General features: G+C 37.4%; 5 protein-coding genes across 9 annotated transcripts; 3 read left to right on the top strand and 2 right to left on the bottom strand.

Annotated features, from left to right (window-relative positions):
- Nucleotides 1–7,011: 7,011 nt before the first annotated feature.
- On the top strand, nt 7,012–10,366 carry rilpl2 (Rab interacting lysosomal protein-like 2). Of its 2 annotated transcripts, none has more exons than XM_036599075.1 (4): nt 7,012–7,623; nt 7,913–8,061; nt 8,577–8,714; nt 9,989–10,366. In XM_036599075.1, exons 1-4 carry the CDS (start codon nt 7,330–7,332, stop codon nt 10,008–10,010), a joined length of 603 nt encoding a protein of 200 aa, XP_036454968.1. In that variant the 5' UTR covers nt 7,012–7,329; the 3' UTR covers nt 10,011–10,366. The 2 variants fall into 2 exon arrangements, with proteins under 2 accessions (XP_036454968.1, XP_036454967.1); XM_036599074.1 differs by having other exon boundaries at nt 7,330–7,623; nt 7,910–8,061.
- A 5,666-nt stretch (nt 10,367–16,032) lies between these two features.
- kmt5ab (lysine methyltransferase 5Ab) lies at nt 16,033–21,052 on the bottom strand. 2 transcript variants are annotated; one of them, XM_036598499.1, is made up of 9 exons: nt 20,746–21,052; nt 19,455–19,523; nt 19,049–19,131; nt 18,774–18,906; nt 18,253–18,433; nt 17,996–18,086; nt 17,855–17,914; nt 17,577–17,767; nt 16,033–16,863 (listed from the first exon to the last, which is right to left on the bottom strand). In XM_036598499.1, exons 2-9 carry the CDS (start codon nt 19,462–19,464, stop codon nt 16,653–16,655), a joined length of 960 nt encoding a protein of 319 aa, XP_036454392.1. In that variant the 5' UTR covers nt 19,465–19,523; nt 20,746–21,052; the 3' UTR covers nt 16,033–16,652. The 2 variants fall into 2 exon arrangements, with proteins under 2 accessions (XP_036454392.1, XP_036454393.1); XM_036598500.1 differs by having other exon boundaries at nt 20,979–21,027.
- LOC118827216 (cyclin-dependent kinase 2-associated protein 1-like) lies at nt 20,535–23,320 on the top strand. The gene is made up of 4 exons (XM_036598502.1): nt 20,535–20,670; nt 21,959–22,056; nt 22,165–22,291; nt 22,684–23,320. The coding sequence occupies exons 1-4, from the start codon at nt 20,604–20,606 to the stop codon at nt 22,749–22,751; spliced, it is 360 nt and encodes a 119-aa protein (XP_036454395.1). The 5' UTR covers nt 20,535–20,603; the 3' UTR covers nt 22,752–23,320.
- Nucleotides 23,321–23,426: 106 nt separating this feature from the next.
- Nucleotides 23,427–24,589, bottom strand: cunh12orf65 (chromosome unknown C12orf65 homolog). The gene is made up of 2 exons (XM_036598501.1): nt 24,016–24,589; nt 23,427–23,920 (listed from the first exon to the last, which is right to left on the bottom strand). Exons 1-2 carry the CDS (start codon nt 24,271–24,273, stop codon nt 23,690–23,692), a joined length of 489 nt encoding a protein of 162 aa, XP_036454394.1. The 5' UTR covers nt 24,274–24,589; the 3' UTR covers nt 23,427–23,689.
- A 1,162-nt stretch (nt 24,590–25,751) lies between these two features.
- Nucleotides 25,752–116,908, top strand: LOC118827213 (membrane-associated phosphatidylinositol transfer protein 2-like). 3 transcript variants are annotated; one of them, XM_036598498.1, is made up of 28 exons: nt 25,752–26,326; nt 46,615–46,657; nt 62,725–62,945; nt 68,887–69,101; nt 70,712–70,833; nt 71,737–71,970; nt 73,967–74,290; nt 74,696–74,791; nt 78,106–78,210; nt 78,982–79,043; nt 79,702–79,752; nt 88,931–89,175; nt 89,500–89,689; nt 96,596–96,715; nt 97,153–97,379; nt 98,738–98,913; nt 99,592–99,762; nt 101,141–101,281; nt 104,169–104,336; nt 104,862–105,125; nt 106,728–106,876; nt 107,546–107,662; nt 107,949–108,065; nt 108,536–108,690; nt 111,097–111,246; nt 111,846–112,029; nt 112,319–112,447; nt 113,655–116,908. In XM_036598498.1, exons 3-28 carry the CDS (start codon nt 62,868–62,870, stop codon nt 114,018–114,020), a joined length of 4,356 nt encoding a protein of 1,451 aa, XP_036454391.1. In that variant the 5' UTR covers nt 25,752–26,326; nt 46,615–46,657; nt 62,725–62,867; the 3' UTR covers nt 114,021–116,908. The 3 variants fall into 3 exon arrangements, with proteins under 3 accessions (XP_036454391.1, XP_036454390.1, XP_036454389.1); XM_036598497.1 differs by lacking the exons at nt 79,702–79,752; nt 101,141–101,281 and having other exon boundaries at nt 78,985–79,043; XM_036598496.1 differs by lacking the exons at nt 79,702–79,752; nt 101,141–101,281.
- The last annotated feature ends 7,502 nt before the right edge of the window (nt 116,909–124,410 follow it).

The raw sequence follows: 124,410 nt of genomic DNA, 5'->3' as shown, positions 1-124,410 counted from the left end.
ATGGGATTCTTTGGCTGAACGTTTTGATCCTCCAAAGAGCCTTGCCCTGTTCAGGACCCATATAGAAAAGGAAACCAAAGAAGATCATCATATTTGTGCTACTGAGGGGGGCAGTGATGTGACACCTTCACTATGGGTAACTTACATAAGTGCTCTTTGGCCTGTTAGTTTGTATTAATGTTTTTATTATTGTTCATTGCTTGATTTCTCCTGAACTTCCCCCATGTCAAAGGTTTAGGTGGGCAAAGTAAAGAAACTAATTACTTATTAAACGTAAACATGTTTCTGAAACAACAACGATTTTTGTTGATCTGGCTCACTGGTTGAGACAAAGCACATGTGATATGCTTACAGATACATGTCAAACAGTGACCTAAGCAGTGGTTCTTCAGTTGACAACTGCAGAAACGAATAAGCTTCCTATATTTAAGTAGGCTTTGTTCATTTTGTTATATATACAGTACATATGTTTTTTATTAAGTATGTGTTTTTTTAATATTGTAAACATGGCAGAGTCCTAGATAAATGTTCTGTATGGTAACACTAGTAGTATTTCTGTAAAAACAATTGTTTCCAACATAGTAGGGGATGTATTTATGTATTTATATGGACAATTTTACCTAATTAGTTCAAAGTCAGAGTTGAAAACAACAATTCAGGTTTTCACTGACTTAGACTTCAGATTAAATCCTTTTGATCTGAGTGAATTTATGCTTTAATTATGTTTATTTTATTAAATTAATTTACAATTTTAGCTAATTTTGAGTATAACTTAAGAAAGCTAGCCAGTAAATGGCTAACAAACACAGCTTTGAACAGTTTTACATACATAAAATCATATATTAAATACAGATCATATATTAAAACAAAGTTTACATAGTTGCAGAAAAGATGTGTTAAGTGACAATTCTTAATGTTACGATTTTCAGACTTTGGGACACATACTTGAAAACAATAGACTTTAACTACTCACCGTGTTGCCATGAGGGCCATGCAGTCTCCCTTCCTGGTTTATAATGCAGACATGTAGCTAAAATAAGGTGCCTGTGGACTAAGACTCAGTTTTAGAAGTGACATGAAAAGACAGGGTTTTTTGAACAAAGTTTTTTTTATATTATTTTAAATTTAAGTCTAAATTTAATGAAGTAACTAATAAATAAATATTATTACGTATTATTTAATGTGTGAAGTATCATTTTCATAAGTTGAAATTTAGGGGATAGGGTTTGGGCCAGCCTCCTCACAATAGAAAGTCTTCTATAAATTCTGATTGTGTATATACATGTAGTATATTACTATTTTAATTAATGCCTGGAGTTTTAATAGATCATTGTAAATATCTAAGGTCTGAACACTTAATGTTTTTTTGTATTTTTTGTTTTTTTACTGTGGGACTGCAGGCTGAACTAATTCAGTAGAATGATCAATTTACACTCTGTTATATGTGTTCAGCACAGAGACTAACTACCTAATTCTTTAAAATGTTTGCTGCAAATCAACATATTGATGGGTATTAAATGCAACTTTTAAAATGAATAATCATTTCACAGAACCTACTTTTATAACATATTTGTGTAATGATGGAAAAAATATATAATTTTGCTTTATACATGATATTTATGTCTATTTTCATTTATGCATTGATGCTTTCATGAGTTTTTTGGGCACCAGGAGGCACTATGTGAAGATGATGATAGCACACCAGATCACAACATACCTTGATTTACCCTGCAGGACTTGCAAGATGTATTACAAACAAGAGAAAAATGAGCTCAAAGCACAAGTATTTCTGCTACAAGAGGAGCTGGCATATTATAAAAGGTACATCAAGCACATAGTGACAAATGTCAAGAGAAATGTAACATTACATAACACAAACATACCAAAACAATCACATATAAGAAAAGGGAAAGGCCATAAGGCTGTTCTAAGCTTCATGCTCATATGTGCATAAATATACATTTTTATTCCTTTAAAGTGAAGAGGAATTGGAGGACCAGCTGAGTCCTCTGGTACCTATACTCTTACCAGCGTTACAACCCTCCTCCAACAATCAACCTGAATCAGGCATCAAGATATACACACATTTTCATACACACATTTTCACTTATCCTTCAGGGTCGTGGAGGATATTAGAGCCTATCCCAGTTGTCACTGGGTGGAAGGCAGGAAACACCCTGGACAGGCTGCCAGTCCATCATAGAGCAATGTCATCAAACAAATAGTTTAAATAAAATGGTTTTGAACAAAAAAGAACAAGAACAAGAACAAGAACACATGTATTCCATAATTAGTAGAACCTCCTTTATTTGAAATAACCTCCATCTTAACCTGAAACTGTTTCACGTACAGTGCGGTACAAATGTCAGAGACCCTTCATTTATTTGCTTTCTAGTCTAAATGCCCATTAAGTTGAAGTTATTTTTTCAGTACATATTTATGAGGAGATCAGATACAAGGAAATCCACATTTTCACCTAGTTTTAAGAGAAAATAAATGAAAATAGAAGTTTCCAAGACAGGAGTTCAAAGATTCAGATCTGAAAAAAAATCACAGATGTTTCTCTCTGTCCTTTCATTTTCTGAAAACAAACAAAAACATTTATTTGCAAGTAAAGAAGCTGATTCTCTCAGATTAGATGGGCTACCCTGAGCCCAGAACTCAAACTTATTAAATTTATTGGGTACTGACAGTGAGAAGCAAAAAAACGCAACCAACATCTAAGATTAAACTTTCAAAGTGAGTAAAAATGTCCCTGCAGACTTCTTTGAAAAACTGAAAACAAGTCTCCCAAAAAGAATGTAAGCTGTAATAAAGGCAAAGAGTAGGCACAATAAATCCTGAAAAATGGTTGTGGAGGCTTCTGTGTAATATGCTGTTAAATTGATGTTTTTACTCGATTCCTGATGCTGAAAATTAATCATTTACACTTAGTGACTGTTTTGACAGGAAATTAAATAAATGAAAGGTTTGACATGCTAAATTGCCCCTAGGTGTGTGTGAATGTATATGTCTGTGTGTCTGCCTTGCGATTGACTGGTGACCTGTCCAGGGTGTTTCCTGCCTTTGTGTATGCGTGTGTGTGTGTGTGAGTGTGTGTGTGGGCACACTTGGAATGTATAATTTATGCTAGAGTAACATCTCAGTTTTCTACCAAATTTTGGAAAAGTGTTCACAAACACAGGTGAGATGCCTGTAGGTCTTTAGCTGCCCCTCGAGGGTTCCTTTTGGCTTGTTTGAGGATGCTACAGTGCTCTATTAATGAACTCTGAGGGATTTCCATGTCTAGGTAGAATAAACTCAAATCTTAAAAGTCCATTAAAAAAATTGTTGTGACCTTGGGCTGATGGGATCCCCAGTCTTTATGAGCTTCAGTCACATCTCTTCTGAGTTGTTCTGAAACCTTTGTTAGTTGGGCCATATTGGACTTAAGAGCATGCTTTTGAATTGGCCTTATTGCATTGAACAGATTTCTGTTATGAAGAGCAGGTAACCACAATTGTGTTTTTATGTATTTTGGGTTCAAGTGTGCTAGAAGACAGAAATCATGACAGCAGTATATATGACAGAAATCACAAAAAGCATAGTAAGCAGATACTGTAATTCACAGTCTTTCTCTAACAACTGTAACTCAATATGTAATTAGTATGCAAATACGAAGGTGTGTAGAAAAATCTATTATATTACTGTACCTTAAAAGATGATCATATAGTAGCTTGATTCTTCTTTCTTTCTTTTTTTTTTGGAACAGGCTGTTTACCGCTGTTATGCCGATGGTAGCAGCAGGTTTGATAAACGACGATCCCACACTGCAGCCAATCAGTTGGCTCATTTCAGTGGTATTGTTTTTGACATTTCTATAGCTGTCATGCAATAACCAGTTACAGTTACTAGCATTGCTTATTAAATGTGAGTGTACTGAAAAATTGAGTGGTGCTATTTAATAAACTGAAAATATAATGATGTACAGTGTTAAATGCAAAGTATGGATAAATGACGGTTCAGCTAACCCTGTATATAATTACATTTTCACATAGTTTTAAGAAAAAATAAATGAAAACACAGAAGTTTCCAAGACAGGAATTCAAAGATTCAGATCTGAAAAAAAATCACAGATTAGCGCCTCACGTTATCTTAATAATATAAGACCCTTGAAAGTTTTGTACATTGAGCCCCTGTTTTCTCTCCTCTTCCTCTCCAGGTTTAGATTTGCTTTTCTTTGACTGGGGAATGTGTTATTGGAGGAACAAGACAACATACTCCCAGTGCAAGCTTACTTGGTGACTTACAAATACATTTGAACATGTTTTATACAATGTCACAAAAACTCCTCTGATTGCAGTGATAGGCTAAAAATGGCCACTTCAAGGTTCACAATTAAGAATGAATGTTTTTAACTGCACTTGTTTGCTCAAAGTACTAACAGATTTGACGAACAGATAATGGCCAAAATTGTGCTGAACTACAGAGCTAAAAAAATGTGCAAATATACTAGTCATGCAAAATTGGCTGCAAGAAAACACAAGATTTTATCATAGCAATTTTATTTATTTATTTATTTATTTAGAAATGTGATGGTCATTAGATCTACACTTTACTGTCTCTAAATGTAAAAGAAGAAATCTAAACATAAAAGAAATGTAGCTGAGTTACGGCTGAAGGTGAAACAGTTGCAGTCTGGCTTTTGATGTTTGTGTGGGTTTTATTTGGGTTTATGTACCAAAAAACACTTAAAAATTCATAATTCATAATGAATGGATGAATTGCTCCAAAAGTGTTTGGAATAAAATATCTTTACATTAACTTACATTAAAAGTATCAAATGTTTTTGCCCTTTCCTGTAAAGGTGTTTTTCTTTGGACAGCGACGATGTTCTGTCTGGCTGCCATTTGTTGTGCCTTCAAAAAGCAGTCCAGGCTGAAACACTCCTCCTTCAGCGTGAACTAAACTGCTGTAGGCTGAATAGCTGGATATATATAAAGCTGTTGGGTTTTGTGACATCATAGAAACATTAAATTCAAAAGGGCTTTTTTTGCAGCTTAGTTTACATAAATGGACTGTATATAGAGCGAATGATCCATTTAAAAATTTTAAGAATGTTTACATGCTACATCAAACTTTGTAATTTCAAAAAAGCAAAGGAAATGTTGTTTTCCATGATATGGGCCTTTTAATAAATCAGCACTGCTGTAAGTCATTACATTTGAGTTTAAGGTATATAATATATATAATAAATATCACTATATATATCAAAGTTTGGTGTGAAAATCAGTGAATCTGTCAATATTTCTTTACCGAGCACTTTCTCTATATGTTTAGATCAGGTGGGAGAACATAAGCAAGGTATTTAATACCGTTCATTTAAGCAGAATAATTATGCCTGTGTCTCAGAGGCCTCATTTGTACACTTTTCAGCTTAGTCCTTACAAGTCTTTTTGGAGCTCTCATGGCATCAGTGTATGATACATGGTGTATGTACATTAGGCATACAGCTTAATTCCTTTTGCTGCTATTACTATTATACTGTTAGTAGAAAAATATTTAGGTTAGCAACTGGTTAGCATGATATATAGATTTAGATAACCCAAAAAGTACACTGTGGCACACTTATAAAATTTGCCAAATTGGGAACATTGAATGAATCTTGTAAATTGGCTCAAAATAGACACTAACCATAACTGAGCTTTTCATATAAGAAAATACAAAAATATAGGAAAAATAATCTTTGTATCATTTATTAAATTGGTAAGTAGGCCTGCACAAATTTTTATGCAATTTAGGCAATTTATTTTTTATTTCTATGCAATTTAGACAATTTGGGCAATCTCATTTTTGTAAGCTATATTTTCATGTTTCTCTTTCCATTTCTTCCCATATTTGTTTTTGCGTTATATTCATATGTTTACTTTTTTGTATGTTCTCGCTTGTTTTTTGAGTAAAATATATAACCCACAGATCATTTAAGCAGGGGGCTTCACAAGTATATATTGTAGTGTCCTGCTACTGGCTTCTTTGGCCACTGATGTGCGAGAGGCATGGCCATGCAGAGTGGCAATGCACAGAGTACTATGGGAGCACTGGACTCACAGTTAGTTGGTGATGTTCAGTTTAAGAGATGCAGCAAAGTTATATGTGCTATATTGTGCTGGTCTGTGGGGAAGCTAGGTTGCTCTGTGAATCTACTGTGGTCTAGAGTTGTGTGGCTATTGGTGACTTGCCTGCCTCCAGTTATATTAACCAGTACTGAGCAGCAGTTCTTCACTACTGCTGTGTTCAATAAAAGAGCATTTGCTTAGAGCGCACTATTTTCCACATGTTCTTCCTCACCAATTCTACATTGGTGTCAGATGTGGGATACAGCCCCCAGCGAAAGTGCCACTTCTGTAAACTTAAATGCAAATCATAAGCAGGAACCTCACTGGCATCTATGGCGTGGTGGGCGGCGGAGGAGGCAGAGAGCAGCTGAGGGAACACCACTGCTGGTAAAGGATTGTGTGCATTTAAAATCTGTATGATAAGATTAAAAACTGGTTAGACAATGTATGCAGGACAGTAATGTTATATTTGCTATATTGTGCTGGTATGTGGGGAAGTTAGGTGGGTGTATCTACAAGTATTAATTTTATTTCATTCTATTTATTTTATTTATATAGTCCTGTGTATATTTATTGTTGTTTAATTGTCTTTATCTTAACGTTTATTAAACTTTTTTTTCCTGAATGAAGTATGGACTTGGAGTTGTGACTCAAAGGCATTCAGTCGGCTGAGGGCTGCTCAAAGTCAAAGTTCATTACGTTTATTTAAGATATCACTGTGAGACTTTTTGTTTGGCCTTATGTCCTGTTCTGGTGTTTACTGTGAATGAAAATTAAAGATTAACCGTTCTTTGCACATAGAAACAACCGTAATCGCGAGTGTAATCTGCTGCGTCCATATACCTTTGTGACGCGCGTGCACACGAACGGGAGTCGGATTCTGCCATGCAGTCGAAATTCAGTACAAGTAGGTTGTTAGGCCCCCCAGTGTTCCTTGCATTCAGACAGATGAGGTGCCCACGGTATGCGTCTGTCTGCCTGGCTTGAGCCGTCGATATGGCAACTTGATGCCGATTGGGTGCAGCTGGAGGGATTTCCATTGGCTGGTTCATAAATCAGTCAACATAGTCGCCAAGTAAGCAACACGCAATTTGCTACAAGGAAGCGAAGTTATCGGCAAAGTGAACGCACTTGACAGAATTCCCCGACCATAAAATATCTTAATATAACAAATGTAGGATATTACTTGGTTATATCGCGCTTCAAATACTTCAGCTAGTCAGCTACAAGGAAAATGGGAGATTTACAAGATGGTTCACCGGTTCTTGCTTTCGAGAAAGACCCGCTGGAACTTACGGTTGAAGATGTTTATGACATTTCATACGTGATTGGTAAAGATTTACTAAAAATTAACAGAGGCGGTCAAGAGGTGTCAGATTTACAATTCAAAATTGTTCGTGTGTTGGAAATGTTCGAAATAATGGTGAGCAAGTATGACCTATCGCTAGAGGAGCTCAGGATGGAACGGGACAACTTGAAAGGGGAACTGGATAGAGTCGTTGCAGGAGGTTCGAGTGAAAATGATAATGTGAGTCTTGTTTTATGAACAGCACTCATCACTTTGATGGCGTCATAAGTTCAGAGAATTGGACTACTGAACTCCTCCACGTCCTGAATATGCTCAATAACGTTTCTTTTATGTTGCCATAGTGGATAAAGTCACTCCTTTTATACAATACATTTATCAGAATGTTGAAATACTGTAAAGTCTAAGGGACTTATGACCGGTTTACAGCTGTACCTTTTTACTTTATATTCAAAATGAATGAAGTGTAGCTGTTTGGCAAAGAGTAAAAATGTAATTTTTCTTGTAGCAGATAATTGGCCCTGACAAACTGGTGATAGATTTGAAGGACCCCAACCGACCACGCTTCACCATGCAGGAGTTAAAAGAAGTCTTACAGGAGAGGAACCAGCTCAAAGGACAATTACTGCTGGCCCAAGAAGAGCTGCAGCTTTACAAAAGGTATACCACAGTAATTCTACTGAACAACTGAAAAAGAACCTAAGTTTGTAGGCTTGTAAAAATTAAAATGCATTCACCAGTTGCTTTTAGAAACAGCTGCTACAAGTTGACAAAAGTGTCTCTCGGGTGTAGTGCTTCTCATTTGGATACACACAGTGATTAAATGAAAATACTAAATAATATGTCCCCTTTGTTAAAACACCAAAATGAAACCTTCACTACACAGTTCTCAGTGCACTAGAACAATTTTCGATGTTACTCCAAGCTGTTTGGTGAGAGAACACAGTAGTTTTGTTGTAAATAAGGTTTTGTGGCCAAATCAACAAGATAATACTCTCACTTTATGTACAGTTTCTGTACATACTGTAGCACTGCAGATGGATCCAGTTCACTTGGATAGTAATTGGCCTATTGCAAATATGTTTCATGCACAGTTATAGAAATTTCAGATAATATGTCTTTTTCTGCCCTCAACTGGTAGCTTTTCATTTTAGTTGCCTTTGTTCTTTGTTTAGTGGTGTTCTGCCTCAGCCAGAGCCAAACATGGTTGAAGTAGATCTAGAGACCCCTCCCTCCTCTGAACCCCCACTTTCTGTGACCACAGAGGATAACAAAGAAAAACAAAATGAGGAAAAGACCACTATTCAGAAACTGTAAGTTTTTTATTGGTTTGTTAAGTCTTATACTGGCTAGGCTGTGGGGATTCAATTTGAGAACTGCTTTAAAGAGTGTGCAAATATAAGTATTTGGTTGGCAGAAGTAGTATCAGTAGTAGGACCAGTATTTCCATTGTTGTACAGATGGACGTGGCTTTGCTATTGGTATTGCAGTGCATATTGCCTGCACTGGAATTTTTGTGTGTTACCAAATTGTTGCATCTCATGCTACAATGTGGCTTGATCAGTTTGCTCCTTAATCCTGTTCCTGGGGACCCACTGCCCTGCATAGCTATCCCCTGCTCCAGCTTGTCAACTGATTATCAAGACTTTCATGAGCTGCATCAGGAGTGCTGAAGCAGGGGATAATTGAAATTGGCAGTGCAGTGGATCCCCATGAGTAGCATTAAGAAACACTGGCCAAAAGGATGTGTACTGCAAAAAAGCAAGAGTTTATCCTTACAGGCAGCACCTCAGTGGTAGTGACATCTGCACTGAAACACAACTAGCAACATTTCATTATTCTACATAGTGAAATATATCTGCATGCATAATTTAAACTCTCTGTGATACTACTTTCTCTGTTGCTATATAAAAAAGAACAGGATTGGGCCTACAGATTCATATTAAGATTAGCTACAGACATATTTTACCATGTAGCTGATGAACTTGTCTAAATGGCTACCCCCAGCATTCACCTACTAGTTTTCAATTCACTTTGTCATACTGTGTTCTAAAACCACATCAACAAGCCTGTATTGCCTTAAACAGAACTGGATATGGGTTTACAGAGGTTTTGGGGATGTATTTATGGAAAAGATTTGGGTGTCTATTGGCTTCTAGTGTTTGTTAGAAATGTTAACCTCATAGGTCTAATGCTAAAATAAAGAAGCAAAATTTGAACACCAAACACTTCTCGGCTGATCGGGGGAAAGTGGAAAGTTGTGTAAATTTGATTTTTCTCTTCCTTAAATTACTGGAAACCTCCTGTTGTGGAAAAAAAGTATTCAAGTATTATATCGAATTTGGAAATTGTAATATCTCAACATTACTAATATGAACATAGAATTTTTAAATGCCATTTTATATTACTCATTTTAGTGTATACCTGATGTCCATCAATCTAAATAAGCTTCAATATAAATCTCTGTTATAATATTCTGTCAAGTGTTATAATAGGTTTTGAGGCACTTTGTCTAGAATATTAGTATTAGAAAATGCAATAATATTTTCTCTCTCTCTCTCTCTCTCTCTCTCTCTCTCTCTCTCAGGTTCTCTTTTAAAAGAAAATAGAAGACGGCCAAAATCTTTCTAGGATGCTCAGCAAAAACTGAGCTTAAGGCCTGTGTGTATTTAGAATCCTTCCTTGGCTTTTTGAAGGAATAAACAATCTTCTGTCTACAAATCCAATTTATTATTCACATAATACATGGATTTATTATTATATTAACTCAAACTAACAAAACTGTGAAGATTACTTTTTTCAGTTCATTTTAGAAGATATTGGTGAAAATATTAGATATTGAATTTGCAGATGAGTTAATGTTCATAATAAATTATCATATGATAACATTTATGTGACTATACCAGTGTTAGTGGCATTTCACCAAGTATTCTAGTGAAACTAGAAAATAAAACCTTAAATCTCAGTCCCTGATTTCTGTATTGGCTCAGCTACATTGTTGATGAGGGTCTCCCTCAATGTACTCCAAGTTTAATTAAAGGTTAATTGATTGAAATGTCTGATTTGGTAACAGTTAGTGTTGTAGCTCAACAGTTAAGCTAATATCAAAAATTAGGAAGCCGTGTTATTATATGAGAGTTTTACTTTAGATGAACAGGATTTAAATAGTGCTTCACCTTACCTAGGGTAGAGGTTAGGTCCTCATTTTTTTCTTTTGGAACAGTGTACAGGGTATTATCAAGGTATAATGAGAATGATCGGAAAGAATGATGAAATGTTATCATTTAGTATTCATATTTGCTCTTTCACATACCCTTCACATGAGAACATGATTACAAATCTATAAATGCAAAGACTTTTGTTTTATTTGTCAGATTTATTAGCTTTCTGCCTGATACTGGGTGGAGTTAGTTCTATGATTTTTCTAACGAAGTGGTTTGAGATATGTTAGCACATTTTGTAAAAAAAAAAAAACAGTAGAACAAAAAGCTTTTTTTGTCTGAATAAAAGTATTAAAATTTAATGTTTGTGCAAAATGTTCAGCTGTAATGTGGATTTTCGTTTTTGAAGTTTTTCCACTTTTCATTTATGCTTATATTGACTTAGATATGAAAATATACAGTTAATCAGTTCCCTATAAACAACTGCATTTCCAAAAAAGGTGGGACGCTGTGCAAAATGTAAATAAAAATCGAATGCAATGATATGCAAATCATGTAAAAATACTTTTAAAGGAAAATACTACAAAGACAACATATCAAATGTTGAAACTTAATTGTCTTTTGAAAAATACATGCACATTTTGAACTTGATGCCAACAACACGTTCCAAAAAAAGTTGGGTTCTTTTAACAACACTCTGTAAGCATTTGGGAACTGAGGAGACCAATTGCTGTAGTTTTGAAAGGGAAATGGTTTCCCATTCTTGTTTGATACAGGATTTCACCTGCTCAACATTTCAGGGTCTCCTTTGTCATATTTTTCATTTTATAATGCACCAAATGTTATCAGTGGATGAAAGGTCTTGACTGCAGGCAGGCTAGTTTAGTACCTGGACTCTTTTAATACAGAGCAATGCTGTTGTAATACATGCAGAATGTGGTTTGGCTTTGTCTTGCTGAAATAATCAAGGTCTTCCCTAAATAAGATGTCATCTGGATGGTAGCATATGTTGCCAAAACATGTATATGTCACTCAGCATTAATGATGCCTTCACAGATGTTCATTGATACAGGATTTCACCTGCTCAACAGTTCAGTTCAACAGTTGTCATATTTTTCATTTTATAATGCACCAAATGTTATCAGTGGATGAATGCCATGTGCACTAATGCACCCCTATACCGTTATGAATACTGGCTTTTGAACTATGCACTGATAACAAGCTGAGTGGTCTTTAGCCTGAAAGACATAGTGTCCATGATTTCCAAAAAGAATTTCAAATGTTGATTTGTCGGACCGCAGGACACTTTTCCCACTTCCCCTCAGTCCATTTTGAATGAGCTTGGGCCCAGAGAAGGTGGCAGCATTTCTGGATCCTGTTTATGTATGGTTTCTTCTTTGTGTTTTAGAGTTTTAACTTGCATTTGTGGATGCAGCGACTAACTGTTTTCACAGACAGTGGTTTTCATATGTGTTTCTGAGCCCATGCAGTGATTCCCACTAGAGAATCATATCTGGTTTTAATGCAGTGCTGTCTGAGGGCCCAAAGATCATGCCCAGCAAATATTGGTTTTTGGCCTTGTCCCTTGCATACAGAGATTTCTCCAGATTCTCTGAATATTTTAATGTTATGTACTGTACAGTATGAAAAGCAAAAGTTCTTTGCTATTTCATGTTGAGAACTGTTATTCTTGAATTGCTGCACTATTTGGTCATGTAGTCTTTCACAGAGTGGCGAACCCCTTCTCATCTTTACTTCTGAAAGACTCTCTGGAATGCTTTTTTTATATCCACTGACCTGTTGCCAATGTGTTGCCAAGGTGTTTTTGTTTTTTTTTTGTTTTTTTTTTATAATTACACAACTTTTTAAACTAAACAAATTACAACTTTACCAGCCTTTTGTTGCCCCCATCCAAACTTTTTCTGGAATGTGTTTTTGGCAGCAAATTCAAAATGGTCATATATTTTTCAAAAAACAATACAATTTCTCAGTTTCAACATTTGATCTGTTGTCTTTTTACTATTTTCAATTAAATACAGGGGTTAAATGATTTGCACATCATTGCATTTTGTTTTTTTTACAATTTGCACAGTGTCCCAACTTTTATATAGGGTTGTACTTTATACCATCATTACCATCTTTATTCTTTGTCCACTCTATTTAAACTGTATGTTGTTAGTCATGGCTAAATTATTGTTCTTTGTTCTTTTTGGCATTATTTTTGATATGTAGTACATAGCCATTGTTCTCTTAGCATTCTTATTTGTCACTGTAGCCTTAAACACTAAACAGGTACACCTGACAGATATTAACACAATCCATGAAGAGGGTGCTCAAAGTGCCCTTAGTACATCTCATTCTGATTTTGCCGGCTACATCATGCACTATTCACCACAATACATTAAGAAAGCATTGTGAAATTCTGTACCAGCATGCAATCCCAAATGAGAATCTGTTGTAGGTGTAATACTGTCTGAATACTGTCTGCCTGAATTATTCTGTGGATATGGGCCTTCTTTCATACATCAGACCCCCAACTTTCTGAACACTGCCTGATTCAATTATCCTAATTAACACCAACAGTAGGGTTACTAGAGATTGCTGTGGAGTTCCTTAAAATTCCTGTATAGGCTAAAATAATTGACTTGGCTTGTCAGCTAGTTAACATTAGCATATAGCCTCCTTTACCTCACAAGGTCAAACACACAGACTTTAAATAGTGCTGAGATGGTCATTTGTTTATTTAATTTTTATTTTTTATTCATTTTATTCATTATTCATTTTTTTAAGAACACTTACTACCATCCAAATAAAGATGGTAAATCAGTCTGTGGATGATATTGCTAATATTTTCACTATGCTGTTAAAACTTTATATGTGAAAAAGGCTGAGAAGAGATCAAGGAAATGGTCACGTTCTCTTATCTTCACAATTAATATGGCAAATAAAGCTATACTGAATTATTTTAATGAAATGAAATGAAATGTATGAATGAAAGGATATTATTAAATAAATATTTATTATTCAATAAAATAACATCAGAAAGTTTCCAAACAATGTGGAGAAATTAGGAAACTTATGCACATCTATTGAGCTACCGCCACATGACCAGCTACCACCACTTGACTTGGACTAGCTGCACACTCCCACTCTACACTGAAGTTTTCATGGACTCCTAACTACTCCTACTATTACTACTACTACTACTACTACTATTAATATTAGTAGTATAATAATTTTGTAGGTAGTTTGACCAGAGGAGGATGGGTCCCCCCATGTGAGCCTTGGTTCCTCCCAAGGTTTCTTCCTCAGCTCTGAGGGAGTTTTTCCTTGCCACTGTCGCCCCTGGCTTGCTCACTTAGAGGATTTAAATTTCATGTTAAAACTTTGTCTTTAATGGATTTCTGTGAAGCTGCTTTGTGACAACATCAGTTGTAAAAAGCGTTATACAAATAAATTTGACTTGAATTTGGCTTGACTATTGAGGAAAAAAAAAAAAAATCTATAGTCCAAACACAAAACAAGGAAACACTTGTGGCCCTGACAGTATATTAGAATAGAGTGGGCAAAATATATGACACCTGAAAGACCGTGCTTCAATTATTTAACCTAATTCTATAACCACTTTGTCTTCTCTTGAATATGGGAACTAATATCCTTACTGTACAACACTGGAAAAGGATTTTTCCAAAACTACCAAGGCATCAGTAGAGAAGTAAGCTGTGGAAGGATTTCTAGCCTTATTTTCCATACACACTGTTTTGAATAGAAATATATTTTTTTTCAAATCCCTTAAGTTCTATACACGCTAATTCAGATAAACATGGAAAAGGGGCTTTACCACAGAATATTTTGATGTGGAGCGGGAATGTAAAGTCTATGACAACACACATATCACTGTTGTCGGAAGAAAACCTTGTATCTCCATTTTTGACGTTTTTTAGACACAATTTGAAAATACCTGTTGTCCTTTACATGTCTTAAAATGTCTTGGAAAAAAGTCTGGTTCCATTGACTTGCATTGAAAGTAAAGTTATCAGTGGAGATACAAGGTTTTCTTCCAACAACATATGCAAAGATGTTTTCAGTGAGAACTAGTGAAGGGACTATATTTTGGATGGATTGTGATGTGAAACATGGTTACATGCTTTTCAGCATCTACATCAGTGTTCAGTTGGAACATTACCTGAATCCACAAGAAAAAACATTATTACCTTTGGATGACCATCTTAGTTCCCACTGCAGGGCTACAGTTTATGATTGAGCTGCTCACAGATTCATTGTCAGCCCTGGGCCCTGTCTGTCTGAAGGAAAGGGCAGTATGGCATGGTTACAAATCCCTCAACACATTTTGTTATTTCTACAGCCGACGGAACTGTACTGTATTAGATCTTTTCATGCTGGGATATTGGAAATAAGAGCTTTTCTCAAAAGCTCTGCATAATAAGTAACATAAGTAACAACTAAAATATGAACAGTCATTCAGAGTGGTTTGATTGGAAGAGCTCGGTGCTAGCGAAACTTTCCAAGTCAGAATTATTCACAGCAGGGAATGGAGGGCTTCTCTTGGATGTTCGGCTAAGCAGGTCACTTCCGGGAACTAGCTAGTTCTAATGCTAGTTCTTCGTGATGAAGTGCATAGCAGTGTCAAGTGTAGAACCCCATTTTCACAAGCTTGTTCAAAATGAAATTGCAAGCTCTTTCGGAGAAAAAACCCTTTAAAATTTAGTTCATCGCTTTTAAAAAGTAAAACGATCTAAGAGAAAGAACATGTTCGGCTAAAATCTCTTTAAATTCAAAAGATAATGTATACTGACAATCATGTCTATTACATGTAAGTATTGCTAGAAGTGGGCAGAACTAGAGAAAGAAATTGTTCACAGCAGTGGCGATGAAACCAAACAGAGGTACTTGACCCATGACCAATAAATGTTAGAAGTCTGTCAGTGGTTATCTAAAAAGACTGTCATGTATTCTAGCTCACTGGTGCACAAAAACTAAAACTAGTTTTTCAAGTTCAGTAAAGGTACTTCAATTCTAAGTCAGTCATTGGAATAAATTTGGTAGTCTATTGTCATGTCTTTGTTGACTCTGAACATGAAAGCATGCAGCTGAAAACAACCTTATAAATAAGTATAAGCAAATGCATCACATCACACAGATAGAGAGGACCACTCATCTTTAGCACACAATGTAGAATAAGGAATACTACAAGACTCACCAACGATAAGTTTAAGGGCTGAGTGACAACCCGAATTCAGAGGCCTAAGGGCATTAACTGAAGCATGACAACTTTTATAAACAAAGTTGCAGACTCTGTCCATTTTGGGTTTCTTTGACACTTAAAGCACTACTGCAATAGAGCTCAAGAAATTAATGAATAAATAACTAACTAAGGTACACTTTATTGTTCTGCAAGAAATGTACATTCAAAAAGGAGATGGTCACTTCTTGAAATAATACACAAAAATGATTTTCACAAATTCATATTTATATAAAATGCAGTAGAGACATTTTTACATCACATAGCATTATACTGAATAAAAGCCAGAATTTATGAAAACAGTGCTCTTCAATGAGTGTTCATCATATTTCACCCTATAATACTTTACAGATTCTATTTTAAACAAAATTAAGAAATCTCACTAAATACTGCCAATTTCACTGGTCCCTCTCCATTAACACCATCTGCACAAATCTGTGCCATTTAACCCTTTTACACTGGCCAAATATAAAATCTTAAACATTCACACAATCTCCATTCATTGCAGCATTTCCCCCAAAACAAGTCACTCTTGAGATTTAGCTATTATGGTATATTCTTTCATTCTATGCCTTGTACTTGCACATTTTGTTTATAAACCTATCTGTACCTGTAGTTCTTAAACCAGTAACTGGTCCACCTGGCACTCAAGGGAATAAGGACAGTCAATAGAACAAAACAGTGGAAGCATCCAAGATTAAGAATGGCTTTGACAGAATTTTATAATGAAAGACAGTGCAAGCAAACACTAAACTTACATGACTAAACCTAGTTTCTCCTTCAGATTTATCCCACTTGAAGCAGGATGATGTGATGGAACAGAGGTGTCAGTGCTTGAGCCAAGGGTGAGCAGCAATGGCTTCTTTACTACGGTCTCCATAGTCATAAAGAAGCTCTTCTTCTGCTTTAATGTCTCTCGATGCTACCAAAATAAGATGAGGTATGCCATTCAAGTCATGTAGTCTGGTCTGGCAGTTCCCATTTTTGCTGTGGTTGATCAGTCGGCCCAGTCGATCAGTTTCTTTAGTAGCATCCACACTACAAGAAAGAATTTATTTATTTATTTATTTTTAAACAGCCTTGTTCTAAACATTAACCGTATATATAAACTAGACCCAGTCATGTTTCCAGTGGGGACCAGGTGAGGTAAATTGTGTGACTTCCTGATTGGCATTCTCGTGTGGCAGATAGAGGGAACATGCGAGACTGCACAGGTGCCCTAATGACGCAAATCTAAAGTGTGCGGTACAAATCACCATACTGTTTGGAGGACCTACCCAGCACAGAAGAGTACAGGGCCATAAGGTGATCTTCCAGGAGCTAGCTAGTTTTAAAGATGGTTCTTCCTGATGCCTAAAAATAGTGTATGCCAATGTCAAGTTGTACCCCCTAGGAACCCCATTTTCACATTTAAGAAGCTTGTTTATGAAATGAAATTACATGCTCTTTTGGGGAAAACCAATTTTAAATTTCCATCATGTTTTAAAAGTAAAATGGTCTAAGAGAAAGAACATGTTTAGAAATAAAAATCTCTAAATACAAAAGAAAATGCATAAGCATTACTAGAAATGGGCAGAACAATGGCAAACTCTACCTGTGACATACAGTATTATTCTGCCCCATCAGTAAAACATGGAGCAATTACAGTACATATGCACAGCACAGTGAATGCACAATGCTGTAAAAGTTGTGCCTAAGCAGGTGTACTGAATATTGACACAAAGGCAGTACCATCTTTGGTAAAGACTTACCAGTAGTTTTTGTTGAGGTGATGAAAGTAGTACATGTAGCAGCCTTTTGTAGGGTCTTGAGCATACTGTGCCTCTCTTTTCTTGGCATCAGCAATTTGAAGTAAATCTCCATGATACTCAACAATAAACTGGCCTTTACGGAATTCTCTGTCTGCAAAAACCCCTCTTCCTTTTCCTTCAATATTTTTTACCTGTTTACAAAGAAAATACCATTGTCCATCAAGTTAAATAAAATACCAGTTTTACACAAGACAGTAAAGGTATTCTTATTGATTAACCTTGAGTCCATCTTCCACGTTGTTTGTGATTAGGTCATCAATGTGTCGCTGCTCTTCAGACTGTTGACAAAATTTGAAAACAATGTTTATAGTCTTCTAAAGAATCTCATGCAGCATGAGATTTCAATCATGGTCACTCACCTTCAATTCAGCTTTACTTTTTCTGGAACTCCGTCTAATGGGATAATAATCTGTGACCTTCCGGCTGTGCTGGGGATTTTTACTTTCTGCTCTGCAAATAAACAAAATGAAGAACGCATGAGTGAACTTGTTTTTCTTAAAACAAACCATACAAGAAACATTTATTTTGTTGTGTTTACTTCTCCAATTCCAGCTGAGCATAAATATCAGTATAAGTAAACTTAAAATAAAGGTGTTTCAAGATTAAAAACACATACTTTTTCTGGGTTGGCATGTTCACTTTGACTTTAACAGGGGTCCCAAGTTCACATTTGTTTGATAGTAACACACCAGAGGTTCCTTCTTCTTCACGGAGTGTAACAGTCTTCTCTTTAGGTAAAGAGGAGATCCGTGCACCATTATTCTCTTGCTTAGAATGCAACTCTACTGTGAGTCTCCCTGTAAAAAAAAATTAAAGAAACCATGAAAACCATTTTAAATAGTTGGATACACACCTCAGACATCAGATCAGCTTATAATCCATGCTAAAGTGATGTGATATGATCTGTTTTTCCTAATAGATTCTACCAATAGAATCAGAAGACAAAGAAACTGATCTCTGACGACGATCACATCGCTACTTACAGACAATTACCCTGAAAAAAGAAGTAGCTATAATATGTGCACCAAGAACTGTAAATACGTAGCCTACTCGCATTTTGTGAACAAATGTGGAAAGGGAATGTGAAGAATCAAACGAGCAGCTTTAGTATAGCAAACCTTAATTTGAGTGACTTACCGTCCCCGTGCTTGCTTGTGTCACTGACGTTCCATGTGGACGAATTTTCTTCATTAATAGGCAAAAGAGGACTCTTACGATGGGGAGAAAGAGGACTTGCAAAACTGTGTGGGGTTGATTGTTCTTGACATGTCTATAAATGAACAAAAATTAAATAATAAAAAAATGTATGGCTTGTCAGAAACCATTTAAATTCGATCATTCGTAATAAGTCATTAAAATGCTATAGGTTTTTTGTTCGAGTTGTAGCGGAAAGATCTTTTCTTCAATCTTACCATTTTCGTCTCATGTTTGTTTTCTTTGGCTTCTCTTTCAACTTTGTTTTTGCGTGGCTCGATGGTCAGCGTTTTCTTCTTGCCTTCACAAAAAAGTGAAACAAGATTATCCAACTTTTCAGAGACAAACCTCGCCATTCTATATTATACTGCTGCTCACTTCTGTCTGCACAACAATAAAGCTTTCACAAAGAACTAGGCTTTTTTATTGTCAAAACAAATCCAAACCATCTCATAACTTTAAAGGGACTACACAAATACATCAAAAGAAAACTACTTAGAAAAGAGTAAAATAACGTATAGACCAAGCGTTCTGTTAATTATTAAAGTCAGCCCTGTGACGTTATATCTACAAAAATACTGGCGACATAGTCTGGTTAACTAAACAATATAGTATTTTGTTTACCTTTTGCCATTTCAGACGTTCAGCCAACAGTTTATGAATCAGGAGACTATTGTTTTCCGGCAAAATGTCCTGTAAAAAAAAATATATATAATAGTAATAAATAACTTCAATTCGATTGTGCTGTTACTGAACGGCTTAAAAGAACGCGAGCTTCCGGGGTTTTTAAAAATCTACCACATCGTTTATTGGTTTGCTGCTAGAGGAAGAACCTTGTGATTGGCCCAGATCACTCAGACCTTTGTGCCATGCAGGGGATTTGAACTCTGAACACCTCCCCCTGCCACTTCAGCCACGGTGCACTAAATTGCGGATTTTTATTTATTTATTTATTTATTTATTTATTTATGAATGAATGTTGCCGCTTCTCATAATTTTATTTTCCCTTCAATTCTCAGAAATAACTGAAGTCAAATGACTTCCTATTCATGCATTGCTAGCCACATCCTGTTTGCTGAAAGTGTTTTATTTTTATTGTGTAAACTGTCTATGTACACAAACTCACAGATAAGGAGAAACCGCCCTGTTCTTCGATAATAAATGTCGATATACAAACTTAGGTAGAGTTTATTTTCCAACACCTACATTTATTCTTGTTCAATGGTTGTAAATTCTAATCTGATGTAAAGTTAAGGCATTCTAATGGAAATAACTTTAATAGCATAATGAATCTTAAACGAATCAAGCATCCCGAACAATCTAGTTACAGAGACTAGGACATGTGCCAGAATCCTAGAATATGGATGACCCCTTGACACGTTGTTCGTTATATCTAAGTTTTATCATCACTTTTTCTGCAGAAAAAGAACACTGGCATTCGCTTTTTATGCTTAAAGTGGTTGTCCAAACATTAAGGCCATGGCTACTTTTCTTCTTTCGTCTCACCAGTATATTCAGAATTTAAAAGGGTAGTGTCTACCTAGGTTTTATCAAACCTTAGCATTTTTTGGAATCACGTCTCAAATACATAAAATACGACTTTTTAGGTGGAATGGCCATACATTTGTTATTGTAATGATATTGCATTGTGGGTGTCAATATAAAGTGACGGCCATATTTGCCGGCTGGTGCTGTGCTGTAAACAAAAAGTGTCGGAGGGAGAAACAGGAACGCTTCAGTGATTTCAGGACGTTTTTAATTCTTCAATTTATAATGTCTCTGGGAATGTCTTACAAACCTAACATCCATCAACACGTTCCAGGAACTTCCGTGAATCAAGGTATTACAAATTTGGTCTTTATTCTGTGAAATATGTTGTATTTTTCGATTCAAGATTCGCTGTTGTAATGAATACCTGGGGAAAGCCCGTGTCGGTAGTTTTTGTCCAGTTACATATTTAAGGTCAGATCCTGCAAGCTGATTCATATCCGCCATTATTAGCCTATCTTAAAACCCTTTCTTCTCTCCCACGCAAAGTTTTAAGAGTGAAACTTCATCAACAGAACGACTCCGCGAAAACTCCATATATTTCGCTTTGTCCGGATGGTAGTGGTGTTAACAAAACGTGTTAAAAATGTATCACTTAGCTGCTGAATTCTGTATGTTCTGCTTCCTCCATGATAGTCTTCCCAAAAGGCTAAAGACTGATCTGGATAAGAAATGTTCTAACCCTTTAATGACACCCAGCGTTTACAGGGGCGTATTGCACAATAAATGGAATTTACGCCTGCTCAAAGTACACAAAGCAACAAAGCGAGAGTGTGGGGCTTGTACTGCCAGGACAGAAAATAATGTACAATTAAAATTTTTCTTCCATATTTAAAGGGAGATTCCACGTTTCTCAAAATGTCAGCAATCGTTGTGATGTAAACAAAGTCATTCAGTTTTACGTTCAGTTTTACAGCGGTGGTGATAGGAACCAGGGGTCTCAATATCTACAATATACATATAACCATTTTATAAACTATCCCAGCCCACCAGTGAACCTATACGTGTCTTTAGAAGAGGATGAGTTCCCCTTTTAAATCTTGGTTCCTCTCAAGGTTTCTTCCTCTTGCTCTTAAGGAGTTTTTCCTTGCCACTGTTGCCATTGGCTTGCTCATGGGGGCTTGGACATGGATTTTTCTGTAAAGCTGCTTTGTGACAACACCTTTTGTAAAAAGCAATATATGAATAAACTTTGACTTTGAGTTTTATATGTACATAAAAATACATGTACATGCACATCTCTGCCAGGAATGTACTTTAAAAATGTTTAAAGCCAAAAGCTTATTGCAAAACTATTGTAAAACATTGTTTCAGCCATAAGACAATGTATTCATAATCATTTCTTGTAGTAATTTTCTGTGAAATAGCTTTTAGAAACATTGAACAATTGGTTGTCTGGTTTTTATCACCACCACTGTGATCAATTTGTCTGTGAACAGTTTCTGTATGTAGGATTGTTTCATATCAAACCACTCTGATTTACTTTATGATTTAATTACGCATTCTCTTTCAATTCAAGTCAAAAGTAAGTAGTCTGCTTAATTCTGCTCATTTGTTTTTTTTTTTCTTTTACCAAATAGCAACAACTACACATTCCCAGTCTCCAAATATAGCAACACTGCAGTCTTATAGGCCTATTGTGAATGACTTTGGACCACCATCTTTGGGGTTTCCCCAGGTGAGTTTATACCTAACCTATGAATTGGGTAGAATAACCATACATGATAAATGGTCACTGAATTTACTTTAAAAAACATTGATGAGAATTTTAATAATTTTCTGGCAGAGCACCAGTGGAACACAAGTGCCTCAAAACAAATATGCTGAGTTGCTAGCTATCATTGAAGAGCTGGGAAAGGAAATCAGGCCAACTTATGCTGGGAGCAAAACCGCCATGGAAAGGCTAAAACGAGGTAAGGACGAGAATATGAGCAACAACTACTACTGATGCTGCTGCTAGGATATGATAAATAAGTATAAACTAACACAATAAATTTATTCTATTATTTGTTAAATGTACTCACTTTCTAAGTACAATATTACATACACAATTTGTTTATACATTGTACTATTAAAAATTATTAAAGTACAAAATTGACAAGGCCTAATGATGCAAATTGTGAAAGCATGTGCTGCATACACAACCTTCCTTGTAATTTAATATACCTTATGTTGTTGAATTTCAATGTCATGTTAATGTCAAAGAAAATGTCAACTCATATTTTAAAATCTTTATTGGACAGTGTCCAGTATGTAAGAAATAAAAAAATCTATAAAATGTTGACTGTTTATCTCCTTTTTCCAGGGATCATCCATGCCAGGGGTCTTGTGCGTGAGTGCTTGGCAGAAACTGAAAGAAACGCAAGGTCTTAAAGGCCAGCTCTATTCCATCAGATGCAAACCAGGGATCCATTTCTCCAAAAGATAAAACTACAAAAGACAAATGCACCAACATGCAATGAACAGCCTTTCCTCATCCTGTTGTTTTCACCATGACACCCAAATGCCTTTTCAGGCACATAAGTAAAGGCTATTATAGAGGCCAATGTAAAATGTAGCAGGATATAGAAAGGAAAGGCAAAAACAAGCTCAATTTGTACTTGACAGGAATTCCCTGAATATATTTATGTTCCAGTTTGGGAACATTATAATCTCTTTATTGTTTCTAATTGTTTAAGATATGTCAAAACTTTACATGTTACATTTAAATGCCTCTTTGTTTTCTAAAATTGCATGGCTGAAATTAGGGCATTTAAAAGCAAGTAGGGTCTTCAGAATGTGTCAAACGTTATGTAACGTTACGGTTTGCGTCTTCATATTTATTTATCACCAAGTGTAATAAATGAAACATTTTCATGTAGACAGTTTCATCCTCTAATTCTCTTTGCCAGATACATTAATATTGTATTTTCTAAAAATAATAAATCAGTTTGGTAACTGAATACTGCACTGACCCTTTATTACTTTTGTACTTCGTTTTTTAGTGATTTTAATTTGTTATTAGGCTACTTCTATGCACGTGTAACAAATTCAGTGCTGACCGATGAGTGTATTACAGCATTTTAATCGAACGCACATTTGCGTGCAGCAGAAAGAAATAGCATCATGCAACTGGCCAGACTTTCTATCAGTTTAAGATAAGTACACAAGTATTCGTCCTGAATGCAATCAATGGGTTTACTGAATAAGTTTGAGGGCACAACAGTGGAAAATGTTGCATCAGCTTGTGTTGCCAACATTACTGTATTAATTCAGGAAAACTCAGAAATGCTGTTTTGAGTGATCCTGTCCATAGTTGACCTGTTGGAGCCTTATTCGTTGTTATTTCCTCGCTTTGCGTCAGCTGACAGCATTTCTTTGAAGAGTTTCTTTTTCTCCAAGTTTTCATTAACCTTTGTTCGTTTTTCTTGCTTTCTCGTCCGCGACTCTTCTTTCATTTTTAGCAGCTCGCTGTCGTTCCCTTTGTACACAATGTCTAGTTTTTCACGCATGATCTCCCGTGCGCGCTTCCTGTTCAACTCCACTGACCTCGTTTTATGACACTGGGAAAGAAAGTGACAGAATACATATAAAATAGTAATATAAATAGTAATTGTTGAGATACAAAAACAAGATGCTTTTTGAAAAAGGAACATACCTTTACTACGACACCTGTCGGGATGTGCTTCAATACAACGCAGTTGCTGGTTTTGTTAGTAGCTTGTCCACCTGGTCCAGAACCACGAACAAACTGTTCTTCCAAGTCGTTCTCGTTCAATACTGGCAGGTCAGTAAGGTATTTTTTTCCTGCTCCTTGAATGATAGACCAAAGTGGTAAATATCCTTGACTTAACGTTCCTCTAGTCAGTCTTCTTGTACTGAAAAAGATATTCTGGACAATAAGCCGCGAAGTCATAACGCGTGGTCACGGGGCATGACTTTTAAAAAATTCTCAAATTTAGTGTATGGAATTCTAAACACAAATTAACGATATGACTGCTTTTTCTGTTGTGTATTTACAGTCAGATTCCCCAAGACTTTTATAAATGCCTATACCCCCGAGAAACCTAAAAGAAACCGGTGAGACACTGGCTTGGCTTGAGCTCACACAGTGAAGCAGTGCATTATAGTCACGCTCAACCCTCTTCTTCTCTTTCCATTGGTGTAGCAACGATTAGTGCATACCGCCACCTACTGGAACCTGAAACAAACAACGGAAATCTGAAGCAAAAACCCAAAGACCACCTCACCAAAGGTGCATCTCACAACTTCAATAGCGTGTCTTCGTTTTCTTTCCTTGCATCTTTTCCTCGCGTTTTCGGGATGCAAGGAAGAGAGGCAAGGACAAGATGCACTGATGGAGGAGTCGACGACAAATGAGATATCCTTCACTTGGTCGTCAATTTAACGACTTGTTACTTGGCTTACAGGATTGGCCATATACAACACATTCTATTCTCAACTGACTTTTCACATGAGCATTCTTTATTCTTCTTTCTGAATTTAACCATATCAACAATATAATTAACTTTCATCAGCCTTTTGCAGTACCATCCACCGTAATCATCCAGTAGGAACATAGGGTGAAGGCAGCGAAACTTTATTGCAGACCTACATCAACAACAAATACTTTCACAGTGTTCTCAGTAAAATAAGAAGAATAATTTTCAACTGAAACGAAAAATGGGGCATCAGTAGACACAGGAGCAGCCAGACATGTAATGACAAACTCAATATTCAGAGAAGGGGTGTCCAATCTCATTTTCAAAGGGCTGGTGTAGTTTTAGGGTTTTATTCCAATCAAACAGGAGCACACATGATTATGTCTCAGCCAAACATCTGTGCTCCTGCTTTGTTGGAATGAAAACATGCTGCCACACCAGCCATTTGTGGATAAGATTAAGACACCCTTTATTCAGATTATGCTGTGCATAGGTATTAGAATCTACAACTTATTAACCATACCATTGTAAAGGTGCATCATATAGGAATAAATGAATACTCATATTTTGTACCTACACACCAGAATTAAAATATGTAACACCTGCTGCTTCCAAACACATACAGTGGTTACACTACACTACAATAGCCTATGTATAATGTGTAATATACAACGCATACATACTACACGCATACTAGCTGTGTAATAAGTATTACTGATGTAAGCCTTCATCTGATTTGTAGACCCTACTAGAGAACTAAAATATAGCGTTTTACGTTATTTGACTCCTCATCATTTTTGCAGGGCCTTGTTTCATTGTGACACAGCTTACTCGACACTATTAGGGTTTCAAAATATATACGTTGATTTGCTCCATCAGCTGTCACAGTTTAACGACCAAAGCCAGCAGGCGGAGCGCTACATTCTGTTTTAGTCGTGTGTGAGAGGAAACAGTGAAGGCAAATCGTTACAGAAGTGATCACGCAGATGAAGCGGGCAAACAAGCTTTGGTGTTTAAGATGGCATGGATGCACCCATTTCGCCATTTAGGGGCTTGCCTGAGACAAGAAGAAGAAGTGACTCTGCAAAAACTACGATTCCTTTCACGTCTGCGAGGAACACGCCATAAACGGGCTGCATTTTTCAGATCTGCAACGCGGATGTAATGAAGTCAAGGGCACTCTACATTACTTCGCTGGAGGCTTTTACAACGTGACGTTTCTAAGCTATGTTGGGTGCTCAACGAAAAGCTGAATGCCTTTTCATATAAGCGAGGAATTATACAAATGTATCTCGTGTGCTGCAGTTTGCACAAAGTACGATATGAAGACACTTAACGCAAACGCCTGAACTAATGAGTTAATGTCAGTGTGTCTGTGAGAAGGAAAAGGAGCCTTTTTCCATTACGTGGATACTGCATTTTATCCGGAAGGACTAGAACCTTTAGTGTTATCACATGAGTAAAGCAGGACTGAGAAGCGAAGACAAAGATTAACTGAAGGCGATAAGATAAAAACTTTCTGAATCGGTAAGTGCATCGAAATGTCCAGGTTCGGTTTGTGTCCTGTTCTGTGTTGTGGGGATGTGTGATGGGCAGTGCGGCCATCAATCTCTGATTACCATGCTGCAATGTTGCTAGGAAACTGATTTGATGGAGATGTTTGGTTTACTTCAGGTCAGCACTGTTTTTCAGCGGCTATTCATATGAAGTTGTTCGGGTGATTCGTGCAAAGAAATGTAGGACCGCGCACCGATCGTTTCAAATAAAATCGGCTTCGTGTGAATTAAATGGTACAAAAATTTTGTAGGTATACCAAGAATGTTTGAATCATGACGCAGTACGATAAAACGCTGTTCCCTATATACACATTCGGTGAGTTGTGTCACACCAAGATCGAAAAATGTAATATTCATTTACATGCAGCTTGTTGTGCGTGATTACGTGATGTAAATAAATTGCCGCATTTTAAAAATCCACATAAATGTTTTGTAGAACTGCATTGTGATCGGCATGATCTAGCAACATCTATAGGCCCATGCTCTCAAACTGTCTTCATGAGGATCAAGGATTATGTCTGATGGAATATCAAAGGCAGCAACGTTAAACAAGTTGGCCTAGCAAAACGTTCCTGATATCTATGCATTTTTTAAATCAACGATATTCACTATACGAATAACAGTGAATAAATAATGCATTATGGTCACATGCCGGCCATGCATGCTAAGCGCTTCTTTTATCAGATATTAGCCTTCAGCCAGAATCATAGGTAACCTAATATGGAAAATTTCAGTATTCAGTTTTTCTAACCTTGACTGAGCTTGTTATAATGTTTCATTGTATCATGAATTGGCCTATATATCATGCTGTATATGGGTCACTGTTCAGTTATGCAGTGCATATGCCACTTTGCGCATATAAGGTTTAATTAGTTCAGTATTATGAAGTTCATCTTTTGTGGAGTTTACTACTATTAATTTGAGAGTTATAACTGTATAACTGTTTAACATCAGGTGCTATCCTCTTAACTACATAGAAATACAGTAGCTTAAAATACGCTTAAGTATTATCTTGGTGATTTAAACTCCTTATCTGGTCAGAATAACATAGACTTCTTGAAAATGGGCAGTGTTCAAAATAAACTGTGCATGTGGGTGGCATTGGGAGTTGTGAGTGTTTGTGTGGGTGTAATGGCTGAGTCGTTCTTTGCCTGTCCCTGGATGTGCTATGACTGCAGTATGTGCTTTCAGAAGTTGATTGTTTGCTGTAGGCCTTACTTTTGATTTTCAGAAAAATACATATGTATTTTTTAAGTTACATAAGTAAAATGCATATGTTGTCTACACCAACATGTCTTATTTTCCAGCATGATTAAGCTAAAGCTTTTTTTTATGCTGATGCGGTCTTCACCTCTTCATCTACAAATCACATTTCATCCAACTTTTCCATTACCAATCAAAATTGATATAACAAACTAAGCGGAAAAAGGATATAGTGATCATGGATTAAGGTTTGCCCGCATTTATTGTGTGTGAAGGTCTGACTGCCTTCTGCTGTGGCAGGTTATTGATTACTGTGCCATCTACTGCCTTACTTTTTTGATCACTGCTCCGCATGCACATACAGACTGGTACCATCACCCATGGGGGCAGTGTAGTTATGTCTGGGAGTACATTTAAAAAATGTATCAAAATAACTATGTTTGTGACAAAAAAGCTTTCCTGTACTGTGAAGTAAAACAGCAAAATCAACACTCTTAAATGCTCTTTGGTTTGACAAAACCTTTAATTGGTTTAGACCCTTTACATTATATGGAGGTATTTTAAACTTTACAAAGGTTATTCATACTCGCACATCTCATGGACAAAAATGGTTCTTTAAAGAACCACCCATCAAAACGTTCTTATATGTTATCACTCTAAAGAACCCTTAAATAAAGGTGCCAGTCTTCATTGTTAAGAGTGCAGACCACACTTACCCTTGGTCTACCACTCTTTGTGTTTTACTAACAGACTCTGCAATGTTTGAAATGTGTTAATTTAATGAAATTGAGGACTATATACAAACAAAGTATGATTATCAGTTCTCATGAAATACAAACAGTATGTCAGGTTAATGGCTCTTTTGATAACCTTTAGAGATGCATCTGTAGCTTTAGGGACACTTACTTACTGTTATTTTGTTGACCACACAGCATAATTGTGATTCTCCTTAAACTTACATCAGTTACAAAGTAATATAGTTAATGTGTGTTTCAAAAATATATAATGTAAGGTCACTTTTATTTGTTTTTATCAGCTGCAGTGACACACTACATTACAGGGAAACTGAAATAAATTTTATTTCTCCTGTTTGAAATGTCAAAAGTTGAATTCTAGAGTTGTTATGCACAGGTGAATTTGAAGAGGAAGCACTCTGTGCTACTTTGTTCATCTACATAGTGACAGATTCTCTAAATATTTTTCCACCATTCAAAAAAACACAAAGTAGCCATGATATTAAAGTATACCCACTCGCTTTAGAACAAGAAACAGGTCTGGTCATGTATAGAACGAAAGTTGACAGTAAAACATTCCTTGCATACTTTGACTTTAACAGGGTGACTGCATTAAATGTATGAATGAATGCTTAACTCTCCCTCACTGTTTCTAACCAGAAAAAGCCAGAGTCTGGCCAGATCTAATCAGGACAGATGTCTGTTGACAGATTTATGATGCAAACCAATGGAATGTTTTATAGAGTAGGCCTGGTACTTGGCTTGATAGAGAGAAAAAAGAAGGAAAAAATGGCAGTACAGCAGATCAGCTTCAGAGGTCCAGTTATCTAATGCCTGTACTATAATGCCCATTAACTGTGGGTGAAAGCTTTACTCAGTAAACACATGAATATGACCTTTTGGAGGTGTTTCAGCTTAGTAGACTAGGAAGAGATAAAGAAGTAGACAGTTATATATTTCATTACAACTTAGCTAAGGTGGACTCTAGAAAACCCCTCACACCCACTTCTTTGTGATCAATATTTTATTAACAAGCAAACGAAAAGAACACAAGAACTATGTTTAAAAAGCCCAGGACATGCCCACAGAGCTCCCCACAACAGACACAGTACAGAGTCAACAATCACCACTAGACATCAAAGTAGCAACATCAACGACGACAGCAGTGATGGTCAGTCGCACACCCACACAAGAGGAAAAGACATACATACCAAAGCAGAAGATATATAAACAAATTAATAACTGAACAGATAAATTAATGAACTCAGTGTACTGAAGTTTCCACCCCCATTTCTATTTTTGATTTGACCAGGACACAATTGTTCTTATTTTGGCCTTATTTATCCTGGCCATTGTACATTCCAAAAGAGTGATGTCTCAAAAATAAGTAAGCCAAAGAAGATGCACAGGAGTGGAGGGTTCATATATTTTCAGTACTGTCTTTTTGGCTGTTGTGAGGCCGGCCAGAAAATCCTTTTTTGATGAGCAGAAAACAATTCTGCGGAGTAATCAAGTAGGAGGAAAGTCTGGGGATCATTGTGTACAGATTTTCCCAAAATATTAGAGAGAGTATCTTGAACATTTGACCAAAAGACATTCACGATAGGACACGTTCAAAACATATGCATATATATATATATATATATATATATATATATATAGACTGCTGCTGGATCTTGTCTAACTTTACTTTTAAACAGCAGATTAGGTGTGACACATGCTTTTTGTATGAACTTAAAATGAATTATATGGTGTGCTGGTTTTTTTGAAGTAATAAAGCCATTCTTCCATTAAGTTCTTTCTCCCAAAACAAAGACACTGAAGGATTAGAATATGATCACTTAAGTAGTGACATGTACACCATAGATACCATGCCTCTTGATATAACAGTAGAATCTATACATTTCTGTAGAGGGTGTGGAATGATTTGGTTGGACCAAGGGACACCATAAGCTTTTAGGGCAGATCTCAGTCTTAGATTAAAAAAAAGGGAAAACCAGGCAAAATAAACTCTTCTCTGAGATCTTGAAATGACTTCAAACCCTCCTCATTAAAATATATTTTAGGGTATGTATGCCTTGTTTAGACCAAACTTTATATACAAATGGCTTATTGCCTGTATTGACGTTACTATTATGCCAGAGAGGTGTTCTACTAATATAGGGAAAGGGGCCTCCCATAATTGCTTTCACCTCCTTCTAGATTCTAGATTCTAGATCCTTCTAGAGTGCGCAACTGTAGAGCCAAACATTTTTTAGGAATCCTTGCAAAGGACAAGTCCTGGAGTCTAATGGGGTGAACAATATTAGCTTCTAGACTGCACCAAGGTACAGAGGAACCTCAAACCCACTTCTTTGACACAACACCACATATGTGTATGAGTTTTATTAATGTGATGCAAAGAAAATGCATGAGCTGTGTTTGCCCTATAATATTAACTATACAATACATTAACCATATTTTTTAATCATAACTTTCCCTCTTTTGCCTTTTTACATTTTGGTTCTTAACTAAACCTGATGTTTTGGATGTGACATATGCTATTTTTATGTACATAGCTGTAGTCATCAGTGAAAATTGCACTGTCACTCTTACACCTCAGAAACCTGTTCTATGTTCTAAACACCCTTTTCCTGTTACCCAGGCTTTGGCCAGAGTCCATAATACATTAATTGTTGGAAAAAAAAACATTTTTAAAACATGCTGGATCAGATAGTTTTAAATGAAAGACAAACATTTGAAAAATCCTGAAAAATCATTACAACTATTTGTAAATTTGAATTGGTTGAAATCTTCAGTTCAAAATGGCCATTTGTTCTCACTGTGGGTTTTTAAGGTGTTGTCCTGAAGGAATTAGTAGTATACTATAAATTTAATGAAGATGACTGATAACATTTCTTAGTTAATTTGGTTTGTATCTCAGGTTCTTCTTAACCCTGTATTTCAGTCTTAGAGCTGAAGCACAGCATACAGATTCTTATCACTTCCTGTTCATGACAAAACAGGAAGTGAAATTGGGTGCTTGTGGCCCTCCTCTTTTTCCAAATTAAGGTTACTTTGCTTAAAAATGTTTGCTCTATATATGTGAGTAACAATGCAGTGAACTATGTGAATTACAAACTAGCTTTGCAAAGAAGATTATTTTAAACCACGAAAAATATTGGCCTAAATGTGGGTGGGCTTATTAAGGTGGGAACAAACTGAGTGGGAAATTTTTGGGAACCAATCTAGCAGCTCATGAAGGTGGAGCTAAAAATAGGGTCAGTGGTGCGCTTGTCAACAACAAGCCTGTTGTTAGCCCATGTGAGTTATCATTGCTAAAAAAGTCACTCCTAAAATTTCAATTAAGTATGTATATGTGTGTTGCGTGTGTGGATAACACGTTACCTGCCATAAAAATAAAACAGTGATTTACTAGCTAGCTAGCTTGTTTGGCTGGTGTTATCATTGTATTCCAGATGTTAAGAGAGCATGGACTAAAGAAATTAGTGGCTTGGTTTTGATGGAGCATACTCTTGTTAGCAGCAGATTTTGTCTCAGTCCAGCACCAAAACAGGTTGTCCTGTTTTGCATACTCTTGTTAGCAGCAGATTTTGTCTCAGTCCAGCACCAAAACAGGTTGTCCTTGTCATGAGATCACACCTTCTTGTCATGAGATCACACCTGGCCTATCTGTGATGTAGTCTTTAGAGGCGTTAACCGCTTCAGATGTCTGTTTCCTATTATGTCCATTGTGAAGTTTCTCTAGAATGGACTGTTTCACTCCAAATGACTCTGTTTACATCTTGACTATTCAATTAAGCAGACATTTTGGAAAATCTGTGGAATTTCACTTTAACCAGTCCACACTGCCAGTCTGGCCAGTGATCTACAGACTAATCAATATAACTTCAGTGCTAGCTAGCATTAGTGTAGCAGCTCTTGCCTTGGTTAGATGTAAGTCAGTTGAAGAATGCCTGCAGAGTATAGAATGCTTGGAATTGGAAAACGTGACGAGGCTCATGCTAAAACTAAAATGATTGGCTACTTTTTTTTACCCCTTCAGCCAAAGAAAACAAGCAAAACTGAGGTAAAGTACCCAGATAGCCAGGTAGCTAACTAGACAATTTAAAATAGTGTTTCCAAACTTTGGTTATGGAGGCCCACTGCCCTGCACATTTTAGTGTTTTCTTTGCTCCCAACACAACTGATCCAAATAATCAGCTCATTATCCCTTTCTGAGGTGGAATGAGTGTGTTAAAGCAGCAAAAGCACTAAACTGTGCAGATGTGTGGGTTTCCAGGGTCAGGGTTGGGAAAAACAGTTTTGCTAACTTTAGCTTTTAGATTATTGTCCTCCTTATCTGACAGCCAGCTTTTGTTGGTAGCTGGTTTTAAATGGTCTAAGCTAGTCTTTGATGGTCATTAGCTAGATTCTTGTTAGTCTCAGATGGTCAACGTGGTTGACTAGGTGAAAACATACTTTATACTGGTGAACTGGTTTAGATGATAGCCATTGTCAAGATGTTCATGCTGGTCAAAGAGCTTAGAGAGCTTTAGCTGGCTGAGCTGTTTTTTTTCAGCATTGGAGTCAAATCTGTTGTTTAAGTGATCCATTTTCTTCATTGTAATGATGATTTGATAACAGTTACCACAGTTGAATGGTCACAATAAGACATTTGGCTTCCTAGCAGTAACATTAGCTATTTTGTTTCCTTTTTCATTTCACCAGCTAGCAAAAATAATAAAAATATGCATAAAAATACAAACAGCCTACCCCAGAGTATCTGCCCCTAAGAAGTTGTAGTTTTTCAAAAGTTCCTCCCACCTTCAAGATGTCATGAGAATTTTCCTAGTCTACAAACTAGTTTCCAGCCAAAAAAAATGTTACTAAAAGATAGATTTTTAAATCTTCAACTTAAGACAGGAAGGATATTTGGTTTAAAACCATTTTTTTCTATCAGTTCAGTGAGCATTTTTCATGTATCTTTACGGTAGCAGACTGAGCAGCCTCCACTTTTCTAATGTTCATGTCTGAAAGGGATGTTTAAAAGTGTGGTAAGCTAAGCAGCCTACCAGTGATAATGTAAGGTGATGCCGGCTTGCTATCCATGTTGTTATTCCCTGAATATTATTAATTAATTTTATTTTTTATTATTTTATTTGATTTTATTATTTATTTTAATTTACATACTTTTTAGCAATAGTTAGCTAGTTTGGTAGGTATAGCAGATTATTTACTACTTTAAATCTTGAAAAAGGTTCAATCTCTGTGTCTTCTTTCTTTTAGCCCTCTAAACGCTACATTGATCTGTGTTAAAGATCAGAGATCTGTGCATGTAAACGCTAATGAAAAAAGGACGCCTATTGTTAGAATAACCTATTTGGGCGTGAAAGGCAAAGTGTGAGTATGGGTAGGTGTTTTAAGATAATCAGTCAGATATGTTACTGCTCTTGTTTAACCAACTCAGTCTCAGTGTCTCAGTTGATAGTTGACAGTAGATTATGTCGTACAGAACATGCATACCAAATGGTTCAATTGTTTAATAAGTCTCTCAGTTCTAGATAGATCAGTTATTGGTTTTATCCTGATACTTGATCCTCTCTTTTATCCATAAACTCCCATAAGAGGAAAAAGGCTTGCTGGTTAGAAATACGTTGTTTTTGAATAAAGACTGTGATACTGAAGTGCATGTAATGATAATGTTAATGAAGCCAGTCACAGCACTATTATAATTGTGAATATTTCTGGTGATGGGAAAATTGATAGTTAAGCATGTTTGTTTAAATATAATTATAGTAATTTGAAGTGTTTAGGTTAAGAAACCTTTGCATATTCAATAACCATTTAAGAGAACATTTTTACCTTTTCTGTCTTTATTCTGAGTCAGACTATATGCCAACTTGAGCTGTTGAAGCGTGTGTAGGATGCAAAGCCAGTCTTCATAGCACCTGTTGAAAGAGAGAAAAATTGGTTACCTGCCTAAAATAACCCAAACTCGGATAAAAATACCTGTTAGTTGTACTTAAAACATGAGTATGTCTAAAACACCTAAAGATGGTTATGTAAAGAATTTAAAGTTTGGTCTCTTTGAACGTCAAATCCAGATGAGAGTGCATTCTTTTTGTGGACGGAAACATTGCCAGGAAAAACAAGAGCTCAGGTAAGCTATTTATTAAGGACACTAATAACAAAAGTAGCACTGCACAAATATGCGCTAGGTACTAGAAAGAGTGCTCACTTGATAACATTACAAAATGTTCTCTCAGCTTAGGAAAGCTACTTGAAATACACTGACATGAATTCATCCTACATACATAAATTTACTACATAGACAATAGTGTATCACTTCCATTGTGAACTTTTCTGTTGTTTGTAAGTTTGAAGAGGATGACTATTGGATGGGAGTGGATAGACTGTGCCTGTTATCCCTCTGATGTGGTCCTTGCCAGATGTAAGGGTCACCTGTAGCTGTGTATAGTAAAGTACTGGCTGTTGAACTGGCGTCCAATTATTATAATTTGTCCATATCATGCAACCAGAGCACATGGTTACATTCTTCTCTATTTCCTGAATATTATTGATAGATAGGTAAAACATCAGTTCAGAGATCAGAAAGACCAATGACTAAACCCACAGTTGCATTGGATTGGGTAGTGTCTGCAAGTGTAACCAAGGCCTGCAGATATTTGCTTTGATAAGAATTATTAGTATCAGGCAGGAAAAGCTAATTGGTAACATTAATGCAGGCTTAAATGAGCAATGCACTCATTACAGAGCTGGTTGGGAGAAATTCTACACAAATTGTACATTACCTTAAAAAGCAAGTAAAATTCAAATTCTCTAGTTGTGTATCAGTTTTACAGAGTGTAAATTGAATTCAGGGTGTTAATTGTACATGCTTTCATTGAGCCGAACAGTTTTAAGCCTACATGATTGCTTGTGTATATATGTAGGCCTCTTTTTATCTCTTTATCTTGTCTGGGCTTGAATGTAAATACTCATTTCTTTGTGTTGGTTTTGTGTGTGGCAGTGTTTAGTTTAATTTAAGTGTTGTAATCATTATGGCTGTCAAAATAAATGATTAAATAAAAAAATCTTGTGAAGCAGTACCTCTGACAGACTGCCCTGGACAGTGCTCAGGGGAAACCTATGTATAAATCAATGAGTAGCATACTAACAAAAGCAATAATAAAATGGAAGGCTACATTTACCTCCAAGAGGTGCCACTGTGACATCAATACTTAATGTATTGCAAGCCAGTGTACATTGTAAAAAATAGCAGTTTGAATTCACATTATTAAAATGTGGCAAGGACTTGCACACTAATGAAGTGTGTTACATCAACACAATTCCTGCCAAAACAAGCAAATTTAAATAAAGCAATTGTGTTGATGTAATATATTGTGTGTCCAATCACTTGCCACATTTTAATCATAAAGTTTTTTTCAGTGTATATGTTGCAGTCACTCTATATAGCAATGCACAGTGCCCTCCACAAATATTGCCCTTTATTTAAAATATTACCAAAAATCAGACCTTTATTTAAGGTGTAATGATTAAAAGAAAAAACAAAATCTTGAATGTCATGAAATAAATATTTTTCTTAAATCTATGTGTGCTATAATTGTTGGCATCCCTAGAAATTCTTAAGAGTGAAACCTAACTGAAGTATATTCCCATTTATATTTTATGTTTTTAAGTTCACCTGAGTGATTAGGAAATGTTCAGCCATGACCTGATTCACTGGGGAATACATATGAGATGAAACATAGGCCAAATTTCCTCAGTCATCCATCGTTATGAGAAAGACCAGGAAATACAGCAATAATATGCAACAAAATGTTGTTGAGCTGCACAAAACAGCTGGAAATGCCTAATTCCACTATCAGGGCAATAATTAAGAAGTTTAAAACAACTGAAGATGTTACGAATCTTTTGAGAAGAAGACATATATCAACACTGACCCCACGTACAGTGAGGAGGATGGTGTGATGGACAAAGAATCTACAACGGTCACAGTTGGGGAAGTGCAAAAAATAGTTAGCTCTTTGGGTCAGAGCAACCAGACACGACCTATATATAACCACAAGTTGTTTGGGAGGGTTGCCTGAAGAAAGCCTCTGCAAATTCAAGCTCCTACAGTTTGCCAAATGCAAATGATAGTCCAGAAAAGCACCTCATCTCCACTGTGAAGTACGATCGTGGATCTATGATACTTTGGGGCTGTTTTGCTTCCAAAGGTCCTGGACAATTTTTTGAATAAAAGGTATCACAGACTCCATCAAGTACCAGCAGATATAAACCAAAACCTGCCTGCCTCAGCCTGGAAACTTAAACCGGGCCATAGTTTGGATCTTCCAACAGGACAATAATCCAAAGCAATCAGTATGGATATTCAAGTAAATCTAGTCTTGAGTTAAACCTGTTTCATCACTGCTGGTGACATGATAACCATCACTGCAGTTTACATTCTAAAAAAAAATCTTTTTGAAGGTATTATTTTAAATAAAACAATTATTGTTGCATATTTATGCTATCATTTGTAAGTTGCAAAAAGTTATTGTTACATTAAAATACATATGTTAATATGCATGTCACTTGTCAGGCTATGTATTTTAAGTATAGCATTATACTAATGTAGTAAGCTAGTATTTTGGACATCTCTTCAAGAGATTAGAACAGAGTCTTCTTGCATTATATGTTATTAGATGGGAGAGCACAAGGACACATAACAAAGAAACCACTCCTCAGAATTCTACAGAATATCTTCAGATCTTTCAGGGTCCTTGGTAATGACTAGGGGACTTTCACCTGGGGATAGAGAAGTGACACCTATAGGCTCTCTGTGATTTTCTGTGATTATCTTAAAAACACGCACTTGTACTGGTTCTGAAAAAAAAGGTATTGATGCATCACTTGTTTGTGATTAAGACTCTGTCCTTGGTCTCAGTTGATCATGGTAACCTAAGTTTCAGTTTTGTTCAAGAATTATTCCAGGTTTTTACATTCTGTGGTTTGATGAGAGTATTTTTTTTGAAAGCCTTACAAGTAGCATATTGATTGTAGTCTTATCTTACCCATTCTCAACATGTGCTTTTTCCTGCAGGTTACTGTCACCTTTACGTGTTTTAAATTGCTGCCTTGGTGGTTAACATTACTTGATTTCTGTCAAAAACCTCTATTTCTTTTTATTTTTGAATTGATAAATACAGTTTTGTAAGTATGTAGTATTGTATTTGTATCCCAACGCAATAGTTTAGGGGTGTCCATTCTTATCTGCAGAGGGCCAGTGTGGCTGCAGGTTTTCACTCCAAAGAGGCAGGAGGTCATTTCATGATATGTTTGAAAACTAAGACCAACTGATTAAACAAGTAGAATCAGGTGTGCGTCAGTGTTACGACCCCACGTTTTGTGTAGGGTGCGTGGGATCAGTAATGTGGCACTAAAATACTGAACTGGTGAGAATGGATTAGCAGCTTGAGGATCAGACCAAAATAGAGCTTTTGAAGCCATTTTATTAAAACAAACCACAATAAAACTGGTGTGCTATGCCGCCTAGTACCACACTGGAAGAATCAAACTGTGGAACCAAAGAAAAGAACAAAACACCAAAGAAAAGAACAAAACAAAACCTAAACACGCTTGCCTACTCTGAAACAAAAAGTATTTAGCTAATCTAAAAAAAGGAAACAAAAGCTAACTACTCTAAACTTCCCTAGCCAGAAACCAAAAGTACATGTAGGCGTGCCCCTCTTACCTGCTTGAAACCCCAGGTGGTACAAACAAAATCTCTTGTAAAACAAAGTTAAAAGTGTGCAGGTAAAACACCACAACTGAAGCACTTCCCCTGACATAAAACAATGTCTTGCAAACTTAGTTAAAAGAAGCACTGGTAAAATACCTAAAAAAAAGCACACTCCCAACACAAGAGATTAAAAACACAAACTAAAACAGTACACATGATCAGTCCTCTCTCTCTTCAGCCATCTTGAAGGCCTCTTTTAAAATATAGGCTCCTCTCCCAACTGGCTTGGAACTCCCTCACTCACTCACAGCAGGCTGAAGGTTTGACACATGGGGAAGCTGTTTGCACTCAAATAGCTTTTGTGTGCATTGTTAAAGGGGAGGAAATCTGTTGTTCCTGGATCAGTACCTCTTCTTATCTATCTATCTATCTATCTAAAAGTTGTTTTCTATTCATGAAACAGCATTGCTTTTAACTGGTCATTGCAATCTAATGGCATCACTGTGTGCCTGTTACTCCTCCCTAAGCCACTTGAAATTTTCCTGTTGGTACTGAACAGACATGAACCCACATTGGCAGGATCTCATATTGAACACACAGTACTAGAGGTAAATGGTATGGCAAAAATATATTATTATGGTGCATAAGATTTTTTTTAGCGATACACAATATTTCTCAATATTGATTTTTTTTCAGACATCTGATCAGTTGGAACAGAACAAAAAGAACCAGTAGTGCTACATTTGAAAAAATACTGTTAAAAACTGTGAATACAATGATTTTTATTTATGTTGCATACTGTGTTGCACTAAATCCAGTTAAACACCACTAATTTTGCTCTCTTTATAATGAAAAATGCAGTTGTTCACTGTTCTACAGTACTGACAATACTCACAATTTGTCCAGAAAAGCATATTGTATTGTGACAGAATTTGTCACGATAACAATATATATTCTCATATTGCCCAGCCCTACACGGTATGTAAGAATACAGTTTTGTTTACAGCTAGGTCTAGGCTGACCAGTAGTTAAATGTCACTAAGCCAAATAAAGCTTTCATTGAAAAATTTAAACAACTAAACAAAATCAGATCTTTTTTTTCTTTTTTTGTATTTTATTTATTTATTTTACCAAAAGATCCCACAAACTGCATAGTGGGTTTTAAAACCTCAGGATATTCACAGAAAGATTTCCTGATTCCCTCCTGAATGTGTGACTCTTTTTGAAAAAACAGTGAATACATCTATGAAAATCTACCTTAAAGATCCAGTCTGTTCCATTTTTCTGCCATGTGGATGCAACACCCCTCCCCCAAGTGTTTTACAATGGCTTTGAATGTGGTTTGCCGATCAGATGGTTATGTTACAGTCCATTGATTCCCCACTGAAAAAGTGTTATTAATTAATGCAACAAATAATTGTTTAGGCCGGAGCTAGTTTTCTGTCTGCTTTCCCTCAACTTCTCATACGTGCACAGCTGCAGTTTCATACAAATGCAGTGTTGCTTGCAGAAAGAAAGTAATGCATCCTTTGGAGTTAGTTTGTTATTTTATTCAACTGCAGTAATAACAAATTCTTTTTGTGCACAAGTAAACTTTTTTAAAGTGTCAGAATATTAGTCTTGGTGTTGCTTACTTATCATCTAATTCACACTACTGCTTTTGCAGTACATTATCAACGTTTTATTGGTTTGGGACACATTCACTCAACCCTGGTCCTAGACTGTACTTCCTTACCCTCTTGCACATTTTAGTGTTTTCCTGCTCTAACACTCTTAGTTCAATGCTTAATGAGCTGATTATTGTTATTAGTTGAATGGAGAAAACACTAAAATGTGCACGGCAGGGTGCTGCAGGACCAGTGATGGAACCGTTGGTTTAGAATAGCCATCCCTTCTCTTTCCCTTTTCCTCTATAGCTGGTCCAAAGCCAGGGTGAGCAGTGATTGGCAGGTGTGTTGACACTATCCATTATCAGTAGCTCCGTCTATCTTGCCACCACAATAGGATGACACTTCTTTTAGATTGTCTTGAAAATGTAAGATTTTTTTTGGTTGGATTTTTTCTTTAAAAACATTTTTACTTTTACTCTACACATTATTTTCAAGCTGCTCAGGACCGTTTTTCACAAATGTTTTGGAAAATGGTATGTCAAATTTTTCAAAATGTCTGCATAATTAAATCATTAAGATTAAGATGTAAATAAAGTTCTGAGTGCGCCATTCTAGAGAAACTGACAAAGCCAGAATTGTTCACAGCGATGGTGATAGGAACAAGGCATATGAAGTGCCTCTCAATACATTCCCTGAAACACTGTTTCTGAGGTAAGGTTTAAGCATAGAACACATTTTTTTAAAAACATGCAGGATATTGTAAGGCCCAGGGGCACATTAAGATAACGTATGATTTTGATAAACCATTGTTAACATTGCATATAAAAACTCGAAGACACGAGTAGGTTCACAGGTTGGATGGTTAATATAATAGCTGTGTTTGACATTGTAACTTCTAGTTCCTATCACCACAATTGTAAAAAATATCTGTTTGTTATTCTACAATGCATAATTTCACACCAAACCACTTTGAATTACTCTGTTTGTGTCTCAAAAATGTAATTATACAAGCATTTTGAAAAATCAAGTTCTCATATATATATATGGAGGCATGCCATGGTGAGTAAAAGCGAAAGTGCTCATCAATCCAGTGGTTCTTTTCCCACCCTGGCCTCTCTTTCTCTGACCACTGAAGCTTGACTCCTCTGCTTTAAAAAATAGCTCACTTCCTTTCTTTTCCCCACTTTCTGTTATGTTTCTGGAAGATGTGCACTCAAAAAAGGCCTCTTTCCCTCTCTCTCTCTAAATATGATTTCTGATCTGAGATGAAGATTTCTTTCAATTATACATAACTTATGTACAATCACAGTTCCAAAAAAATTGAGACAGTAGGTTACATGTAAATGAAAACAGTAACACTTCAGCTGCTCAACAGTCCAATGTATCCATTATTGTATATTGTGCTTCATAACACGGCACATTTTTTGATTGGAGACAGGTCTGGACTGCAGGCAGACCAGTCTACCATCTGTGCTCTCTTACTACAAAGCCATGCAGTCTTGCAGAATGTAGGTTGGCATTGTCTTGCTGAAACAAGCAGGGGCATCCCTAAAAAAAGTTGTCAAGGTGGCAGCATATGTTGCTCCAAAAATACAAGAAGTATTCAGAAGTAAGTCATATTTAAACAATGTTCAGAAATGCTGCGGACTTCTCTGGGCTTTGAGTTCATCTGAAAAGCACTGATGCACAGTGGAAACATGTAATGTAGTCTGACAAGTCCAACTCTTATATTGTTTATTGAAATAATGTACGTTGTATGTACCCCTCAGCATTAACGGTGCATTCACAGTGCAAGTTACCCATGCCTTTGGCACTAACACACTCCTATTATTATTATTTGCTCTGAAAGGTGGACTCATCAGACCATAGCATATGTTTCCACTTTGCATCAGTCTGTGTCAGATAACTTTAGCCCAGAGTAGTTGGCATTGTTTCTGTTGATGTTGTTGATATATTGCTTCCATTTTGCATAGGAGACTTGCATTTGTAGATGCAGCAATAAACTGTGTTTACTGACAGAGGTTTTCAGAAGTCCAAGCCCATGCAATTATATTCATTACAGAAGCATATCCGTTTTTAATGCAGTGCTGTCTGAATGACAGAAGGTCATAGGCATTCAGTATTGGTTTTTGGCCTTGCTCTTCATGTGGAGATTCTCTGAATCTTTTAATGATATTCTCAAATGCCTTGAAAATATTATTTGTAAACTGTTTTTATTTATAAAATGTATTTTTTGGTATCGAGGTGAGCCTTGATTCGTCCTCGCTTGTAAAAGACTCAGCCTTTCCTGGATGCTGCTTTTATACTCAAGCATGACTAATTTGGGAATATTTCACAATATTCATTCTAAAACTGTTGCCTGCAACACATTCCAAAAAAGTTGGAATAAGACTAGAAACATCTTGAAATGTTCAAAAAACTGCTGTTTTATCTGGGCTCAAGCTCAAAAAAATGTATTGTGATCCACCTTTTAGAATGTTTATGGAAATAATGGGCATTGTGTTCTCTGGGGCAATGAAGAAAAAGGCAATCCAGACCAGCGTAAAGTTTCAAAGCTAGGATTTGTCATGGTATCAGGGGCAGGTATCAGTGAGTAACCTGCACATCTGTGGAAGCACCATTATCTGTCGACGTGGCATTCGATGTTTGATTCAATTATGTTCGGTATTCGATTATCTGAAGAAATTGGTATACTGCGATATTAAACATGCACTGTAACAACATCATGGACACTTTGAAATACCATCACCACAAAGTAGTCAAGCAAGTCGTAGTGTCAACAAAGATTTTTAGAGATGCAGAGCAGCTCTGGTTTCACAAGCTCCCACTGCACTGTTACAGTCTGATCATGTCATACGATCTTTCCTGAGTTACATTTGTCTTAATAACCTGTTGTCAGGCAGCACTCATCCACTGCACTCACTTCTGGTTAGAAAAAATAAATGCAGCATTTAGTCGCTATGTTCATCATCTCAGCATACAGAACAGCAATGTTCTTATTTATTGTCAGTGCATTTTACAGCTGCCAGAATGTCGGGTCAATGTAATGCTGTGGAATGATAGAGCAACCCTCTCTACATGTCATTAGTGACATTTGTGTTTGAAAAGGTTAATACAGTTAGCTATTTTAATGGTCTTTTTATTCATCTTTATCAAGGTAATCAATAAATCAAATTTAAATAGCCAATATAATGACAGAGAGCCTCGTAGGACAATGATGGTTCACTTTAAGCTGTCATTAAAAAATAGATATGCATTGAAGCTAAAATCAGTTATTTTGTAGTCAGTTCATACAATTTCAGAGATATTTAATTTGGTAGAACTAGTTTAAAAAATGTGTGCTTTTACTAATCTAGTATTAAGTAGTAGATACATCAATTTGAAAAAAATAATCTTCCAAGATCACTTATAGGCCATCAGCATGTCTACTTGCTTAAAGGATTTAAGTACTTTTACTTTTGATACCTGTGACAGAAGAGAATTGGCATTATTTCTGATGTAAAGCTAACTTCCACACATGGAGATAGCATGCATGATGGCTTTGGTTAAGAGAGGACTAAGGGTAAGAAGGGGCAAATTTAAGTAAGAGGTTTGGAGGAAAAGTGATTGTAGAAATTTCAATGTAAGGGCACTTGTATATAGAACCTGGGAGCACTATGCCCACACCAGTGCTCCACACAAAAAGTATAAAACAAACCTAGCTTGACATGTCCCATCACTATTGGTAAGATGCTTAAGGAAAAATGTTAACCAAATAACAATACTGTTATTGGTGAATCGCATTCTCAAGTCATTTTTTAGTTCAGGACAAAGCTTAATGTACCATTGTGGTAGTTCACCAGCTTGATACCAGTGTACTAAGATTAAAGTGCCCATAACATGTAAAGCGTAAGTCCCCTAGCTTGAAATAAGACTCGGATGGTAGTTGTAAGTTGTAAGCTGCAAAAACAGCATATTTTGACCAACTAATAAATAATGCTAATAATAAGAGCAAAACAAGAGTAAACTAATACATTTACATATTGCTGTTGTTGGAAGAAAACCTTGTGTCTCCAAAATGATAACTTTACAGGAGAAGGAGGATAAAGAGGTTGTGAATTATGACTGTATATAAAACCACGCTAACGTCATTAGTGGACTGTGTTTTAAACAAGTTTGTTAAAAAAAATAGCATTTTTCAACCATTGCAGGATAAATGCTTTAACCTTAAACTTAAGGATAGGGATTGTACAGTTCCTGGTTTTAATGATATATCAGGGTATAAAGCCCAGTGATAATCCTGACTTCATATTTTAGAAATTTGATAATCATGCCACATAATTGGCTTTTTAAAAGGTAGAAATAAATAACCTGCATGTGCAAGGACAACACATTTTACATAGTTATAATCTGAAGAGTAAATGCAGCAGTGCTGGTGATTATTTTACGTTTACGTAAACTGTAGTATATATTATTTTATAGTCATTGATGTCATGATAGGAAATTTTCATGCCTGTATCCCTACTTCATGAGTGATGTATAGGTATTTTGTACTCACTGAGTGAAAAAATCCAGAACACATAATTTATGTTTTTGTCTGAATTATTGTGTGTTCGGTGGATGACCATTCTGCTTTTCTGCTTCTTAGTTGTATAACTCACCTGCCTGCTAGCTGTCGTGGTGAGCAAAGCTTCCAGGTTACAAGATATCTTGTGATGAAAATAAAGGTTGAAAAAAGGATCCCCACCCTTCCTCAGGGTGCCCATTTTACACTACTGCAACTTAAAATGAGGAAGAGAGGGAGACTCTCTCCACCATCACCGCAAAGCGGCCTTAAAATAGCTCACCCCTCCCTCTCCCTTTCTCTTCCACGTCATTGCATGATGCACAGCATTAACCCTGCTGTCGTTGTTTTTCCCCACCCATTCTGCCTTATATTTTTTATATCTTTAATAATCTGCTTAGTCCTAACAAATTAAGGCGTTTTTTTTGTTTGTTTTTTTGTTTTTGTTTTTGCAATGATTGTATTTACTTTGGTACAGTTCTTTGCTTGGTTTTCCTTACTCTTTAAAGGATTTAAATACTCTCTGTTCATGAACACATGTTCATAAACACAAACAAGAGATTCACTTGTTTTGTATCTCCGGACCAACAGAGATTTATTCCGGAATGATTTTAAACAATCATATAACAAGCACAAACACAGTCCCTCTCTCTAAATTCTCTTTCTTGCTAAAAGGTTTTACCATGTATGAGACATTTGAAAAGGATTTAAGCTATAGTGATGGCTTTCATTGTAAAACCAATTTGAAGTTAAAGCAAAGTATAACACAAATTCTTATATTCAACATCCTCCTTTGTTGATGTGCAAATCTTTTGTTTTTCAGCTTGGAAAAGCTTGAGTCAGCTTATTTGCTAATCTGTTTTTAGCTGTAGATTCACTAGTAATATAGTAATTTACTATTAACTGTCAAAAAATAACTATTTTGGTCGTTTCAGTAGAGAGGTTCTTGTGCAGTTGTGTTGGAATTAAGTTGGGTGGGACTTTGCTGGAAGAAGCTGATGTGAAATGTTTCCTCCTACCATTCAGAATTAGCCAACCCACACAAACCAAAGCCTCTAGTTGTGCCTGGACCGCTACAAACTGCATCGCATTTTGAGTATTCTGCCTAAAAACTCCTTAATTATGGTGGAATGTCTGTAATGCACAGCCCCTCCTAGCTAACTATATTAATCCAGTGCTCACTTTGCAAAAGATTAGTTTAACTGTTTCACTCTGACTTAAAATTCTCAAAAATATGTTATCAAAAACATTGGCTGTGTACTCTTTTCAATAACATGCACATGACTTGCCAGAATTATCTTGTATAATTTCAAAAAGTGCACCAGTGCTTTTAACAATAGAACTTTAGAGCCCAGTCTACTGAACAAAATTTAGTTGGTACCAAATGAATTTGACATTTAGAGTTTGTGGGGAATTCTTTTTCTAGCTAGGGTGGTTCAGTACTATGCTCCATTAGCAGATGGTGCTTTAACCTGAGAGGCTTAAGCTGATCCTCTGTGTTTATCAACCCATATTATTAATTCAGCATGCAGTTTTGCAAAATGGGTTCATATGAAACCTAAAGTATGTAAAACTGTCATAATCAGAATGTGGGCATACTTTTTTAGGACCAGTTAATTTTGCCATACATTTCTAATCTCTGTCTATATGTGGAATGAAACTTGTGACACATTTGTTTCTTCTTCATAATCTATATTTAACAATTCAGTAGCATTTAAAACTGCTCAACGTCAAACCATTATTTTCTGTCTGTCTGCATGACAAAGCCATGCCATGCCAGTCTATTAGCACATGCCACTTTGGCTGGGTGTTGTCTAGTGGCACTTTATTGATTATATATACATGTATAGGGTCCATACAAACAGGCAATGGTCTTGCAATTGTAGAACTACACATTGCTCCTACATTGTAAATGGACCTGATAAAATAGAATAGGGATGGGAATATACTTCATTTAGATTTCTCTCTTAAGAATTTCTAGGGATGCCAATAATTGTGGCACATATAGATTTAAGAAACATTTTCATGACAAGATTTTCTTTTTATTCCAATCATTATACCCTGAATAAAGATTTTTTTTAATAATATTGATCAAAAAGCTAAGTAATTTAAAAAAAATCCATCATAGGGTCTTCACACTATGGGGGTCTTCAGAAACACTGCTATTGATTGTTATGTATGGGCATAAAGTATATCATGCCGTATCTAAGCTAAAAGTCAAAACTGAGTGGAATTTTACCCAAGACAGTGCCTTTGTGCCTTAAGTGACTTTAAACATTTAAAGCTTGCACTTGAGTTTTGAGTGGCTGTATTACTGTTACTGGTATTCTTGTTTTTAAATGGATATTAAAATTGAATGGGCTAAGAATAGTGTGCAGCATGGTGAAGCCGATACCATGTAACATTGTGTTGACATTAACTCTCATTTTTTATCATTGCTAGATGCTGTGACAAGACCCAGAGACTGGAGTCCAGGTGGCACAATGTGAGTAGTGTTTTATTTCAAACCCAGTATAGTAAATTAATTCTTTTTTCACCTTAAATCAGAAATTTTGTTGTGGTCTATTTATTGCATGCTGTAAATGCAAAAGAAATATTTTATAAAATAGTAATCACCATTCACATGGAAGCGGGTATGGGAAACCATTAAACAGGCTTCAGTGGCATCCAACTATTGCTTACTTAGAGCACAAAAAAAGTAAATGCAAATTCTATCTGTGCAGTTAAGGTATACTTGCACTCAACTCTTCTAAAAAATTCACTTCTGTTTAAACAGTTGATAACATACTTTGAATAGTAAAATATTTTTATTAACTAAACATTTATGTGGCCTATTCTTTTGAACAAACACTCCTAAATGAAAAATGAACAGCAGTGCAATATACTGCTTTTTTAAATTACTAGGCTATGTGTTCCTGTTAAAAAAGTTCACTTTAATGGTAACCAGTTCACCACATGTAGTTACATTTAACATGTTATAGCAGTAGGCTGTATAAAAAAAAAAACATTGGGGTGAACAAATCTAGAGCAACACAGCGTATCAGCTAATTATTTAGATCATGCAGATAACTGAAGTGCGGAACATGCATGGCAATCTGTTGCGGCCAATATGTAAAAAAAATTGGGTGGCATATATCATTATACATCAGAGGAGTTTGGCCCAGATTAGTTTTATTTTCTAAGGATGTATTGATTCAAAGAATTCATAAATCAATTTTATATGATACGGTGGTATTTTGATTCAATACACCTTTTGATGCAGCAAAAATAAAGACTGCCTGAAAATCTGTCTTAACATGAAAATTTCCATTTTCTCTTCATTAAAGCATTCAACATTTAAAAGTACAATATTTTAGCTACAAGCTAATATGTTAGCCTTAAGCTAATATACACTCTTGACATGTGTGCTTTTCCTTCCTGCTCTCAATTTTGAGGTAAAGAAGAAGCAACTTTTTTACTGTGAGCTTGCTTGTTACAGTTTTTGCAAAGCATTGTTATTTCTAGGCTTCTTCTTCTTATTCGTCTTATTGTTCTTCCAGGATCAATAAGTCAAGAACTACTTAACATAGAAACTTTGTTAAAAATGGATTGTGTAGGTCTTGTAAATGGCACAATGGCTATGATATTTTTTAACACTTTGTACTTTAAGATATTAAAGAAAACCTAGTAATTTTTTACCTTAGTCTTATAGTGAGCCATTGTGGCATTATAAATCAGGTTTAAACTTGCTTGAACATGTTTTTACTGTCATATGCACCAATTTAAGTCTCCCTTTATATCTGTCCCTCTCAACATAACTGAAGCACTCAGAGTCTCCATAACCACTTTCCACTCTGTCTGTCTGTATCTATCTATCTATCTATCTATCTATCTATCTATCTATCTATCTATCTATCTATCTGAGTGTATTATTTGAAACCAATGCCTACTGAATTGTGAGGCTTGATATTGAATAGGCTGAATGATGGGGAGAGGTAAAGCCATCTTACGTACACAGAGAGCAAGGCCAGTTATATCCAGTCACAGATGGCTGTGCCATGGCTGAGGATCAAATCTCCCAATGAAAGAGCCAATGATTCAGTTATTAGTCTAAGACCTAATTTGTGAGTTCAGACCACACCTTCATGATGTGGTGGTAGTATGAGGAAGAATTGATTGAGAGAGGGGGGAGAACTCTGAGAACTTGGGCTAGAGTTCTGGGCAGCTTCTGCCTGTAGCTAGAAGGCCAGATCCCCAAAAGGCTCCAGGATGAACTCAAAAGCTGTTGAAGTCTAGGACTGAGTGATCTTCACATGATGAGAAGAGCTGGTTCTGAAATAACAACTGTAGCAGCTTGGGTAGAAAACTTGGTAGGACTGTATGCCAGCGGAATATGGAGGAGCTGGATTCAGAATGAGATTGGTCAGACGGTCTAGCATTTGGGTATCTGAGGCATGGTATGGTTAGGTAGAGAAGTTTAGTCAAGGCAGAAAAGAGGTCTAGTAACATGCGCCCCTTGTATGGTGTTGGAGTAAGTAGTTTGCTATCAAGGATGTAAGGTGAGAAGAAAAATGGAGCAGGTTTTGCTGCTTAACAGACATCCGGGTCTGAACCCCTGATGAGTGAGCCAAGGGCGACAGTGGCAAGGGAAAACTCCCAGTGAGGAAGAAACCTTGAGAGAAACCAAGGCTCAAACAGGGGAACCCATCCTCCTCTGGTCAACACCGGATTGTGAAGATTGTGTTAAATATGGCAGGCAAATTGGTTGGACTGGGAATAAAGCAGATTACATCCTGAATGAAATTAACATGAAGCAGGAATGGCTGTTAGAGGTAGCTGGTCCATACGAGGGTTGATGGGCTTGATGACTGAGGCAACTGGATGATTCTCTGGCCAAACAACTGGAGGTTGTTTAATTATAACATTGGATGAGAAATCACTTGATTGCTTGCTTGGAGTTTAAGCCCCCAAAAACTGACAATGGTGAAAGGACATTGCTCCCAGGACAGAGCTGAACGGGATGAGAGTAAAGGCAACAGCATGAGAGGAGTCAAATCAGCGGTGGCCGAAGAACAGTCAAAGAGACTAGGAAAGTAGCAGGATACAGGCAGTATTTTCGAACGAACCGATAATAGTTCAGTCAGAGAGAAAAATAAAGAAATGGAACTGAGGCAATATAAGGCTCATCCAAGACGGAGCTGATCTGAGGTGAAGCCGAGGTAAGACAGCGATGAGCCGTGGGACTGACTGTGTTGGAACCAAACCTAGTTGGAGCTGATCTCAGATGGAGCTGAGTGAAGCCACAAACAAGATGCAGGACTGAGCTGCATAGGAGCTGATCTGAGATGGAGCCAAGTGGAATCCGAAACAAGTTGCAAAGCTGACTGTATGGGAACTAATCCAAGATGGAGCATAGTCGAGACAGAAATAAGCTGCAGAGCAGAGTTGTTCTGGAGCCGATCCAAGATGGAGTGAGGAGTTGCAGAGCTGAGACACATTGGAGCTGAACAAGGAGTTGAACTTGAGTTGAAGCCAGGATGAGATGGAGCCATGAAGAGTCAGAAAGGAGTTGCCGAGCTGGGTGGCAGGAGCCGATCCGAGATAGAGCGGGCTGAGATAGAGCTATGTAGATTCAGAAAGGAGTTGCAGAGCTGGGATGCTGGAGCTGAACCAAGACAGAGCCGATCCCAGATGGAGCAGAGTGGAGAGACTAGTCGCAAAACAGACACATCAGAGCTGAACCAGGAAGGAGTTGAACTTGAGATGAGAAGGGAGTTGCAGAGCCGGGTTGCAGGAGATGATCTGGGATGGAGTGGGCTGCGATGGAGCTTGGTTACAGGAGCCAGTCTGAGATAGAGTGGGCTGAGATGGAGCCATGTAGTGTCAGAAGGGAGTTGCAGAGCTGGGTTGCAGGAGCTAATCCGAGATGAAGCCGATCCAAGATGGAGCTGAATGGAGTGAGGAGTCGCAGAGCTGAGACACATCAGAGCTGATCCAGGAAGAAGTTGAACTTGAGATGAGAAGGGAGTTACAGAGCTGGGTTGTGGGAGCTGATCCAAGATGGAGCGGGCTGAGATGGCGCTGGGTTGCAGGAGCCAATCCAAGATGGAGGGGGCTGAGATGGAGCCGTGTAGAGTCAGAAAGGAGTTGCAAAGCTGGGTTGCAGGTGCTGATCTGAGATGGAGCTGGGTTGCAGGTGCTGATCTGAGATGGAGCTGGGTGGAGATGGACCCATGTGGACTCAGAAGGGAGTTGCAGGAGCTGATCCAAGATGGATTGGGCTGAGATGGAGCCGAGATTGGATGGAGGCTTTAGATAGGGGGATGAAAGGGGTGGGAGTGGGAACGAAAGGATGATTGGGTGAAAGTGTGTGAGAGAGAGAGGCTGGGATGATGAGGGAAGGGGGAGGGATGATAAAAGGAAGGGGGAGGGGTGATAAAGGCAAAGGATGAAGAAGGCAAGGGACGAAAACGGGTGGAAGTGAGATGGAAAAAAAAGATCCCATAGAAAGGGGGAGGTGCTTGGATCAGTAGATTGAGCATGTAACATTAAATAACGTAACACTACATGGAATAGAAGGTAAGGAAATTAAGTGGCTCTATCCACATTACGGGCGGCACGGAGTTTGCCTGTTCTCCCCGTGTCTGCGTGGGTTTTCTCCGGGTACTCCGGTTTCCTCCCACAGTCCAAAAAACATGCAGTCAGGCCAATTGGACATGCTAAATTGCCCCTAGGTGTGAGTGTGCGTGTGAGACTGTGTATGTCTGTCTGTCTGCCCTGCGATGGACTGGCGACCTGTCCAGGGTGTATCCTGCCTTCCGCCCAATGACAGCTGGGATAGGCTCCTGCACCCCACCGCGACCCAGAAGGAAAAGCGGTTTAGATGATGTATGTATGTATATCCACATTACATTACAGTGGCAGTGAGGACATTACGATAAGATTGAATGAGTCAGTCCCCATTAAGAACATACACAGCAGAATAAAATTAGCAAAGTATGCAGGAAGCAGGAAAACAGACGTACGAACAGCGAAAAAGGCTTAACAAAATAAAGCATTGCGTCCAGCTGAGTAGATGCAAGACGTGACAGGAAGTTTGGCCTCATGCTAGCGAGAAAAGAGGAGAATACAAGGGAGGTGGAAAGACATGGGCAAGAGAGAGGAGAACTGGTGGCTAGTGGAACGGGTTGGAATGGCGTGAAGGGGTGACGGACGTCATGTAGAATATAGGTAGGCGTCGTGACGAAATCGCGTAGGGCGAGCGTGGTGCAGTCACGTGGTCTGCGCAGCCGCGCGAGCTGAGGGTCAAATAATGGCGCCAAAAGCAGGTTTGTTTAGCTCCGCCCGAAGCCGAGACAGAGCGGAATACATCAGCATGGAAGACGCGATCCGTCCATCAGGGCTCGCCAGTGAGCAGACATGGTCCAGAGAAGGGTGCAGTTTGGATAAAGCTCGTGGAGGCCGAGGGCAGGAGCGGAGGAATGCGTGCCGTCGAGGCTTCAAGCACCGGAGCCGGGCAGGGAGACTGCGCGTGGTCCGGGAAACGAGATCCGAGATCGGAGGCTCGCCAGCCAGAGCAGCGGGTACGATGAAAATAGATTCTTTGGGATGCGGACTGGTCTGTATCTGCATAAGGAGCAGGCTGACGGCCGAAGGAAACTCACATGAGAGAATAGAGGTCTGTGCCAGAGTGGCTCGCAGCTGCACCAGCGTCACACAGCTGATTGCGAACACGTCGTCACGGGAACGGAGGGTGAGGATGTGAATTTATAGGGCGTTAGATTGAAAGAAGGAGGAGTTTCAGCCATGCTCCTCCCCTCAAACTTCAGTTATAACATAACTACATTTATTCGGTACCAATGTGAATTATTCTGGAGCTGCTATAATACTACTATGTAAAGTATGTAGTTATGAGAGTGAAAAGAGGAAGTCTTGATCCCTGAGTCAAGAGAAATGTTGACATGGTGAATGTGTTGACACGATGGATGAAACTAGGGTTCTAAATAGGTTATCATTGCTCCATTGTTCTGAACTAATTAGGAAAACACCATAGAAATGTTTTTCGGAGCACTTATGGAGGCACAGGTAAATGGTTAAACTGGGATTTCTGTGTGAGAACTTCTAAGAACCCATTTGAAATCCTACCACTTGTCCAGAAAAAAAGATAAGTGTATTCTTGAAATTGCTCTATATTGCTGCTGCTTAGCTAATGTCGCCATAAGCATTGTCACCCAACTTGCCACCATGCCATAATGAAGTCGTTTATGCATGTTCAGATGAAGCTGAGATTGTGGAATTTAGCAAATCCCTAGGTATAAACAGTAGATTGCTTTATTTTGTTAGTGGGTCACAATAATTTGGCTAGGTGGCTATCATTAGCAAGAAATAATTTAAGCAACATAAATATCCAGGATTTCTACAAAAAAGGTGATGGCATAACAAAAATGTGAGGAATACATGGAAGGGCCATTTAAAAAAAATAAAACTGGAAATTGTATAATCTGCAAAATGCTCACAATGCTGCTGTAATTAACAATAAACTGCCCTAATTCTGATTGATGGGAGGAAAACTTGATGTCAGCAGCAGAAGAAAAAGATTAATAAAATAAGTTAACAGTTCCATCCAGCTTGCCATCTTCATCTAGGCCATTAGTTCCAACTGGAGCTGCTAACAACCTAGTTATTCTGTGGGCTACATAGTGCATGAATAAAACCTCGACAAATCATGTAGCCACTTTTATAATGGTTGCGTATTTCTGTTTTCAGTGTCTCTGTGAAATACAATTGAGGTTCTCTTAGTTTTCTTTTTGTCTTATGTTTAAATATTTTTGGTTTGTTTATAGATTTTTTTATCTTGAATATCTTTTTTAAAGATATTTTAGTTTTAGATTTAGACCATTAGACCTTTAGAAAGCAAGAAAATGACATTACAGAGCATCAACTTAATCAGCTGTGAAAATGCTTTGATGTCCAATGCGAAGGGTTTGTGGTCATTATGAAAGGAAGCCCATGAAAACTTGACAAAGCAGATAAAGCTGAATAAAATACAGGTCCATGCTGGATTGAGTAAAATGATAATACATAGTCTATGGTAGATCTATTTTACTTTGCTTTAAAAATACCTATTTTATATAATTACCACAGTTGTAATCATGCTAATAATAATAATAATAATTATAATTATAATAATGTTCTAAACTGTGGGTGAACTAGCTTGGCAATATTTACCGTGCCAAGAAAAAATTCTGATTGGATCATTTTTCTTTTGGGCATTTAAAAATTGGCAGTTTCCAACAAAAGCTAAATACAGAAGCAAAAGTCTTTGGAATAAAAATGAACTAAAAATTCAAGGTTAATTTATTACTAGATATTACTAGAGCTTCTCTGAAGAGTACTATCCATTCCCTTCTGGGAAAAAAAATTGGCTGACATAATAATGGTAATATGGTTTAGAGAATTACAAATCAACATAAATAGTTCTGGGTTGTGCACACTGAGCAGCCATACACTAGTGCTAAAAAAATAACTAACTTGATTAAAAAAAAAGCCATATGATGGAAAAATGAATTTTCAGTGCTTTTTTGAGTTTACTGTAGTAAAAACATGCCATTCACTCCCTAGTCCGTACAGTCAATAGGGGAAGTAAGCTTCAAAATAGCCTATTTTTAATCATGTCATATCATATCATGTGATATCACAGCCATGAACACTCTTACACATGACCACCTATTTAGCCTACAGGAGTTTAGCTCCCCCTTTCACATTGCCCTTCTTAAGTTTTTCTCCCTGAACAGGTTTTAGTCAGGTACACTTGAGTGTAGAACCACATGAGGAAAATACATTATGAAACGTTTAAAATAAAAGTCCAAAATAAAAAGTTTTCAAAGGCATTGATTGATGAATGATTTAGTTAAAAGTGAAATTTTGGATAGCTTGTTAATTAGCGTATTTGTTCATTGCTGATTTGATTGTAGCTGCCACTGTTACTGAAAGATAACAGGTGCTCCATATAGTTTTATTCAGTCTCCAGTTGATTTTGGTTGGGTTCAGATCAGGATCAGACAGAGTCGGGTTTAGGTTCAGAACTCAGTGCTGTGAGTCAGGTCTAATTAAAACTACACATTTCATAGTCTTCCAAAGGATCCAAGCATTCAAAAGAAAGTGACTGAAGTTTATTTTTCCAAGGTCCATGAGGATTTCAGTTTAAATTTAACAGTTTATTCCAAATTTCAGCCCAGACTGCCTTTTGAATAAGGCACAATATATAGCAGCCAATATGAGCAGAGGTTGTTTACATATATGAATTTTAAAGACAGTTACAAAAGAATCTTGTATTTAGTGCATACAATGACACAAGTGACAAGTCAGAAAAAAAAATTAAATGTAAAATATGATCCCTTTTAACTATAATAACAGTAAGGGAATCAATAATGATAATGATATTCATGATAATGAATAATATTTCATGGCTATGACAAACTATTGCCTAAAAGTCTTGCCAACGTGATAAACCTTATGCTTTTGCACACTGAGCTGGTAATAAAAAGAAAACATCACTTTGAACTTGAGAATAGTCAGTCCTGTGTTTTAGCACACATACAGCGCCCTTGTTTGTGTCATTCACTTCACATGGAAAAAATTTCAGGACTTTGACATAATCAAAATGTTTAATAGGCGAAGTCATGAGGCCTAGGGTTTCATTTTGTAATAGTTTTGTTATCTAATAGACTTAAATTACACTATTATTACACTGTAATGGGTATTAATCATGCAAATTGAAGTATGTTCAGTAATACAGGTAATGGAGATCCGTTGTTTATTTTTTCAAGTTACCCTGTTACTTACATCTCCCCACTTAACATTCAAAATGTACAGTACATTGCAGTTAATTGGTGCATTGATTTTTCTAAAAATATGAAATGATTATGTGGTCCTCAGTTATTTTCCATTTCTTGGGCTATTTCTGTGAGTTACATAAGGTCTTTTCTCCCTGTTGCACAGATCTCACTTCTGAGCCATCTGCCTTTGACTGTAGCCATTGCGTGGATGCTGAGAAGCTACCCACAATGTTGAAATTCTTATTTATGGCCAGTGCATGTTGTCCAGAACCTTATGTTGTCCAGAACCTTAGGGAAATTGTTTAGCCACTTAATTTTTAGCAACAGAAGCTACCCTTTCAGATGAGCTAATGCTCAAGCCAACGCTGGAGCTAGTGAGAAAACATTATTTTCACAAAATTTGACTGGCAACCAGTGTAGGGTTGATACATGCAAAGTTTCTTGCTTGAATATGAGCACATTATTAACCATAACCACCTAAACCATTTTTAGGGTCATATGAAGATATTTTGAATACTGTCCATGATTGCAGTGAAGTTTGCAGTTCAAGAAGAGAAAGCATGGCTGTTTTGTGACCTCTAAGTGAAATGTGTTTGACGGAAGCTAAATAAATTAAACATAGCGGATTTTGCTGCTGAGTTTGATATGTGTTTACTGTGCAGATGGAATAAGAATAAACACTGCTTAAGGAAAATTGCAACAGGTCTTTATATGGAAGAACTACTGAACAGTATTTAATGAATGAGTGACTTGTCAAAAAGTTGTGAGTAAGTGGGTAGCTTAAGATGACTTTAAAGTGTGATTTGTTTTAATAGGACATAGGCAAGCTTTGTGCTCCCCCAGGCACCACAGCAGTTTTTTGTCAAAATTCAAAAGTTATGCAAATATTCTTATTCTGTGACAACTTCTTAACATTATATGAAGTGTTTTTTTTTTAAGTTGTGTGCATTTTTGGACTCTGTGTCTAGAAAACAAAAAAGTTCTATTCCCAAGGTCAAACTCTAACTTGGTTCTATAAAGTTCTATCTGCGAGCCAGTCGGCACTTCGAATACACGCAAGAGGACCAGTCAGGTTCTGCTTCTTTGTCATGTCGCCGCTCTGCTCAGTGACTATGGGAAATGTTTATAAAGCTTTATGAAACATGAAAACATTGCTGAAACTCTGCCTGTCTTTTTGCAAAAAAAAAAGTCTTTTGTCTTACATTTTATAAATATTAGGCTTTGAAGGTAAGTAAATAGTGAACATTTGAATGGATGGGTTCTTAATTACAACTTAAACATGAATTTCATTCATTAATCCATCTTTTTTTTTCTTTCTCCCAGTATAAGACATTTTGATGCATTAGAGTCACATTTCTGATATAAAAAAAACCTTATACTGCTTTTTACTGACCTGCTACACTTACTTGCTGGGACAGTTTATTACAGTAGCTAGTTGCTGTCTGACCTAAAGGAAACATAGACTAATGGTTCTTAAAACAGACCTCTGCACTGGACAAAATATTTAGGACTGATCTTTATACTTAATCTATCAAACAATGTTTTTTTTTTTGATTAAGGAAAAGATGATTTGTCCTAAAAGAAATAAATGTCATAGAAAGCAATAAATTTAACGTTCTGATAATGTAGACATTTTGCAACACTAATTTGATGTTTGTGTCAGGTGTGTGTCATTGTCGTCTATAAAAGAGACTTGCTCTACATATCAGTTTTGCTGTTTGGAATCAGAACGCAGATAGAACCTTATAATTCCAAGGGGAGGACTAGGTAACAAATTCAATGGTAACATGATGTACAAAATGCCTGAAATGTCACATGTTTAGCCAGCAATGACTTTAGGGTTTTCAGGTTGCCTGCTGAAAAAAGGCCAAAAACCAAAAGGCTTCTCTGGATTTGGGAGTTGAACCACCCTCTTCTGATCCTATACCTTACTATGTTTAGTTTTAATAATAAGCTGATTAAATAAAAAAAAAGTTACATATTGAAAAACAGACTTTAGGTAATAAGCTATTTCATTTCCCATTTTGAAATGTATGATTCTGAACTATTAGTGCATTACTGCTGGTGAGGGGTTCAATGCACTCAAAGATGCAGGAAAAACATTACTTGACTGCTGATGGCCCCACTTTGAGTTATCTGTACAGTTCACAAAATGATCATTAAAATGCAAACCTTTTATATGCTACTTCTCTTTTTGCACGTTCACTCTTGCTCAATTTGCTCCTGATAGAATCTCATTCAGTTGAAAGTTCATATACCATTTATACTGGATTAAAGTTAGACTGGCTAAAATTCAGCAAATCCAAGATTTTATGTGTGACAGGTGCTGACAGGGCCTTTTTTATGCAGTGTAGCTATATCAGTTCAATGGTATAACACCAACATATTGCTGATTTGGTTGGGCATAATTGCATTTTTTCCTGCCAGCTGATGCATGATGATGCACAGAACATCATATAATTAATATAGTCAATAGAATGTCTAACACATTTTTTTTGTGCTAAATATTTTATTAACAGGTAAACATGTAGATCACAAGAACTGTGTTTACAAAGCCCAAGATATGCTCACAGGGATCCTCACAATAGAAATAGTATAGAGATAGTAGTAACTAGATACCAATAATAGTAACATTAATGATGATAGTAGTGATGGTCAGTGGTACACTCACATATAAGGAGAGGACATACACATAAATAATAAATAAATAAATGAAGGAACGCAGTATAAAAGTCTTTCTGCACTCATATCAGTTATCAGTAGTCACTAAGCTCTAGTTATTTGTATTTATTTATTTATTATTTTCTTTCTCAGTATTTGACCAGGACTCAGTTGTTCTTATTTTGGCCGTATTTATCCTGGCTGTTATATGTTCTAGAAGAGTGATGTCCCAAAAATAAGTAAGCCAAACAAAACGCGCAGGAATGGAGGCTTTTTTGGCAGCTGCAAGGCCAGCCAAGAATCCTTTTTTTGATAAGTAGAAAGGAATTCTGCCTCAAAAGGAAAGTCCAAGGATCTTTGTGTACATACAAATTGTTTCAAAATATTAGAGAGAGTATCTTGGACATAGGACCAAAAATCATCTACGTTTGCTACGTGAGCCACATTCCAGACTGTTGCAAAATGTTCAGTATACATATGACTACATGCATCAGCTGAACTCTGTATTAATGCATGAAATTGTCGTCGTGTTTGTTGTGCTGTTCAGCAGAGATACGTATATATATATTCTTAGATGCATCGCGATGCAGACGTGAACGATTCTGAATCGATTCACAAACGTCAAAAATCAATTTCTAAATATTTCATTTATAACATAATGTTGACGGAACACAAAAGGCGGAACTTGGAAGTGGGTAAGTGCAGCGCCCGGACGGTCTGTGACGGCACACAAGAAAAACACTACTGGATGAGTGAGAAATCCGACCGGCACCATTTAAGGTGGAACGGGAGAATTCAAAGGAGAAGCGACTTCAGCTTCGCCAATGTTTACTGTTTGACAGTCTCTCGTTGCAGATTTAACGTACCAGGAAACCAACTGCGCTGCTTATAAATGCGAATAACGCATCGCTGCTATGTGACCTGCAGTCTGCACGGCAATTCTCAGTCATTGCAAAACAGGGCTTTCGCGCTATGTTGCACACGTCCCGTCTCAAAGATACTTTACTGACACAGCGATCCCCCCTGTCTCTACAACGAGACCAAAACCAAAGTTATACAATCACTAAAGAAAACGGGTAGAATAGCTGTAACGTGCTGCGTGGACATCCACTGCCACTGGATCTTATTTCACCGTAACTGCGCATTTTATCGCAGATGAGTGGCAGCAGCTTCTCGTGCTCCAAACAAGAGCACTGAATGAGAGCCTTCCAGTTAGTTCACTTGCCACATCACTTCCATTTGTTTTATTAAAAAAGATATTGGAAAATTCATTATGGATCATTATAAATACTTTGCTTTAAAAGTACCAAGTCACTTTAAATAACAATAACACCGAGTCACTTAGTCACTTTAAAATGTATATTGTCTCTACATTCTGTATATATCTTGTGTATATTTTGTGTATATTTAATATATTTCAGTTGTTTTTTCTTGTATTTTTATTTTTACTTATTTACTTTCTGTAGAGTGATTAGCTGAGCCTCACCACAAGCATTTCAGTGCATAAATGTCCTATGTTGTGCAAGTGACAAATAAACTTGAACTCGAAACTTGAGCTCACACGGTGAGAAAATATAAATGCTATGTAGAAAAAAAAGATGCATCGAGATGCATCGATAATCGTTTTATAATCGCATCGCAGCCCTCTGAATCGTAATCGAATCAAATCATGAGGTGCCTAGAGATTCCCACCCCTAATATATATATTGGAAATTCTCACTGCTCACAGCTCAAGTTCTACAGATATTAAACACAATTAGTCTCATGTTGTCCATTTTGCTGCGCAAATGTTGAAAGAAGATGTGTCTGTGTTAAATGAGTGTTGTTTACCATCAACATAAGAATATAAATGAGTGTTGTGGGCCATCGTTTCAAGCCTATACCTACCAAAAAAAAGTCTTGTAGCACAGAATGTTAACTAGTTTTTTGTTTAATAACATTATTAAAAAAATACATAATTCACCAAACGAAGCATGTAGTGGTTTGTCCATACATTCACAACATAAACTGAATATGACAAGAATTAACCATATGGAATCGTATGGACATGAAGCCGGTTTTCTCTGATGTGTGAGCAAGGAGTGAGCAAGGAGCGGGAAATAAAAATGTGGAATGATTACAGAAAACTTGGAGCGAGAAGCGGAAATGTCTGCTGCTCCACTCACATACTCTGTTATAGAAGAAGGAAAAGTCCAAACAATTGATAAAAAATAGGGTAATATTGTAATGAACTGATATCCAATTCGATTTCTGTGCTGTCTCAATGCACTTGTTATTGTTTACAGGCTCTATAACTGGTTTAAATCTGCCTTTTTGATATATGCAGTTATTTGTTTTCTGGAAATACTGTAATACCTATGATGTACTCACAAAAATACAAAACACATATTTGTGCCCTCTAATGCACATGCATACCCCTGCTTTTGGGAGACAAGGCTTGAGTCAATGCTCTGTCTCGGCCTTGTCTTTTCCTCCCACGAACCCTCCTCTGCTCTGCCACTTTGCCCACACTAGCCTACTTTTACCTCCCAGAACTTACCAAGAGTCCAGTTATTTTGAGTCTAGCAAGATGTTCTTTGTATGTACCATCCCATCTACAAGACTGTATTTTGCAGGAAGAGCTATAAAAAGGGCACTGAAGAAAAAAGAAATAACATTTACCCCCAGAATTTTCTCTGAGGTACTGGGTCTCATATAGCAGAGTTTGAATTAAAACCTTGTGGTATGGGGATTTGAGTGAGAACTACGTAAGCCAGAGTATTAGCTAATACTGTAATCCAGAGTCCACTTTGTTGTCCCTTGTTGTTTTTGTATTTTGGTCATTTGACTTCTTGTCATAGTAGCTGACATCATGAATGCTTAATTAAGCCCATTGCATAGATGGTTGTAGGTATGTAGATGTGTGTGTAATAGGGAGTATAACAAAAGTTAATACCCCCTTTGTTCTAAGCAACAAATTAGTGTGCTGGTCAAAGTTATGTGGTTTAAATGTTATATAACCATACTTTAACTCTGTTTTACCTAACATCTCAACTGAAATACATTCAGAGACTTTAGCAATGTCCCCTTAACACATGTATGTCCTCGATGGGCATCAGTATGTGGAATTGAAGCTTTCTGTGTGCTGCAATGTTTTCTATCACTATATAAAAGAAGGGGCGGCACGGTGGCGCAGTGGGTAGTGCTGTCGCCTCACAGCAAGAATGGCCTGGGTTCGATTCCCAGCCGGACGACCAGGATCATTTCTGTGTGGAGTTTGCATGTTCTCCCCGTGTCTGCTTGGGTTTCCTCCGGGTACTCCGGTTTCCTCCCACAGTCCAAAGACATGCAGTCAGGCCAATTGGACACGCTAAATTGCCCCTACGTGTGAGTGAGTGTGTGACTGTGTATGTCTGTCTGTTTGCCCTGCGATGGACTGGCGACCTGTCCAGGGTGTATCCTGCCTTCCGCCCAATGACAGCTGGGATAGGCTCCAGCACCCCACCCAGAAGGATAAGCGGTTTAGATGATGTATGTATGTATAAAAAAGAAACAAAATGCAGGTATTGAGAGTAATAATTAAAGGCAATTGGACTGTGAAACATGTTTATACACATTTTTCTAGCTCAGAATGGTACTTTCTTGTACACAAAAATCTAAACATTTTCTGTCATGTTAGGTCATGTTATTAAATGATGATAGCATTGCAAAGTAGTGCTATTAAAGGAGAAGAGTAGATTAAATGACAGAAATAGCTGATTTGGAACCTTTTATTGCCCAGTGCAAAAAACAGCTATTTCTGCTTTTAATCATACCTGCATGGCTGAGTGCAAGCATAGATATGTTCATTCCTCTGTTTTACTTCTGTTTTGTTGCAAATCACATGACAGAGACAGATTTTTGTTGCATTTTTTAAATATTTGATGGATTTGCAGATGAGATTCACCATCAGGTATGACTTTTATAAGTAAACACCAATAATTTTTTATACTTATTCAGTGTGTGCGAGTAACTCCTACTACAAAGTCCTTATTCTAGTTTGCTGTTTTATGGTGCCATGGTGCACCCAGTCACTCCCTCAGACTTTGACTTAATCTGTTTTACGTTTAGCCAGACTTGTGACCATGTGACATACAACTACTCTTTTTCTCAGCCCCCAGTTAATTCTGTATGTAAGTCTTGTACACTACTGAATGTAGTTGTCATACAGACAGACTGAGCATGAAGTTGCCTGATAAGGGAAATTACCACACAGTCTCATTAGATTCTGGAGTTTGAAGAAATCTGCACTTGATGATCCAGGATCTACAGACAGCTCGAACTGAGAGTATCAGGTCTGAAAAAGTCTGTGTTCTTGTAATAATCTGCCAAGACTGAGAGAGTACAGTGTGCAATAGCTTTATCAGTTGACATGTCACGTAGATATGTTGATTAAAGGATTCATGAGCAAATGAAGTGAAAATTTTGACCTATGATATTCATGTGGATTTCTACAAAGGATGTTTAGCTTTTTGAATTAAGTTCATTGCCTTTTGGATTGCATGTGACATGATGGATAAATGTATTTGTAACCATTTTAGCTTGCTATAATATATTATAGCATATATAATATGCTATAATATTTTGGTAGAATCGTGTAAATGCAGTTAAAAATGACAAGCTCAACTGAGACTTGCAGGAATCCATTGAACATGATTTTACTAATAATAATCAAATTAGAAAGGAATGCAAAATAGAAATATTTTTAACACTGGTGACTTTTGGACCCCATTAATCACATCCACTCAGTGGTCTGTGGTAATGGCCACACTTGTTGCGCTTTGTTATTGCTGTAGTGCCTTTCATTTTATTTAAATAAAACTGTAGCACTCAAAACAGTGGAACGATCCCATAACAGGATTAATTATCTAACAAGCTTATTAACTCTCAATGGATGCCTTGTTTAGTGGATTAAGAGGTAAACAGTAATCAGGGATCAGTTTGTAATATTTAAGCTCTTTGCAGTGGTTGGGGTACAAAATACCATACAGCTTATAATAATAGTATAAATAATGTTGTTCATGAAATTGTTTTGTCTTCTCTGTACTATCTTTAGGTTTTGGCAGTGATGACTTTGGTGGCTGTTTGACACACCTTGCTTCCTCCCTCCTCCTCAAGCCCTTTCCCCTCCCTCCCTCTCTCTCCACTTGCCCCTGTATCCCTTCCTTGAATATTCTTCAAATAGTCACGCTTCCCAGGATGCTAATCAAAGAATATCGTATCCCCATGCCTCTGAGTGTGGAAGAGTACCGCATTGCCCAGCTCTACATGATCCAGGTAAAGCCACAAAGATTGTGAGGTTGGTTCCAGTGTCTTTTTTTCTATGATTTACAACTGTAGGGCTGAGCTATTAAATTAATATGTTAGTAGTTCTATAATCTTACAAATGACTTGACACTGATTATTTAAGTAGTTTTAAAAAGGGTCAAACAATAAAAATAAACTTATACCTTGAACCCTTTTATTGTACAGTAATTAGTATTATTATTCAGTAATTGCTCTAAACTGTTGTGTAAGTTATGAAGTTATGAGAGTGAGGAATTGAAGTGTGTGCTAACATACAGATCCTTACAGTTCAATTGAAAAAGCCATGTAACTAACCATATAAAAGATTCCTAAATATGTATTTGTTAATTGTATTAATGTAAACTAGGAAGCTGTAAAATGACACAAAAATGTGGCAAATAAATGATATATATGGATATGTTGGTCAGGTTCTTCTTAATTTGAGAGAGACCTGTAGAAGAATTTAAAATATGCAAATTGTCAACTAATGATTGCCAATTCATCAAGAAATTTAACCCCTTAAAATCCCAGACTTCTTACGTACTAAGGCTTATTATTCAGTAACTATAGGGACTTCAGTGCAAACTGGCTGAACTATTCTTATGTTGTAGAAGTGGGTAATAAAACTGTGGGCCCACTGTAACCCCACATATTAGGGGTTAAATTGCTGTTGTTTTTCTTAGAAAAAAAAAAAAAAGTAATCAAGCTTAATCAAGAAAATCATGACAGCTAATTCAGCTGTGATTCCTGAAACAAATTTTACTAATTCTATTAGAAAAATAAACAAATTACTGCTGAACAGAGTGAGACTGTTGACAAGGGAGAAATAACTAATCAACTTAAAGAGATCTCAGATAGAGTGAGGCAGTGCAACAATGAAGAACATCTTTGAAAGTGAAGGACACAAATCTCACACATTTTAAGGCAATGTTTATTCATTTAGTTTAAACAGACTGAAAAGGTGTCGGCAGTGTTATATAATGCTTTCACTATTAATAGTGCAATTTCATTAAGCAAAGGGATATTGACCAGATTAGTTTTAGCAATATTGCTCCATGATCAATCTTGTTTCCCTGTGCTTGTGTGGTGGCAGTCATAATCTGACAAGATTACAGTGGGTTGCCAGGTTGCTTTTGCCACGTGGATGACTTGTACTTGTGCTGAGAAATGTATTTCTTTTTTTGCAGGCTTTGTCACTCAAGGTTTATTAATGTGGCAGACCAAAGTGATGCCTAATTCATCAGTATTAAACGTTTATTTTAATGCAAATTTGTAGAGATATTTGGTAGTATAACAGCTAACACACAATACTATTAAAGTGAAAACAGCCCCAATAACAGCATTCATGCTAACAAGTGGTGCAAGTGTCTAAGGGTTTACTCCATCACTGAGAAATTGAGTTTGAATCCTGACAAAGCCATCTGTGCCCAGGATGTCTAAAGAACACTTGTTAGTTGCATTGTGCAGTTGATGGAGTTCTGACCCTGGATAAATTCCAAGAAAGACTGGGTAAAAAGGAAAATTAAGATTTTTGCTGGTGTTATTCTTATTTATTTTTTACAGAAGTAACTGTAGTTGAACAGTTTTTTATTGGCAACTTCACTGCCAGAATTTTTACCTTTTAGCATGTTTTTTTTTTCCTGAACAATAAAACATTGTGTTGTTAATCACTATGTCTATTCAGATTATACCAAAGTAGGTTTCAGTATGTGATAACATCAGAGTTTTCTCTGGCCTCTAGTTCTGTTATTTGCTTGATCCTGAAAGAGTAACGCTGTTTCTGGCCTGCACCACCAATGACCCATGATGACCCAGCCTCAAATCACAGCACCACTGTTACCCTGACAACCAGTGACATCAGTAGCAGCATGCCTTTGGTTATGTCTTCTCCATGTTTGCTGCTCAGAAAAAAAGATAAAGAGAGTTGGGAGGGCTGGAAGGAAGAAAGTGAGTGGGAAGGTTGTGCAGTGAGAGAAAGAGAGAAAGGCAAAGTCTCAAAAAGGAGTCTCAGTTTAACTTACTGGGTGTTGCCATGGTAACAAAATGACTGGTGTTCACCTGTCATGTTGTTGAGGGATGTGGCCCTCCAGCGTCCTTGTTGTTGGCTATTGTTCCAGAACTGAATTGTGACAACAGACTTAAAAAGCCCATGACATTAAAACCAAATTGTCCTCACTTTTTATTTAATTAAAATTGACGTAATTAACATTAAACATAAATGTTAGTTTTAAATGTAACAGTCACTCCCCAGTCTATGCTGTTCAAATATGAAAACCAACCTGCAAAAAGAGCTGTTTTGAATTTATCGTTTTTGTACATCATGAAAACCAGCATATTTAAATACACTGACCATGCACTTCATTAAATACACCTACTTAGTTTCTACTCTCTTTGTCCATTTTATGGGGTTCATTTACCATATAGCTGCGTTTTTTAGCTTTACAATTACTGACTGTACTCCATCTGTTTATCATTACCCCCCTTTCACCCTGTTCTTAAACGATCAGGCCCTCCACAGGATCACTACAGAGCGGTATTGTTTGGGTGATGAATCATTCAAAATACCAGTAGTACTGCTGTGTCTGCTCCTCTCGTACAGTTCGACATACACAAACACGCCACCTCAGTGTCCCTGCAATGATCCACCACCCAAATAATACCTGCTCTGTAGTGGTCCTAAGGGGGGCCTGATCATTTGAGAACAGTGTAAAAAGGGGCTAAAATAGTATGCAGAAAATGGATGCACAAGGACATGCAGTAGAATGAAGTGGCTGGTCGATGTTTATCTGCCTATTCAGACTACAGCAGTTTAGCTTTCCATGTTCACGTTCACGCTAAAGTTATAAGGAATGTTTCAGATACGACTTCTTTTAGATTTAGGCATGATCAGTGCAGATAATCAGAGCAGTCCTCATTTACATATATCATTCTTAAAGAAACAGTGGCAAAACCAGCCTATTTAATTCTGAAGGATGAAGAGAGATTGGAAAATGGTCACAAACATTACATAAACATTATTAATGAACAAGAAAAAGACATAAAGTGCAACAAAAATAGAGGTTATGGTCCCTTAATGTGATTTTTCAGCAAAACATTAAATCTACAACTGAAAGTCTTTATGTTAAGTGGGAAAGTGAGACTGTAATTGTTGTTCAACAAATGGCTCTGTCTTCCAGGAGAACTGATTCTGACTGTGTGTGACAAAGTTTTTGTGGTCTGTGTCTCAGAGAAGACTAATGTGTGTGTGTGTGTGTGTGTGTGTGTGTGTGTGTGTGTGTGTGTATAATGTCTGATCAGCCACTGGTGGTGTTGAGAGCAGGAGCACATGTAATGAAACGCCTGTCAGGGTTAATGAGGAGCTTTGAGTTGGATAGCTCACACTCCTCTCCTCTCCTCCTTTGCTCTTTTTTTATTCCTTTTTTGCTCATCCCACACTGGTCATACAGAACTACACGGACTTCAGGCCACACAGGCATCAGCAGATAGCATTCCATCAACTTTCCATTTTCCATTTTATAAGAGATAGAATGAAAATGCATCAAAACATGAAGGCATAAATGTAGCATTTGCTCAAATGGAAAAAAAATGATATTTGAAAAATATTTAATATTACAATAATTGCTGCTTCCATCACCTACATTGTCAAAAGTGTTAAAACCTTTACATAAGAACCCATAGGTGGAAACCTGCCCACTGACACAAGTCACCATAATATAGCATGATTGAAATCGTTAGAACAGTACATAGGCCTATGTGTTGAAGTAAAATCCTGAGATACTTTGACGGTACTTCTGATGTTAGTTCTGCCTTCAGACAGAAGGTCTGCCTTCAGACAGGATGTTAACTCTTAAAGATATGTTGTTGTGTTAATAGCCTGCATTTTGTGATATGTATTGTTGCTAATGTGATATATACTGTAGAGGTACAGTGCTGTGCAAAATTCAGAGACCATGCTTCATTTATTTAATTTCCAGTCAAAATGGCCATTAAGTACAAGTTATTTATTTATCAGGATCTGAGGAGATTAGACGTAAGATGCATAAGGAACAGGCAAGTCAAAAGAAGATAAGTGAAAAACAAGAAGTTTCCAAAACTGTAGTTCAAATGGAGCTCATAAAAACCATACAAGACCTGATATATCCCCAAAACTGTCACCATCAGATAAATAATACTTCAGTACATCTGAAAAAATTCACAGGTGTTTCTGTCCAACTTAATGCTATGGGTCTAAAAGGGTGTATAGCTGTGAATAACCCCTTACTGAGAAAAGAAAATAGGCAAATCAAACAAAGAAGCTGCTCATGTTCTTAGAACAATAGACCTCATTCACCAACCGTTCTTAAGAACATATTTCTTCTTAAAATCCGCTTAGGGCATTTTCACGAAGATTGGTGCATTGGTGAATGAGGCCCATTGGACTGAAAACAAAGACCAGACTGCAATATCATTGAATATCTAGGATCATTGAATACTTGGATCATGAGAAGCAGAAGTGCAACCAGCTTCTAAGACGAAACTTAAAAATATCCCTGTAGATTTTTTTAACGAAAATAATGAAAGTTGTAATAAATCTAAACAGTGGACATGCTAAATACTGAAAAAAACAATAGTTGTTGAAGCTTCTGCTTAGTTTTCTTTTAAATATGTGTTTTCTGCCTTTCCTTTTTTTTTAACTTATTTTTAGTGCAATTATATCTTCGTACAGTACACATATCTTCAAAGACACAACACAGGGCACAGGGATATCAGGTTTATCTGATTTTCCAGACATTTGGTACATACACAGTCTCCCACCAGTTGGCACTAATTCAAATCATAGATGTCAAATACCATGTATCATAAAACAAAAACATTCAATTTGGTGTATGTTCATTTGGTGTACATGCATTATAAATTCAAGTTTCAGGTTTTCACTTTAAATGTTATGCTACTGAGCTGGACTTTGCTGGTGTAGAATAGATAATTGAAACTAGTCAGGTTGAAAACCATGTTTTCAGCATGTTTACATGACAAAAAAGCTACACCTGATCTTTCCCAACAGAGTATCCTTTTGCATACATACAAAATGAAAATCACTTTCACTGTGCAAAAGAATGCTTCTTTCGTCATCCACAGTACAAACTTCTTCTTCCATGCGTAACGCAGTAATTTATATCTGTGTACTTTGACTAATTGGTCACCAAAGTCTTGCCTATGTAGGTCTAAAGAAAGGCAAATAGAGGTGTACTCCTTATCCAAGAAAGGAACGCAGTAAGTAACTGGTCATGTGTTTTGTTGGTTCAGCATTGGTTGTCTCCATTATATGCCAAGGTTGTTATGGAATCATTAGGTGTGGTCTTCTCAAATATTGATTTTCCATTTTCATTTTTTAGTCCAATAGTGACAGAATGAAAAGAAGAGGCAATGGCTCATGAAATCAAATAATAGGGATTTGAAAGTTTGAGTCAAATGCTTGTGCCTTTTCAAAAGCTCTGCCTTTGAATGAACAGAATGCCAAGGTCACACAATTCCCAGAAATGTTTAACTTACTCCAGGGTAAGTTAAAATTAGATATTAAATTAGATTTTCTAACATGCATGAAAATAGCCCTTTTACCATTAACTTGCTCTAATACATGGGAGCTGAGAGGGTGTAGCTAATTGTTTTTTGGGCTTAGTGGTGAACAAATATTCAGTTAAAATATTCAGTTAAAATTACAAAAATGAAAATGTTATATATTTATTGTGTATTTCTTTAGGCTCCCACACCATATGCAAAGAGGTTTCCACACATTGTTGTGGGCAGTGATCACAGTATGAATCTTTTATGCATTTTAGTTCCTTTTGCAGTTCCTTTTAGGCAAGTTATGTTTATGTATAACACCTAAGGATCCATTTTTTACATTGATTATTTTGTATTGTAATCTCACATTCATTCTCTCATCTGCCTCCAGAAAAAGAGTCGTGAGGAGAGCTGTGGTGAGGGCAGTGGTGTGGAGATCCTGGAGAACCGGCCATATACAGATGGACCTGGAGGAACTGGTCAATACACACACAAGGTCTATCACATAGGCATGCACATCCCCAGTTGGTTCCGCTCCATCCTGCCCAAAGCAGCTCTCAGGGTGGAGGAGGAATCCTGGAATGCATATCCATACACACGCACACGGTGAGTGTCTATATGTTTTTCTTACCTATCTGTCTTTTGATTTTAACTCTTCCTTGTGTGTGTCAATCTGTCTTTTCATTCATATATACAAGGGGTTTGCCTCTCATGGTTATCTCACGCTGTTTCATCATTTTCTGTAAGTGCTCCCAAGATAATGGTGTCAAATCACTGTCTGTCCTTTTTAACGTGAAAACATGAAATTTAAAACAGATCTTAAACTGTTCTCATGTAACTGATTGTCGTAGCATACGTCAAAGGTTTATGTCCTGTTATATACCTCTTTTTTTGTTAACTGACAGTGTGAAGTGGATTGCAACTAGTTATGTTTATTCAGTTATATATTTTAAAGGATTTGTACTTCTGAGTATTTTCAAATAACACTTATGTACTTTTTTGTACTTTTTATTATTATAATTATTATTTGTAGTGTTTGTGAGGAAAGCAATCTACTTCTTATTCAGTTGCGCCTTAGCCATTCATTAACTGTTCTAACAAAGTTCTGCTGACATTTTATTTGCAACCCTGTACTTTTTCTTGACCTGATACTTTCTTACTCCTACCAAAGTTGTTTTTTGCTAGGCTACTTGAAATTCTACTTGATTCATTATTTCAATGAAGTAACAATAGTTCAACTTATAGGAAACTTATTTTTCAGTGGTTGCGATGTAAACACAGAAATTCAGAGTGGTTTCTTGTGAAATGGTTCATTGTAAAGAATCTTTCAAACTCATTTCTTTCTATCACAGTCATGTGTGATAGGAACCAGGAGTCTCAGTGTCTGCAACACAAATATAGCCAATTTATGTACTATTGAAAACCACCAGCGAACCTACCATTTCATATGATACTTTTTTTGGTAGAATAGCTTTAAGAGGCATTGAACAATTGGTTGTCTGGTACTATCACTGCCACAATTCTGGCTTGTTAAGTTTCTCAAGAATAGAGCATGCAACATAAAATCACTCTGAATGACTTTGTATGTAGCATAAAATTACTCTGATTGACTTTGCATACATCATAATGATTTAATTATGCAGAAATTAAAAAAATAGGTTGAATTCCCCTTTAATGTGGGCACTCTACACATGATTGTGGTATGCTTGTACATTAATTCCCCTGGCAAAGCATGCAGACGTAAAGTAACACATCACTAAAGAAAGCAGACAACAGGTGTGACAAAATGAACAAAAATGACATTGAAATCAGCCAAACAGTGATTTTGTATGGTAACAGTCTCAGGAGTGACTAGTGCAGACTAGAGAAAGTTTATAAAATATATATTTATGTACTAATGAAGCCACAAATTGAGAAGAGATGCAAATAATAATGAGGGAAAGGTGCCAAGGCAGAGTCAGAGGAGGAGCGAACCAGTAAGGAGCGGACCAGTGCTTAATAAGGTAGTAGAGATGCCAAACGGTGATAACACAGTGCAGAGTAAGGTGGAGATGAGTACACTCCAATAACAAAGAGGAATAAATTGGTAGAAAGGTAAAGATATCAGTGGTAAAGGTAATATATGAATATTAGTAGAATTAGAATTAGAATTTCTATGCCTATCATACTTTTTTTTTCTCTAATCTCTTTTCTCATTCTTTCTTCTCTCTTCCTAGATATACTTGCCCATTTGTGGAGAAGTTTTCAATTGACATTGAGACATACTACAAATCTGATACAGGAAACCAAGCAGATGTTTTTAATTTGTCTCCAGTGGAGAGGAGGCAAAGAACTCTTGGTATGTTCAGATGCCCATCCTATCTGATCACTGAATAATTGTAGAATAGTTTTGGAAGGACTTGATTGATTAGGTAATGATTACATCAAATGTCTTTGTGGCTTTCAGTGATTAAAGATCAGTTTTAACAGTTTTAATATGCTTATATTTTTCAGGCCTTATGTTTACCCTGTAACAATTACTAGACTCCTGTATTTTCACGTGGCCTCTAGAGGCCATTTAATGATACTGTTTTAATTTTATTATAAGTATTTGCAAATTATTATCAATTACCAATATTCTGTGTACTTGTAGGGTGTAGATGGAGATCTTTTCCAGGTTTGATTTACTAGGCATCATTTTAATTGAATACTTAAGTGTAAATATATAATGCAACCATTTTGATATTTCTATGGGATTTGTAAGATATAAACATGAATTCAATTTCTTTTAATTCAGATGGCTACTATATGTTTAATGGACAACCAGAAGACTGGGATTTATAGTGGATTTATAGACTCTCTAATACTCCTAAGCAAGATTCCATCCTTGTAATATTTTAGAGTACATTCTGTGACTGGGAAATGTATTATCACAATATAAAAATGTATGTTTTTTGTCCAATATTGTCATAATGCAAAGTAAACTTACACGTTTAATGGTGCTTGCCAGGTCTCAGAATCAATTTTAAATTAACAATAAATAGAATGTTGTCTTAAGATTGACCCTGTTTATTGTATGATTTTGTAATAAAATTCATAAAAATTCGAGAAAAAAAATTCAAGAAAGAACTCATACAGCTCTTCAGTATGTTAATATGATGGTCGCTGGATGGCATTTTTCTGTTTAAAATAGCAGAACGGATCAGCTATAATGTCAGTTTGGCAACCTTTTTACAGTTTGTCATGTTGAATTCTTGTCCAGATCTCATTGACATAGTGAAGGACCCAATCCCACCTCATGAGTACAAAGTGGAAGAGGACCCTCGTATATACCACTCCATCAAAACCAATCGGGGGCCTCTGAATGATGACTGGATTGAAGAGTTTGTGAAAGATCCCAGCAAGTCACCAATCATGTGTGCTTACAAACTCTGCAAAGTGGAGTTCCGCTACTGGGGCATGCAGTCCAAAATAGAGCGCTTCATTCATGATGTTGGTGTGTATTTTTGTATTTGTTTTAACTAGAATGATGAACCAATAATAACAATAATAATCTGTCAGCAAAGTTATTGCCCAAGAACATGTGTTATGGTTGCGCATTCACTCATTGAGTAGTCTATTTCTAATTTCTAATATTTCTATTCCTAATATATCTTAATTGTTTTGGCTTGTTCTGTGTATGGGGTTATTCTCTGGCAGGGCAGATTTTCTTTATTCAAAATGTCACACTCTATTTCTCTCTGTCTACATGTCTTAAATGTAGACATGGTTCATAAGCCATGTTCATAGTTCATAAGGTGATCCGGGAGGAGCTCATATTGGAGCTGCTACTCCTCCACTTTGAGAGGAGCCAGTTGAGTTGGTTCAGGTATCTGATTACGATACCCCCTGGCCGCCTCTCGTTGGAAGTTTACCAGGCACAGCCGACTAGGAATAGACCCCGAGGTTGTCCCAGGACCCACTGTTGGGATTATACCTCCAAGTTGGCTTGGCAGCAGCTGGAAGAAGTTGCGGGGAACAGGTGTCTGGAATTCTCTGCTTTCCCTTTGCTACCGTGATCCTAGCTGGATATAGGATTTCAGCTGCTCAACAGTTCAGGGTCTCCTTTGCCATATTTTTTGTTCTATAATATACCATAAGTTTTCAGTGGGTGACAGGTCTGGACTGCAGGCAGGTTAGTTTAGGACTCGCAGCATTTGTTGCTTCAAAACTTGTATAAATTGTTTAGCATTAATATTGTCTACACTAATGTGCAAGTCACCCATGCCGTGTGCACTGATGCACCCAATGCCATCACAGATGCTGGCTTTTGAAGTATGCACTCGTTCCAAGCTGGATGGTCCCTCTCTTCTTTAGCCCGAAGGACACTGCAAAAAAGAAATTCAATTTTTGATTCATCAGACCACAGGACAATTTTTCACATTGCCTCAGTCTGTCTTAAATGAGCTTGGACCTAGAGAAGGTGTCAGCATTTCTGGATCCTGTTTATGTATGGTTTCATCTTTGCATTGGGTTACAACTTGTATTTGTGGATGCAACAACAACCTGTTTTCACAGATAATGGTTTCTGGAAGTATTTCTGAGCCCATGCAGTGATTTCCATTATAGAATCATGTTTTTAATGCAGTGCTGCCTGAGGGAACAAGGTGCAACATGGAACAAAATAGACAGTACATATTGCAAACATGCAGACGTAAGTGTGCAAAACATTAAACTAGAAACAATACAGTACATTCGGTAATTAAAACAGACGTTAGACACCGTAAACAAACAAGACCGCATTGGACTGAGCACACAGCCCTGAAGGGCACCGGTGCTCAGTATGGTGGTGCTGGAGATGTTGTTGCCGATCCTGACTAATTGAAGTGACTTCAGATTGGCATGGTTGAAATCTCCAGCGACAAGAAACGGTCCGTCTGGGTGTGTGTTTTGGAGATTGCTGATAGCACTGTATAGCTCGTTCAGTCCTTGTTCGTCCTGTCCCAATGTTTATGTTCCGTAAATGATGAACTTTGCAAGTTCTTCGCTATTTTACACTGAGAAACATTATTTTTGAATTGTTGCACTATTTGCCTACGCCGACTTTCACAGAGTGGAGATTCCCTTTTTATTCCCAATCATGTTACTGACCTGTTGCTATTTAATGTAATTTGTTGTTAGATGTTCATTTAGGTGTTTTTTTACACAGCTTTACCAGTCTTTTGTTCCTCCTGTCTCAATGTTGCTGGCATCAAATTCAAAATGGGCATATATTTTTCAAAGAACAATAAAATTTCTCAGTTTCAACATATCTTGCCTTTGTACTATTTTCAATTAAGTATAAGGTTTAAATCATTTGCACATCATTGCATTCTGTTTTTATTTACATTTTGCACAGGGTCCCAACTTTTTTGAAAACAGGGTTATACAGGGTCGTATAGTTGTACAGTTAGCACTAATTCTGCTGTATATGAAAAACAAGGCAAAACAATATATTTGAATATGTTTGACAGGTCTTAGGAAGGTGATGGTGCGTGCCCATCGGCAGGCCTGGTGCTGGCAGGATGAGTGGTATGGTCTAACCATGGAAGATATCCGGCAATTAGAGCTGGAAACCCAGCTGGCCTTGGCCCAGAAAATGGCACAGTATGCTGAGGAGGCAACGGAGGCCAATGGTGGGGCAGACTCCTTCCCTGAGAAGAGCCAGGAGGCTCAGGACACACCCAGCCCAAGCCCAGGAGAAGAGGTTACAGTGGTGGACACCCTACAGGCAAGGGGCACACTGACCAAGCAGTGGTCCACATCATCCAGGTCCTCCAGATCATCCAAAAGAGGAGGTGTGTGGGCACTGCTATAGTTCAGAGTGTTTGTGTTGTGTTGTGTATATGCACTGTGTGCATATACTAGTGCACATACACTTTTTGAGAAGGGTGTTCAGTGTTTTTTTTGCCAGATTGTCACTGTATAGGCATTTTGTTGTCTTAAGCTTAAGATGATGCTTGTTGCACTTTACGACACACAAACAGTACCAGTCAAAAACCAAGAAACTACTGCTCTAAAAACTTATTTTTCCTTATTTTTCCCAGATTTTAGAGTGGATTCAAATTTTCTAAAACTGCTTTTGCTCTTGCAGGTCATTCAGTATAATTGTATAACTTCACAAAGTTCTGTTTACAACTTTCTTCTGCATTTCCATGTTATAAATGTAATCAGTGAAGCTGTTTGATTTTATCATATTCCAGTGAGTCCATCCCGTCACAGTATCTCAGAATGGAGGATGCAGAGCATTGCTCGTGACTCAGAGGATAACTCAGACGAAGAGTTCTTCGATGCACATGGTAAATATTGCCTCTCCCTAAGTGAGTGGAAGTGCTGTGTGTGTTGCAATAAAGTATGTTGTCTTCTGCATTTTATTCTTGTACCAAAACCTTATATTCAATTACATAATGGGAATATCACATTTTATAATTCATTAAGGTTATTCCAAATGTAGTCATAGCCATCTTTCTTACAGTTTCAGTTCGGGTACTTCCCCTGCTACAGCAAAAGTTATAGTTATTTGTTATATTTTGAGTTCCAGTTAGTTCAGCTTCATAGAGAGTAGTTCAAGCAGAGTTCTGTTTATTTCTGGAACACACGCTTTACTAGCTAGAACATTGCTCTGTACAAACATACTTCTTTTTGGCCTTAAAAACTGCAGACAGCTTGATTCTGAAAAGTCTGCCCAGTTTATAATGGGTAGGCCTTGTGTAAATTTATTTATTGGTTCACTACAATAAATGGCAATAAAACAGTGATCTGCCTTTGCAGCTTACAGAACGACAGCCCAAACTATGTAAAAACTTTGCAATAAGAAAATCAGGCAAATACTTTTTCATAACACTGTAAAATATTGTGCGAATGAATTAGCCCCTTAAATGATCAGTAGTCTTAATGCCAAATAGGTTGGGAAAAGTCAAGGCATATTTTTATTCTTAGCTTACGCTTCACTGAAAGTAACCATAGAAGCAAAGCTGGCAAGAAACTGCATGTAAAATGTTGTGATGTTAAACATTTTAAGTAATGCTGGGAAATGGCACAACATCAGTTGTTTGGGAAATAAAACATTTAATTACAGTAGCTGCATGTAAGATTTAGGATTGGGCTTATGCTTCCAAAGTCTGATACTATTAATATAAACAACTTCTTGATCACTGGATTATAATGAGAACTTGGAAAAAATCTGGTTATTTGTATTTGCATCTGCCACAACAATGTCTTAATTATTGGTTATCATTATCAGCACCCAATATTTAAAATTTGCAGCTGTTTTGCAATGTTGAAATTCAAATATAATTTAAACTTACATGCAGCTCAGTAAATGTTGTTTTTCTTTTGTTGTCGGTGGTAGTGGTCTCTATTACATACAAACTGAGAATCAGGTTTGCCCTTTCTTTTTGTTTTGTAGCTGGGCTTTGGGATGTGGTTGGGGCATCTGATCCTAGATCTGCAGCTATGGATAACTTTTACTTTGTGTGCTGTTGCTTTCTTTCTGTCTTCTTCACGCTGCATGTCTTCCTGGCACAGACTACTTCTTATGTTACCCAGAAACTCAGCATGCTTTGGGTCTGCAGATGAAATAAGAGCGAATTCCCTGGAAAGCCTTGTTGTGCTGTGCTGCTGACTACTTGCCTGCTGTACTTGATGGTGGATTTGCAAAGAGTGTTTTTTTACCAATCTTTTTCTTTTGTGTTGATGTCTTGCTCATTTACCTTTATGTCTTCAAAGCAATGAAATAAATAAATAAATATATGACCCACACCACCAGCATTTAAATAGTCTTGCACATGTGAATTTTGTGTCCTCAAATAGAATATTTCTTGCTGCCCCATGTTCAGATTTCATGTATGTTGCCTGTATTTGGAAAAAAATATGCTTTTATTAATTTTTTTGGGTTGCATACTTTTGAGTCTTTTGAGGAATATCTGTTAATAATTATTAAATTATTAAATATGTGATGCATTCAAATCTATTAATTATGTCAATAAGTAAAAGGCATGCCAATTAGAAATGGTAGAGGGTGTGACCAGATAAGAGAAACGCACTTTATGGAGGGAACAATGAAAAACACCTTTGTCTGTTCTTTAGTACAGAGGTGTCCAATCTGCAAGGGGCTGGTGTGGCTGCAGGTTTTTTATTCCAACAAAGCAGGAGCTCACATGAACAGCTTTTAGAAGACTGACAAACTGATTAAACAAGTAGATTTAGGTGTGTTCTGCATGTTTGGAATGAAAACCTGCAGTCACACTGTCCAATTGCGGATAAGATTGGACACCCCTGCTTTAGTACTGTGTTGAGTTGCCCTTTGCTTTTGTGAGAACTGTGGCACATGATGTGACATAAACTTGTCATGAAGAAGTACTTGTCATAATAACATTCTGCAGATTTGACCCTATGAATTTCTAAAATAGCGTTAAAAACAAATAGTATTATCATTTGGTCACACAATTTCATGTTTTTGAGCAGAAAAAAAAAGAAACATCTACTGAGTTAATAAAAGAAATGTAATAAATGTAATACATTTCACAGTGGATTATAAATATTATAATAGAATTTGAATAGAGTTTAGATTTTAAACTGTAGAGTTTAATAGAATTTGCCAATTTATTATGTGCATGTACTATGTACCTACACTTCATTGGCCATTTTTCAGATACCTGTCATATAGCTGTGTTTGGTAGGTATAAAATGACCATCTATTGCTGCACAATTTATCAGCCCTCCTGTACCATATCTGTCACTGGAAAGGGACAAATGTAGGGCCACCACTGAGCAGATATGTTTTGGATGGTCACAGAACATCAGAGACACCAACATGGTAGTAGCATGTTAGTGTGTATTATGCTGCTACAAGTATATAAGGCACAGCGTTGCTGAGGTTTTCAAACACCGTACTCTCTGAAAACTAGCCAAATTGGCTATTTGGCACATTTACAGAAATGTTTATGAATTTACTGACCACTCCATTAGACACACCTGTGATGTAGGTGTACAACTAGAGACTATAGCTCATCATCTTTTTATCCATGAACAATTTGTGTCAGTCATCTTATAGTCCTTTGTCAGGGATCAGTTTCTGACCACAGAACTATTAAGGTGTTTTAAAAACCCACACCACCACTGTGCCATTGAACATTTTTTTAAGTCTAGGCTTAGGCTTAATTTAGGTTTGGGAAATTGACACTAGATCTTCTAGACATTCTCATACAATTAAACATTTTTACAAGTTTACAATTTAAAACAATTCAAGATAAAATTTAAGTCAATGTAATCATCAGTGCTGGGGTAGTCGATAAAAAAGGTAACCCTTTACACATTACTAATTACTTCTCTCAACCTGTAAAGAGATTACATTACTCATTATGTCCTGAAAAATTAATCTCAATACTCATATACTATACTATACTACACTGTAAGTTACCTTCTGAAGCTCAAACTGAAATCTGTTCAAATTAAAAAGGGAAAAAACAACAGTACTACTAAAACAGCTGTCTCAGAATAAGACCTTTATGAATAAAGATTTAAATGCTTACAGAGCTGTTACCACCTAAATTGTATATTATTAAAATACATAATATAACTTGATGCTTGTCCTTTTATTCTTTGATTACAGAGGACTTTTCAGACAGTGAGGAGATATTTCCTAAAGAGATTGCCAAGTGGAATTCTAACGATCTCATGGATAAGATTGAAGCAGGGGATCTAGAAGAATCTACAGGTACTTGATATCTGTATGCTTTTAAAGAATGAGAATTTGCTAAATAAACCATGCTATTGGGTTATTGCATTGAGGTTCATAATCCACATTAATGGCATAAGGGCTAAAATACCTATTAATCTAGGTTATCTTATTTTAAATGTTGACTTCTATTTAGTGAATATAGTTGCACACATACAGCTTGTGTAATCTCCATAGAAAAGCATCACCAATTACAATGGGATGCTTTGGAGTAGTTACACATGAACCTAAGATCACTATGCCCAAAGCATCTGGGCTGTGGAGAATAGCAACTGCGTTCTTTGGAGTGATGGAGCACCATCCAATACCTTTGAGATGAGTTGGAGTGCTGCTTGTGGTCCAGAACTAATTATTCTTTATCAGTACCTGATCTCACTAATGCTCTTTTGGCTAAAAGCAATCAAATCCTCATAATGTTCCAACGTCTAGTGTTAAGCTTTTTGAGAGTAGAGGCTGTCACTGTAGGACAGTGCGGGACAAACCCCCATTCATACCCTTGATTTCAGAAGAAACATTAGATAAGATGTTTACAAACTTTTGAACATATAGTGTATGTAATATGATGACACTAATAGTAGGCTTATTTAGTTTGACAGTGTTCTGCATGGTCTGATGGAAATATCGTATTTTTAAGCCATTTAATTTGTGACAGATTGTAAATGAGAAATTATGACTAAAACTAAATAAGTAAATGCATAAAGGACATATGGATAGTATTATTGTTATTGACTGATTATTTTTTGTCACCAGAAGATCTGTACCAAGACATGGGAGAATATACAAGGACAGCCAGTCAAGAGAGGTTAAATGAGGTATGCCATCTGTTTCAGTTAGTTTAATTATTTTCGATTAGTGGCTTATGATTGTCTTTATGAACTTTTTAATCAGAAGAGTATTTTAGTAGCATACTAGGTGATGTTATAAGAGAGTACCATCTTGACAGTCAACACAAAAAATACCTGCCCATCAAGTCTCAGCTATACTATATCCATAGCCAACTATGCATGACTGTATTCGGAGAAATATGGAGAAAATTAAAAATAACAAAATAATAGTAAATAAAAAACGATGCACACTTTTAAAGGTATGTAAGATGATAGGTAATATGATCAGAGAGTCACATTCACTCTTGGCTGCCATCCTCTCATCTGCTTTCGAAGAGATTTTTTTGACTCTTCTCCTAAGCATATGGAGGATAAACAGTTTTGGTAAATTAACATTATCGGTCTTAACAAAAATAAGTTGCACATATTTCATTCATATGATTCTATAATGGTTCAATGATGTGTTTGTGTTCTTGCAAAATAATTTGTTTGGGAGTAGACAAGGCATACAATTGGTTTTAATATGTAATTTTGGTAATGACATGAGAGGATTCCATAGTCAAAGACAGTTGAACACAACGTTGTTATAAGCCATAAATCAGAAATTTATTCCTGTAGTATTTTTGTCCCTTTGCACATGCTGTAGATGAGTGGCACAGCTAACATCCCCATCATCACCATAACCAGGCACCATTCAGTAAGTAAACAAGGACTGGTTTTGGTAGTGAAAATTGTCGATGAAGTTGTCAACATGCATCACATTGTTCTATGTCACTGTTTAAGAATGTTTGGAGTCTCATACAGTAGTAGTTGTGTGTTATTTTGCAAACTAAATGTGATGTATCCTGATGAATGGCTCTTTAATTTGCACTACCAAAATAAAACCATATGTGTTATGTCCAGAGTAGTTCCCCTAACATATCATTTTAGTTGTCTGTGGTAGCTTCCTGTTTTCGTCTTCCTTTCCTTATGGATAAGTCAAGGCTAGCAGCCATGTTAGTGGTTAGTAATAATTCGGGCAATAGGCAATATGACAAAATATTATGAATATTGTGATAAAATATGTCACAGCATACTTTTCTGAGTACATCACAGGTATCGTAAGTATTTCTAGAACACTGACCATAAAAAGATTTAAGCAAATTGTTAAAAGCCGGTAAACAACAACCAGTGATGTCACACTGTCAAATTAAAGCCTTATAATAACAAGTAGCGAATCACTGATCTGATATACTGGATCGGTATCAGCACCATTGTCGACCTTTTTAAATGGATTTGGCATCAGCAAAACATGGCCAATCCACATTTAATATTGTTTCTTTGACACCATCATTATAAAATTATAACATCACATTATCCAGGACTTTGTCATAAACAGTGTATTTGTGATCTTATGTATTTATTACTTTTTCTCTTCTGTAGTTAGGAAGTGATATATAGTTACAGCCTCTTGTTACCTTACACACACTAAAATAATTCTAAAGTAATTCTATATTGTGAAGTATAAATGTTTTGAAGAAGAAAAAAATAGCATTCAGAACAGTACTCAGTATTGCTACCCTGAGTTCAGATGTCAGAAACAATATTGGGAGAGAAAACGGAGTGTTATTGTTGCATCACTAATAACAAAGAACTGACTGGATCATTATACTATTGTCTTATTATACATTTTTTTAACTGCTGTTTGATTGGCCTTCCGAATTCCTTATTACAACTGACTAAAAATTAAAAATAGCTACTTTAATGCCACTATTGTTATGTAGATGCATAGTGTTTGTTCCAGCTAAAATATTGTGAGATGTATTGTGTACTCTGAATACACTGAGTATTACATATACATATATATAGTAGCAGTAGTGTAGCTAAACCAACAATTATTGTAGGCATGTCACATTAAAATGTTTAGTGACATATATTCACTGATCTATAAAAATGTATGAAGTTGAATTTCATGTCTATGTTGCATACATTTGCTGTATTTAGCATTTAATCTTTGTAATTAATCATAATATTACAAGCAGTGATCCAAAGGCATACTCCAGCATTTTTCAACCTACTAACTCTGCCTGCCACATTTCCAGTGTATGGTTTCAGTTCTTTTCGAAACTGGAAAACTGTAGAAAAACTACTGTCCATAGTAATTGACTGTACAGTTGAGGAAGATAAATTATATTTGCTGCAGATATTTTATATTCAGGTTTGGCAGTATAACATCTTTTTGTTACAGTGAGTGAATATAAATTTTACGCGCTCTTTGGCTGCTGTAACGAGACAGAAAGGGCCAGACGCTTGCGGTAAAAACAAAAGATGAGGCTTTAATATCCAAGGGTTTGACAAGAAACAGTAAACAGGCGTGGGTCAGATCCAAAACAGTAAAAAGGTACAAAATGGCAACCATAACCAAAGGGCAAAGACAAAAGGGAAAAACCAGAAATCCAGAAAAACAGTCCAAACACAAAAAGGCAATCACAAAAACACAGGAGAAACGCTCAGCAGTTCTACAAGAGAAGCAATACCTCACAATCTGGCTAAGCTAAAGCCCGGGCTTTTAAACTAAACAAGTCATGTGACATGGAACACAGGTGAACAGAGTTAGTATTCAGGAGACAGTGAGCGCTGATTGGAGCGTGAGGGAAGGTCAGGGGTCACGTGAGTCAGGTGATCTCTCAGAGGATTATGGAGTCTGAGTGTGCCTCAGAGCCGGAGGGATGTGTGACAGTACCCCCCCCAAAGAGTCCGGGGTGGCCTCGGAGCGAGGCCAGCCAGGACGACCACCACGCTCACCACCAAAGATCCGAACAGGAGCAGACCCAGAGCCGCCGCAGCGCTGGTGTAGCGGGACAAGGCCTCAAAAGCACCTAATTTCCCACTTACCGTAAGACACGGGTATTTTAATTAAATTCAAGTGAGGGCTTGACCATGGTCCAGGGAACAAAACCAAATTGAAGTTTTTCATATGCACTCCATGACAGAGATGACTGTGATAAAGGGTTATTTATTGATAGAGGTGTATAAACATAAAGCAATCGATTACAAAGGTATATAGGTACTAAATATTGGATTACTAGTTATGGAAAGAAACCAGAGATATTGAATATACTGAACAAAAGTACTAAGATTAGCTGATTTTCCAAATTATGTGGCGTTTGAGCAGCAAGCAGAACAACCCTGACACTAGTGTAAAGCTGGCCTAAGTATCAATAAAAAAAAAGCAAAATCACAGTGAGACTGAGACCACAAAAGGGCAGTGCGAGTGAATCTACGACCTGGATGCCTCAGAGCTGCGGGGATGGCGTGTCGCGTTGAGGGGAAGAGAGGCTGCTGCTGGCATGGGCTGGAGCAGGGTCCGCAGGTCAAGGGTCAAAGCTGCTGGACGCCTCAGTGCCGTGTTGATGCGCGTGCCACGTTGAGGAAGAGAAGCCGCTGCTCACACAGGCTAGGAAGGATCTGCAGGTCAAAGGCAAGGCCGCTTGAGGTGCAAGCCCTTGGTCAACGCTTTGGACCGGACCCCACTGGCAAGGCAGGCTTCCGGCGACGCTTGGCGGCCTCTCCGGTGAGGAACTCAGATCTTCTTCTTGGCGATGGAGGCAGGCGGTGGTCGGAGCAGGCTCTTGATGTGGATTTCAGTCAGCACTGTTTTGCTTCTGTTTCTGTTCTAAAACTAGGTTCTGAGCGGCCTATCGTTGGCAAGTAGACTTTCAAAATAGATTGACAAAACTTGAAAAACAAACGCAGCTAGATGCAGCTCTTCAATAGTCTAACCTTACAGTTACAACACTAAGATTACTGAGTAAATGAAACAAAACGGATTAAGACACAAGACAAACAACTAACATTTAAGATCTGCAGAACTTAGCTAAAGTGCAAAACGAGGAGAACGGGCTTCTCTACTTGGAGTTTCGTTAAGGTTACATGTTGGCTGTCTCGCTCCCTTCAGGGCCAACTTTCCCTGTCCTTCTGTTTCTTCTTCTCGTTCTCCCCACTGTTTCTCTTTCTTGCTGGCTTTAAAGAAAGAACTTTGAGGGGCTGAGCTAAGGCAGAGCTAAGGCGGGGAAAAGGTTTTGGTTGGTTTGTTAGGTTACCTATAATGAATATGCAATTTCTTTGAATGCTGCTCAAGTGTCACATAATCCTTTGGAGATTCTGGGTGTGGTTACACTTAAGTAAAGGAAGCATGCAATTTCACATATAAAACATTGTTTCCATAGTGACTATTGCAAATGACTATGGAGCTTACAGATCATTATCCCTTAACGTAAACCATGATATGGTTACATACAATAAGTTGAATCCTTAACCATTCTAGTCATATAAGAAGGAACTACTTAGTCAAAAGAATTAAATTGTTAAGACAATTCCAAGGTTATACGTCACATTACTATTTCTAAACAATGCTTACATGAACGGTTACATAATAACTCAGAGTAAAATAAGTGAGTACGTAATCATCAATAATTCTGTAGATATGTTGGGAGAAACTCTATGATTAAAGTGTACATAGTCACACAAGCTACAAACTTTAGAATCCTACTTCTAATAACACTACAAGAAGACTTGCAAGAAAAGCAGATATAAGATTAACAGTGATCACGGAATACATGGGTTGTTTCTCAAACAAAAGAAAAATTATATAATGGGTGAAATGAACATAGTTGTGAATGATCAAAGATCAATATAATAACCTAGATCAGTGAGGAAGGGTTACAATCCAAGAATCAAAATAACTACTAGAATATAAAAGAACATAGTGTAGAAAATTAGGTATTAATTCCCTTTGGCAGGGATTAATCAATTCACGCCTGACAAGGCAACATGTTAACAGTAACAGAGGTGTTCTTCACAGTTTGATAAAGGAAAGGCATTTGATTTATACTTGATTAAAGATCACATTGTGAATAATTTGCCAGAAAGCAAGGCTCTCAGGAGCCTAGCCTCTGCACAGACCCCAAATTTATGATACTGAAGGAATGCACTTAAGAGTATCTGGCCACACCAAGGGGTCTGCTCAGGGATTTGTGAGGTCTCAACAGTCCCCTCACCCAGAGTTGATTGGTGGGCCATGTTTGGCCTTTGTTTTAGATAAGATGTCTCTCTTTGTGGGGGAAGGTGAGATGTATGGGTGTGAGAGAGAGGGAAAGGAATTTTCAAAAGTCACAATTTATCAGTATTCCAAAATTTACTTCAGTGATGTCCACAGGTCTCTTCAGGATATTTATAAAGGGGTGGCATGACGTTCTATTATGTTGCACTTAAACTGTTAGTCAAAAGAAAAAGAAAGTCTTCAGACCTCTGGGTCAAAGTAGGTCAGTTCTGAGGTGAGCCACCCCCCTCCCCACTTCTGCACCAGGTTGCCAAGGGGGGGGAGCCAATGGGGGCTGTGAGACGTGTCTTTAGCAGTCAGCCATAAATTTACTATTGGTCCTTCTAAACATCCTGCCGCTGCGCATGCAGATGCAGATGCAGATGCAGATGCAGATGCAGATGCAGATGCAGATGCAGATCTCACTTTGCTCAAAAAGTTCTGATCCGTTTATGAATTAAAACAGCAAAGCACACTACACTGGACATATGGGGTTCGTCTACGACGACCCCGCAGATGATCAGGAAGTGAACTTGGGAGCACCTTTCATGGACGACCCCTAGGGTGAGGAGCAGGTTTTCCAGGGTGTTGACTGTGGAAGTCTGCAATTAGGCCAGGATCCAGGACGTAATGTGCTGAGACCCAACACTGCTCCTCTGGGCTGTATCCCTCCTAGTCCACTAAATACTGGAGGTCACCTCCACGTCTCTGGGAGTCCAGCAGCCGACGGACAGCATAAACTGGTGCACTCTCTCCTCCGGGGGAGGCGGCGTGACGTCCGGCATAGCCTCGTCCAAAGGCCCTGCAATGACAGGTTTCAGAAGTGAAACATGAAAAGAACGGGATATTCTGTAACGAGGGGGCTAATCTAATTTATAAGTCACATCATTGATTCTTTTAAGCACTTTAAATGGACCAATATATTTAGGCTGTAACATTTTACTTCCCTCCATAGCTCTGAAGTCTTTGGTAGATAACCACACACGGTCTCCAGGTTGGTATACGGGTGTAGCACTTCGATGACTACTGCCTCTACCTTTTTATCATCCATTATCACGCCTTGAGAACTGATCACATACCCTAAGAAAGCAAGAGACTGGAGATGGAATTCACATTTTTCGCCCTTAACAAATAGATTATTTTCAAGGAGATGTTTCAGAACAGCACGAACATGTTCTACATGAGTATGTTTGTTGGGAGAATACACAAGGATGTCATCAAGATAGGCGATGACGCATTTACCTAACATGTCTCTTAGAACTTCGTTAATGAAAGCCTGGAAAGTGTAATGAGCTGATCTAACGTTAAGCCATCGTCTTTGCAAGCCTACACCCAATTCCTCAAGGAATTCCAAAATGTATTTGATCACCCATATGAAGGAAAGGTTAGTGGGGAGTTGTTATCCAAACTACACCAATTAGTTTGGTGTATTTTGGATAACAACAAAAGTATTCCAGGCTTTCATTAACGAAGTTCTAAGAGACATGTTAGGTAAATGCGTCATCGCCTATCTTGATGACATCCTTGTGTATTCTCCCAACAAACATACTCATGTAGAACATGTTCGTGCTGTTCTGAAACATCTCCTTGAAAATAATCTATTTGTTAAGGGCGAAAAATGTGAATTCCATCTCCAGTCTCTTGCTTTCTTAGGGTATGTGATCAGTTCTCAAGGCGTGATAATGGATGATAAAAAGGTAGAGGCAGTAGTCATCGAAGTGCTACACCCGTATACCAACCTGGAGACCGTGTGTGGTTATCTACCAAAGACTTCAGAGCTATGGAGGGAAGTAAAATGTTACAGCCTAAATATATTGGTCCATTTAAAGTGCTTAAAAGAATCAATGATGTGACTTATAAATTAGATTAGCCCCCTCGTTACAGAATATCCCGTTCTTTTCATGTTTCACTTCTGTCATTGCAGGGCCTTTGGACGAGGCTATGCCGGACGTCACGCCGCCTCCCCCGGAGGAGAGAGTGCACCAGTTTATGCTGTCCGTCGGCTGCTGGACTCCCAGAGACGTGGAGGTGACCTCCAGTATTTAGTGGACTAGGAGGGATACAGCCCAGAGGAGCAGTGTTGGGTCTCAGCACATTACGTCCTGGATCCTGGCCTAATTGCAGACTTCCACAGTCAACACCCTGGAAAACCTGCTCCTCACCCTAGGGGTCGTCCATGAAAGGTGCTCCCAAGTTCACTTCCTGATCATCTGCGGGGTCGTCGTAGACGCAGCGTGCTGGGTGTAGGAAAAGGTTATGTAGGAAAGGTTATGTATATGAGACCAGCTGGCTGTGGCCCATTCTAGACGAGAGACTATAAATGAAGTTTTAGCCTGATCAGAGCTTGCTGGGGAGTTATCAAAAAAGATTGAGCACTGGAGCAAAAATCCACGAAAGTTATCAGGGTTCCCATCAAATTTATCAAGTTTACTCACTGGAAACAGGGAGCTTGGTGTTTCAGCTTGGGCCGAAGGGCTGGTGGCACTTGCCTCTGGTTCTGCGATGCTCAAATTCTGAAGTTGATTAGTGAGTCCTTTTACACTTGCCACGAGTTGCATCATTTGAGCTTGTTGTTGTGATTGCTAGTGTGCTAGTGACTCAAGAGAGTGGGTAACTCCAGATAACGCATGCTGATGTCGGCCTAGCAATTGGCCTTGTTCAGCTAAAGCCTTCTGAAAAGCCTCCGGATCCGCCGTCTGCATTGCTGCCGAGGTATTCTGTAACGAGACAGAAAGGGCCAGACGCTCGCAGTAAAAACAAAAGATGAGGCTTTAATATCCAAGGGTTTGACAAGAATCGTGGTCAGTAAACAGGCGTGGGTCAGATCCAAAACAGTAAAAAGGTACAAAATGGCAACCATAACCAAAGGGCAAAGACAAAAGGGAAAAACCAGAAATCCAGAAAAACAGTCCAAGCACAAAAAGGCAATCACAAAAACACAGTAGAAATGCTCAGTAGTTCTACAAGAGAAGCGATACCTCACAATTTGGCTAAGCTAAAGCCCGGGCTTTTAAACTAAACTAAACAAGTCATGTGACATGGAACACAGGTGAACAGAGTTAGTATTCAGGAGACAGTGAGCGCTGATTGGAGCGTGAGGGAAGGTCAGGGGTCACGTGAGTCAGGTGATCTCTCAGAGGATTCTGGGAGATGGAGTCTGAGTGTGCCTCAGAGCCGGAGGGATGTGTGACAGCTGCAACCCTCCTATCTGCTTATGGTTAAAAAAAACTGCAGAATTTGTTTTAGTAGGAAGCCATTTCATGTAAGTGTATTGATGATGCTAGTTCGCTGATTCTTCCTCTAATCCTAACATTAGAAAATGGGAAATGATTGTGTGGAAGTGTGGAAGGTCAAACCTCACTGGACAACTTTACCCTGCTTATGTGCAGAACATGTCTGCTGGTACTGTGTTGCTAAGATTGTTCTTGGTTGGATAGTTCTTTTGGACTATGACGATTAGCAGATGAGTTCTGCGCTAATTTTAGTAGTTTGGGCAAATTGTCTTATACCTAGCCATTTATTATAATCAATACAGTCATAAATAATACATCTGTTGGGAATGGACATGTTTTTTGTAATAATTGTTAACAAAATTAGTGCATCTACTTGTTTGGAAGAGAGCAGGGTTGGTTGGCACAGATTTCACTCTCTGCTGTTTATCCCATACATACCACACATTACAATAATCCCATCAGCAAATGAAAACTGGATATTTTAGCTAAAAACAGACAAGTTTAATGCAAGAAAACATTTTCCTACAATTTGTCTATTCATGACTATATCAATGTTGTGGCCATAACATGTTGGTACATGTTATGGGGATGGTTAGCATAGTGTTTAAAAGCTATTGAAATAATCTATAATATGTGAGTTCAGCAAGGCACATGTTGTGCTTTTAAATGACTTAAGTATTGTAAGTAAAGAAAACAGTTACTATAGTAGAATGTTAGTAGAAAGTAGAGTAGTAGTAGAGTAGTAGTCGAGTTAGTAGAAAGCTTAGCAGTTGTAAAGGAATTAAGAACCATTTTAATACAGAACCAGTTTAATATGTAGCATATGCTTGGATGCTGTACTTTAAGATACTGATTATTATATTGAAGCAAAGACATCAGTTCATTTTATCAGAAAAGTGAAATGAATCGTGGATTGTTAATGCTGTTTTAGACTCAACCTGAAACTAGATATGCCAACACCAGTGACCATTTATTGGAATTTGTGAAAATTACAGCAGCTTCAAACACCTGCAAGACAGCCTCTCACATTAAACATCTGACATATTTTTTTTTGTTAATGCAACAGTGAGATGTCACAGTATTTTAAAAATGGAATAATTTCTGGCAATGGTTGTGAAGTTCATTGCCGGAAGGATTTCTACAACACTTTCAGTAATATTGATGTGTTGTTTTCATTTCTCTAAACAGTTGTAATGTTTTTTATTTGGCACCTTTAAAAATGACTTTGATCATTAAATTCCACCCTGAGTTGAGAATGTTAAAAGTTTTTATTGCAACCCAAAACAGTATTGTAAGTGTTAAGAAGGTGTGATCACACTGTTCTAAATGTCTCACTCTAGCACTGTTTTTAACTGAGATGTGTTTTAGCCTTTAGCTGCTTGTTTTAGCAGACTGACTGGAGGAGACTTTGCCTATACAGTTGCATGGCATTTAAGAGACAGAATTGACATTCATTTGTCTTGACACCTCTCATTCATTCAGTTTTTTTTATCCTTCTTCTGTTATCCACCTTCTCACCCACCCATTCAATTACCATGCATCCATCCTTATTTCCTTTTCAGGATGGATTTTGTCCTCAGTCTTTGCAGCCCTCCAAGATCCATGTCCTGATCCTTGTTCTTCATGGTGGAAACATTTTGGACACAGGCTGTGGAGAACAAAGCTCCAAGCAAGGCGACGTCAACACCATTACCACTGCATTCGACACAGTAATGCGTGTGCACTATCCCTCCGCCCGGGGCCATATTGCTATTCGTCTGGTGCCCTGTCCAGCCATCTGTGCTGAAGCCTTTTCTTTAGTGTCCAAGTAAGAAAGAAATCAGTTCATTATTATTATTAATATTATTATTATTATATTATCTCTTCTTGCCTCAAACCACATCCAGTGGTTCAGGAATCTGCTTATGACTTGCTTATGTGGTGTGTGACGCAGCATGACATACTGTTAACTATAAAAATGGTTTGTTGCATAGGTAAAAGCAGTAGTAGCAGCCATCATAAAACCTGTATTTTGTTTATGCTTTTGTCCATTTTCAAACATGTGTCCTCTGATCAATTGCATTTGTATATAGGTAAAATTAGGTAAAATTGTGTACATTTGATTTTGGCTGAACTGTCTGTGTTGTTTCAGTTTGAGCCCATACAGTTATGATGAGGGCTGTTTATCCAGCAGTCAAGACCACATTCCCCTGGCTGCTCTCCCGCTTCTCGCCACTTCCTCACCGCAGTATCAAGATGCTGTGGCAACTGTAATTAGTCGAGCCAATCAGGTCTATTCAGACTTCCTCCGGTCCCTGGATGGGGCTAGCTTCTCAGGGCAGGTGAGCATATCATAAGCAGTCTGTCTGTCACTCTCTCTGTTCTCTGTATGACACAAACATACAGACACACACACACACACACACACATACACACACACATACACATACGTGTATCTACATTTACATTCACAGGATTTAGCAGACACTCTTATCCAGAGCGGCTTACAAAAGTGCTTTGTTGTCTACTCAGAGAATATATCCTAGCTAGTACAAATAGTTTAGAGGAAAACCTACTCCTGAGCTCAGATATTGCTAGAAACAAAAGCCTATGTTAAAACTTAAAGAAAAAAACTGAATTAGATGTGTGCGATACAATATAATATAAAATATGTGCAGTATAATACATTTCAGTAAGTGCTTATATTCGTGCTCACATAAGTGCTGTAAGAAGAGGTGTGTCTTCAATCTGCATTTGAGAGAGAGTCTGCTGTTCGGACTGCCAGTGGGAGTTTGTTCCGCCACGTGGGTGCTAGGACAGAGAAGAGTCTTGATGCTTGTCCTCCATGCATCTTGAAGGTTTGTGGGTCAAGCCATGCTGTACTTGAAGCTCAAAGGGCTTGAGATACCGTTCGAGTTTTGACCATTGCCATTGCCATTAGGTAGGGAGGGGCTGGTCCATTTTTGGCCTTGTAGGCAAGCATCAGGGTTTTAAATCTGATGCAGGTAGCTACAGGAAGCCAGTGAAGGTAGCGCAGCAGTGGAGTGACATAAGTAAACTTTGAAGGAAGATTGAAGACAAGCCATGCAGTTGCATTCTGGATGAGTTTCAGGGGCCTGATGGCCCACATAGGAAGACCAGCCAAGAGAGAGTTGCAAGCCTTGAGATGACAAGAGAGTGAACTAGCACCTGGGTGGCCTCTCTTGAGAGAGAGGGTTGAATCCTCTAGATGCTGTACAGGAGAGACCTGCATAACTGAGTCAGAACGAAAACTGGTCATCCAGAATCACATCGAGAATTCCTGCATGTTCAGACGGAACAACCACAAAGTTCTCGAATGAGATGGCAAGATCATGGTGAGGACCTGTAGTACCAGGGATGAATAGCAGCTCAGTCTTTCTAGGATTAAGCTTCAGGTGGTGAGCTGCCATCCGTGAAGAGATGTCAGTCAGACATGCTGAGATGCAACTACAAACCTGAGTATCAGAAGGTGGGAAGGAAAGTATTAGTTGGGTGTCATCAGCATAGCAGTGGTAAGAGTGATTAAGAGTGATTCTGAGTGATTAAGAGAGACAGTTGAATATAGACAACACATTCAAGAACTTTTGAGAGGAAAGAAAGGACTGAGGAAAGAAAGGACTTGCTGCTGCTGCTGTTTTCTCTGTCGTTTGCACTGACACCGTAAAGAAGCAGCAGGTAAACATGTATAAGTGAGGGTCATTTATTTAAAAATGTGATCAGGGTGGTATTTGTCATGCTCTCAGTTTTCATTAGCTGTTGCAGGAGTCTGTTCAGATTGAGTCGTCGTCCAGTTTACACTACTAGATTAAACTCAGAGTCGGGTCGAAAAAATCAAACATGTTTGAGATGCTCCGACTGGTCTGAAACATGATCGGGAGGCAAAAAAATCTAAGTCTGCACACTAATCAATTCTCTTTCTAACTGTCGACTCAGACTGACCCAAAAATCTGCAGGCTAGAGCCAACTAGCACATACTCGGCCAGGCTGAGCATCGGGGCTAAAATTGGGGTAAAAGTCGTTTAGTGTAACCCTGGCTTTAGGGGAGTAGGAGCAAGAGGATGAGAACAAATGAAAGGACTAATGGCAGAGGAAAAAGACTGGTGGATTGTATTACCCTCCTCAAAGAAGGTGACAAAATCCTCTGGGATTTCCTCCACTTTCTCTCAGCCTTTCTTAGCTCTTGTTCATTGCTGCACAGGACACCTGTCAGCCATGGGGCAGGTGGGGAGGATCTTGCTGGGCTAAAGGAGAGAGGGCACAGAAGGATAATTGCAGATGAGAGTGAAGAAAGGAAAGTACCTGTAGCTGTGTCCAGGGAGAGAGAAGAATAGTAGTTAGGATAGTTGAAACAAGAGACGAGGGAGGAATGGAGGGAAGGTTGCACAGAGTAAAAGAAGAGCATGAAGGGGTGGTATGGACAGGAGGAACAGAGAGGGAGAGTGTGAAAGATAGAAAGTGATGATTAGAGCAGTGAAGAGGAGTTACTGTTACATACAGCGCTGGGGTAGGTCTGCTGAAGATCAGGTCCAGAATGTTGCCTGCTCTGTATCTCACTATCTGAGTATTTCTGTCACCTAATACTTTTTACTTTTACTCACTACGTTTTCAGAACAGTTTTGTTACTTTAGTTTTATCAATCTATTTATGTATCTATTTTATCTCTGTATCTATTTCTGTATGTTTAACCATGCAGTTGTATTCATGCTTGTAATGAAGTGCAAATCGGAATCCTACTGGATGTGAATGGGAGCGGCATGAACATGTGATTAACATGAACATGCCTGTAAGCCATGAAAGTAAGGCTCCACCAGTGAGCATGCAGGAAAAGGAAGAAAAATAAAAAGATGAAATCATGAATCCAAAGAAAACAAAAGCATTAAGCCTGCGCTGAATGCAAAGAATGCATCTGAAAAAACCTGCATCCATGGCCTTAACCAATGCCAGAGTGACTGGTTGGAAGAGTTAGAAGAATTCCACGGTGGGCTGGTAGTATTTTGGGCCAGTTACTGCAAGCTAATGAATAAATACATAAGCGCAAGAATGCTTAGACTGTAAATGATGAATCTAAGTGTATATCTGTAGTAATTCAGAGGTTAAACCAGTGACCCACATCTCAGGTGAGCCCTAGTTTGCTGACTGTAACTTAGATTCGTATAGTGGGTAGAGATTAAATAAAGCTGAAGATAACTTCATTTCCCATCCTGTTCCACCGTAAATGATGTAGCAGTTACATCCAGACAGCTGTAAGGGAGCTAGCAAGACTTTTTAAGGTGGAACAGGAAATTTGAATAAGAAGAACTTTAGCCCTGAGAGATGAGTGTGAATTTGTGAATCTAGCCAAAATATTATCCAATTTAGTACTGTCTGAACACAGCAGGCAGCTCTACAGTGTTAATGACATTTGCTTCAAGCCTTCAGTTCATTATCAGCATGCCACTTTTTTAATTTGAAGCTTTAGATGCTGTTAAAAGATTAACTGGTGATGTTTAAAAGTACATCTGTCCCTTAAAGTATGTCGTTGTCTAGCTGTCCAAAGCAGAAAATAAATATAAAAACTGTCGGCGTCGGCTTTCTGTAAATTTGATACTTAGAGAATGCTCTTTTACAACTAAAGCTGGCATGGGCTTTATAAAAATGTCAAAGCAAACATCTAATGTTACTTCAGTGCATTGAGTCATCACAGGTAAGACATAAATAGACTGTAAACGTGTTTCATGCCTGCCGTGGCAGTATGCTCATTAGGTTTAGGTTTTTAAGATTGCTGTGTTGTTTTCATCTTCGCACATAGTCTTTATTGGGTCTGCCCGCCGTGGCAGCTTTTTTTTAAGTTGTACATTTTTAACCTAGTAAACTTAATGAGGCTGAAGTTAGTTACTTATTCACACCTTTAAATTCATTTAGGCTGAGTTTTATAAGTTAGATTTCATGCTAATTTAAATGAAATGTAATTTACTATAATTTACTATTTATTTGTGTTTCTGTGGTTTACCATCCATTCTCTTAAAATAAAAATGTAACAATACTTTAGCCAACAAAAATTCTGCCTTCACATCACAAAAACATCCCTAGACAAATGCTTTTAATAAAGATTATATTTTTTTCTTGTATTCCTTGTATAGTAAATATTTAATTTTGTTTGGTTTTAGAAAAGCCCTTTAAGGCTTTAGTGCCCATGGGTTTTTTTAAGTTCTTCATTTTACAGTTATTTAAAAGTCAGAACCTACAAATTATTTTTTCTAGCCCCCATCTTCCTTTATTTTCCTGTGTGCACTATTGCTTGGGATAACAAGTTGGCAGTTATTTGTTAAGGATTAAATGAACATTTGGCCAGGCTAAAACCTGTGAGAGACAGGATCTTGATCTAGGATATGTAAATTTTCTGGCCTAGTGTGAATAATGCCATCAACATCCACCTGGAATTTCGGCTTCCTATTCATATACCTGTGTGCATTAATGCTCATCAATGCTTTACAAGGAAATGAGCATTACAAAAAGAAGTCCGGGTCCGAGCCCCCATGAGCAAGCCAGTGGCGACAGTGGCAAGGAAAAACTCCCTAGGAGAAACAGGAAGAAACCTTGAGAGGAACCAGGACTCAGAAGGGGAACCCATCCTCCTCTGGTCGACACCGGATAGTAAACATTGTTAGTATAAAGTATTATAGTACAAAAAACAGGGTAAAACCTGAAGGAAACAATTAATTTGAATAGTTCAGTTCATGCAGCAGAAGCAGCAGCATCAGTGGGGTCAGGTTGTGAGGGTGAGGTTTGCACGGTGAGCAGTGGCACCCGATCAAGGCAGCAGAGGCAGCAGCATCAGCAGCAGGATGTGACAACACCTGTTGTAAAAAGCGCTATATAAATAAACTTTACTTACTTACTTACTCAATGCGCAGCGATGCCGGTTATTTTAATGTATTAAATCAGCTTGGATCAGGCAAAACCAGGTTTGTCTTACAGTGGGAGATGGTTTTGTCTATCTGTGATATGTAGTTATTCTGGCCCAATGTGAATAATCTTATTCAATATCTACCAGGAATTTCAGCTTCCTTTACCTGTGGGCACCACTGCTCTGTGTGCCATGTTGCCCGTTATTTTTTAGTATTAAATTAGCTTGGGCCTGGCTAAAATCAGGATTTCCTTACAGTGGGAGGCTGGTTCTCTACATGTGATATGTAATTTCTCTGGCCTGACGTGAATAAGGATTTTCAGCTTCCTATTCATTTACCTGTGGGGACCACTGCTCTATGTGCCATGTTGCCAATTATTATGATGAAAAGTCATCTTGGGCCAGGCTAAAAACAGGTTTTTCTTACAGAATTAGACTTGTTCTCTATCTGTGATATGTAATTTATCTGGCCTAGTATGAATAATGCCTTCAACTTCCACCTGGAATTTCACTGTCCTACCTTCTGTTCAATGTGCCACTTTGTCAGTTATTTTATAAGTATTTAATGAGCTTCGGCCAGACTAAAACCAGGTTTTGCATACAGGGACAGAGCCATTCTCTTTTTGGAATCTGTTATTGGTTTTACCCCATGTGAATAAATCCCTCTGAAATTTCAGCTTCTTATCCATTTATTTCTTCACACGATTACTCATAGTGCAATACTGCCTGCTAATTCTTAAATCGGAAAATACTATTAAATCACTATTAAATCACATTTAATTTGAATTAGCTTGAAATCTAACTTAACTCTGCCTGAATTTTTTCTTTGGTCTTATACTTTAAACTACTTTCAATACAATTACAAAGTAGAAATGAATTAAAGAAACATCCTATATCTGCAGAAGTAAATGTCCCTTTCAGGCCTGAATTATGTTCCAATGATGGAAAAAACAGAAAAAAATGCTGTAATGCACTCAAAAACAAGACTCAGTAAAAAAAAATCAAATATAACATTTTATTGTTATGTTTTAAAATGTCTGTTGCAGTGGACAGTCGGTCTTATCAGTTGTAAAGCAAAGCTATAAAAAATATGAATTGCCTTTTTTTTTGGTTTGTTTTTCCTTTTTGGAACATAAACTACAAGTTTTATGCATGATGTCTATATATATATATAAATATATATATATATAGCCTTTCAACAAAGTCAAACCACCTTGGGAGCCACAACATTTAATGTCCAGTATGTGTTAATGTCGTAGTATGGGATAAAAATATAAACGAGAGCACAGATTTACTTTGCTCTACTTTAAGCTTCAGCTACAGCTGCTTTCCTCTCATCTCCGCCAGAAAACTTTTCTTCAAAACTAGAAGACTTTCTTGTAAAATGTCTCAGCATCTGGCTGTTTTACGAGGCTGAAGTCGCTTCTCATTCGCTTCTCGTTCTAATTTTCCCGTTTCACCTTAAATTCTGCCTTAGGTGCCGAATGTAACTGCTGCACCATTTAAGGTGGAACGGGAAAATTCGAAAGAGAGTCTCTCGTTGCAGATTTAACCAACCGCGCTGCTTATAAATGCAAATAAGTCCTCAGACAGTAGAAAGATAGAAATCCTGTATAGAGGAAAAAGATGCATCGAGATGCATCGATAATCGTTTTATAATCGCATCGCAGCCCTCTGAATCGTAATCGAATCAAATCGTGAGGTACCTAAAGATTCCCATATATATATATATATATATATATATATATATATATATATATATAACCCGGCTTTCTGATTTATTGCTTATGTTTTGTATCCAGGTTAAATGTATTGAAATATGTAGGGTGATGACTGCACTGCTGTCAGAAATAGCCTATAGCCTGCGGTAATGACATTGCAGGACATTAGCGCGTTGTGTGTGTGTAGAGTTTGAGGTGGGCTTGTCTGCATTATGTAACTCCCGGTCTGAAAAGATTTCCCACTCTGGCCCTGGCCTTACTTAAAGGAATTATTTTTTCTGGTGTTTAGTATAGACTGCTAAAATGAAATTCAACAGAGTACCTCTAACCCTCAATAAAAAGGTCCTGTTTAAAAAATTGAGTTAGAAATATTTTTTTAAGAAATACTTTTACCTTTGTACTTTAAGTACATACAGGAGCATGTACTTTTATAAGCATAATAGTATAACTTTAAAAGCATAACTTGAGTAAAAAAATGTTATTCATATGTCAACTTTTACTTGAGTACTTTTTAATATATAATATATACTATGTATGTATGTGTATGTATATACACACACTGTTGATTGTATATTGTTTTGAGTTGGGTCTTTTCCAGCTGTATTATTTTTCTTTTCCAGGTGTGTCTGATAGGAGACTGTGTCGGGGGCATCCTGGGGTTTGATGCACTCTGCAGCAGCAGTCAGACAGTATGTGAAAGCCAAAGCAGTAGTCGGCGTGGGAGTGTGGTGAGCGTTCAGGTGAGGCCAATCTGCTGGTATACCACTCTACTCAACCTGGTAACAATGAAATTACACCTATACAAAAATAGATGTTAATTACGATTTTGGCTTTTCTATAGCAAGTCTATAGTTTACAGTCTAATCTGGTCAGTCATGGTCCTATGGTGGTTTCTTTCCATTGATGGACAGGGTAGAGGGTGACTAGAATTATACAGCAACAGATGGGCTACAGACAGTATACATATATTTATATGGTAGGTGCACCTTATAAACTGGTCCATGAATGTAAATACAAGGTAATACAAGGTATTAGTAATAAACTAATAACAGGCAACACACTGTATATGTACATTCAAATAAGGAACATGAATTGTCCAGCACTGTTTAGTTTACAATGCTCTCTCTCTTTAATTTTTTTCCCCCACATCACCTGTATGCTGGCCATTCACCCTCAGGATCCAGATCTCCTGTCCCCTGGTATTATCATCAACTGCAGCCATGACACGTCTTCTTCTGGGCCGCTGTCCACCCTGGAGGGTAGCCGACAGCTTAGCCGCAGTAATATTGACATCCCCCACTCTGGTGGTCCTGATGACCCTAGAAGGCAGCTTCCCCGAAAGAGGAGTGACTCCTCTACCTATGAGATAGATACAATCAAGCAGCACCAAGCCTTTCTGTCCAGGTCTGTCTTTTTGACACTAAATATATACCATAATAACTGTTGTGTCGATATAGTGTTTCATCACGTTTCCATACAGCTCAAGTGTTCACATGGTTCAGATGAGTTGCAAAATTATGTAAATAAAAATGATGAAATTTTAATAGTTTCCCCAAGCTATCTACAGGTGAATTCCAGAGTGCCTCTACAATAATGACAGAAACTTTTTCAAGATGCAAAGCACCTTGGAGACTTGACTTGTAACTAAGTTACATAGTCATGTTTAGCAGACTGACAATTCATATAGATTTTGGACATTGAAACAAAGCAAACTGGCATAAGCTCTCCCAATACTGCATGCATGTTTGCAGTTACAAATTTCAATATGGGACAAAAATTTACAACCCTGTTTTCAAAACAAGCTGGGACCCTGTGCAAAATGTTTGGACCTGTCACCCACTGAAAACATACGGTGCTTTATGAAACATAAAATTATGACAAAGGAGACCCAGAACTGTTGTGCAGCTGAAATCCTATATCAAGCAATAATAGGTAAACATTTGACTTTCAAAACTACAGTTTTGCTGTTGTTCTCCTCAAAAAACACGTACAAAGTGTTCTTAAAGAGAAGAAGAGGTGATGCAACACAGTGGTAAACATGCCCCTGTCCCAACTTTTATAAAGCATGTTGCTGGCATCTAATTCAAAATGGGCATATATTTTTCAAAAACAGTGCAGTTAATTTAAACGATTTTCACATCTTTGCATTTGTACAACCTTCCAACTTTTTGGTAACAGGGTTGTATAACCTAAAGGAGTTCCATTGTTTAGTGTTACTTAATATGTGATTTTTAAGTTAATATAGGTGAGAGACAGCAATGACAGTAGGTGTAGTGGAAATATCTTAGTCTCTGACTCCAGACATGTATTTGAGCTGACACTTTCTTTAGTAGGCAAACAACGAAATCATAGCTGGATTTAAAGCAACCTTTAGGCATTTTAGACTTTACATGAGCTTTTAATTTTAAAGTCATGTCATACTGCTTAATGTTATCCACCTGGAAATATTTACGTGCCTTAGTTTACACACATTTGAATTAGTTCTGTAGTACTCAACTACCTGGTGGACTAAAACTACCATAAACACTTTAGGATGTACTGCTTCTCAGTTCACGTGGTTACGTGTGAGGAGGTGGCTTAGGCAGTTGGGAAGTGCTGTTTTACTATATGATGCCTTCTTTCATTTTACAGTGACATAATTAATGAAATACAGATTTCATAAAGTGCCACTTCTTCTTAACAACTACTGAGCTTATTAGACAAAAGAGAGATTTTAAAAATTAAAAATAGATTTTAAGGTCTGATGTGTTTTGTGTTCCCAGTTTGCACTCCAGTGTGCTAAGAAATGATCCAGGCTCTCGCAGATCCAGTAACAGTACAATGTTGGAGGGTGGTACGTTAGGGAAGTTTGATTTTGAAGTCGCAGACTTCTTCCTCTTTGGGTCCCCCTTGGGCTTGGTCCTTGCCCTTAGGAAGATTGTAATTCCTATGCTGGATGGTAAGAGCTATTTTTTGTATCAGCATCCTAAATATTACAGAAATTACAAGAGCCATCTAAATGTAATTATTGAAATTGTATCCTATCTCAAATGGTACTCATGTGAGAAGGTATTTCATAGACAACAATAGTCATTTGATTAAGTTAGATCCTTAGCATTATAGTAGTTGCTGTTGTTTCAGATAACAAGCTGGAATGCCAACTGAGGATTGTCCTACCTCAGCCCAAAGCAGTACTGTGCTTCACATATGTCTGTTGGCAAACATTGTGGTAAAAACAAGACTCTAAACCTTCAAACTGACAGCCTTGATTTGAAGGGTTTTTAGATAAGCTAGAAATCAAAGGAATGTTATGGATATGATTTCAGAACAAAGTTAAATAAAAGTAGTTCCAGAACAATGAAAAACTGCATGTACCAAGGATAATTATAGAAACTTTGTGAACCAAAGCAACCACTATGTAGTAACTGCATAAACTGCAACAAGTAGTTGATTAGATGTCAGACTCATAAAGTTTAGTTTATATAATAATTTTTTTTATTTTATTGTGTATTGTGAAAATGACTTTTTCACCAGTATCAGTTATATTTTTGCCATATTGACCACACTTGCTACCTACTGCAGTAGTGCTGAGAACTTCAGGAATTGTAAGGCTGTGTTCTCCTCTGATGCCCCCCAGTGGCTCAGCTGCGTCCTGCCTGTCAGCAAGTCTACAACCTTTTTCACCCGGCTGACCCATCTGCCTCGCGCTTGGAGCCCCTGCTAGAGAAGAAGTTCCACCTGCTCCCTCCCTTTAACGTGCCCCGCTACCAGCGCTTCCCCCTGGGGGATGGCAACTCTGCCCTGCTCGGTAAATGGATAGAAACCTCTCATAATGCTTGCTTTAGCATCTAAAAAAAATAGCTTTTTTCTGTGTGCTTGAAATGAGAGCCTAAAGGATCTTGTTAAAATGGCCAACTTGCTGAATGAAAAGATCCATATTTGGTATCAACAGAGGACATTAATCTAGCGTAGCATTACTGCTGTTTAACATGCTTAATACTGTATTTTTTGTACTACAACCAGGCCTTAATATCCTAATCTTAAATGCTTGCATTTATTTATTTATTTATTACAATTGTTTTCTGCTGAAGGCTTTGCTGGGCTGTAACATTACCTGTCAACATTATCGTCATGGTTGTTCCAGTTTATTTATAGACTTAATTGTTTTTGCCTTTGTTTCTCATGCCCCTGTTAAGTTGCCCTTCTGACTTTAACTGTCACACCCATAATTTGTGGATATTGTGGGTAACAGAAAAGTATTTTGAATGGAGTGCATTTGCCTCCCAAAACAAGCTTGAGCTTGCACAGCCACAGTTAAGTTATTGTCACAGTTACCCTTTGGTTAACAAATGCACCTAGCAATATGTTTTATTACATTTTATTATCTATTATATATTAACTTCAGTTCTGTTTGTTCCGCTGTTGTGACCTTAAACTAATAAATTGCAGTGTATTTAAGTGCAGTTTGTGCATTTTTAAAAATTCCTCTAGAACACACCAAACAATATCTGCATTTCAGTTCATACAATAGGGCAAAATTGGTTATTTGTTGAAAGTGTTGAATATTGGCCATATTTAGGGGCAGTTACTGCTATCTTACTTTTTAGCAAGCTGTTTAGCCTAATCTGCATTCTCCTGATAGGCAGCTTACTTATGTTGGCTCAGCAAGCTTCATAGAAATAAATACAGTTTTGCTTAACTTTATGAAATGAAATGCAAAAACTGACTGGTGCACTTTGAAGTAGAGATGACATGATGTTAAAGTCATCTCTACTTCAAATGTTAAAAGATGTTAAAATCTTGTGTATGGGCTAATCCAGTAGATACACATGGCATAATCAGATTAGATGATCAGATTCAGGAACAACAAAGGGGTGTTAAACCAGGATAGTGCCCATCCAATGAATCTCATTTCACTTGGAATAATGTGTTGACCGTTAAGATGTCAGAAGGAAGTCACTCAAAGGATTGTGTCAAGGGCAAGTTAACGGGGGGACTTGTAAAACAGGTTAATCAAACATGGCCTTGTTTTTTTTTTATGTCCTTGCTGCTTTATGATTTTTTGTCCATTCCTTGACTTCCCTTTTTTCTCCCTTTCCTTTGCCCTCCCACTCTCCTTTCACCAAACCTTGATCCCACTGTTTTTCCCTTGTCACCTTTGATTCTTTACCCTTTACCCTACTCAGTGGAGACAGTGCAAATTCACCCTCAGTTGCTGCTGGAGAGTTTGCAGCGCTGTCAGGAAGTGGTCAGTGAGACATGCATCTCCGTGCCTGTGCTCAACTGGCCTGAGAACACGTCCAGGGCCACATCCTCATCTCTCGACTGTGTGTAACTGAATTATCTTTAGTGGTTTGATAATTGAATTACAGCCAAGAATTACTAATGCACATATAGTCAATAGTGGTAGGCATTCAGTGTCACTAAAATGGAGCGTGGTTGATAATGCCACTACCCCACACATGGAATATTGGAAGCTCTGTTCCTTGTCCGGACAAGAAAACCACTAAATAATAATACTTACAACAAGACTCCTAATGTTAAATTCACCTACCATTATACATTGCACGGCGTAAGAGTGTCTAGTGAATACATAAATGTTTACAAAGTTTGTCATGTCTGATTTAGTTATGTCATGGCTATGTACAAGTAATTGACGATGAGCCTTCAGGTTTTGACCTGTCTACTGCTTATTGCACTTTGTGATAGGATTACAGTATCAAGTTTTAAAATGCAAAAAGTTATTAATTAATATAAATTAAAATACATGAAATTGGTTATTAATATTGGTATCAGCCAATAATTAAAATTCTGGGTTATCATAATGTCCTTAAAAATTCCTTATCGATGCATCCCTAATTTCTGTTGTTGAATTCATTTAATTTTGCTTGTTCTTGAGCTTTTTCAGTCTTACCCATACAGGAAAACACCAACTGAATTTACATGCTGAAAATGGGCTCAATTTTTCTGGCTCATTGGCTTTTCCAATTTTAGGACAGCTACAGTTTTTGTTGTGTAAAGTAGCTTACATTTTAGATATATTTATGACTAACATTAAGTTCTGTAATCTTGTTTCGTAATAAACAATGGTTGTTAGGTTGTAATGTAAAACAATAGCTCTGCTTTGCTATATTCAAAATGTAATTGTACAAGGAGTAAATGTATGCTCTTCTGCATAAGCTTGCCAAAATTAACTTCAACCTTTGTGTGTCTGACATCTGGTTATGTAAGCCATCGTGGCATTCATTTTCACATTTTCAGTGTTCGCAAAGTTCAGTTGCAAATCGAGACCATGCCAAGCCAGCTTTGCGCTGCCCCCAAATTTATGAAGATATTATCAAGACTAAGAATATTTATGAAGGACCCCTACCCTGAATTATTATATTCATGCATATATAAAAGGCAAGTCTGAAAAATCAGCCCATCTTCTCTGACATCTTTGATAAGTACGCTGGTAAACGTTACAGTTTACGTTTACATCATCTTGTGTACGGGTAATGTGATTCACATGGGTAATGTGTGCACCCACAATGATGTGTCTTCACCTACATGTCTTGCCTCTCTCTACCTGCATTTGTGCATGTGTGTGTTCATGTGTGAAGTCTAACCATGCTGGTTGCCATTGGTGAAATATTCAGGTTCAAAAAGTAACAGTTCTCCCTCATTGCCTGGACACCTCTGCTGTTGGCTTGGGCTAATTAGAGAAGCCAGGGAGTTTTACTTTCTGAACCACCTTTGCTGGTTGCTTTTGAGTAGCTGTACCTGTCACAAAGCTTGCTGTACTGATTTTATCTCACTTGCGATATTTAAACTAAGGTGTGCCAACATTTTATTCATATCAAATTGTCATTTTGGTCACAAAGTGGCTTGTAGCCATTAAGGTTTCTCATAAGTAATCACTTGTGTATAATTACATGGTTGTCATGCATTCTTAGAAAACCAGTAGGTGTTGTTTGTGTGCTACCTAACGTTCATTAGTATTTGACTTCATTCAATAGCAACTGCGTTTGGTGTAGCAGTATAAATTCAAATGTATCCTGTCTCCAAGAGAGCCATGAGAAGAATTCATTTTGCCTCATTCTTGAGTTGGCAGGACCTTATGTATCAGTACCGTATATATCTTTGAATGTAACTTTTTGCAACACATTATTTTAAGCTATTTCATGCTGTGTAGCTACAATCGTCTTGGTAAGTATTGGGTTGGAGAAATAAGAACATCAACTGAAGATTCAATGATTTATGTCATATTTGCAGTGATACTCTATTTTGAGTGGTCCTTTTTAGATGAAACAAACACCAGACTCTCAGTAACATGTTAAAAACATATGAGAGTAGGTTTTGGGTTGAGGTTAAGGTTAGGGTTAGGATTAAGGTCAGGGTTATATACAATGTAAGTAATGTATCAACAGTATCTACAAGATATTTACTTCAGTGTGTTCAGATGCTGCACTACTGCTACTTCACTGATATGTTGTTGATGAGTTACTGATAATCTGTTAAGAGTTTATTAATCATCCACAAAGGACCACTCCAAATAAAGTGTTACCATATTTGCTTTAGTTATGGGCCTTGTTCAGTATTACGTTTGTGTTTGTAAAATACATAAGTGAATTAGACATATGTAATGATTATAAAACAGTGCTTTTTTAAATCCAGACATTAAAAACACATTAAAAACCCTCTAAATAAGTGTTCAACAATAAGCATTTTATGTGTAGGTTAAACTGAAAACATACTTTGATTATTTGTTTTAAACTTCTGCCATTTCCAACTAAACATTAACCCCTTAAATGGCCAGGGAACCAGCGGGCTCAAAGTTTTATTACACAACATGACATATGTATGTGAATTTAAAACAGTGCTTTATTTTTTTTTAATCCACCTATTTAAAAGTAGAAATAAATAAAAAGTGCATTAAAAACCCTCCAAACCTTTGTTTTATGATCTATGTGTAGGTTAAACTGAAATATATATATTTTGTGAAAGTAGTCTTTACAAAGTGCACATATGTCAATTTGTAGGTTTACTTACTTCAGGAATAGCATCATTTACCACAGTACCCTCATTTGGCTCACAAACTTATTACAATGCCAAATTCGCCATGCATTCTATCCTGTCCACCTCATTATCATGTGTATGTGTATGTGTGTTTGTGTGTTTCCGAAGTCTCTGAAGATGTGTGTCTAATGGGCTCTCCTTGTTTCGGCTCACTAGCGGATGTTGTTCAGTCTCATGGTGGTGTCTTCATGGACAGTTCGTACCCCTCCTCCCCCATAACCGCCCCCCAGTGTCGGGGCCCAGTGCGGCGAGCCAGTGAGGTCAGCATTGCCAGCCAGGTCTCAGGGATGGCAGACAGTTACACTGCCTCCAACATAGCCAACAGTAAGTGTGCCCTAACCATGCCCTGTTTGCATTCTCTCTCTGTCTGTCTCTCTCTCTTTCTCTCTCTCTCTCTCTCTCTCTCTCTCACACACACACACACATGTGCAATCATATAAACCCCTTGTCTTTCACACATGCCCTTTACAACACACGCATTTCCTCCAAGCAGTTCAACAAGTTAGATTGAACAGAACATACATAGAAGCATTTGAGAAAGTAAAGGAGGAACCTAAGGTTTAATTCTGTGTTTTATGTTCATTGTCTTGTTTAATGCAAATGCACAACAAAATGCATGCAGTCCATGCAAAAAGTCACTGCATTTTATTCCATCAAACTGGCCTAGCTTGTTCTTTTTAAGTGTCAAAAACATGTTAAAACAATTTATACAAATTTATATTTTAATCTTTCTGATGAGAGATAAGTTGGTAAATAGGTTGGATAGGTATATTTCAAATTTATTTTAATCTTTTTTTTTGAAGAAATCAAAATTCCTGAGTTCAAGTTGTCTAATGTCTTTTGTCATAGCAAACACAAGCCAAGTTAATAAAACAAAAAAATCCAGCCTTTTGGCCCAACTCGCCTTGACGTCCCAAAAGTTCTTCCCAAGAAGCCCTTCTCCCAAATCACATAGAAAAGAAAAGAGTGTCTTCTTGCCAGCACCAGACCTAGATCCAGATGCTGAGGCAAGTCCATGTTCTCCGTTGGGTTTTCAGCGAACCAACACAGCTTCCTTGGATTTTGCCATGTGTGATCTGGTTTCTATGGACTCACAGCCAGACATTGACGAAGGTATTCAACACTGGACCACAGCCACCACTGGCCCTCATCTTCTGTCCTCCACCTGGCAATCTAACAAATCTCTCTTTTATCTCCAAACCTTCATGATCATTGTATAGGGCAAGCCAAAGTGGAAACAGAATTACTGTTTATGCACCTACTGCACAGTTAGGTTCACAAATCTTTGGACATGCTATTTTTATTGTCTACCACAGCAAGATCCAAAATGAGTGAACAATGTAGGAATTACAGCCATTTCATTCTCATATTCATTACTTTATTTCAACTCCAATATGTTGTGGTAGACAGCTAAAGTAACAGTAACTTTGTCGAGGTACAAATACTCATGGATCTGACTGTAAATAGTTTATCCATGAAGAAGAGTTTGTCCTTGAAGAGGTCTTGCTGCTAAGCCATTATGTGAAGCTGTTGTGAGACCAAAGCCTTTTCATATTGTCCTTTGTCAAGATTGTTACATATATCATACAGGTATCATAGTTTGTGCTATTTCTGTGATGGTCCTAGAGAACAGTGGTCATGAAGGGCATGTCAAGGAGATAATTTAAACAGCCCTGAAAAGGAGCTCCTGACATCACCAGAACTCACCTAAACTCTTATCCTGAAACTTTGCTAATACATCTGGGGTTTTCCACAGCTGTTTTCTTGCTGCCTTCTCAATTCCTTCTTTCTCTTGGGTTCCAAATTATAAATAATTATATCAAATGAAAATTTGTGAAAATGGGCGTTTAGCCACTGTTGTCAAGATTATTTACTTAAATTACTCTTCGGTAGTTTGAAACACCAGGGTGCCCTTTGTCTGGTAAATCTGTTTTCTTATCCTGTGTGACATATATTTTGGCTGCTTAATAATGTGTATTAATCCAATGCCTTTTAACTAATCAAACTGTCACAAATTATAATTCAGAATCTGAAGAAAGATGCTTTAATTGACCTATTTCATACACATAGCACTGTGGGCACTTAAATTCAGATACTTCAACAACATTTTTTTATACCAGTACCAGTGTGACAGTCTCAACAGTTTTATCATTTTTTAAAATTATTTCTTAGACAACTTTTTACAGCATTTGAATAATTTAGATTTAAAAACATCATGATACAACTGAAAAAGTCTACTTGTTTTCACAGGACTTGCTGGTTGTGTTCAAACTCGCTCCCTATTTAAGAAATAGTGCATTATGTAGTGTGTCTGCCATTCTGTAGTATTTGAATTCAAGTGAACCATTCCGAATACAGTGCCAGTCATTCTTAGGACATAAAAATCCTGAAATTTGAAGTTAGAAAATAAGATAGAAGCTAGAAGTTAGAAGCTTAATCCATAATTCTCTAATTCAACACTTATGTATTTTATTTGTTTGCAAATGTGAAATGGGTCCATATTACTAACTTTTCATTTAGTGTTTTTGCTTTGTGTTTGTCTTTGTAAGATACAGCCATGATACTGTAACAGCAACAGCTGTATTTTGAAGTTTATCATAGCATGTAAATTGTCTATGATTATGCTTAATTTATTGTTCATTAAGCCTCGCTGACCATTCAACAATGAACAATCAGTCCTGATCCAAGCCTGACTTGTTTGTACCCTTTTAATAGTTGCTGCCCGTTGGTGGGGCACCAAGCGTCTGGACTTTGCACTCTACTGCCCTGATGCACTGACAGCCTTCCCCACTGTGGCATTGCCCCATCTTTTCCATGCCTCATACTGGGAGTCCACAGACGTTGTGTCCTTCTTGTTGAGACAGGTAAGATCAAACTGCGGTTGAATAGAACATAGGGCAGTGTTCAGTCAAGCGTAAGATAATAATAATGTACTGTATCTAGGACACATATATCTGTGTAGAACTTGTAGAACTCTGAGAATGAAACCCTTAACTAACATTGTTCATTTCGAGCAATATGCACTATATTCTTATGCTACATGCTATGCACTTTCCAATCTACAGTTTGGATTTTTGCAAGGTAGGATTGTTTCAAATTGAACAATAATGTTTTGTAGTAAACAGAAATGACAGATTACCTTGCTGTATCTCACATCTAAGTTAGCAGGTTGCTAATGTTAGCAAGTTTTTCAACTGTTTGAAGCCATCATTGATCATTGCTGAGAGGAACAATATAGACTCTGTAAATGCAGTCTGCAAGTTTACCTACAAGACTTCAACATCCTATACAAAAATACTGTATCTTTTTGTTTAATTCTTCCTAATTTCCTTAGTCATGATTTGTTGTTAAGACTATTGAAAGCTTAATGTTTTACTGTTTTGGGCCTGTGCCATTTGTTTTGCACAGAAGTTTAGTTATACACCATTGTATTACCATATGGATTGTGTGTGAGAAATGTAGTAGATTGTAATTGCACATTTATCTAACACAGATATACACACACCCTTTTTTCTCTGGTATTTTCACCCTAGGTCATGAGGCATGACAGTTCCAGTATTTTGGAGCTGGATGGCAGAGAGGTGTCAGAGTTTACACCTTCGAAGCCACGTGAGAAATGGCTGAGGAAGAGAACTCATGTTAAGATACGAGTGAGTAGCTCAGAAGAAAGTGATGTAAACTCAAAAATAGGTTTGCTGTTTCAGTTTTTTAATGGGGCTACAGTTGAAATGGGTCATTACAATAGCAAAGGTAATTCCTCTACCAATATCTTTCCTAGATTCTGTGAAGGGAAAGGTTTTTGTCAGGAAGACTTCTTTGGCAGTAAACGGAGTTAGTCTAGGCATTTCAATTGTTTCAATTTCCAAATTTCACCACTGTTAATTGGGTTTGTCATCTGTATAACAGAATTTTATTGATATTCTTGTTTGATTACAGAATATGACAGCCAATCACAGAGTAAATGATGCAGTATTCACAGAAGATGCTCCGAAGGTTGTGACAGGGCGTTTTATGTACGGACCACTTGATATGGTGACCTTGGCTGGTGAGAAGGTAAGATGTTGAACAAGTGAATGCCAAATAGTAAAGCTTTGTTTACCCTGCCCAGCTGGCAAACTTCCCAATTGTGCACACACAGCCCAAGACAAGTAGTAGACTCTCTGTATATTTTTATTTAAACGTATAAGTGAAAGATCAACTACAGGAGTTTTGCATTGTCAGTCATTTGCCATTGGCAGTGTACAACTATAAAAATTGTCATTGAGCAATTGTGCCAAAAGACAGCAGTCATTCTGTAGTTATTCAGGCATTTTCTAAAGCCTTACACTTGCTTTCAGGCATTATTGATGGCTTTCAGCATTAGATGATTTAAAGATTTAGGGTCAATCAGGATGGAGAACTGACAATAATAAGTGCAAAATTAGTTTTTTCATTGAATTATTAGGTTTTTCTCCGAAGGATTTGTTTAACATTCCTGTTGCAGCAAGGCTGAATAGCTTGTGTTTGTTTATGTGTACGTGTAGGTGGATGTACATATTATGACCCAGCCACCTTCAGGGGAATGGGAATATCTTTGTACAGAGGTAACCAACAGCAGTGGCCGCATCTCTTACACAATTCCAGAACAAGAGGGCAAACTACTTGGTGTTGGCGTCTACCCAGTTAAGATGGTAGTCAGGTAAGATGGTCTTTTAAGATCATAAACTTACAAGCGATTGATAATTAGACTCTACTAAAAACAGTTCTGGGATTCCAGACTTGCATCATTTGCTTGTCATGTAAATTAAAAAGTCATGTGATTTTAAACTATTTTTTTTATTAATAATTTTGGGATTAGTTTACAGGTTTACACTGGATTATGTGACAAATAATCAAAGTTATAAAGATACCTTTATTTAAGTAAACACTTCAAAAAATATTTAACATTAATTTTATCTGTTTACCTGAGAAAGAATGTATTCTCTTTTACAGCAACCCCTGGGGAAAGAATTGTGGGGTAACTAGTGGAGTTGGGGGTGCAAGGAATTGCAACACCCCTGAAGCAGTTTTGGGCTAATTAGTCTTCTTTAGGGCCTGACCAGTATGAAAGTATTGTGACAGATACTGATTTTTTAAGAAGTTAAAAATTCCAGTAGCTGATAATATCAGCTAATATGATACTATTTTTACATTTTACTTTTATTTCGCTGTACTTCTATATAATAAAAAATATATGTTTATGCTACAGTAGTTGTAGGTAAATAGTACTTTCCTAACATATATGTGTCCACTCTCAAATTCTTTAAAGGAAACAGCAGAAACTCACAGTCTTTAATAACAAAAATATTGCAATATTTTTATTATTTGGGACTATAAGTCAATTCTTTGTGGTTTTGTTTCTGATAATAACCTCTTCTGTTTCTTGTTTTTCATTTTCATTATTTCATTGCCCTATCAAGAGTTTAAATCTTAGTAATTCTGCTGCCAAAAAGTCAGTCATTATCAGAAATTATTTTCTTCTGATCCTGGTAAAATGCAAGATATCACTTGTGGATAATATTATAAGCCAATCCAGTCTTCATTTGTAATCCTACCCTTTTTCAAAGATGTACCATTGCTGTGTGATTTGTAAGCATAACTGGTAATGAATGAAACCCAAAGATTTGTGGGTATTTTTAAAGATTGCCAGATTCTAGATGCAAACTACAAACCTGTAGAGTCCCTCAGTCAAAGACACATTATTTGCTAATATAACAACATTGTTAAACCTGTACTTCAGTGTGGCTTTTGCCATCAGGGGACATAATCGGTGTCATGAGCTGTAAATTTGTATTGTAGTTAAACAGAGATAAACAGAAAGTAAACGGGTCTTAAATGAGCTTATCTACTCCAGTTGTATCCATCCAGCCTGAGAAGAATCTAATACACTGTAGAGTCTATTACAGAAAATGAATTCAGGGCACCTGCATATGGTGATAGAGGCTTCAGAAATAGCAGCATCTTGTTCCAGTAGGCTAATGGTTTGCTCTAATTTCAGAAAAAGGCTTTATGTTTGAATGGAGGTTCACTGCAAGGCTTAATGGAAGAGAAGGGTTTGATTTTTGTTTTTTTGGGTTTGCTCCTGTGGTTTTTGTGGTTGGATTGGTTGTGGTTAACTGAACTGTTTAAGCTAGGGCTGTAGAATTCATCACATTTTATTGTCATTGTGATTCAAGTTTTCATGGTAAACATATCTGCTGGGATGAAGGTATGTGCACAGTACTAGTGTGACAAAATAGTATTGGAAGGAATATAGCAGTAGGTGCCATTAGAGCAATTACGAGTCCAGTTTCAGGTTGTGTACTTGCTGCACATCCAGTCAGACACACACTGAAATTTTACATTTAAATCATAAGATATTATTTCTCATATCCATATCACACAGCCCTACATGGTCAGACAAAAAGGTACTGTACAGGTATATTTTTGTTCATCAAGGTAATCATTAAATCATTAATGTAAGTGTACTCTCAAAAGTACAAAAATGTCCAACTATGTACCTTAAATTAATTTTTCTTAGGGGGAAGGTACATGTGTATACTTTTTCATTACTTAATGTTTTAAAATGAAAAAATAAAGACTCAAGACAGGATGTATGGAGTCAGTACAACTTAAAATATAACTTTTAATAGAACGTGGTATGTATTCCCTAGCTAAAGGTACTGAAGACATACCTGTAGGGGACCACCCCAGTGACAGCTTAGTACCCTTTTTTTCTAAAAGTGTATTTAAGCTGTTGATTGGCTTCTGTGTTAGCCCCTAATTTTTATTTCCAAAAATAGTAGTTGCATGAGTATTTAGACAATGACTGTTCTGTTAGTTGATGCCTATAGTCTGGCTCTTTTTGATTTGTGGTGATATAGAGGACAGATCATCAACTGTCATTTAGAACTATTTTCATTCGCAATATAATTTCTTATGATATTTACACATAGCATAGCAGGCAAATAGACATTCTGTCCTCTCTGTTCTGGAGTTTCTGAATGAATACTTTTGACAGTTTTAACAGTAGACTAGGTTGAAATACCTGTATCGCATTCTGATTTGATCTATTCTTTTTTAACAGAGGTGACCATACCTTTGCTGATAGTTATCTGACAGTGCTCCCTCCTGGCACTGAATTTGTGGTGTTCAGCATAGATGGCTCTTTCGCTGCTAGCGTGTCCATCATGGGTAGTGATCCTAAAGTCCGGGCAGGTGCAGTGGATGTGGTCAGGTAAGGCAGAAGACAGGCATACACACTAATTATTGTGCAACTGCAAGTAGTGCTTGTTCATAGAAATACTCAAAGACTGTAAACTGTTGAAGATTTAGTCATGCACAGGTTGTGCTTGTACTCTGTACCCATATGCAAATGAGGCAAAGCAGCATGAATGGAAGAGCTACAAAACAATTGAGCACCAGAAAGAAGTGTCTCACAGCCTTAAGGTTATATTTTAGTTTACAGAAACACTGTACTGATTGCATGAGGTTTATTCTATGGCATCAGACAGTAAAGTACGTAGCATGTGAGTAAAACTTCTGCAGGGCAGCCATCTTTTTAAAGACTGAAATAAGTGCATGTAACCATTGAAAATAATCTAAAATAATTTGGCAGGGCATATAGAAACACACTGCTATGTATACCATATGTTTCTTAAAATTTCAGCACCCGTAACATCTCATGTTCCTGTTGAATCCTGCAGGTGTATCTACATGTTATAACTGAATAGTATGTCCCTGGCCCTTCATTTACACACGTATCTCCTATTTCCTTTTTACATTGTGTTTATTGTCTTGGCCTATCCTTTCTCCTTCTCTTGTTCCTGTTTGTAGACACTGGCAGGACCTGGGTTATCTGATCATTTACGTGACAGGTCGACCAGACATGCAGAAGCAGCGAGTGGTGGCTTGGCTGTCCCAGCACAACTTCCCTCACGGCATTGTATCTTTCTGCGATGGCCTCGTCCACGACCCACTTAGACACAAGGCTAACTTCCTTAAGTCACTCATCACTGAGGTGTGTATGTGTTGTAGGGCTCGACCGATATTAATTTTGTCACTGATACTGATTTTAGGGATCAAAAGATTCTGATAACCAATAATGGCAGCTAACGTAGTTTTAGAATGGCAGAAGTACTCCAACACTGCCATTAACACGTTCGCCATTAATTTGGAAACCTAAGTTGAAGTAGATAAGCTGGAGTAGATATTTGTCCGAGTATATGTGAATGAAAATATTTGAGCATAACTGGTGTTTAGTTTTGTGAAAAAATATGTTTCGTTTAGCCCTACTTTTGTGTCTACAGGCTCACATGAAAGCTTGTGCAGGTTATGGTTCCACCAAAGATATTTCTGTATACACCTCCATCGGCCTGTCTCCCTCCCATATCTACATTGTTGGTCGACCCTCCAAGAAGATGCAGCATCAGTGTCAGGTACTCTTAATAGGCATTGCGAATGCTTTGCATTTGTAAAAAAATGTAAAATGTGACGTAAAATGTGATGTTCGATATAGCTGTTGGATGTCATGATGACTATGCGAGAAGCGATAAATTATTATTAAAAAAGTGACTTTGACTGGATGTGATGCAAGTCAGTTTTTTTTGGATGTATAAAAAGAAATCTAACTAATCTCTTCTTTTGAGGAAATAGCAAAATACAAAACTATAAAAGCACATTTACAAATGCAAAATAAAAAGAAATTAAGGACTTAGGTCAGAACTGCAAACAGATCTTTTGTGCACCCAAAGGCTGAGAAACAGTGAGCATTACCTCAACAGCTTTTTCTATAAAGGCTACAAAAACAAATTATTTGAGGATTTTTCCATTGCAAGTAATTATCATTGGGTTTACATCCTTTGAGTATCTGTGTGGTTCTGAAAGGGGCATGAAATATTATGATAATAAATGTAACGATAAAAAATACAATTTATCGTACAACCCTACTTGGCATCATGTGGTTTGCATTTCAAAAGGACACTAATTGTAAATGAACAATAGTAAGTATGCATGCCATGCACTGGCAGTTGCCAGATAACATTATAGGGTAACAAACAGAGTACACAACCATTAAATAGTTTTGCAACGTTTTTAGTAATATAAAACATGTATGAAATAATTATAATGTGATGCTAGCACTGTTCAAATTCAAGATTTCAAGTTATTACTACGATGTTAGAAATATTGGATATGTCCAGCATGATGAACAATGCAATAGGTGATTCTAAAGTGACTGAAAGCTATATAATATCAAGAGTGAACTTACAGTAAAAATAATATTCAGCCTCCTATTTCAAAAGTGGTAATCAAATCTCAGTGGAGATGTTGACAAAATATTTCATAAATATATTACAATATATGGTGTAATAACTTCTAACATCTCCTGAAATACTTGAAATGTTTTTTAAAAACATCTTAAAATGACCTTGGTGTTTAGTTTCTAATATTTAAATCTACACTGTACAAGTTATTTGTCATTACCAAAAATTTGTAAAATGACAAGTGATTCTAAACTTTTGACCTTTGACTATTGTGACGTTCTAGCTATAGCAGGAATCAAGATACAGTAACAGCACAGTGTAACATAAATGTTAGATATATTTTCTTGGAAACAGACAGAGTTCTGTTCTTCTTTACTTCCAGTTCATAACAGACGGCTATGCAGCCCACCTCTCTCAGCTCGAGTACACACAACGCTCTCGTCCAGCCAAAGCCAGCAGTGCACGCATGGTTCTACGCAAGGCCAGTTTTGGCCTGGGAGCCAATACAGATTTCCTGCGCAAGCGCAACCACGTCCTACGCAGCATGTCCTCACAGCCAGCACCCAGCTCACCCACCAGCATCCACGTGAAGCCAGAGCGCACTCAGAGCCAGTCAGATGGTGAGCGAATGCACACGGAACGGCCAGAGCGCGGCCAGGCCCAGCGCAGTATGAGCCTGGCAGCCGGCTGCTGGGGGCGCAGCAGCACCTCCAAGCTAGAGTCACGCCCTTTCCACCCCAAAAGCTAGAGAAGAGTGACAAATGGGGTGCTGGAAGGAGCTGGGAAAGAAAGGAATGGAGTGATAAAGATACAGAAAGTGGACAGAGAGAATAATATTGGACATTGGGCATAACATTTAGAAGAGAGATGCTCAGTTTAAGGACAACAAATATTGAGTTTTGACCTACATTATATTACTCCACTGTTTTTCAGAATAATCTCTATTTGCCATATATGTGTTGAGGAAGGAACAGACAAAAAAGCAGTTCTGGTTACTTTGGCTTTCCTTAAGGTTTTCTGGCATCCATGTCAGAGCCTGTGAAATCTCTCACACTATTACACTGGTAACAACTTAATTTAAAAATTCTGTGGATTCATGAAAGTATTCTACAAAAATATGTTTTGCATAAACATTGACTGACAGAATTAAGCAGCTTCCTAATAGCTTCTTTTAGAAGTTTATTCTGGGAATAGCATTCAGATTACCATCTATTGTAACTGACCATATGCTAATAGAGATTAGATTGAAAACTGAAAAATGCTTAAGTATTTTTTTTAGAATTGCCAACAGTGACTTATGACACAAGAGAAGTGAACCGAGCTGTCAAAGTTCAAAAGTGGCAAATGAACAACAGTAGAACCCTATGGTGCTACAAAAAAAATACATTAACTAAATCCACCATGAACAGAGACAGCATTTATGCAGTCCACTGGACTATAATGGTCAAATGGACTCTCATTTCAGCTGAGGAGTTCAAAAATGAGGACACATGGAGACCTGGTTACTTTCCTTAGAGTGTCTCATATTCACAATGCACTGTAAAACTATGGTCATGTTTTTAAAAGTATCATTATGTTCAGCCCCAAGATTCATTGCTTTGTCCCCCTACTTTGACTTCTGAACAAATTTTTGTCTGAACATGGTTTTATCCACCTTCTCTACTTAATGTGTACTGATTTCTGTAAACTGTTCTTTATCAAGTATGTAAGACTGTTGACTGTGCCTGTATGTGTGTGTGTGAGAAAGAGAAAGAGACAGGGGTAAGAAAGAATTTTGGGATTAATGTTTCTTTAGATTAGTGGTTGACTATTTTAGCTTCAAACAATCAGTTTTACCATGTAAAGCTGCTGTTCTGTTGTAGATTGTCCTGTATGGGAGATCATTTGACAATGTGAGTAAATATGCACAATAAGACTCATACTTTGACTGTATAATTATGAAGTGGTATATGTACATTGATGTACAAAGTAGTCAACATTGGTATCATATCTATCTTTTGGGCCATATCCAGTTATAAGATTATGATGTTTTATGATTATGATTGTTTTTAAAAAGGATTTACTTGACAGTTTTTTGCTTCTTTGTTCAAGAGAGTAATTTGTTTTTGCTGTTCTATGTAGTCAATCTATTCCCAATACATATTTATATGCAATTATTAGTGAATACTAACAGATTCTATTTATCTTTCATCGGGTAGAGTATTTTTGATGTTGCTTTGATCTTTCATGCCATAGAAGTGCACTAGTGTCATCAAAGGCTTGAGCAAATTTTTTTTCAGTTATCACAAGCTCTTTTAGAACTTTTCCTTGGTTGCACATGAAGCATTGGATGTGCTTTGATGTTACACTAAATATGGTGAGAAGTTTGTATAGTATAACTTTGTAAGTTCATAAATAATAAAAATGGTCAATATTGTGTAGATACTGTAAAAACTGTAAATGTATTCAGTGTTGGATTTGGACAGAGTGAGGGTCTATGTCATTTTTAAAAATATGATCATATGGAGGTTTATGATGCTGAAATAATGTAGATGTGAATTCATAAATATTACTGTACCAATCAAGTATTGGACTAATACAGAGATTGGGAGCTGAGGGCTGGAGTCCAGCACAGTTAGGTGATTTCCCTGTGCTAACACCCCTGTTTGTACTAAACCTGATAATTAACTGCTACGTTGAATCAGGTTGAGCAAAGAAATCACCACACTGTACAGGAATTCAGCCGTCTAGCACTCCTAGTCTAACAGATGGACTAAGGAATGTTTACTGTTTTGCTCAGTAATTACCAGATGTGCCAATAACTGCACAGAGACAACAACTTTGCTTGACATCTATTTGTAATCTGTTTTCTTGGGATCAGTCAATCAATTCATAGTAACAACTGATTAAATTGATCAAATGCTCATTTTCCTCACAACGATTTAAGGTTTTATTTAAAAATTTACTCTGCATTTACAGTAATTTAGTTATGTAATGAGCCAAGACTGTCTTTTCTTCCCTGAGCCTTCTTTTCTTTTGCCCAATTTCTGTGAATATAAAAAGTCTATTGTAAATAAAGCACATCTGTTTCAGGATCTAGTTGTGTCAGAGCAGGTATAACTCACAGTCTTAAAACCAAAGTGCCTCTTTCCCCCAAATTCCATTACATAATTATGTATCTCTTGGGCACAAAGACAAAGTATTAGTTTATTTAATTATTGTCTGATGACTTTCACGTGATTTTTTAAAAAATGACTGAAATGTTCAAAAATTACTCTAAAAATAAATTTTATGTCTCAGTGACCAATTTTCAATACTGTGTTTTATTGGCACAAAACAATGCACAAGAGGGACAAGCTTCTGATGTGTACATGACATTGATGGTACATTTGTAAATAAAACAAGTCCACTGACATTTGGCATATATCTGATGTTTTGTTTTGAACTAACAGTTTGCATTTACCCTTGCAGTATCTCAGAATATAATTTGGTTCCTGGAAACAGTTTTGCTACTGATACTCATATGGCTATCTACACAAACAATTCAGTGCATCATGAAATGCGACTGCGATTGAATTCTATTTGCTTATTTTGGTACCATGCAAATCTGACTGTAGGTCATGAGTGTATTATTAAAAATATGAAATTATATAAGAACTGTTTTGTGCACTGAAAGTTTTTTGAAGACATTGCATTTCACTTTTTTATTTATATGTATTTGAGAAATACTATATACTTTTTTCCTACATCCTTTAAACATAGCATGTGCCCTTTACATTGTGTATAAATTACATGAACGGACCCATAAATATGCTCTAAAATAGTTTGGAATGAAATCTCTTTACATTGACTTGCATTAAAAGTAAAAAAAAGTTTTGCCATCTTCTGTAAGGTTGTCATGTTGGAGATGATGTTTTTATTTTATTTTATTTTTTTTCATACAACGACCATGATCTTAATTAAGTATACCTCCTTGTATCTACACTCACTGTCCATTTAATCAGCTCCACTTAGCATATAGGGGCACTTTGTAGTTCTACAATTACAGTCCATCTTTTTCTTTACATATTTTATTAGACCTTTTTTTTACCGTGTTCTTCAATGGTCAGGACACCACTGCTTATAAATATAAGAAAATCACTGTGCTTAGTACTACTTTTGAATGCGCAAATACAAAACTTGTTACACCTTACAACATCCAATCAAAACACAAGGTGAAGGTTGCCCAAAAAAAGCAATCCTTTTTAAAGATGTATGCACACAAACATTTTTTTTTCTGAGATTTGATAGATCTGATTTTTTTTTTTAGTACCTCTAACTTTTTTATCATGAGAACCCCTGTTCCTACAGATTTAATCTGCTACATAGTTTCACATGCCACCTTGACCTAAGACTTAACAATGAGCTTCCTGAATGCAACCTTGACTCCTCTTTAGTCACATCATGAGACAAAACATCACCATTATCTGATCTGGGTCCCATGTTATAGGATTACTCTAAGGACTTTTCCAGACCCATCACATCTAAAGTAGGATCAATGGGCCTCATTCACCAACTGTTCTTAGGAAGAAACAACTTCTTAAAACTCACTAACACAGTTTTCACAGAGATGCTGACATTCATCAATGTTTTCTTTTTTTGGGATTTATTCTTAGGTAAGAACAAAATCTACAGACACTGAAGAGCAATTTTAAGAACACGTCATGACTCTGAAGTAGACTTTTTCTTAGGATCTTTCTTAAGAACAAATTTAAGAAAAAACTTGAATGAGGCCCAATGTCCTCTGACACCTGGTTAGACCTTTCCAGAACATGAAACAAGTACAGTGTCATCGGACACATCAGACACATCAGTGAACATTTCTGTACTGATTAACTGATTTACATGCCTCGTGTAGATTTTTCCACACACCTTCACCAAATATCCATAATAAAGTGTAATAATAAGTTTATTTTTACGAATAGTGCGCCCCAGTGGTCAAAGCTTTTGAAACTTGATTAGTTGTTAGAAAGTGGCTACATGTAGACACCAGTCAAGTTTCATGATGATTGGTCAATGATAAGCTTGTCAAAAGCCTGCTAAATGCTGATTGGCCAAAGGCGACAATATACTTCAATGAATCAAATTGTCCTTATGATCTCACTTATAGTCTTTCGAACAAATGGTACATGCAAAGTTTCAGCTTGATCGGATGTACGGATGCTCTGAAACAGCCATGTAGCATTAACTCCGCCCCCTAATGACATATGCACACAAAAATCGATAGGCTGCATCAGAATCTTCTGCCAAATATGTCTGTCAAGTTTCAAATTTTTTGGCTGAAGGATTGTCAAGTTACAGAATTTTAAGTTAATTCTGAATTATTTTGAATTTATCCAGAATTTATTACTGACCTTCAGGCTCTTCTGAATTTTTTGACACCAAAAACATGAGGATCGGGCGAAAATGGTAGGACTAGTTTGCAAAAGTAGGTTTCGCATATTATGCAAATTAGCTCAAAATCTAAGTAGGCAGAGCTAAATGGTCCAAATGGCAAAGTTCTTTGTTTGGACCCAAGGAACCAGGAAAAAAATGTTTTGTCTGTCAAAAATCTGGTCTAGGAGTTATAGGCCTAAACACGTTGTGGTGCGCAATAGCGCCCCCTTTAGGCCGATTGGGCTCATGTTGTGTGCCTGAGTAGCGGGAGGGACTACTACCTATTGACCAAGTTTCATGTCTCTAGGACTGATGGTTTGGTCTGTGCGTTTCGTTTCAGGGAAGAAAAAGAAGAATAAGAAATACAGCCGCAAGCGGCAATGAGCGGGTTCAAGCATGCAACAGCAGTATGGGCCCTTCTCCAGGTTTAGCCCATTAAGCCTAAAAAGGCCTCAAGCTTTTGGTTTAGCCCATTAGGCCTAGAAAGGCCTCAAGCTTTTGGTTTAGCCCATTAGGCCTAAAAAGGCCTCAAGCTTTTCGTTCAGCCCATTAGGCCTAAAAGGCCTCAAGCTGTGGGTCTTGTTTATAGGCAGAGTGAACAGAACTGAAAGGAAGTCAGTTCATCAAAAGGCCTTCAGTTGCCATAAACAACGAGCAGAGGTCTTTAAACACATTATAGGTTTACACTGGTTTGTAGAACATCCAAGAGGTTGTCAACATACATGTCAAAACTACGTGACTAATGGCAGCATTTCTCACATAGAAGCGCTTGCACAGTGGATTGGTTCTATATTTAAGCCATTGATTTCATGTAGGCCATAATGAGGCCCAATGCACTCATAAGAAGCCCTATTGGTGTGAGGAGCTCAGTGAAAGTGGGTCAGAATTAGTGAAAAGGCCACAGTATGGTATCATTCTTGATCAGGGACCATATCCAAAGACGTTCACCAAGTTTTGGTCAGAATGACCTTTTGACCTTTGCATAATAAGTCTTTGTATAGTGAAATCTTTGAATGAATAAGCCAAAATAAAAGACAAGCAGTGCAATTTTTGACATAACATGTTATTAGAAAGTTGTTCTTGTGAGTGAACTGAGTCACATGGCACCAACTGTTTATATGTCAACTTTGTAATAACATTGTAATAGCATTTTAATTGATTTTTAAGTGTTTTTGAGTGCTGAAGCGCCCACTAAAGGCTAATCTGGACCAAAATTGGCATGCTCCATTATAGTCTTAAGTTGAATAAATCCTCAGAAAAATGGAGATGATCTGACCAATGAATGTTGAGTTATAGCAAATCAAGCTAACAATGCAATGGCTGCAGCAATTAATTGATCGTTGCACACCATGCTGAGTAAAAAGCTCAACATGTTTTTGATAATTATTTACCTAGAGATGCCACAGAATTGTTCTAGACCAGTTTTGAAAAGATTGGATCAAAATCCAGAGAATAGTTCGAAAAGTATGGTTTTCAAACAGTTAACGATCAGTTAACGAAAAAAACTATAGTTTTCTGATAATTATGCATTTGCAAAATTGTTTGGAATAACGTACTACATATGATACACAAGGATGTTCAAGCAAACTTGAAATAAAATAGTAATAATATGTAATAATATGTAAATTTTTATGAATATCAAATTTTTTCAAACTTGATTGTTTGTTAGAAAGTGGCTATATGTAGAGATCATTCAAGTTTCATGATGATTGGTCAATGTTAAGCCTGTCAAAAGCCTGCTAAATGCTGATTGGCCAATGGCGACCACATACTTCAATTAATCAAAGGTTCCTTAAGGATTCATTTATAGTCTGGCCAACAGATGGTATCTGCAAAGTTTCAGCCTGATAGGATGTAGGGATGCTGAGAAACAGCCATGTAGCATTAACTCCGCCCCCTAATGACATATGCACACAAAAATCGAATGGCTACCTCAGAATCTTCTCTCAAATGTGTCTGTCAAGTTTGAAATTTTTTGGCTGAAGGGTTGTTGAGTTACAGAATTTTAAATTAATTCTGAATTATTTTGAATTTATCCAGAAGGGTTCATTTGCATATGGCAGCCATGTTGTTTAGAAAAGTCAAAATGTTTCTGATAATTGTTGACCTTCAGGCTCTTCTGAATTTTTTGACACCAATTACATGGGGATTGGGCAAAAACTGTAGGACTAGTTCACAAAAGTAGGTTTCGCATATTATGCAAATTAGCTCAAAATCTAAGGGGGCGGAGCTAAATGGTCCAAATGGCAAAGTTGTTTGGTTGGACCCAAGGAACTAGGAAAAAATATGGCTTGTCTGTCAAAAATCTGATTTAGGAGTTATAGACCCAAACACGTTGACCTGCGCTATAGCACCCCTTGTGGGCGACTGGGCTGATTCCTTGCACCTGAGTAGCGGGAGGGACTACTATGGACCAAGTTTCAAGTCTCTAGAGCTTACGGTTTGGGCTGTGCATTCCGTTTCAGGGAAGAAAAAGAATATGAAGAAAAATCTTGACAATTCCAATAGGGTTCTACGCACTGCGTGCTTGAACCCTAAAAATCTTGACAATTCCAATAGGGTTCAATGCATTGCATACTTGAACCCTAAAAATCCTAACAATTACAATAGGGTTCCAGCACTTCGTGCTTGGACCCCCAGTCATAATAATAATACGCAGATATAGATACCAATAAACAACAACATGAAACCCGAGAGTTTAGTAGAAAAATGTTCAAAATGTGTTAAACCAGGCTATTAAGGGCCCTTTAATATATCTAAGCTGGCCACCGAAGAAAAAAAACAAAAAAACAAAACAGTTGCAGGCCTGAATGTGGCTGGGATGTGTTGTTGCCAAAAGAAAAAAAACACTGGTACCTTCGCTCATGGAGCAAACCGAAAAAAATATATAAATCCAGTAGCGGGCTGTTTGAAGGGTAGGGGCAAAAAAAAAATAAAAAAGGGCACCTGACATGGGGCCACACCAGTATGCAAAAAGCTTTGATGAGAAGAAAAATCTTGCTAAGAAAGCTTGCTGTATTACCCACAGTGCTGCTTGTGAACCCTTTATCTCAATGTAAATTTCTACATAAATGTGACTTACAATGTGATCAGCTCTTCATTTAAGTCATAACAGTATGTAAAAGAAGCCAGTGAAACAAATAACACAATTTATATAGTTCATATTTATATCATTTATTTTTTAAACAATGTGGTACAACATTAAATGTCTCTGTTAGCAAAAGTATGTGAACCTCTGCTTTCATGAACTGGTGTGACCCCTTTGAGCAGCAATGACTTTAACCAAATGGATCAACTGTTGATCAGCCTTGCACAGTGACTTGAAGGAAACTTGGCTCATTCCTCTTACAGAACGGTTTTGATTCTGGTCATACCACGCGACAAAGTTGAGCAGAATTAAATTTATGCAAATAAGGAGCGAAACGACCTAGCGATTACCAATAGGAATTGAGCATTGAGCAGCGTAGTACGGTCCATTTTTGGTTCCTAGATAATCCTACTAGAGATGGAATAATGGTGTTCGCCTCAAATAGACAGTAATTGCAAAGACCAAATACTGTTTCACCTCACATACTGACTGCACAGACAGGCATTAAATAAAAATAAGCACAAAAATGATTTCTCACCAGGATTTTTATTTTTAGCCGGAACACATCTGATTTGTGCTTGGCGTCAGTAAAACCATGGCAACCAATAGTCCGCTCGAGTTCAGAACCGCCCACAGATGATGAGCGACCAGCATTTTGGGCAACAACAGGCAAAAAGTCACTGCCGGTGTGAATACAGGGTAACACAAAATTTCTATTGGCCAAAATGTAACATTTCTTCTGCTTTAACCATTCTTTGTAGACTAACTGGTGTTTTTCAGGATCATTGTCCTTCTGCAGGACCCACCTTCTGTTGAGGTTCTGGTCAGAGATGGATGCCCTAACATTCTCCCGTCCAGCAGCAGCAAAACAATCCCAAACTGTAATACTGCCACCACTGTGTTTCACAGTTGGGATGAGGTTTTTATGCTGGAATGCAGTGTTTTTGTCAAACATTACATCTCTCATTTAAGGCATAAAGATCTATTTTGCCTTATCCATCCATATAATGTTATTTCAGCAATCTTCTGGCTCATACAGGTGGTCTTTAGGAAACTTTAAACAAGCAAAAATGTTCCTCCTGGAGAGTAGTGGCTTTACAATTCTTGTTCAGTGTTTGCCTGACTGTGGACACTGACATTAGGCAGTGTAAGAGAAGCCTGCAAATCCTTAGATGTTACCCTTGGGTTCTCTGCGATCTCCCAGAACATTCTATGCTTTACTCTTGGAGTCATTTTTGTTGAATAACCACTGCTGGGAAGGGTAACAATGGTGTTGAATTTCCTCTGTTTGGACTTGAAGACCATACTCTTCAGAAATTGTTCGACCTTTTTTACATCAGTAACAGTAGTTAGCTGTCTGGCTAACTAACTGAATTTTCACTACATATTTATATTTCAGCTATTCGCACATGGTCAGGTGCTAGGTAACAGGCATAACAGTTGATTGCTGACTTTGATGGAGTAAGATTTCCTAACTTAGGATGCTGTAAGATTCCTGAATTCAGATAAAATTTGCTGTTGTAACACAAATTTGTGAAAATCTTATCTTGACCTGTCAGATCTCAAGTTAAAACAAAAAGATAGGAATTTTCTTGAATTTTCCATTCCACCTTAAATGGTACTGCAGTAACACTGAGGATCCTTAAATGTAGAATGGATTTCCAAAGTTGGCGAATAAAAACAAACATCAGCTTACCACAATGAATGCATCAGTTTATCTCCATAAATTATCCTTAGTCAACAAATACCTTTAACTTTCACGTAGAGATGTTTAATGAGCAACTGTTGACTATGGACGCGTTTCACTGGCTGATCTAATGCTGCGTCCCAAACCACACACTTCTGTGCTTCACCTGCTACACTAATTAGGGCTCTTCTAATGGTATATGCACTATTTTGTCCATACTACGACGTGTGCTAGTATGTGGCCTGGGACGCAGAAATAATGCAGACAAATCTCATCCCTTTAGATTTTAGCATCCATTTGTTATCACTACAGCAACAAATCAAATAAAATCAGGGCAATATATTTGCCTAGCAGTGTCTGCTAAAGGGCTAACCGTGACAGGTCAACTTTATTTCACGGCAGCAGTAACTCGTAGCTGGCAGTAATCAGTGGTATTTTCCACACTTTGCGCAGTGCTACGTTATTTCCCTGGTCTCCTGAATCCCTTCCAATGGCAAGATCAAAGATTTTCTACAATACTTAATATTTTGCTTGTGGATTTTATATTATTTATATTTAAACATTTGGTACAAAATTAACTCCATACCAGCTGACACTTGGCCATGGAAACCCATTTCATGAAGCTCCTGATGCAGTTTTTGCACTGTTGTTGCTTCCAGAGGCAGTTTGTAATTCTGCAGTGAAGTGATGCAACAGAGGATAGACGCTACGCACATCAGCCCTTGGCGGCCTCAATATGTGGGTTTGTGTGGTCTACTGTTTCCCTGCTGAGCTGTTGTTGCTCCTAAACGATTTCAATTCACAATAATAGCACCTAGGGTTTTCCAGCAGAGCAGAAATTTCACAAACTGATTCATGGCAATGGTGGCATCCTATGGTAGTGTCACATTTTTAAGTCAATGAGCTCTTCAATATGACCCAGTCTACTGCCAGTGTTTGTCTATGGAGACTGCATGGCTGTGTGCTTGA

Source organism: Colossoma macropomum, unplaced genomic scaffold (genome assembly GCF_904425465.1).
Source record: "Colossoma macropomum unplaced genomic scaffold, Colossoma_macropomum, whole genome shotgun sequence".
Taxonomy (NCBI): domain Eukaryota; kingdom Metazoa; phylum Chordata; class Actinopteri; order Characiformes; family Serrasalmidae; genus Colossoma; species Colossoma macropomum.
The sequence above is the reverse complement of the archived record's forward strand: the minus strand, read 5'-3'. Positions and strand labels throughout refer to the sequence as shown.

Excerpts from the sequence above, each read along its gene's own strand:
- kmt5ab (XM_036598499.1), bottom strand. Across the intron at positions 18,087-18,252 it reads AACATGCCAACCCAGAAAAA|AGCAGAAAGTAAAAATCCCC; the intron begins GTATGTGTTTTT and ends GTTTATTTGCAG. Across the intron at positions 16,864-17,576 it reads CACCTCAACAAAAACTACTG|TGTGGATGCTACTAAAGAAA; the intron begins GTAAGTCTTTAC and ends TCTTTCTTGTAG.
- cunh12orf65 (XM_036598501.1), bottom strand. The coding sequence starts at position 24,273 with ATGACTTCGCGGCTTATTGTCCAGAATATCTTTTTCAGTACAAGAAGA. Across the intron at positions 23,921-24,015 it reads CGACAGGTGTCGTAGTAAAG|TGTCATAAAACGAGGTCAGT; the intron begins GTATGTTCCTTT and ends TTTCTTTCCCAG.
- rilpl2 (XM_036599074.1), top strand. The coding sequence starts at position 7,330 with ATGGGAGATTTACAAGATGGTTCACCGGTTCTTGCTTTCGAGAAAGAC. Across the intron at positions 8,062-8,576 it reads GAGCTGCAGCTTTACAAAAG|TGGTGTTCTGCCTCAGCCAG; the intron begins GTATACCACAGT and ends TTCTTTGTTTAG. Across the intron at positions 8,715-9,988 it reads AAGACCACTATTCAGAAACT|GTTCTCTTTTAAAAGAAAAT; the intron begins GTAAGTTTTTTA and ends TCTCTCTCTCAG.
- LOC118827213 (XM_036598498.1), top strand. The coding sequence starts at position 62,868 with ATGCTAATCAAAGAATATCGTATCCCCATGCCTCTGAGTGTGGAAGAG. Across the intron at positions 69,102-70,711 it reads TATCCATACACACGCACACG|ATATACTTGCCCATTTGTGG; the intron begins GTGAGTGTCTAT and ends CTCTCTTCCTAG. Across the intron at positions 112,448-113,654 it reads AGATGCAGCATCAGTGTCAG|TTCATAACAGACGGCTATGC; the intron begins GTACTCTTAATA and ends CTTTACTTCCAG.
- LOC118827216 (XM_036598502.1), top strand. The coding sequence starts at position 20,604 with ATGTCTCTGGGAATGTCTTACAAACCTAACATCCATCAACACGTTCCA. Across the intron at positions 20,671-21,958 it reads AGGAACTTCCGTGAATCAAG|CAACAACTACACATTCCCAG; the intron begins GTATTACAAATT and ends TTTACCAAATAG. Across the intron at positions 22,057-22,164 it reads CATCTTTGGGGTTTCCCCAG|AGCACCAGTGGAACACAAGT; the intron begins GTGAGTTTATAC and ends ATTTTCTGGCAG.